This window comes from Impatiens glandulifera, chromosome 3, assembly GCF_907164915.1.
Source record: "Impatiens glandulifera chromosome 3, dImpGla2.1, whole genome shotgun sequence".
In the NCBI taxonomy this organism is placed as follows: domain Eukaryota; kingdom Viridiplantae; phylum Streptophyta; class Magnoliopsida; order Ericales; family Balsaminaceae; genus Impatiens; species Impatiens glandulifera.
In genome coordinates this window covers 51,265,072-51,382,600 of record NC_061864.1, presented here as the reverse complement: position 1 = coordinate 51,382,600, position 117,529 = coordinate 51,265,072, and the positions used below count along the sequence as shown (strand labels likewise).

General features: G+C 32.0%; 5 protein-coding genes and 1 long non-coding RNA gene across 6 annotated transcripts; 5 read left to right on the top strand and 1 right to left on the bottom strand.

The window, feature by feature from the left end:
- Nucleotides 1–12,167: 12,167 nt before the first annotated feature.
- On the bottom strand, nt 12,168–23,891 carry LOC124932461 (pentatricopeptide repeat-containing protein MRL1, chloroplastic-like). Its single transcript, XM_047473093.1, has 19 exons — nt 23,513–23,891; nt 21,581–22,724; nt 21,361–21,490; nt 21,172–21,235; nt 20,935–21,079; nt 20,729–20,844; nt 20,273–20,401; nt 19,927–20,100; nt 19,684–19,848; nt 17,331–17,471; nt 17,049–17,148; nt 16,790–16,898; nt 16,584–16,675; nt 15,878–15,968; nt 14,867–15,098; nt 14,700–14,792; nt 13,792–13,840; nt 13,108–13,201; nt 12,168–12,518 (listed from the first exon to the last, which is right to left on the bottom strand). The coding sequence occupies exons 1-19, from the start codon at nt 23,825–23,827 to the stop codon at nt 12,284–12,286; spliced, it is 3,618 nt and encodes a 1,205-aa protein (XP_047329049.1). The 5' UTR covers nt 23,828–23,891; the 3' UTR covers nt 12,168–12,283.
- A 6,207-nt stretch (nt 23,892–30,098) lies between these two features.
- On the top strand, nt 30,099–40,354 carry LOC124932386. Its single transcript, XM_047473003.1, has 10 exons — nt 30,099–30,466; nt 30,598–32,170; nt 32,350–33,756; nt 33,879–34,207; nt 35,029–36,563; nt 37,326–37,710; nt 37,796–37,943; nt 39,542–39,645; nt 40,063–40,154; nt 40,252–40,354. The coding sequence occupies exons 1-10, from the start codon at nt 30,237–30,239 to the stop codon at nt 40,326–40,328; spliced, it is 5,880 nt and encodes a 1,959-aa protein (XP_047328959.1). The 5' UTR covers nt 30,099–30,236; the 3' UTR covers nt 40,329–40,354.
- A 761-nt stretch (nt 40,355–41,115) lies between these two features.
- On the top strand, nt 41,116–43,921 carry LOC124932387 (probable amidase At4g34880). The gene is made up of 5 exons (XM_047473004.1): nt 41,116–41,685; nt 41,912–42,126; nt 42,218–42,460; nt 43,230–43,428; nt 43,500–43,921. The coding sequence occupies exons 1-5, from the start codon at nt 41,131–41,133 to the stop codon at nt 43,854–43,856; spliced, it is 1,569 nt and encodes a 522-aa protein (XP_047328960.1). The 5' UTR covers nt 41,116–41,130; the 3' UTR covers nt 43,857–43,921.
- Nucleotides 43,922–67,482: 23,561 nt separating this feature from the next.
- On the top strand, nt 67,483–70,624 carry LOC124932537 (thaumatin-like protein 1b). The gene is made up of 5 exons (XM_047473187.1): nt 67,483–67,697; nt 67,773–68,150; nt 68,938–69,253; nt 70,137–70,219; nt 70,295–70,624. Exons 1-5 carry the CDS (start codon nt 67,640–67,642, stop codon nt 70,297–70,299), a joined length of 840 nt encoding a protein of 279 aa, XP_047329143.1. The 5' UTR covers nt 67,483–67,639; the 3' UTR covers nt 70,300–70,624.
- Nucleotides 70,625–81,340: 10,716 nt separating this feature from the next.
- On the top strand, nt 81,341–82,942 carry LOC124932367 (thaumatin-like protein 1). Its single transcript, XM_047472987.1, has 3 exons — nt 81,341–81,552; nt 81,638–82,313; nt 82,395–82,942. The coding sequence occupies exons 1-3, from the start codon at nt 81,504–81,506 to the stop codon at nt 82,657–82,659; spliced, it is 990 nt and encodes a 329-aa protein (XP_047328943.1). The 5' UTR covers nt 81,341–81,503; the 3' UTR covers nt 82,660–82,942.
- A 28,115-nt stretch (nt 82,943–111,057) lies between these two features.
- LOC124928782 lies at nt 111,058–111,613 on the top strand. The gene is made up of 3 exons (XR_007098590.1): nt 111,058–111,140; nt 111,204–111,264; nt 111,366–111,613. It is a non-coding gene; the product is annotated as an uncharacterized LOC124928782 (long non-coding RNA).
- The last annotated feature ends 5,916 nt before the right edge of the window (nt 111,614–117,529 follow it).

Here is a 117,529-nt window from a genome sequence, read left to right as displayed (position 1 = left end):
TTTTGTATTAATATATTCCTAGAACATGCGTCTAGATTACATAATTAATATTTATAATTTAAAATGATAAAAATAAATAAGTGTCTGTAGTCGATATCAAAGATCGTTTGATAGGATAATGGATCAAGCTTGAACCTGAAAAATAAACCAACAAAAAATTAGTTTTCAAATAAATCCCATGTTTTTATTTGTAAACTTGAAAATTTTAATTTTTGGAACTTTTTAAGATGAAATTTGTATGTACAAATCCATGTGAAAATAAATAAAAGGGACCAGACAATATTACCTAAGTAAAATTCTTTTGTGATGTTTTTTTTTTAATTATTTAAAAGCATTTTTGTAACCTCGGGAATCCCACAGTGGCGCGTGTACGTCGACACGTGGTATGCGAGTCTAGAGTAACTTGATATTCGATGGTTTTAACATTGGTTTGCGTGTTATGCATCTTCATAAAATAAATAATTATTTTAAAAAATTTTGATATTTCCTGACAACTTTTAAAATTAATTATATAAAAATAATTAATTTTATTCAAATTTTAATAATCTAAAGATTTACTATAATCAAATGACGATTTGGTTTTTATGAAATCTGATTTAAATTAATTAAGAATAGATTATTTATTTGAAGATAAAGTCAACAATTAATTTTAGAAAAATAAATAAAAAGGTGTACATGTACAAATGTATTTTACACTAGAGTTTCGTTTGGTTCGAAATTTGGTGATACTCGGGAAAGGGCTTTTGTGCTATATCCTCCGTACCTGTTTTAAAAACAATCTCTACTTATAACGTTGGCTTTTGAAAATCGCTTGTATAACGTTTGAGTTTTAACCAATTATTTTTCCAGTCTTAGTCATGCTTCTAGGTTTTAACGTTATTTAAAATATTGAAATAACAATATTTAAATGGTGATACTTATTGTAGATGATAACTATGGTGGAAATACCTGAAAAATATTAGTCAATTTTAAAGGCATTAGGGTTTAAAAATAAACGTCAAACGAGCCTTTGTTGAAATATTTTATGGAAATATCCTAAAAATATTTAAAATGCATTTTCTATTTTTTTGGGATTTTTAGAAAATGATTTGGAGTCCTAAAATTACAAAAATAATTTTGGATTTTTAAAAGTGGGACTAAACAGGCCTTAGGACCGGAGTCCTAAGGCTTGGGTCTAATTTTATCGTTCGGGGTCTAGAGACCATCGGTCTAGGCTCGGGAGCTCTCGGTCTAAGTACCGGAGTCTCTTGGTCGAGGTGATAAGGACTCTCAGTCCTTAATTAATCTTATCGGTCTAATTGCAAAAATTTATCGATCCTAGAGCTAGCTCTAGGCTAAGTTCCTCGTTTAGGGGTTCGGGAGCTCTCGGTCCCAAGGTTAGATCTTTCAGTACTAAGTCTCGGGATTCTCGGTCCTGGACTCAGACCTCTCCGTCCTAGATCTTGATATTCTCGATCCCAGATTTAGATTTCTCGGTCATGAGTTCTCGGAGTCTTGGTCCTAGGTTAAACCTCTCGGTCCTAGGTGAAAATCCTCGGTCAGATTTCTCGGTCCTAGCTCAAGAACGCCAATACTAGGTTTTGGTCCTAACTCAAGAACATCGATCATAGGTCTCGGTCCCAACCTATTTTTCTCGGTCCTAGGCTAACAAGCCTCGGTCCTCAAGAATACAAGAATCCAATTTTTAAAATTCATTTTTTTAGCTTTGATTCTTTGATCCAAGAGCTTGGGTAGCTTCACAAAGCTCTCAGGAATATGTTGATCATCATCTCAAGGTATGAATCAACCTAGATGATGGTCAATTTGTTTAAAACAATTTATGATAAAAAATCGGGTTTTTAATTTTAAAGTTATTTTGAAGTGTAAGGAGCTATCAAATAGCTTCCTTATACTACATATATTTGATTTGTACTAAAATAAGAACATTGGCGGTTCGTTTTGACCAAATCAAGACAAAAAAAATCATTTATTTTATGAAAAAATTGATTTTGATCAAACATGGGAATGGATTAAACATTATCCAAATAGTTGTCCAACATGTTTACAATCATGTTGGGAAGTTTTTAGGGTTGTGATTCGATCGAATTAACCCAAGAACAACAAACTCGTTTTTTAAAATTTTGAAATTAAATTTTGGGTTTTTGTTATTTAGATCGATTAATCGGTTCTAATCTATCCAAACAGTTTTAAATCATCTAGGAATGAATTATCAACCATAAAACGCCATAAACAACAAGCATACAAGCTTATACAATTTGAAATATACAAATTTCAAATTGGTAATATGAATTACATGTTGATTGGAACCTTACCAAGGATTGGAGAACACTCCTTGATCCTTAGGAAAGCTTTCTGAATGCACAGATCCAAACTTTGAGGCCTTAACAAAAAATTCTAAAAATTTAAGCTTTGAAACTTTAATGGCAGATTTTGATTTTCTTCGATTTACGAATTTTGTGTTAGTTCCTTAGCTTCGAAATGACTTGAGGGGATATTTATACTCACCCTAAGTCGGTTGGAGAAGCCAAGTGGGTTGAATCATTCAAAATCCATTAATGACTTTTGACTGTTCTCGGCTTGTAGTCACCGGAATAGGCGATGACGAAGCCTATTATTGCAGGGAGAATGATAACCATCGTAGGGTGATCATTTTGGGCTTTGAATTAGTCAAACCATCAACCAATGGCCGAGTTCCAAAAATCCAAACTCAACATGGATATTTAGAGCTTATATGTTCGGCGTCGCGATGAAGATGAAGGTGGCGCTCAAAACGACATTATTTTGAGCACTTTCCAACGTTCTGTTGACATTCCGTTGGCATTCCGTTAGCGTCTTGTCTATCAGGACGTTAGTCGTTCTATTGTGGCCCGGGCGCGCATTGCTCTAACTACAACCAGTTACGCGGCCTCTTCCTGGGCACTAGATGAAAATCCAGCACTAATCTGATGGTCCTGGTGTGCGCTGTAACCAATATTCTTAGTTTCGGCCACACAGGATCACACTTTTATTTTTATTTTAAAACCTTAAGGGTTTATTTGAAATTGATTTTTTCTTTTACCATTTTGGCTTTAATTTTGATATTTTTAAATACACAAAATAATAAAATAAATATGGTCAATATTTTACCAATTTATTTTATTTTATATTTTTAGGATTTAAATAAATAATTCTCTTTAGATGAAATGAATACAACAATTCATTAAAATTATTTATTTTTGTCCTTTAATTTCTTTTAATTATTTTAAGATATTATGGGTATAACATTTATCTACAATAATTTATTTTTTATTTTGACCTTAACTCTTAATTAATTGGATTAATTAGCATAATAAATAATCACAATTAATTATTTTAAATAGGTTTTAAATTAATTATTTTAATATTATAAATTGAAGTATAAATTTTTAGTGCTTACAATAATATAAAATATCGATATTCTATAATTTATTTGATTAATTCTTAGTACTCAAAGCCAATATGCTCGTTATTCTAAAAGTACCAAAATAATTTAGGATTTTTCTTTTTTCTTTTTTCATTTAAATCATTGTTTAAACTTCTCTATTGAGTTTCAACCAAACATATAATTATTTCCAAGTAAAATTTGAGACTATTCAAATAATTTGTGAACTATTTTATAACATATACAATTAACAATAACCACAAAAAAACAAATTCAAACTTGTAGATGTGTCCCTTCTACCTTCAATTCAATAAATAGGATAAGAAAGACACGTTGGTTAGACGTGGATGGTTCAATCTTTATCCCACCCCCTTTTATCAATTTTAAAAATGTAACATATATCTGAAATTATAATTAAAAATTAAACTTATTCAGACTATTAAAGTTGTTTCATCATAATACATGATGAACCAATTACATGGTGCAATTCTTTCTCATTTTCTTCTTTAAAGTTCAAACTTGGATCCATGACATTAAAGACATGCGTTTTTATACTCCCCACGGAGGTATGAATATATTTTTTAAGAGATATTATAAAAATATATAATATTTTAACATATAATAATTTGATTCAAAATATATTTTTTATTTAAAATTTAACTTTTTTTCTACGGGGCAATCCAAAATTCGGTTGATAGTAACTTAAATTATTTAACATTGAAATGATTTAGAAACTAATATTTTATCACGATTATTATTACCATTTTAATTATTTTAAAAAATGTCAAAGTAAATAAAGTGAAGTTATTTTGTTTTTATTTAGTAAGAAATATATGATTATTTTTTTTTTGAAGTAAAAATGGATGAAGAAAAGTAATTTGTTTTTGATAACCTTTAGTTTAAACAAAAAAAAAAGTTTTTATCAATTTTTTCTAAAAAAAATTGTTGTTTTGGATTTTGACATGAAAATTTTGTTATAGTAAATAAGCTCAATTTAACCATTAATTTTGAAATTATATAGTTTGTAATCTAATTAGGCCCTACCAAACATATTTTTGTAAGTTTTGTTGATTAGGTGGAATTTGATTGCATATTTATTATTTTAGTTTATTTTTTATTGTGAAGATGAAACCATTTCAATGATGAGAATATCTCCAAATAAGCCAATTATGACATCGATTTATCATAAAATAAATAAACTTATCAACAAAAACATATTCAGATCAACGTTGATTATTATATTTCCATTATTTTGTTTTTTAAGTAAGAGTAAACATTTTTTTTATTAAAGATGTGAGTGAAAAGATGTAGACAGAACTCCGAGCCATTGAACTCCAAAAAATTAATCTCGAACTATTTTAAATATATTCAAGTATTACAAATAAATAAATAAATTGAATAATAGATTAAATCGAATCAAATATTAACGTAAAACAGGAAGGGATTTTGGACCCAAAAAATCGAGTTTTGGGATCATTTTAGAAAGTTAGATTTTTCCAAGCCAATGCTTCAGATTTACCTCGAACGAGTCGTTTTTATCTTGTTTGAAGATCAGCTGAAGGAAAACGACGCATGTCCCGCTCACACATTACCCATACCGCGTATGTAACCCTGAACCGCCTATATGCCTATGACCCAAGACCACGACCTAACCTCAACCTTGGTCCAAGTCCGCGCTCCTGAATCGACCCATCAGGCCTAAGGACATGCATGTTTGGTTTAGGTTTATTTTATTTATTTATTTATTTTGCATTTAGGTCCTTACATAAATTTTTTTTAAATCTAAAAATAATTAAATGAATTTTGAAACATTTTTAACTTAAATAAAATATGTTTTTTTTTTAAATAGGTATGTTTGGACAATTTTTTTATATGTAAAAAATTCCAAAGTTTCTTTATGATCATAAAAGTTTTGTATGATTATAAAAGTTTTTAAACTTAATTTTTAAAAAAATTTTAAGATTTTTCTAAACCATTTTTTAAATAAAGACATTCTTACTCTTTATTTTATTATATTTTTTAGGACTTGACAAAAACAACAAATTTCAAAGTGTAAAAATATTTTTTAGTTGCCCAAAATATTTTGAGTAGAGACCGTTCTTACGGGCACACGAGACATGGCGTCGATCGATGCTCTTTCTCACTGTAACCAAACACCAAACCTTTAATAAATCTATTTTCGATTGCATTATTGTTCTACACGCCAATACATTTATTTTGAGCAGTTCAAGTGTCCACTCCTCGAGTCTCTTCTTCCTCCAAAGATCCAGAGTCGTCTGTCATAGAGGTAAGTATTCAAGTCTCCCCTCTTCCCATCTAGAACGGTCGACTCCTTCTTCTCTAGAGTCATCTCGAGGGACGGTGGATCTCCGTCACTTCATCCAAACCACAATTGTGCCTCTGCAACAGAGCATCGCAACAATCTTTGGTGAATTGGAGTCTTTGAAGGAGCAGTCTGACACCACTTCAAAAGCAACAGCTTCAGTAGTTTCGGCGCATGATAAAATCTTTATCCAAGTGTCGAGGAGTTCTATTGAGGTGACGATCATCAAAAGGCAATGACTAGGCTGAAATCAATTCTGATCAAAATCACCTTCAACCATCACGGGGATCTCTCCGCAAAAATTGATACTCCCGACTTTCAGTTTGCCGAAGTAACAAACCACCTCAAAAATGTAGCAGACAAACGTATAGAAGATGCTGATGCTGTTAAAAAAGGGGAAAACAGTCGAGAGGGAAGATCAGGCAGGGGGAAGCCCAGACGAGGAGGAATGGGACTCTTATTCTAAAGGGAAACGGAGAGGAAGCCAACTGAAGGCTCGAGATAAAAAAGGGGGATATCTTAACTCTAAATATTTTGTGTATTTATGTTTATATAAATATATAATTTATTTTAATTTCCTTGATCTTATGACTTAGTTTTAACATCATCAAAAATTGGGAAATTGTTAGATTAAGTTATAGAAAGAAAAAAAATAATTAAATTAAGATTAAAGAAGAAGAAATATTTAATTAAGTTGAATTAAGAAAAACGTTTTAATTGATTAAAATGAACATAGGTTAATAAAATCAATACAACGTAGTTTTGATTATGCGTTGATAATTGAATAAAACTAAGTTCTGCAAATGTTTAATGCGCAGGTAGACCTAAAGAGGCGCGAGCAGCAGAGCTGAAGAGGCTTGGCAGCAGGGTTGCCAACAACAGAGTTAACTTCGACACACTGGCAGCAGGCTGGCTTCAACAGATGTGTTGAAAAAGCGTTGACAGCAACCTTTCTTCCTTGCTTCAGCAGCAGTCTGAAGAAACGCTGGCAGCAGCTTTGCTTCAACAGCAGTCTGAAGAAGTGTTGGCAGCAACCTTGCTTCAGCAGCAGTCTGAAGAAGTGCTAGCAGCAACCTTGCTTCAGCAGCAGTCTGAAGAAGCGCTGACAACAACCTTGTTTCAGCAGCACGTCAGTCTGAAGAAGCGAACAACAGTGTTACGCCAACAGTTGTGTTGCGCTAACAGCCGAGTAGCCAACAGTAGAAATTTGACACGTGTCTACAAATGGATTTGACCGTTGCTACATTTCAATATAAAAGGACATTAGAGTACAACGACGAATCCTCTCGGTCAATTCACGATCCCTGAAAATCTGGTCTCTCGGTCAAATCACGTATCTAAAAGTCAGATTCGACCGTTTCTACGCTTCAATATATAAGGCTCCACAGTACAACGACGAACAAGAACAATAACAACAACAACAAGGATTAACAAGATTCGACAAACCTCAACTCTCGATTAATTTACTCTCTCTCTAGCTCATCTTTCATAATGGACTTTGTATTTCACTAACGCTAAGCTGAGAGTATAATTTATTGTACTATCTGATAGCTAAAAGTTCACTGATAGCTAAAAGTTTATAAAAGACAACGGTTAAGTTTTGAGTTCTGATATGCTTAAAGTTGTCCATCTTTTAGTATTTCACATGAAGTTTTTTAGTCCAAAACGTTAACAGACGGACATCGGAGATGCTTAAGCGGATAGTTTTTTATTTCCATGATATGTGGCAGAACTTGTGCAGCAAGTAGAAATTATGGATGACAATGGGGACGGAGAGCGGGGAATGGACATACCATTCTCGCCCTGTTCTACTTCATAGATTTTTTTATTATCATCCCGTCGCATTCTATTTCGGGGAATCCCCACGGGGCATCGTCTATATAATTCTCTCAAAAATAAAATATTCTTTTATGATAAAATAACTTTTATATAATTTAATATATTTAAATTTTATACTAGGATGAAGAAATAAATCTAATTTTTTTATTTGTGTTGAACTGAGAACACAAATATAGAAATTATAAAGTGCCTCCATAATTTGGCCAACAAATCTGTTAAAACTGTCCTAAGACCATCTCCAACTCTCACCCCCATTTTCATCTTCAAATGCAGTAAACGTCACATCAAACAATAATTCATCTCCAACCCAAAACCCATTTCCAAACTCAAAAGAATATTCTCAGAATATTCTTTTTTACACCAACTTTTTAACTTTACTATATTATATGTATTTATCAACTTTATAAATTTAACCCCAATCTTTCTCATTTGTTTATGAATTTTTTTTTATAAATTAATAATTCATACATATAAATATAATTTAATAATATTTTAAACAAACAAAAATTATATTAAATTAAATATTATTAAAAAGAAATTATATCAGATTATTAATTATTGTATTATTTATGTTGTAATTTTAATTATTGTATTATTTATGTTGTAATTTTAATTATTGTAATTTTTATTTTTAAGTATTGTTTTTAGTAATTTAAGTGTGTTTTTTAAATTTTATAACATATAACGAATTATTATTATTTTATATTTTTTGAAAATTGTTAATTTTTTTATCAATATTATTTATAATTATAATTTATAATATAAATAAATAAAATTTTAAATACTTAAATAAATTATAAATAAATACAAAAGATTATAAATATATATAATTAAATAAATGTTTAATATAAAAAAACTTAAAGAAAATTTTAATTAAAATAAAAAGTACAAGGACATTTTCACATATTTTGGATAATTGCAGGCATGAACAGTCTTCCGCCATATATGACGTCTTCTTCCTCTAGATATGCCGGAACTTCATTTTGGAGGAGGATTTGGAGGCCGGTTGGAGGAGAATGGGCTACTGCAAACCCAGTTTGCAGTAGGGTTGGAGATGCCCTGATGTAAGGAGGGGTGTGCGAGAAGCAACTGTATAAGTGGGAAAATAGGGAGGTTTCCAAATTATCACTCTAATTTAACTTTCCAAATTAATAATTTGGTGATTATTATTATTATTATTATTATTATTATTATTATTATTATTATTTTAAACTAACATAATTTATTATCAAACTCACTTCGTGTTTTTATTTTATTTTTATTTTTGCTTTATATATATTAATATTATAACTTTTAAAAAAAATACATTCTAAATTAATTACTTTTTTATATGTTTAAGTTATTATTTATATAATGTTATAGTCAGTTAATTATTTTCATTAATATTTACTCAATACATTAATAACATTTTAATAATTACAAATACAATAATTTAATAATTAATAAAAACCATTGCACAAACTACTTAGTTACAGTCTCTTATGGGAAAAAAAGAGCAGAGAGTTTAATATACATTAAAACTTTTGATTATATTTGTTGGTGTGAGAAATGTAAACCAAAAAGTAATACAAGACATAACCAATTAGTACTCAATAAAATTATTAATAATTTTAAAATAAGATTTATTTTGATTAGCTTTTTTATAGGAAGTCTATTAGGAGGAGTTAAGAATTGTACAGGTATTACTAACTCAGAGCATTCCTCGTTCTCTCAGCAAGGCTCGATTAATTTAGTAAGCGTATATCAATATTTAGTGTATAAGCAATTCTTTAGTTGCCGCACCTCTCGGCCCTATGAAGATAAGGGCGGTGAAGGTTAGTTGAAGATGATGTTACGCTGCGTTCTGAACCAGTCTTGAAGTTCATGAATTAGAAAGAACGAAGAAGTAAGGAAATGAGACGACTCTTTCTTCAATTACATCAACCCCTCAGAGTTAGGAAACATTTAAGGATGTCATGTTTGGTGCATCATCCTTGTCTCTTTCGCCTCCGACTAAATCATGGGAAGGCATTTCCTCAGATCAGAACTAAGCAAGAGTGAAGTGAATAGGAGGACGACTCTAATGCCGAAATACTATTATAGATATTTCGGCTGGAGGACGTATTACCGGACGAGAAGACATATTGAATGGAAAAAATGAAAGCGACGTACGCACTGGATTGACCACGTGTGCCAACTACTCTACTTCCCTATTTCTTGCTTTTTAATGAATTCTCGTCATAAAAATCGTAAAATTCTATTTCTTGACTTTCCAGAGAAGTTTCTACTTCCACCAACTCCCAGAAGAGTTTAAAATAGTCTGATTTAAAAATCCACTAACGAGGTTGAGGGCATCAATCAATCTGTAATGACTCGAGATTGAGAAATGTTAGTGCATTCAACCAATACAATACTACCGACATGGACGTTAGGGGTGAGACGAGGTGAACCGTTGAACTGCAATTGATCTCCACTAAGAGTGTCCCTTCTAAACTATTCATTCTAAGCATAGAGTTTGGTTGAATAATTTCACCAGGTTAAGTTCGAGGTATTTCTATCACATGTTTAACAAGAAAAATAATAATTCAGTGTGCTTTATTTTTTTTCTTTTCGTGAACAAAAAGTATTATTTGTTTCACCACAGAAAATTATTTTATTCTTATCATACCGGTGCAAGCAACAAGTATAGACTACCGGCAACCTTCTCTCAGCTTGGACTTGTGGTTCCGGAGGATCCAGCTACAAGGAGAACCACCGCTCGACTCTTTGGTCTTAAAAATGCTGATTTTAAGAATGAGTGATAATAATAATTTTTACTGATTATTAAGTTATTGTATTATAATTATTTAAATATTTTAAATTAATTGTATATTAAATAAGTATTTATAAAATAATTAGTGATGATAATATTATAATATATTACATCATATAATATAAATTATATGTTAAAATATATATATATATATATATATATATATATAATAAATTTAAAATTTATTTAATAATAAATTATAATATTAATAAAAATATAAAAAGTAAATAAATATGATAACGGTTTAAATAATAAACTATGTTAGTTTGAATAAAATAAATAAAGTTAAAATAAATAAATAAAAGTTTACAATCAATTTAGACCAATGTTATTAAAAGGTATAAATTTCCATTAAGAATCAAAATAAAAAAATGTTGTATTTTTATTTAATTTTTTTTTTTGTTGGAGGAGAGAAATATTAAACACTTAATAACAAATAGTGGCAGGAATTATTAATAAAGAAAATCAGGAAGCATGATATAAGATCTGACTCTCTTCTTAATTATCATTCAGTCCTTGTAGTGTGCTTATTGTTAAATTTCGTGCCAATAATTGACTATAAAAATGTGATAATTAACAAAGAAATTTTAATTACATGATCCAAGAAATTCTTCAACATTTATTATACTATAAAATCACAATGATAAAGAATATCAAATTGTGATAAAATTATATCAAATAAATTGAAAAATTACTAATCTTAATTCTTAATATTATTTAAAAAATATCTTTATATCAAATAAAAAAAATAACATTATAATTTGATATCATAATTCAAAAACAATCTTATACCAATAGAAAAAATCACTTTAAATTTTAATCATGATAAATTTATAATGAAATAGTGATTTATAGGCTAATTAAGTTGAGGTCTCAATTTGGCATGCAAGTAGTTGAGGAGGATAGTAATTTATGTGTTCATCATCCTAAAAATAAAAACAATAAAATCTCAATATCATGCAAATATTTTTATTTATTTTTATCTTTTTTATTTAAGAAAATAACATAATTCTCATCTAATAGACAATACTCCTATTTTCATTTAAGTTATTTTAATACGTTAATATCATACAAATATTGTTGACCATGTAAATTACACTTTAAAGAAACATCCCCACTTGAAAATGAAAATAAAATATACGAGCACAAGGCAAAAGAATAGCTAGTAATTCATAAAGCTATATAATCGTAGTCAAGTCAAGCATTCTGCTCATCGAAACTTTGACAATTTTTCAATCAAATCGTAATTTTTTTCACAAATTGTGTGAGAAAATACAAGTTTTCAAATAGGCACAATATATTATGATGTTTTTTTTTCTAAATAAGGAGGATGCTTAAACTATTGTAGTGAGAAACCAATTTATAGGCAATACAATGATAGAACAATTTTCTAGATAAATATTAATAAACAATTTTGTTGGAAAATCTGTGAATTGATAAACAAGACATTTGGAATAAGACAACTCAACTGGAAAAAGTATAGTCTAACCTTAAAATGAAATGGAAGATCATGACTACGAGGAAGGGGTCGTGCTAACTTCTTTCGGAAAACAATAGAACTAGTTTTGATAATTCAAATATTCATCTTTACTATAATCAGATATCACTAATAATCAAGCTTGCTAAACCAGCAGCTATCTAAAATGATACTAGCAGAAGAACTTACAAAACTGTATTTGATGAAATGATTTATCCAAGTGATTATTTCCTAAACACAATAAATACTTCGACGAAAATTCAAATTAAAAGAAAAAAAGTTAATGCATTTCATATTCATATATATAGATGCATGCAGATATATACTATAATGGTAAAAGGTAAACAAATACTTCTTATTTTCATCTCATCATAACCGTTTCTCAGATGTTTATTCACTATTTTGTTCTAATCCAGATAAGTGGAATATAGAAATTATTAGAAAAAAATGGTATTAGTCCAAGGATAAGTTACCCGTTCTAATGTTGCGCTGCTGATGAATGATTCCTTTGCCCAGACGCGATTGTGAGGAGCCTAGCTCCATTGGATTCCTGTCGAAAGGAGAATGAAGCTTTGGCTGCAACCATTTCTTAATAACTACCCCATTTATTCGTATTTTTCCGTTTGCTTCACTTCCTACGTAAATTAGGCCTAGTCTTCTCAATAATGCTGCAATAGATTGGCTAGTTCTGTACAACAATTGGAAAAAACAAACATTCAGGGTAGTTTACAAACAAAGAGGAAAGCAGTAAATGATTAATTTCTTATTTGATAACTCTAATTTAAAATCACTTAAGTTATTTACACGGCCCCGAGAATTTGGCTGCTCTAGTCCACGTAGAAAAACGTTAGACAATATTTGTGGCTATCCTAATTTTAGTTTAAAAAATTGTTTAAAAAAATGTCTTAAGTAAGATTTGAACCCATAAATAACCCAATAAAAAAAATATTTGTTTTTTCCTAACCAACTATACTAAACATTTTTTTTTGTTAAAAAATTAATAAATTTAACTAAAACTTTTATTTTATTTAATAAATGAGCTGCCCTCAAGTGGGATGCCATAATCCGTGGGCTTGCTGGGCTTACCCCAGGGCCAACCCTAAGTCTAGGATCTCTTGCCATCTATGTTACAATAATCCTACCACATTCTTTTATTTTTAGAGGTACACCTCAAACTCATGCAAATTATAGCTAACATTTTGCAAATAGGATGCATTAAGTTCATAAATATAATGAATGAAAACAGAGTCTGAACCAGGTAAATAAATGAATCTGACCTTCCTGCAATGCTAATTTCTTTATTCCCAGTGGGAGACAGAATGGGCATCTTCTCAAAAGGCAGCATAATGCTTACGTTTGGCAACTTTGCACCTGGTGATGAAGTTTGCCAAAGGCGCAACAAGTTATTACACCTTCAAGTCTTTTTAATCAACGATAACTTTATGGAGCTTATAACCCACTCAAAAAAAAAAGAAAAAATATGACCGAGCATGTTTGATATGGGGTTAATTGGAACAAATATTGATTATGAAATCAAAATATTTTTTGATAGAAAAGGGCATTATTTCGGTTAAATTACTAAAATATCCTTTTGTAGTAATATAAATTAAGAAAATAGGGGTAATTTGATATTTTTATTGATGATTTAAATGATTTGATTGATGAAGTGTTTTGATGATAAGATGAGGGATTATTTTGAAAAAATCCATATAACCCAAGATTTTCACACTAGGGTCTTTGATGTGGATTATCAAATAACCCACCAATCAATAGACAATTTACTCGTTATATATTTATACCTCATGTGTCTTTTTAACCAAATAACCTGATTTTCTAAAGCCTACATCAAATAAGGTTATTTGAAAATAACCACTAGGTTATTCAAAATCTCTGATAACCCCAGATCAAACAGGGCTTAACACTCTGATTAACTTGAGCAAGAAAAACAGTAATCGAATTACCAGCAGCAAGCCGATGCTTGAGACCCTTCAAAACTGTCAAAATGTACACCTGATAAATGTTTAGAAGAATCAATGACACCATTTTTTTGTTTCATAAAAAGGTAAGGAAAACATACATTTATCCAATAAGTTCATTATGGCAACTGAGGACAAATAGAAAACTAAAATTGCCAGAAACAATTATTCCTCATAGAATCACAAGAAACATAGCATATCGGGACATAAGGTAATGATGATTGGACCAAATTCCAGCAGTTAGAATGTGAAAGATACAAGTTCAAACAATTGAATTAGGAGGTTGTACCATGCTTTTGACTGGTTTCACAATACCAGTGCTTCTCTCTGGTGGATCATATGGGGCGAAAAAATATGCGAAGATTTGAGAGAAAAACTCTTAACGATGAGATAATAAAAGGAATATGATTTTTGGATAAGATGAATCTATTTTCACCAATCCACAATTAACACGAATGTCGCATGGATCATGGTGAAACAACCTGACAAAACAAATTAAAATTAAAGTATATGACATGAGTTGTCATAAGTTAATTAGAAAAAGTACAACATTCAAACAAGTAAACTACACAGTAAGAAACAAAATTCCCCAAAATGACTCAAAACTCCAAATCATCATCCCAGAATAAAAGGAATGTTCTTCACTTCTTTTTTTTTATCTTTTTTCTAAAGGGAGGAACCATTTCAGGCTGGGAGGTTTTCAATATAGTTGACTAGATGATCAATAATCAAATTTTCAGCTCATGTGCCACTACAAGAAAGACCCATTTTATATGACTCATTCTTTTTCCTTTTTTGTTTTGAGTTTTGAGGCATAAGAGTAGCCTTTTTGTGCTCTCATGTTTTCATATATAAATAAAATCTTTACCTCATAAAAGAAAAGGAATACCGACCTCAGTTGTATGAATATGTAATTCTCTGGCATCAATAATGATGGGACTTTCTTTCAGTGACACACATGGGACGATTCCAAGAGAAGCAGCTTCCTGAGACCAAATTCCTTTTGTTTAGTACCATAAAAAGTAAAAGCAAGGGAACCGCTTTTTGGTAGTATACTGACCTCAAACAATGAGAAAGCACGTGGATCATACTCTCCAAATCCATCAATCAGTGAACAAAGATTTGATCTTCTTGACAAACCACCACTGACCTGCATATTCTCTATCATTCTATCTCTCAAGCCAGCACCAAAAGGAAATCTCAAGCAACCCAAGACTTGTGAAAACAGTTCCGCGCCAGGTACAATGCCAGCCATCATTGTTTCCCTATAAACCTTCAAGGCTATCGATGTCCTGCATATTAGGGATCTCTTCATCAAGTCCTCAACAAATGAGCACATCCAGAAAAACAAAACAAAATGCAGACCATCATTGTGTGATTCGGCTATGCCCAATATCAAACATCATTTCATTTATTTACTATTTGAGACCAGGGTTTTTCCCGGAATGAGGCTAACACAACTTTAATCAAGGTACTTTCATTGGGAATCGAACTTGATACATGACCTCTTATGTTTAAGACTGTAAAGAGAACATTTTTTATATGAAGACAGGTCAAATACAAACACACCAGGGTAGTTCAAGTGCAAAAAGTCTTAATAAGAGATCAAAGATCTCATGTTCGATTTCCACTAAAGAAATTTTATGATTGAATTGGGGGCCATGGTTGTAGGTGATTGTGCTAGCTTTCTCCACGGAATAAAAAATGGTTTTAAAAAAAGAAAAGAAAAAAGAAGGCGATACAAGGTTCCGCAACTCCTTTGGAGTGCGACTAATCTCCGTCGGTTAAGCACATAGCTCGTAAACACACTCAATCAATTTAACCAGATGTGCCGCCTGACGGGCTCGAACCCAAGACCTCTAGGGAGGCTGAGAATATCCACCACTTTTTGTCGCTAGATTTGAAGATGGGATAGAATACAATGATCATGACAGTGTGGAAATGGAAATAGTTGAGTCTAAATATTTGGACCAAAAAAGGAAAAATGTAAAAATCGTATTTCTGCATCTCTCTGTTTCTATTATACAGAATTTTGTACACCAATGTGATAGAAAAGTACTAAAGAACATACCATCTACTATCAACTTGTGGCCGCCCCGAGTTGAAAGACAAGACAGGTTCACCAAGTGCACAAGCCTTCATAAATCTCCGCGGGCACATGGCTGCAAGTTGAGCATATTTAGCCATATTTATGAACACCTAAAGGATATAAAAGAACTCCTCAAAGGAACAACATAAGTTTGATACAATGTCCATCTACTCAAAAATATATTTCACATAGTTTTGTGCATAAAACAATGAATTGCAGCAACCAGAAACAAGCTAACTAATGAATCTTATATAGGCAAATCATCGATGTTTGGATGAGTGAAATTATAATTAAAATTTCAATTCCAATTCTACAAGAATTGGCATTTAAATACAATTTCATTCTTATGTCTGGAGAAATCATTGAATTGTAAATCTGAAGAGAATTAATTGATTTTCTTAAATTATTTATTTTCTCATTTAACTGTCTATAAGAACCTACCAATACAAATTTATTTTCAGCTAATAAACAAATAGTTGGAAGAATAACCTTAGCTTGAATACTGCAGGAGTATACTAGAAATTTAGTGGTTTTTAGATTGAAATTAAACCTACACAAATTATACACATTTTAATTCCATCAGAATGTAATTATAATTCCAATTCATCTTTTTTTAAGTCCTTAAACAAACAACAAAATGGAGTAGGGTAAACTTATAAAAGCGTTAGCCAAACTTCTCAATTCTTACCCATTATACACCGTGACATAACAAGGTTAGGAGTAACACCATCATTTTTGGCTTCAGAGTAGAGCATGAGTGCAGCTTCGAGATTGTCCTCCCTATACAGAATTTTGGCAGTGACGGTAAGAGATGAGTAGGGTATCACAAGAAAATGAAAACTCTAATTCTTTAAGAAATCTTTAATGAAAGAAGAAAGAAATTTGAGCAATTACTTTTCACAAGCTGCCAGTAGAACAGAATATGTGATGATGTTCGGACGCAATCCAGTCCTCTTCATTTCAGACAGAACTTCCAAAGCCTTCTGCACTTGATCCCCTTCACCTAAAGCAAAATCGTAAAATATGGTTGGAAGAACCAATGAAAATGCAAAGTTTAAAAACACAGCCGCTCATAAGCTCATAGAATCTTTACTTTTCCTGCACATAACCCCAATCAATTAAAATGCAAAATGCAAACTAGTGTTGCGCTTACATAAGGCAGTAATCAAGGCATTCAGTGTTGAAACAGTCAATTTAAGTCCCCTGGATTTAATATCTTCATACAGCTCCAGTGCCTTCTGCCAATTTTTGGCCTGAAATGCATCAGAACAATACATGACCATCAGGGCGAAAGAAGTTCCAGTTGGATGGTTTTGATCTAAATGAGGAAAATGTCAAAAAGTTAAACCAAGTAAAAGGATATGCAAATTTGCAGGTTTGTTACAAATAAAAATCCATTCAGATATGTTACATCAGTTAGCAGGATATAACTTACATTGCTACAGGCTCCCATTAAGGAGCTATATAAGATGGTTCCTTCCCGAATCCCTTGCTTTTTTACTTCTTCTAAGATTTCAAAAGCGCCATCCAGATTATGAGCATGGCCCATGACATCAACCAATGCACTGAAAAACATCTGCGCGTAAAAAGAGAAGCTTTCAGATTATACATTTCTAGATATAAGTTGCTTCAAGAAAATACATCAAACACCGAAACCATCAATTTGTAAGGTGGCATTGTTTGCATTTTAAGAGATATTTTTCTCTACCATAATAAATTTCATGGTACCAAAATCAGAATCTTAACATTTGAATAACCAGATATTTAGATAATGATATTAAAAAAGTTAATCTCTGGGATCATAATTTTGTGTCGGATGTGGGAAGTGGTGGGTGGATCACTCACCTGTTGTGGCCAGACTATCGTTTATCTTTTTATAAACTTAAAAATCTCATAAAGTTAATTAAAAAATGGAGGCGAGCCAACTTTGGCTTCATTTGTTCTAAAGCTGAAATTTCTAGCAGATCCACTCTCATGAATAAACTCAACTATCTTTATAAATAATAAGAAGATAATGCAAGAAAAAAATTACGGTGTAAGGCTTAAGGGGGGAAATCAAATAGCAGGTTTTTTCACATTTTTTATAAAATGTCAACTTTTCTTAAAAAGACCGCAAAATACGTTCAAACGTTACAAAAAAAAGGAAGTAAAAAACAAAACAATAAATAAGAAAACCACATAAGAATTTTAAATGCCAATAAATTCGAAAATTTATCATCCCTTACAAGCCCCTCTTTTTCAGATTGAGGCAAACGCGTGTAACATAAATCCTTTAAAACGCTCGTATCTATAACTTTTCCCTTCGAAAACTCTTTTATTTCTTTCTTTCCAGATTGTCCACCACGTGATGAGGGGAATTGGTTTCCAGTTATCCGAGATTTTGTTGTTAGAACACAATTCAATCCATTTGACCCAGAAGTCAGCAATTTTTTCACATTTTTTGTGAACTATCGAAAAAAATATAACTAGATATATATGCTTAAGGTTAAGATCGTCGAGTCTAACTCCATTCGGGATTCCATTCTTTTTTCTTTAAGGGTCTTCTCACAGAGCTTGATTGTGAGAGGCAAATTTTGAGAGGAAACAACTTTAACAAAATTAGCGAACAACAAAACTTCTCTATCGAGTAGGATTTCACAATCGAAAAAATTTGGAAATCTATTACAAGTTGTGATGGAGACAAAACACCTTGTTCGGATTGATACACAATCGCTTTCATTAAAAAAATTTGAGAATTTATGAAGGAGGATTATTTGAGCTCTTTCAAATAGTAATGCTACGACTTCTTTTGAGAAAGGTTGGAATTCTAGTTTTATTGTCTTTGTTAGGATTATCCAAAGGTTAAGGAACTCAAACACTTCAGACATTTTAGTCTCGTGACGAGCTTCTATAAAATCTTACGAAAACTCTAGCTAATAGGCTCAAAGTTATATAAGTAATTTCTCCTAATCAGATGACGTTCGTACATTATAGACAGATCACCGACGTTTCTCTCATTGCAATGAGTGCATTGACTCTATTATTAGAAGAAACTGAACGGGATGTTTTTTGGCTGAGAAACTATCAATGAAGGAGTCTTGACATCTAAACAACTGAAAAAGAAAGCATTTAATCTCGCTAGCAGATACAATATTTGTTTGAACAGTGAAAAATTCATTGATTATATTTTTTTCATTGCGACCCTGGCAAGAGAATGTGGGTTCTTCGCAGAACCTCCTTCATTTTTAGTGGGATACACCAACATATGTCGCCAACTTCTGGGTCAAATGAATTGAATAGAGTTCTAGCAACAACATCGCGGACGACTGTAAACCAATTCCCCTAATCAGGTGGTGGACGATCGTCTCAAAGATTAATGTTACACGCGTCCGCTTAAATTCGAAATCGAAATAGGGGGCTTGTACGGGATGAGAATTTTTCGATCTTATTAACATTTAAAATTTTTACGTTGTTTTCTTATTTTTACTTTTTTTCCTTCCTCATTGTAACGTTTGAACGCATTTTGCGTTTTTTTTAATAAAAATTGACCTTTTAAAAAAAGATATTTAGAAAATGATGTTTAGTCATGACCTCGTGTATAATTCAATTTATTTTAATTAGGGAGAGATTAAACATTCTGGCATTTTATCAATAGAACTTCTGTGGAATCTAAGAAGAGTATTTAATTCCAGATTATGATTTAGAGCCGTCTTCTCATGAAAGAAAGTTATCAACAAAATACTATAACCTCTAGTTTTTCACGCATGCGACATGTTGGTAATAAGAAGCATATGAATTGTGATGGGTACCTCATCAGGAAGAACACCATTTCTTTTCATGTCATCATACACGCTACAAGCAAATTCCATATCACCAGAAAGGCTGCAACTATTTATGGCTATGGTGTAAACTTCTGGAGAGCCCTTGATGTTATATTTCTGAATCATGTTGTAAACTTCTCGCACCCGATGTATCTAATAGCAATGTATGACAATCTGTTATTCAATGAGATGTATTATACAGAAAGGCAACAGCCACTATACAAAACTCACCTGTCCAGCATTCGTGCATGCTTTTATTAAAGCACCAACAGTAACTTGATCAGGGTCAATTGGATGTGTCTCAGCCCTCATCTCTGCTAGCACATCAAAGGCTCGATCAACTGCACCTGATTGACCACATGCTGTGATAAGAGCATTAAAAATAACTCGATCTGGCTGGACATTCTACTGCATACAACATAAATATTTGGGAAGATTTATTTAGACTCTAGTAATCATGACAGTGCAAGGAAACTTCACAAGCATAGAGCACGTAAACTGAGAGTCTGGGGCATGGAGCACGTAAAGAGTGGGGAGAAAAGGAAAAGGAAAAGGAAAAGCAGTTTAAAAGGCATACCTTAGACCTTAGTATGCCATAAGCACCAAATGCCTTGGCAATTTGACCAGCCTTAGCGCAACCATCAATAAGTGTACCATACGTATGAACATTAGGTTCCACCCCAGCATTAACCATTTCATGGAAAACCTAGTGTAATGTCAAATTGATTATGAGAAACTAGGTTACAAAAGAATTTATAGAAGTAACTGGGGCATCAAAATAAGCAGTAAACAAGAAGAAACATTCATCATATGCTATTGTTTTGCCATGAGCTAGCTTTTTGTCCAACAGTTGCGTAACATGATTCTCTAGATCAAAACATATGAAATTGGAAGCTTCATATTATTATTATTATTATTATTATTATTATTATTATTAATTTTACAATTTCTTCATATTTTTAGTTGAAAAGGGAATAATATTTATTGTCATGCTTCACTTCAATGATAATTAAATACATCCTTGTTAACTCACCTTGAACATTTCATCAACTTTGCCACATCTTGCACAAGTTGATATAAGAGTAGTATAAAGCTTACAGTCGGGTTTCAGCCCAGCCTCTTGAACAAGGTTCAGAACCTCAAAAGCTCCTGATAGTACCAAAAAAAGTACATCACGGTTTTTTTTCTAAATTTATGTTCACTGCAAACATTTTAGACTGCAAGTGATGCAATATATACCTGATGAATCCCGAGAACATGCGCAGACAAACATTAACATGTTGAATGTACTCAATGTTGGACTTTGGATCAGCCTCGTGAAATTAAATGCTTCTTTTACAGCCTTTTTCTTTTTGCACATCCTAAGAAATTCCGCATGATGAATCTGAGACGCAATTTTACTGTAGATCAGTTATAAGAACAAAATAATACCATTTCAGAAATATTCAGAAACTATAATTCAAAAAGGAGGCTTGCCTTCTCCATATTCAACAGACCCTTTCTTTCCAATTCTTCTAGCAATTGTATGCATTCAATTAACCTAACAATATGAAAGTCATTTGTAAATACAAGCCCCATAAAAAAGAAGAAGAGGGACACAAGAATGTAAGTAATCTATCATAAGATTCGCTAATACGTAAAACGTAGGAGAGAGAAAACCGTTACCTTCCATTTTTTAGCAGATTCTTGTAGGAACTGATCTGCTTTGAAATGTAATGTCTTTCATTGACAGGCATTCCATTTAGATGAGAGGGAAGTTGTGCAAGTCTGCAGTCATCCCCAGTTCGATTTGTTCCTACCATTCGGAAATGAAAAAAGAGAATGGAATTCATAATCTCCAGTGCAAAGTTGTTACATGATCATTCAAAAGTAGATAAGCCATTACCTGCATTATTAATGAATACATATGTTGGTTTATCCCTTCCATCACTTGTATATTTCCTCAAAAGGGCAGAGAATTTATTTTGCCGTTGAATGGTACTTTGAGGCCCTAACTTCTCCACATGATTAGACAATAATATATCTTTGTCCCCTAACTGGTCTACTTCAAAAAATGTATAAAGTCCATCACGATAAGATTCTCTTGACACAAAACTACTACTCATAGTATTGTCCATTTTACCAAGTTCATGAATTGCATTCCTATGAACATCTACTCCTCCTGACAAAACATCCATTGGAACAGATAAATCAGTAGCGATGGATTCAACTGATAGCATGGGCAATTCGGATGAAATTAATGCAACCTCGGATACAGGCTCTGCCTGCAAGTTAGAGATTTTTGTTGCAAAAGCAAGTGGCTGTAGCACTTCTGCAACCTCAGAATGTATCGGCGTAGAATAATGGTCTGTTGAAGAGGTAGTACTGGAAGCAGGTGACTTCAAACCATTTGCTATAATTTCTTCTTCAGACACAAAATCATTTCCTTTTAGTTGCACCTGCATCGCCTCATCCTCATAGGCATGTCCAATTTCCTTTGTTTTTTTCATTGCACCTCCAATTTCCTGTGTTTCTTTTGTTGAACTTTTCATAATAGTTTCCTTTGTTTCTTTTTTTAAGCCATTTGCTATAATTTCTTCTTCAGGAACAAAGTCATTTCCTTTGAGTTGCACCCGCATTGCCTCGTCTTCACAGGCATGTTCAATTTCCTTTGTTTCAGTCACTGCATCTCCAATTTCATTAGTTTCTTTCATTGCACCTCCAATTTCCTTTCTTTCTTCTGTTGAATCTTTTGCAATAATTTCCTTTGATTCTTTTGTTAAACCATTTGCAATATTTTCTTCCTCATCCACAAAATCATTTCCCTTGATTTGCACACGCATTGCCTCATCTTCATAGACATGTCCATTTTCCTTTGTTTCTGTTGCTGCACCTCCAATTTCCTTAGTTTCTTTCATTTCATCTCCAAATTCCTTTCTTTCTTTTGTTGCACCTCCAGCTTCCATGATTTCTTCCATTGCATCATTTTCTACAGAATATTGTTTATCTCTTTCAAGATTGGGAGACTCAAAATCCTGCCTTGCAGTATTCTGGTTAATCAAAACTCACAAGTTAAAAAAAATAATGATAAACATGGGACGTGCCAACTAGAATTAGCAGAAGGATTAGATAAAATTTCATTCATAATTCATGTCATGCAATCATAATATGCCCATATAGATTTTAACAATTTCCCAAACTCAATGTAACCATTTCTTTCACCTTTAAAGATACTACTATTGAACAATCACATTTCGCAACAATTCTTAGTAATACACGCTTTAACTTAAAAAAATGCCAAGAACCCTATAAATCCCAAACTATGGAATTGTTTGATGCAAGTATGCAACTATATATCAAGATTCTCAAAGAATGTAACCTCCAAATACATATAATTTGTATCTGGCATAATCATTTCATATGACTTAAATCGTTTCCTCCACATGTATGGACAGAAGATTATAACCTATCATCAATGTACTCATCATATGAACACCTGTAAGAGAATAAGTGCACCAATTGTAATAATTAAGATCAGTTCTAAAGAAGTTACAAACATCGCAGACTCGATCAAAAAAAATAAAATTAACACGGCAGACTCAAAGAATATACAGCAAACACTCGCTGGCTCTCTACCTACCTGAATACATCAATTTTTTCAACAATATGCAAAATGAATGATGGCTAGAGAAATCAGGACATCTGTTCTTCAGTACGTAATATAAATTGTTATATTCATTCAGATGTTAGACGTGCATTTACATAATTACATAGAAAGTGATAATGCATACGATTGATTACGAATTACGATACAACATAAACAGAGTTAGTTAGTTACCTCAGATATATTCCTCTTATTTCCTTGACAACGAGCGAACATCACAACAGCAAGGGCGGAAACGCTGATTGTAATTAAGATGAGATTCGACTGCGAATTTAGAGCTCTGATCATAAATCGAGATGACTGAACTCGAAACAATACGTTTCTACATTTTCTTCGGTATCGAAATTCTGGTGGTTTTAGATTGCGTCCACAACTTGGAAATTCGATTAATCGAAGACTATAATTAGGTGATAGAAACGAACGTAAAGGAGGTAGAAAGCTAGATGTTAAAGATACTGTTTGAGAACGAGCATAAAAGCTCGCATCCATTGAAGAGAGATAGAGAGAAGTTGAGAGCTCCTACTGAACTGATAAACTGATAGCTGATTAGTAATGAAGAAGATGAAGTGGATAAAAGATGATTGTCTTGAGAAACGTTATACTACGTGGCATACGTTTGAGATCATATAAAATTGGATTCAAATATCTTAAATTGCCCCCATCAACTTATTATAACTTCAAATTGGCTACTTTATTTTAAAATAGTTCAATTATTTGTTTGATCTTAATAACTTGTCTCGTTTCATCTTTTCGAAGTAGAGCTGCAAATGAGTCAAGCTGTTCGTGAACCGTTCGGTCAAAGTTCGGCTTGAGTTTGACTTTGACCAAATTCGAGTCGAGCTCGAGCTCAAATAATACTTGATCGATGACTTGTCGAGTTTTTTTTAGTATGATAATAAATAATATATTTTTTATTTATTTTAATATTAAAATCTAAAATTTAAAACAAATATTTTTTTTCTTCAAAAATATTTGAAAATATAATTTTAGTTCAAGTTTTCGAGTCGAGTTGAGCCGAACTTTTAGTTAAATAGTCAAGTTAGTCTCGAGCTCAAATTTATAAACTCGTTCAACCTCGAGTTCGAGTCGAACTAATAAATACTTAATTGGCTCGAGCTTAAGCTCAAGCTAACTTGAGCTCAACTCGACTCATTTGCCACGCTAATCAGAAGTAGGGATGCAATGTGGTTCAATTCAGTTTCATTCATATCTATCAATTAAAAATATGTAATTAAACGCAGTGATAAGATTCGGCTTAAGAGATCAAAATGTTTGTTGGGAAATTTAAAAATAAAGAAAGAAATAAAGCTAATTAAGAAAGAAAAAGTTTAATTAACTTTAAAAAGATATAAAAGATGTTTATGGCGTAGAACATAATTTTGATGATGTTAGTCAAGCTAAGTAGTCTATTTGTTTTGTGTAGAAGCAAATCTAAAAGACTTTTCTACTTCAGACGTGGTCTGAAGCAGGTAGTCTTAGACGTCTTACGTAGTTATTAGACACTGTCTAAAGGGATGCGTAGTTAGACGAACGGTCTAAAGGGAAGCGTAGTTAGACGAGGACGTCTAACTTCTTTAGACGCGGTCTAAAGGGAAGCGTAGTTAGACGAGGACGTCTAACTCCTTTAGACGCAGTCTAAAAGGGAAGCGTAGTTAGACGAGGACGTCTAACTCCTTTAGACGCGGTCTAAAAGGGAAGCGTAGTTAGACGAGGACGTCTAACTCCTTTAGACGCGGTCTAAAGAAGAACGTTTGATGTCTCGCTTTAGCAGCTGTCTGAAGGAAGCATCTGTCTAACCACGATCTATTAATTGTCTGCTCCACTTCTTTCAACAGTCTGACAAACCAGCTAATTCCATCAAATTAATGATTGTCACGTACGCGGATATCTCCCATTATACAACTGCCCTACTTGACATCTCCCCCAAGTATAAACCTTAAATAAATAAAATTAGAATTTGTAATCAATTTGTTAATTAAAACTTAAATAAATATTACCAATCCACTATAATGGAGAGCTACAACATGATTAACTCCTGCAGAGACTCTAAGAATGTGAATATCCCTTCTTTTAAAAAACTCAACCAAACGAAGGCGTAGCTCATCCTGCTCAACTCCGTGACCCAAACACCCATTCTTGCCCAACCCGAATGAATACAAGTTACCATAGCTAGATACAGCTAATGTGAAAGTTAGACCAACTGAAACTTGAACTACTATACAATTTACTAGCGATTCTACTATGGTAAGTGTCTGTCTATGCATCCGGGGACAAATCTATCATAGGGTTGAGGTGGGCTTAAGCCCACACCTCAAAAAAAGAATTTTTATTAATTAATAATTTTTTAAAAACAATTTTTTTATTATATATTATATTATATAATATTATATTATATTATATTATATTATATTAATGAAATAAAATTAAAAATCCATATCTTTTCCAAGTATATTAAGTATATTAGTATATATATTTAAATTATTTTATATATCATCATTCTTCCATAGTTTCACTATTAATTTTTCATTTAATATCCTTCACAACTCGTTTATAAACAAATATATTCTCTAAGAGGTAAATTCATTCTTTTTTAATATATATTTTTAATTCTTATGTTTTTAATTGGTATAATCGTCAATTTAAGTATATATATCATATTTATAATTGATTTATGTATGTTTAATTTAATGTAGAATTTTGAGAATTTATCATGTTAGTATTACTTTTTTTCTACTTTTTTATTGTACTCTAAATCTTTAGCTATTCGATTAAATATTACTTGATTTTTTTTTAATGTTTTTTCGATCTTACATTATAATTATTTGATAAAATATTTCATCTTGAAAATTGTGTATAGGTATATAAAAAATAGATCATGAATCTGCTACAAAGAAATGAAAATATTAATATATTCATTCTTTAAAAAAAAATCGTCAAACTAGTGAAAGTTCTCCATCTGTGACCTCTACAATTCAAAATCAATCTAGTGAAAGTCTTCAAATTTCTTCTTTTAACAATGAAATTAATTCATCTTCTAATTCTATTGAACGAGACCCGGGAAAAAGAAAACACATATGTGAATATGATGTTAATGTACGAGATGAGATACGTCGTTCTTATTTAAACTAGCATTTAGCCCGTGCATTTGCACGATAAATAATATAAAAAACCGTGAAAAAAAATACGGATAACATTTTTAATTTTATTTTTAACCGTTTTAAGTTTATGGGTGGGTCAACCCACAATCCGACCCAAATATCCATTTACTCAACATCATTATATATATATATATATTAGTTAGTTAAAAAGTTGAACTTATATTAATATTAAAACGTCCCGCGTTTATCAAATTTGGTGTTGAATTTAAAATATAAAGTCTTTGTAGCCTAGTTGGTTAAAGAGTTATACTTGTTTTGTTAGGTTGCAAGTTTGAAACATACCTCTAGCATTTTTAATTTTATTTTTAACCGTTTTAAATTTAAAGGCGGGTCAACCCACAATCCGACCCAAGTATCCAAATTAACCACAGCTCTCGACCCGGCAATCCGGACACTTTAAAAATTAAGCATCATTATATATATATATAGATATGGGGCCTTATCAACCAAATAGGTTGGAGTATCCGGGTACAAAATTTGGAAGTCAAAATCGTCAGTTTAATAAAAGATGGTTCGATCAATTTCATTGGTTGGAGTATTCACCTTCAACAAATAATGCATTTTGTTTTTATTGTTTTCTCCTTCAAAATAATCTTAATTTTTTCAAATATGTCGTCATTGGTTAATGGAGGATTTGACAATTGGAAAAGGGTAAACCAAGGAAAAATATGTGTGTTTCTTGGTCATATTAGTTTTGCAGCTTCTTCGACGCATATTATGTGTGAGAGAAAAGCTAAAAATTTGATGAAGCCTACAAGACATATTGATAATGTGATTTAATCTCAATCTAAAGAGGAAAAGGAGAAAAATCGTTTGCGTCGCTGGTTAACACTTCAAGGTTGTGCATTTAGAGGTGATGATGAATCTTTAACTTCATCTCAATTATAACTGTTCGTTTGAATTAATATTAATATAGATAAAGTTAAAGATTCATCATCACCTCTAAATGCACAACCTTGAAGTGCTAACCAACGAACAGTTATAATTGAGGTTCTTAAACGCGAAAGATTTTTCTACTTTTCCTCTTTAGATTGAGATTGAATTAAATTATTAATATGTTGTGTAGGCTTTATCAAATTTTCAGCTTTTCTTTCACACATAATATGCCTCACATAATATGCCTCGAAGAAGCTGCAAAATCAATATGACTAAGAAACACACATATTTTTCCTTGGTTTACCCTTTTCCAATTGTCAAATCCTCCATTAACTAATGACGACATATTTGACAAATTAAGATTATTCTGAAAGAGAAAACAATAAAAACAAAATGCCTTATTTGTTGAAGGTGAATACTCCAACCAATGAAATTGATCGAACCATCTTTTATTAAACCGACGATTTTGACTTCCAAATTTTGTACTCGGATACTCCAACCTATTTGGTTGATAAGGCCCCATATTTAAATAAGAACGACGTATCTCATCTCATACATTAACATCATATTCACATATGTGTTTTTTTTTTTTTTCTGAATCTCGTTCAATAGAATTAGAAGATGAATTAAGTTTGTTGTTAAAAAAGAAATTTGAAGACTTTCACTAGATTGATTTTGGATTGTAGAGGTCGTAGATGGAAAACTTTCACTAGTTTGATGATTTTTTTTTTAAGATTAAAGATATCAATATTTTTCCTTTTTTTGCAGCAGATTCATGTTCCATTTTTTATATACCTATACACAATTTTCAAGATGAAATATTATCAAACAATTATAATGTAAGATCAAAAAAACATTAAAAAATCTAAGTAATTATTTAATCGAATAATTAAAGATTTAGAGTACCATGAAAAAGTAGAAAAAAAAGTAATACTAACATGATAAATTCTCAAAATTCTACATTAAATCAAACATACATAAATCAATTATAAATATCATATATATATATATATATACTTAAATTGACAATTATACCAATTAAAAACATAAGAATTAGAAAAAAAATATATTAAAAAAAAGAATTTTTATCTATTAGAGAATATATTTGTTTGTAAAGTAATTGTGGATGATATTAAAAAGAAAATCAACAGTAAAACTATAGAAGAATTATGATATATAAAATAATTAAAATATATATACTAATATACTTAATATATTTGTTAATATATTTGGAAAGAATATAAAATTTTAATTTTATTTCATTAATATAATATAATATATAATAATTAAAAAAAATGTAAATAATTAATAAAAAAATTTTAAGGGTAGCCCACCTCATCCCATAGTAGTAGATCCGGCCTTACATATATCATTATAATAATTTATAATATTATTATGTAATTCGAAGTTATTTTACAACATTTAAGTGTGTTTGATTATAGGTTTCTAATCATAACATTTTTTTTTATGTTAACTCCGTATAATTTTTAAAACGAGAATAGTATTAACGTTTTTTTAACTTTTGAACACACTAAACTTTTACTAATTATTATTATTTAATTCTGTAAAAGAATATCATAATTTTGTTGAAAATATAATTTTGTAGCTATTAAATAATTACAACCTTAGTTTTTTCTTATAATCCACTGATTGGTTCTTTCTCATTAGGGATTCGTCTTATTTTAAATTTTATTTTTTTATTATTTTTTATCATATAATATTTAGGAATTTTTCTATCACCATTTATATTATATTGTTAAAAAAATATTAGAATAATCTAATATATAAATTATTATTATTATTATTATTATTATTATTATTATGATTACATAGATAAAAAAATATTTTTAATAAAATATGAATGATAAATAAATATATGAATAATATTATATATATATATATATATTTAAATTATTATTAACCTGCTTAACATAACCTTAAGCTTATTATATTTTGTTGAGCTTTATTTAAAAAATATTGTTGGATAAAAATAAATTATTTAAAATTTGTTTAAAATAAATAATTATAATGTATTTTTGTATTTAAAATTTAAATTGAATAAAAATATTTTGATATTTTTATTAATAAATTAAATAATTTTATGATCAAAATGATGTTTTGATAAATAAAATATTTCTTAAAAATTAAATAAAAAACTCTAAATAACACCCCCATAATCTAAAATTAAACTATATACTTGTAAAATTAAAATAAATAAGACAAAACAAAATAATTCCAAATAAAAAATTGACTTGACTTGTAAGTGTAAGAATAGTAACAGTAGTAACAAAAGTTACCGACGCTTCTTTATTTTTACGAAATTGTCCATGTCACGAGACGTTCACAATTGACCAGCATTCGCGTGACGTAACCGGTATTCGCGTGACGATTTATTTTTTTTAAATTTCTTCTCGCGAACGTCGGCATTCGCTAGATGAATTTAAAAAAAAAAAAAAAATCGTCACGCGAATGCCGATTACGCCTCGCAACAGGGACATTTTCGTTAAAAATAAAAATAAAATATCACTAAAAGCGCTGACACTTTTTGCAATTAAGGGTGTTACAAGAAAACGGGAAAGAAAGAAAAGTCTGTTCTAACATGACTTTTTATTTTTTTTATTTTTATTAATTCATTATTATTATTTTTATTTTTAGACTTTATATAAATGCATAAAGGAAAACACAATTTATATGGTTATATGACCAAACCCTTAAACCCTATAAAAATCTCTCTCTAAATTTACATATTTTTGTTCTTCATTGAATCCTGCCGTTTCTTTCTGTGAACTTCAGTTTAACGAGGAAGGAGATGTTAGTTAACTAGGATTCAGCCCTAAACCCAAGAATCTGTAACTTCGGCAATAATGGTTGATTCACGAAACACAAGAGAGATGGAGAAGGCCATGAAGAAAAAGAAACGGAAGCTTTCAAGCTCTCTAGAAGAAGTAGAGCAGCAAAGACCAGCAAAACCCGCTCGCGAGGAAGAGAAGGTAGAACAACACATAGAAGCAGCTGAAAAGCTTGAAGATTCTCCTCCCTGGAGAAACCTGTCTTTGATTTTGGTGCTACAGAACAAAACTACCAGTGTTCATAAGTTAGTGATTCTTAATTCTCTTTCTTTTATTAGAAATGTTGATTCTTTCTCTAATCTAGCTACCCTGCTGTAATGGGTCACTTCAACTTTTTGTTTTTAACTTGTACTGACAATAGTGAATCCCAATGCAGGAAGGTCGAGCTAGCCTTTGAGTATGTCAAATTGAGAGTTACTGAAGGAGATAATAGTAGAGAAGATCTAGAGACAGTTAGTATCTCAAGAGTTGTAACTTTTCTCAATGACTGGGTTCAGACCTTGCTGATATCTTCAGAAAAAAGAATTAGAACTGAACAGTACAAGCCTCATTCAGAGATTATGGGCTCGTGTTTGGACAATAGATGCTGGGAGATTTTCAAATTTTGTTTAGAAAAGCCTCTGGCACTTCATGTTCCATTAAACATTTCCCGAGACTTTCTTCGAGTTGTTCATTGTGTAATGAAACATGTAATCTCCTCACTGTTTGATGAGACAGACATGGAGGCCACAATATTCAGTCTGTATGGTACTGTTCTTGATTGTTTACAGTTGGTATTCTCATCTCATGGTGGTGTTTCAAATGAAAATTTAGACTTATGGATTTTGGTAACTGAAACAGTGCTGGAACTTGTCCTAAAGGCACTTGACCACAATAAAGATGGTAACAAGGTGGCTTTATTTGCCCTTCGGTTATCATTTTGTGCACTTGAACCATTCAGCAAGTTCTTGAAGATTCACCCAGTTCGGAAAAATAGTTACAACGAGTTTTTGGATAAGCTCCTTGATCCTCTATTGCATTTGTTGAATGTGTTATCTTGTTATGTTCATGAACATGACTCTGGCTTGTTGGATGGTATATTAAAAGTTGTTAAAGATATATTGTCCGATGGGCTGTTTCACTCAGTTCATATTGATGGCTTTATGAACTTGCAAGCTGGAAAACATACGATTTCTGGCGACGAACTTGTAAAAGATGCCAAAGTTATTATTAAAAGTTATCATAGGCATCTCTTTGACAAGTTAGAAATGTTTTTGTTGCAGAAACGTTGTTTAGCATTAGGTGGTGTAGGGGAATTGTTTCTTTTATTTATCAACTGTGCTAAAAATATGCAAAGCACTTCAGCTGCTGGAGGATTGTTACAATTGAAGGAAGATTCTCCTAGAGACATGTCTAAAATACATGATTTGACTGCAGAAACCCGCAAATCAGTATTCAACTTTTTTGCACAGATTTTGGAACCTTATTTGCTTGAGTTTAACAGTTATCTTAAAGATGAAGTGGAAGCAGGGTATAACTTGATGGAGATTCAGGCTACACTCAGAACTACCAGTAAAGTGCTTCATACAATCGTGCAAGAAAATGTATATATACGGGTAGAGGAGGATTCTGATGGAGCTTCACTGAATTTTCTAAAGGTTATTTATGATATAGTACTTTCCTTGTCGGGTAGAGTGAATAATATCCCTCCGTTAGCTCTCTGTTCAAGTCGAACCACTGAAGTGGAAATGCTACTTTTGACAGCCAAAGAGATCATTATCATTTTGCAGTATTTAGTCAAAATTGACTATGAGGTTATCAGGGATAATTTGGAAAACTTATGGATGATAATATTCTCATTTGCTGCTCTTGCTCTCTCATCATCACAAACACCAGAGGAACACTCATTAACTCCCCAGATCATTCATCTTGGATGCCAGCTAGTTAATCTTTATAGTGATCTTCGACAGGTAAGATATCAAAGCAATTGTTTTAATAGAACTGAGAATAATTATATACTGCAGTATCATTTTTGTAAACACATGATTTACTATTTTGCTATTCCTTTCCTTTCCTCAATCTTTTCTCCATCAATCTATTTTTCTTAGTGGTAGTTTTCTCCCTGTTCTTACATATTGAATCGTTGCAGGTCAACAATGCTATTTTAACTATGTGTAAAGCTGCAAGGACAATGATTTTGCCAAATAATTTTGGAGAAAGGACTGAGTCAGACGAGTTTGTAATAAAATCACCTGCATTAGATTGCGAAGTATATGGAAAGTCAATTAGGATTTTGTTAAATTCGAGTGAGTTTAGGCTTGCTATACACAAAGCTATAGTCTCAACACCTGAAGGTCAAGCCAGCAGCTGCATCCGTCTTCTGGAAACAGATATTTTGGAATCTCTGCAATGGTTAAAACTTGGGGCTGCCAAGCTAGATGTGCAAGCAGAACTTCTAGGAACTGTCATAAGTGATTTGTATGTGCTGGTTTTCGATTCCCTTACTGTGACAAGTGGTAACAGTAAGATGATTGGACTTTCTGTCAACAATGTTATAAATTTATTGCGCCCTTTTATTACCGGGCTTGTACAAGTAAATTCAGGCAGCTGTAAAGAACTCCTCCACTTAGTTGTTGGTGAAGATTGGAGCAATCCAGACAATCAAAGTAATTTGTCATTTTGTTATTGGCTTGTTCTATTATTCTTTCGATTATACATGTCTTGTAGATGCTTATACAGACAGGTGATCAGCTTTGCTCCTCCAAAAACATCAATAAAGATGTCAGACGAGATGGGTGATTTAGTTACTGCTTACTCTGGGAAAGACCTATTGGAAAGAGCTGATTGGACTTGTGGAGGATATTTTTCTTGGGCTGGCCTACCTTCAACTTCTCTTTTGAGAATTATACAATCAGTTTCATCCACTTATATTAGTAACACAGCTAATGAAGAAGCTCCTCTGATTTATGTAATGAACATGGCTGCTATTCAGAGGCTTGTGGAGTTGAATAGGTTGATTAAGTCTTCTGAGTACGTTTCACACTGGATTAAATCTTCCCGTCGAAACAAGGTTAAGGATGAAAGCACTTGTCATGTTAAGTGTAAAGGAAGCAAAAAATTGAAGAAGCATGCCCTAGGTTTCAAGCAGGAAGCAGAAGATCTAACCAACTTTATAATGGGACACCTATCTTTACTAGTTAAAGACCTAGACTCCATATCATCATCTATTGCTGCTACTTCTAATACCAGAAATGCTCAACCGCTGCACCAATATGATGAGATGAATTCTGGTATTGGTGTTTTAAGTAAGAAGTCATTGCCTTATGCACTTCGGAAGCTTTTTTCCCAAAGTATTGATATTTGGTGTGGCCATGCTTCAAAGAAGCATTTAAAGAAGTTCCTTTCACTTTTAATTGATCATTCTATTTCCTATTTGAGAAGAGTGCCAGACGACTTTGGAAGGAATAGCTCTGATGAACCTGGTCATCACAGGAAAGTTCTAGGTTATCTTGACTCACTGGGTTTCCTCAATGATACTATTTTTTATGAGCAAAGAGTAAGTCTTTATTTTTTTGCTTAATTTTATATGTATTCTGTTGAATTCCATTAGGGTTGTTGGGATCCTTTATCATACCTGCATGAGAACTATAAGTGTGCTAATGCTCTCTCATCTACTAGTTTGTTTGCAGGCACATGGCATCGAGGTTTTCTTCGTTATTGGAGAACTCTGCCAGGGAAATATTTAGTAGCTCTGGAGATGTTGATTTGATGTTGCCACTTGATAGTTCTGAGTTTATGAGCATAGTTGGAGAGCCGCTCAGTGTTTGTGGTGGTGAATGTTCTAATTCAATAAATATTATAAGAGAGAGTGAAGAAAGAACTTCGTCTCTTAAAATGGAGTTTACAGTTTGTGAAAGCTTACTTAATTTCTTGTATTGGAAGCCCAAAGACTATTTGGATTCTAAATCATTGTCACTTTACACAACATGTATCTTCAACCTTGAAAGGTAATCTTTTTTGTTATTTTATCTACCTATCTACTTATTTGGAAGCTCATACACCGTATATGGTATGACATAAAGAAAGTGGCATATCTGTTGCTTGTTCAGTTCAAATTGCATAATTTAGAAGCTGGTTTATTTTTTTATGTGAATTATTGCAAATAGAGATCTTTGTGCAATCCACTTTATTTCCATGCAATTTGAGTGTAGATATCACCCCTTAGACCATACATTGGAAGAACATTATGTGTGTTCATCTGTAGTGTTAATATTCAGGTATTTAGTGTTCTTGTGTATAATTTTCTAAACTAGTTACTAAATCTGTGATAAATATTCTTAGTATTGGTGCTTCATGCAGTTCCCTATCTCAATTTCTTCTCACTTTAGATTGTCTCTCTTTAGTCTAAAAGGAACATTTGTCTTTTCATTTTTCTTGTACTGGAAGCCATTTTCACAAACTAGAATTCACATATTACATTGAACAGGTAGTTGCAAAAATTGCATTTCTGGGGTCAATGCAACTTCAGATACAGCAAGATAAAATCACAGATTGGATGATTTGTCAGAAATATATTATAGTTTGCAAACCAATACATAATGGCTGATCAAAGATCTTTAAATAGCTTGACTGCAACTTATTTAGTCAACTGCTTTATTTCTTAAGCAGATTTCCCTTGAGATTATACTTTATATGAATTTGAACTATACAACTATGGCTAGAGACTAGAGTTTATCCCTTTTTGGCATCGAAGTCTTTACTTGAGATATCGAGATCTTTGATCACTTGATGCAGAAGTCCCACTCACATTTATTGCATTTTGTTTCAGGATCATAGTCAGGAAGTTATTACGTAGTGGAGGTGTTTTGTGCTTGCAAAATCAGTATGAGCTATTAAGCTTGCTACTTTCCTGCCGTCGAGCTAATAAGAGTTTTCTAGTGACATGTTCTGAGGAGAGTGTTGAGTCTGGTTCGTCCAACATTACTACAATTTTCTACCAGAGCTCATTTCCTGCTTTGTGGCTTTCAAAATCTTTGTCTACCTTGATTAAGTCCCTACATTCATTATCTGACAATGGAGCTATCGAGATGAAAGAAGTCATATTTTCTTTGATGGATCATACATCATATACATTTCTAGCGTTAAGCAAATATCATATTTTAAGTGCAAACAAACATATGAATGGGGAGTCTTCTGAAGGAGAAGGTAATATGGATGATTCTGCTGCCTGGAGAGTTATTGGCCAAGTGGCTGAGAGTTTGACTGAACAGTTGAAGGACTCACTTCTCTGTTTAAGTAGCAGACTCCAAATTGAAAATTTGGGATCTTCTGCCAGCACTCGAGAGTTCATTAATTTCAGTTCTACTATTTCTTGCTGTTATGGTTTCCTATGGAGTTTCTCATCTGGCCTGGACCGTGTAGATTTTAGTCGATCCAAGAGTGAGGATATAGGAAAAATCAAATGTTGCATAAATGTTTTGTCAGGTGCCTTAGATTATGTCTTACATGTTTTATTCATTGAGGACAATCAGATGCCTAGTTGTGTAGATGATATTGACGGTATGGGAAATTGCTCTGATAAGTCTCTTGGGAAAAATAGATCCTCGACAGATATACCTGATAGTATGAACACAATTCTTACTAAGTGCTATCCATATAATCTATGCAGTTTAAAGAACTCTTTCTTGAAGGTCTTTCTCAAGGGAGAAAACTTGGAGGCTGCATTTTTGCTTAGACAGATATTTATTGTTTCTGCAGCACTGCTGAGGCTAAATTTAAATATCAAAACAGATTTACCATCCAGCTCAGTGTCAATTCTTATTGAATTCTCTCTAGTTTTGTTCCAAGAGTTTGTGAATGAAGTTGAAATTCCTCATCCACTTTCTTTTGTTTGGTTGGATGGCGTGGTTATGTTCCTAGAAGAACTAGGGAATCATTTTCCTCGTACCGATTCAATTATGTCAAGAGATTTGTATGCCAAGCTCATAGACTTGCACTTGAAAGGTATAGGAAGGTGCATTGCTTTACAGGGAAAAAGAGCTACTTTAGCAGTTCATGAGATGGAGTCTAGCACTAAGACAATAAGTGGGCATTCGAGATTATGTGAACCTTACCTTTCACATGGGTCGTATCATCTCGATGAATTCAAGTGCAGGTTGAGGATGTCATTCAAAGCATTTATGAAAAAATCACCTGAATTGCACACATTATCTGCAATTCAGGCGTTGGAGAGAGCACTTGTTGGAGCCCACCAAAGTACCATCTACTACGAGGTATGTACTGGTTGTACAAATGGAGGTATAGTCTCTCCCGTAGTTGCTGCTGCAATTGAGTGCTTGGATTTAGTCCTTGAATTTGTTGAAGGTAATATTTTCTTCAAGTCACCACTATTATTTCTAATTCTCATTATTGGTCAAGTATACTGGAGAGGTGATGAATTAGGAATCCACCATTAAATATCTAAAGCTAGATCTGGTTGATATAGTTTTTTTTTCTTCTTTTAAATAATCAGCTTTTTTGGAAAAATCTTTGATTGAGGAAAAAGTGGGTTATTTGTGTTAAATGAATAAAATTTATTTTGTATTTAATATTTTAAAATGTTATAAAAATAAATGGCATTTTAGTTGATTGACGACCCTTCATCAAACAATGCCCTAGTTTTGTTGTATGCATTAAAATTTGGTTTGGACAGTTATAGGCTTTAATATACAGCTTTATGCTACCCATTTTCTAAGTTTTTTCTAAAAGGAGTTTCAATTTCATTGAGGAAAAAAGGGAATATTTATAAACAGACTTTCTCAATTGAGGCAAAAATACCCATGAATGTCTAAAGTAGCATAATGTTACTATAGATAGGGTTTTAAGCTAGAAAATAGAATGACCTTAAGCCCTTTAGGAAGGAATACATAGAAATCATCCTTTCAAAAATCAATTCAAATTAACAACTAAAAGATTGAGATCTCATTTCAATTCCCACTAAGTACCCTTGATTTAAGTGGGGTTTTATGGCGGTGGTATGTTGTTGTGCTAGCTTCCTGCTAATTAATTGCGGAGCACATTGTACTCTCTATCAAATTGAAGTCCTTGTGCTCAAGTCAAGTGAAAAAAGTTGTTTCTCATTTTCAGGGCGGAAGCGTTTGAGTATTATTAAAAGACACATTCAGAGCTTTGTTTCTTGCTTGTCCAACATTATCTTGCACTTGCAATGCCCTCAAATGTTCTATGGAAAAGTTACATCCATTCAGGGCCGCCCAGTTCATCCTGATTCAGGAGCAGCTATTCTTATGTGCATAGAAGTTATGACCAGGATTCTCGGGAGGCATTCCTTGTACCAATTGGACCCCTTTCATGTTGTGTTTTCCTTGCGTATACCTGGAGCAGTATTTAAACACTTCTTACAGACTAAAGACGACAACTGCAAGGAAATGCATGTTGTAGACAGACGATTCTCCATAGATCTGTTTGCTGCTTGTTGTCGATTACTATGTACAGTTCTTAAACATCGTACAAGGTTAGTATCTCTTTGAGCAACTAGTAATCTTTAGGCATTTGTTTAACCGCATTGAACTGATTTCCGTTTATTTGGTGTTCAACAGTGACATTGTGCACAATGTAGCTTTACTAGTTGATTCTGTTTCCGTTCTCCTGCATTGCTTGGAGATACCTGATGGGAAAGGATGCTTTGCGTGGGAACTTCAAGAAGGGGTGAAATGTGCTTGTTTTCTCCGAAGAATATATGAAGAGGTACGTCAATAAAATATTAACATGTTTTTGCATGAGTGGTTTGTTCCGTATTTTGCTGTGCATTACCATCCGACACATTCTACCTCTCTAGTACTTTTCTTTTTCCCATCAGACAATGAATTCAGATGAGATCAGGTTTAAAAATAGAACTATCTGATTAAATTATAGCAGTTTCTCATATGGATCCGGATTCAGATCCAGACCCAAAAACAGAAAGTGTTTCCAAATGGGTATATGTATTATTTTAACCTATATCATATCCGTTAGTTTTCGTGAAGAACCGACACTTTCTGAAATCTATCTTTGTCCACATGTGGTCTTAATGCCAAGAATGACAGTCCCTTTAGATGATAGAATAGAGGATTTAGATTGTAAACTTCAGTTTCTTTCACATACTCTAATACAAGGAATTTATGCTAGTTATATCTATAATCTATTTAACAATAACTATTTGCTATCATGCCACTTACTATTTTTACAGTCATATCCTAGTCCTGCCCTAATATCTACAACCTTAACAGAAGCTTAACAAAATCTAATGAATGTTTTGTTTTCACTATGACTATCATTAGTTGATAATATACTTCTGAATAGATCAATTTGCCAAGGTGAGGATATATGAAAAGTTGTGGTGAGAATGGTGCCCGACAAAATTATAATTAGGGTTGATTAGATAGAATTCCCAAATCCATAAATCCATAGATGAGAATAGAAGAGAATGAGAGATAAGAGGCTCAAAAAATCGACCCCTATGCCTAAATGAGAAAGAACCCGAACTATTCAACTTCATCAACCTATTTCTCTTTATCGAGAAATTGAAGAAGCTATACAAGAGTTTTTTCAGGCATGTTCATATGGTACCTAATCTAAAAAGAAAAAAGTTCTAGGAGACATGGGAACTCGGGCCTCTCCAGTTCAACTAGAATCATATTTAGTTCTGAAATTTTTACGTGTAGGTGCGGAGGATAGTGTATAGCAGTATGATAATCGAAAGAAAAAAGAAAGAAAGATAGTTAGATCCAAGAGTGAAGTTACATGTTTAAGTCAAGCAATTGTAGAGAATGAGGAGCAGTGAAAAATATCATTCTCCCCCACCAAGGATAGCTCCAAGTGGTAAATGTGTTGAACTAAGAGGCTGAAATCTCAGATTCAATTTACACAGAAAACATCGTGATTGAAGTTTGGGGTTATGGCGGTAGGATGCCAACATCCTCCATTAAAAAAGTAAACTTGTCTAATAAAATTTAAAATTATCACTCATTTCCAAATTCAACATATTTCAGAGCAATTACATCTGACTACTTTTGAGAATTACATAACTACATTATTAACCGCTTATATGTAGTATTAACAACTATATACTAATTATAAGGCTGCCTATATTTTAACAGAGAAATAAGAAGAATCTGAGATGAGAAATATAGAATCAGTGTTTTAAAATAAATTGAATTTGCAAATTTTATAGATGCCTGCTTATTTATGATATTGTTCTGTCTAAATGGAATCTGAGATGAGTATCATTATGTGCAATGCTCTAAGAAGTGTGTCAGTTGTGTTTTTTATGCGGTATGAAAAATTTCATTGCAAAATTTCTGTAGGTACGACAGCAGAAAGATGCGTTTGGTCAACAATGTTCTTTGTTCCTATCAATGTACATCAGGACCTATTCAGGATATGGTCCCCTTAAAATGGGCATAAAAAGGTAATAATAATATATGTGAACTGCTACTTGCCTCTCAAACCAAACCGAAGGGCCTTCTCCTGTTGCAACACAGTTCTCGCATCTGTGACATATCTTTTGAATCTTTCAGTCTTTTCTCTTTAAGCTAACATTTAATTGCATCTCACCATCCGATTCATTCACAACATTTTGTCACCAAAATTCCTTTGCATGAATTCTAGCTTCCCAAATAATTGGATCTTATAAATGAAATGTATTTCATTTACTAAATTGAACCAAATTTTCCGAACATTGACATCATTCAAATGAAGTGGTATTTTTTCGAAATGAATTGATACAAATTCATTGAAAATCGTCAATGTTGGTATATGAAGTTCTATTGATTGGGATCACATTTCATTTGACAACTAATAGCTGGTTGGGTTTTGATTATGGTAGGGAAATAGACGAAGAAATGAGACCAGGTATATATGCTTTAATAGATGCTTGTTCAGCAGATGATCTTCAGTATCTACACACCATTTTTGGAGGTAAATCATGCATTCATTCATTCTATCTCAAAACTGCCTTTTTTTCTGTTTTGTTTTTGTTTCAATGTTTAGTATTGAAATTGCGTTATTATTACAGAGGGACCTTGCAGAAACACTTTGGCTGCTTTGCAACACGATTATAAAACCAACTTCCAATACGAAGGAAAAGTCTGAGAAAACGATCTTCCTGGTTAGTTTTTGATTTATTTTTATTTTTTTCCTTTGAGGAGAAAATATAGAACACAAGGTCTTCTGTAATATCTTGTAAAATTAAATGAAATTTTGTTTAAAATTTACAGTCTTTCTTTCTTGTGAATTCATTGGAAAACAACTTTTTTGCTAGAAATTGCTAAAATTTATTTTGAGAATTAGATTTAAATTAGTTTCATCGATATATTGTTTATTTTGATTTCTCAATTTGCATTAATAGTTACTTTTAGAAGACTCATTATTGGACTATTTTGTTACATGATTTTTGTCATTTTTATTTACATTGTTATGTTAAAATTGTCTTAATTATTATAATATAGATGTATTTGTAATTGCCATCCTTATATTTGTCTCTTAAAAAAATAGTAAAATATATTCATAATTTATTTTGTATTCTAAAAACAATATCATGACAATTAAGAAAATATACAATAAAATTAATCAATGATAAAATAGCCAAAAACAAAATAATAGAAGTTTTTAGATAAAAAAGTTGGTAAAAACTTAAATTCATCATTAAACCAACCCAATCCATTTGTCAATTGTAGAACCATCAATTTTTTTAATTTTTTTTTGTAAAAGTAAAATTAAATAATTAAAAGGTATTTTCAACCATAGCTTAAATGAATGGACCACTTCTTTCTCCTCCTGGCCTGCAAAACTTGGCCTTTTGCTTTTGTAATTTTAGACAAGTCAAAATTCTTCACACCATAAAATGAAAATTCTCATTCTTCCATCTTCTTCATATCTCATTGACCAAACAACCATGTCTAGATCTTCATACCCACACTATTATGCTAAGCTCGTGACATCTCTTCTCATCATCGTTCTTCTTTCGTCGCCGGCTCTAAACAGTTTCTCCATCAAAGAAGCCACCGTGTATGAACTTCAACTCGCCTTTAGAAAAAACGAGCTCACATCAACTCAACTTGTTGAATTCTATCTTAAGGAAATCGAGAAGCTTAACCCACTTCTTAAAGGGATCATAGAAGTCAATCCGGATGCACTAAGCCAAGCCAATGAAGTTGACATCGAAAGAATTAGTATGAAGAAGAAGAAGAAGGTGACCATTGCATCACTCTATAGTCTTCATGGAATTCCAATTCTCCTCAAGGATAATATCGCGACCAAGGATAAACTTAACACCACCGCGGGATCGTTCGCATTGCTAAACTCGGTCGTGGCTAAGGACGCCGGAGTAGTTAAGAAGTTGAGGAATGGTGGTGCTATTATACTCGGGAAGGCTAGTTTAAGTGAATGGGCAAATTTTCGATCTCTTAATGCACCCAATGGTTGGAGTGGTAGAGGTGGCCAAGGTAAGGTAAGTTTTGTTTATCTTGTATAAATTTATAAATATAAATTCATTTTATTTCTCATTTAAATCGTATAAATATAAAATCAAAATTATTTATAAACTCATAGAATCATTCAAATTTACGAAGAGTTGGACTAGTTTACTTTAATAGTTTAATTAGACTCGCTAATCTTTCTTCTAAAATTTTAAATTATAAGAATTAACTCGAGATTCTAACCTTGTATCGACTTAGAATCCTTATGTATTATCGGCCGACACATGTGGGTCAAGCAGCGGCTCAGCCATATCGGTGGCGGCAAATATGGTGGCGGTTTCAGTCGGGACAGAGACCGATGGTTCCATCATATGCCCCTCTAGCTTCAACGGAGTAGTGGGGATTAAACCAACAGTTGGTCTCACCAGTCGGGCAGGTGTAATTCCAATATCACCAAGACAAGACACCATTGGGTAATTAATTAACATTAAACAAACAAAAACATCATCACATTAACCTTATAATCTAAAAAAAATACTAACTTTGAGGAATGAGATTGAACAGGCCTATATGTAGGACAGTGGCCGATGCTGTCTCCGTCCTTAATACCATAGTTGGTTTCGACCCCGACGACTCTCAAGCAACAATGGAAGCTTCCAAGTACATTCCAAGTGGTGGGTATTTGCAGTTTCTCAAAGTTGATGGATTAAAAGGGAAGAGATTAGGCATTTTGAGGAACCCTTTTTTCAGATTCTCAAATGGATCAAACCTCAATCTTGTCTTTGACAAACACTTGAAGACACTAAAGTGAGTTTTTCTTTCTTATTAGTGGCATAAACGGTTCGGTTTTAGGGTTAAAAGTGGTTTTTGTCAATATCGGTTAAATACAGTGGTTATGACTAACAGAGTCGGCCCTGAGTTTTGGGCTGCCTTAATCCCGTTAGAAAACAAAAGTATATATTTTTTATTGCCCTCGGTCTAGTTTAAAAACTGATAATTTTTTATTTTATTTTATTTTTTTTATATATTTTTTTTAGGATTTGAACTCATAACCAAATAAAAGTTGTAAATTTCTAACTTAAACTATAGAGCTATAATTATTTATGTTTAAAATTACCATATGTTTATTTAAATATCTCACTAATTTTAATAAATGGGCTACCTTGGAGAGTGGACTGCCCTTACCCGAGGGCTTGTCGGGCTTACTAAGTCGAGTTGATTTTTCATAAGTTTGAATCATTAACTTTTGATAAATTCAAATTTTATTATATTTAACTAATCTATTCAATATGAACTAATCATTAGATAGATGTCACTAGGCTCAATTTAATTTCTCAACATTCTAATCTTATATTCAATATAATGTTATAAGATGTATGTGTAAAGAATACAAATAAGTTATTTAATAATGCATAAATATATCAAATATAATTGAAACATTAATAATATTATGTTGAAGAAACATGACATTGAAACATTAATAATATTATGTTGAAGAAACATATGTCATTTTTTAATACAAGTTCAATTTAATTATATTGGAAGTCACATTGAAATTATTTAATTATTCCTATAGGAGACATGGCGCAATCTTGATAGACAATCTAGAAATAACAAACATTGGTCAGATTTTGAATTTCTCTTCTAGTGGTGAAGAAGTTGCCTTATTAGCCGAATTCAAACTCTCGATAAATGCCTACTTGAAAGCACTAGTATCTTCCCCGGTTCGTTCCTTGTCCGACGCGATAAACTTCAACCAAAATAACGCGGATCTGGTGAGCCCATTCACCGCCATTACGTGGTCCATCTTTTGATTTTATTTATTTAACTTATAATTGTGTCACAGGAGATGATTAAAGAATTTGGGCAAGTGATATTCCTTGCAGCACAAGCGACAAATGGGATTGGAGAAATAGAAGATAATGCATTAGCTAGTTTGGCGTTATTGAACAAAGAAGGATTTGAAAAGACGATGAACGATAACAAATTAGATGCGGTTGTGACGCCTGGTTTTAATGCTGCGACGATTCTTGCGATTGGAGGATACCCGGGAATTAGTGTACCGGCTGGATTTGATAATGAAGGGGTTCCAATTGGAATACTATTTGGAGGATTGAAAGGATTTGAACCTAGATTGATTGAGATTGCTTATGGATTTGAACAGGCTACTAAAGTTAGAATTCCCCCTTCATTCAAACCTTGAAAATCAAAAGCTTATATAGAAATATGAATTTTTATTTTTAAATTTGAGTGATGAAAGTTTGTAATGACTATCTTTCAAATTTTAAATGGTTATTTGAATTTTTTCTTTTACAAAAATAAAATAGGATTGATATTATAACATAAAATGTTCTAAAGATTTTGTTACAAAATAGACAAAATCGAGAGAGAAAATGTAAAAACTAACTTTGAAATAAAAATATTGTTACATTAATCAAAAAGAGATTTGTTTTTTAGTTATTCAATCAACTGTAAAATATTAAAGAGACCCCCACACTTCTAGACCATTTTTAATCTAAGCCTGAACAATATTACTGATTACATTTTCAAATAAAAGTAGAATAGCCGAATATAATTCCTTACAACATATTTAAGAAAGATTCCAGTCAGGTATTAGATAAAGTGAGCTCTAGCTATTAGATATTTTAAAGAGAGATAGTTTAAAATTATAAATTCGACCTTCCAGTCAGGAATGAATGTTTGAAACCTCGGAAAATCCAAAGATTTGGTAATGCTCATTTTCAAGAAAGCGATAGAAAGGTAGTTTAAGAAGAGCGAGAGAAATGTCGGTACACATAAACAAAAAGACTCAATTTGAAATTGAATTTATTTGTTCCATTTTGAAACATGGTTTTGTACAAATTAATTTGGTATGAATAAAATATTCTTTGAATTCTTCATTGATAAGTAGTCGCCACCGGATCCACAAAGGACTATCTAAATGGATTCGTTTCTATCGATGAGTTCCATTTGCATGATAGAAATAAAAAAAAAATGAGTTGTTTCTTTGGTAAACTTATAATTATTATTGTTAATTCTCAATTCGTAACTTTCATAAGTGAAATATAATCAATAGTAAATTTAAAAATATGTAACATTCATTGTAACATAAATACTAAATATTGAGAAACAACTAACTGATTATTGATAAAAAGTAATTCAAACACTTCAAACATAGTGTGCTAGACCATATAAATATATAATATTTCATAATTCTTACCAACTTTAACAATTGTAATTTTAATTACAACCAATAATAAATGATAAGTGATTATAAAAATTGAAAAACTATAATCTTATCTAAAAGTACAACTATGTTGCTAGTAAATACTAGCATAGATTTCTTTAATATATTGTCTTGTTCTTTATTTTAATACATTTAATTAATTTTTATAAATTTTAACAAATTAAATTAATCATAGTTTTCCAATTTTTAATCACTTTATCATTTAATACTCATTGCAATTAAAATTACAATTGTTAAAGTTCATAAGAACTCCGAAATATTATATATATATATATATATATATATGAGTGATTTTAGGTCGCATCTAATTTTCGATATTCCCATTGTTTCACATTTACTGTTCTTTGACCTTACCGTGAGCTAGAGACGAAGGTATTGATGATCTGAAGGCGAGTTAATCATGTGAGGAGTCATCTAAAACCTTCTTACAGTAATGAATCATTTGAAACCTTAGTTTACTGTTAATTCTGTTAAAATATATAACTTATAAGAAAAACTAAGATAATGTTGTCTATAATTCCCACATATGAGTAACATAATTTATATATTATGTTTAAGACTGTATCAATCTATATTATTAGTAAGATAACTGCAGATAATGACAATATGAATAAGATAATTAAAATTTCAAACTTGGAGTTAATACTCGTGTGCTTTATTTATACTAATAATATTTTTAGAACCTACCAATTATAATATCATTTTAACAAATTCAAACTTGTAACTTATTTCACAAACATGACCATTAATTATAAGCTTCTACATAGTGTTTATTCAAAATGGGTACACCATGTTAATTCAATTTTGTCTCAATTATTATTATTATTTATTATAACATCATTTATAATAATAGTCACCTAGCACTTATAATTAGTAAAGTATCTATAGTGAAATTATTATTATTATTATTCATTTACTATTTGAAAATTTTTCTTAAAATCTACACATTAATACTATATATTGTTCTAGTCATAGCTTGTCTTTAATGTTATTTTAACGGTTTTGAGATTACTGTCACTAGTAGAAAAATGGGTATAAGTAAGACCGAAAGCCGTTACTGTAACACTTAGTTAGTGAAGTGAGAAGGGTCCACTATTGTGTTTGAAGTGGTGGAAATAGTTTTTGGGAGATAAGGAGCAAATGGAAAGGTCATTCCATTTTTGGTGCACTATAACGAGTCACAATGTGAGATGAAGTGTTTGTATCGCCTTTTTAAGTTTCGTGGAATTGTGTGTAGAAATTTGATTTATGTTCTTTTCTAACTAAAAGTCTATATAGTTCCTAACAATATGTCCTGAATAGATGGATGAAAGATGTTAAACGTGAGTATAGAAGAATCATCAATATTTATGATGACTTATGTAATACTAAGGAAGATAAACGAAGAAAAATAGCTTTCAACCATTGTGGAATGAAGTCTCAGACATTGGGTCAAAAAATGTCGAAAGTTTATTGATTATAGAGGAGATGCTGAAAGAAACAAAACAAAGGTTAATGTTAACAAAATTTATTCTGAAGGGTGATAAGAGTAGAGTTACGAAGAGGTTGCACAACCCATTGAAAGAAAGGTCTCATGGACGTCCACTGACAATAAGAAAACAGTTCAAGCTTGAGCAAATTATGATAAATACGGTGGTCAAACGTCGAAAAAAGGTTTATTGTATTTTTAGTAATTATTGATTTTAGTTTTTTAATAACACTGAATTTAATATATCATATCAAGAAGAGGTATCCGTTTTGAACCATACAATTGAGATATTCGATACTCAATCTAGTCATATACATTAAATTCATTGAATTTTTTATTTATCACTTTCAACTTCAATTGCCTATAGTTTTATTAATCTCCTATTTTTTGGGTTATGTTGTAATAGAACCAATTGTATGTTTTACAAACCAGATTTCAATGTGCCCAGAATCAGTTGTAATAGACTCACATATCCTCATTTATGGAGATGTTAGTGGAATGGTGAAGTCAAGTCACCTTTGTTGATTACTCTGTCTTTAATTATTGATCATACTATGAAGTTTTTAGCAAAAAAATTGCATATAACGGCTATATGCCAAGAAGCGGGAATGTATGCAATGTGGAAGAAAATATATGTAATACTGTCAAAGGATTTTGAAAAGAGATAGGGGAACAATGTCAAGAAGACAAACACTAATTTTGAGTTCTACAAGTGATAAGGCTTGATAAGGCTACTACCCTCCCAATAATACCCCTACTACAATTACACAATATTCATTCTACTTGTGCAACTTATGTCTATATGTTTTTACACAATTTAGTTGAATTAATTATCTCAATATCTTCCCACTACTGGTTTTCAAATTGTGTTTGTATGTCTTTTGTTACATTATGTTAGGCCTACGCATCAAGGCCTCGGTCGTAGAATAATTTCAGCAACCTTTCTCGGCACTCGGTCTCGGTCCTATGGGGTACATGGGCCAGATTTCTATTTTGTTGTATTATTATTTTGTTTTTCTTTCCTTTTCTATTTTACAAACCAAATTCTGTTATTTTCTAGTAGTTGTTGTAACCGAATATTATGGGGCAAGACATCACCTATATAAGGCTGATCTTTCTTCCCCAAGGACCCATGAATGGAATAATGAAGATATGAACTTCGGCCCCATTTGTCTATTATTATTTACTATAGACTGTTTGGCATAGACAAACAATATTTCTCTTCGCACCCTTGGTTCTTCTATCCCCTCCCCCCAAATTCTCTATTAAAACCTTCCGCTGCCCTTTGATTATAGAATTTCCACCGGTCCTAAGGATCAAGAACATGATTCTTGAACCCATAAACACATCTTACGAAACAAGTCGTAACATTCTACCTTCCTCCAACCCGGCTCACAAATGTTAATATTCCTGAATTTGATGGGACTGATTTAGAGGGCTGGCTCTTATTTGCCGAGCAAGTCTTTAGGGAGAGCAAGACGAATGATGCCACAAAGCTAGACATTGTCTGCACTCACGTCTCAAAAGAGGCAAGAACATGTCATGAATCATATTTGCAGAATCGTAACCAAAAGGTAGCCTTGACGTGGGATGCATTCAAGAGGGATCTCTTGCTACGATTTGGTCGCAGGCCCTTGTACAACGTCAAGCCGCCGCTGCTGCCCAAACCATGCATTGCTAACATGGTCTGGCCGAGCACTAACCGGACGACTGATCCCAAGGAAGACCGGCGCTATACTTGCAATGATAATTGGGAGCCCAATCATAGGTGCAAATCCAAATCGTTCATGGCCCCGGCTAATCAGCAAGAAGTCCAAGAACTCTTTCAAGAACCCGTCCAAGAATCAGGTTTTATGACCCACCTTTGCTGCTTGAGACAAGGGACGAACATGTCATTATTTTGCACACTTTCACGGTCCAGCAGGGTACCCCTCGGTCGCGGGTCAAGATAATACAAGGCAACCAACTAGAAAAGACCTTGGGAAATCATAATGTTGCTGCCACGGTACAAACAAAGAGTAAAAACGAATGCCAAGGTGTTTCACTTGTTTTGGAAGACACTCCTGAAAATTTCCAACAAATAATCAAAGGGCTCAACCAACAACCCAACAACCGAGCACCAGCCAGGAAGGTAGTTAGAAGACTTGGCTATGTTGTTGTGCATGTGTTGTTGGTCTGGATAAAGGACTGGGCTTGGTTGTTTGAAGACATTCTAGAGTATGCCCGGAAGAAAAATGGCCCTTTTGCTGCACCTGGCGTGTTGGGCCGAAGAAAGGACCGATGGTGGAGCGGGAAGACCGAGAGCTTCTAAGAAATGCGGTCCTAGACCCCGACACTTGCTGGACTTGCTGAAGTCCGACCGAATTATTTGAAATATTGAGCATGCGCATTAGAGGCTCGGCAGACCACGGTCTTTTTCGTCGAGGGCGATGAATTTTGAAGGGGGAGATAATGTTAGGCCTACGCATCAAAGCCTCGGTCGTAGAATAATTCCAACAACCTTTCTCGGCACCCGGTCTCGGTCCTATGGTGCACATGGGCCAAAGTTTTGTTTTGTTGTATTATTATTTTGTTTTGCTTTTCTTTTCTATTTTACAAACCGAATTCTGTTATTTTCTAGTAGTTGTTGTAACCGAATATTATGGGGCAAGACATCACCTATATAAGGCTGATCTTTCTTCCCCAAGGACCCATGAATGGAATAATGAAGATATGAACTTCGGCCCCATTTGTCTATTATTATTTACTATGGACTGTTTGACATAGACAAACAATATTTCTCTTCGTACCCTTGGTTCTTCTATCCCCTCCCCCAAATTCTCTATCAAAACCTTCCGCTGCCCTTTGATTATAAAATTTCTACCGGTCCTAAAGACCAAAAACTTAATTCTTGAACCCATAAACACATCTTACGAAACAAGTTGTAACACATTATTAAATGCATTAGTTGTTAATGTATATTGCATCCTTAAATTTAAACATGAGCCATTTGCTTAAACAAATACATTTTTGTCCTTACAAGTCATGCTTGATTTTTTATTTATTTAATGTCATGCTAAATACTATCCTTAGATTATTTAAATAAAACTGTTTTTAGAGGTAAAAATATCACCTTAAAACTGAAAATATTTAATAATAAGGATAATAATAATAATAATTTAGAGGGTTGTTTTAGGTTTAATGGACGGTTGGTTGGGGTATTTTTGATTTTCCAAAGGCTAAATTACTCTCGAGGGTGGTAAGATGATTAATCCCTAACCGAATTTCTTGATTCTTCCCATGATTTCGTTTATATTTATTGAGAGATATTTCTATAATTATATATGGGATGAAAGATTTGTGTAGAGATGAAGATGATGCCAATGAATTAATCCCAATATATATATGGGACAGAACTAATCAGACCCTTAAATGGAGCTCACTAGTGGATCAAAAGCAGTCCATAAATGAGAATTATACCTCAAACAAAAAAATCACAGCAATAAATTCATATTTAAATACAAAATATATTTCACATTATTATTGTAATACATGATTATTGTTATATATGGAGCCTCTATATTCAATTGGTATGGTGATACATTGTTGTATGGTGCCCCGTATTAACCATAATATGACCATCACAAGAAATACCATAATTATTCTCTTCATGTTTGTAATTTCGGAGAGGAGTTTACAATTTTCGGTTCTCAATTCTTTTAAAACATTTTCTTTACTTTCAGTCTCAACCTCCAGTGTGTTTATTTTTCTTAGCAAGCCTAGTATTAACAATGTCGATCTATTGCACATCTCTGGACCAACCCAACCCATATATCACACCCTCGACTCTGTAATGAAAAGATAATAATGAGAACTTTTAAAAGTCATACACCAAAAAATGACCAAAAATATATGTAATTTATCTCAAATTGCAAACATATGGCAAATCTCCTGCCAGGATTATTGTCAGTCCATGAAGTGATGAATTTTGCCAAAAGACCACATCTAAATCTAGGTGTATTATGGGTGACAAAATACTTCAGCATTATTTAAGACTTTTTTTGTTCAATAATCTTACAAATAGCTCGTATCGGCTCTATATCCAAACTAAGAAATATAAATAAAAAAATCAACTAAGCAGTCCAATATCATTAATACTATGAAAATTTATAAATCAAATGATTAATTCAGTCATCATTTATGACCTACTTTTCCTTTATCTTTATGTTTTCTCCTTATTCTCACATACTGCACTTAAAAGATGCAAAACATACCAAAATGTAATTGATGAGGAAACTAATTCTCTTAATCAGAAGTAAAGGTGGAGTATTATTTAATCTTTACCGACCAAAATCAGCAATTAGATATTCACATCTAACATTTATAGTTAAGTATGATTTTGTTAGTATTCTTGTCTTCAAAATTGCATAATATATATAAAATGATGTTAAAAAAATTAACTAAATACAATGTACAAAGAACGAAATTACTAAAATACAATGTTGATTCGAGGCATTTATTAGATACATTTCGCTTAAAATAGTCACATTGTCTATTGTTTGTATTGGAATTTATCGCAGATGACTTGTCTCCTAAGGTACAATGAATATAGTAGTGATTCTGCATTGAATCACTAAGTTTTGAAAAAAAAATCTCACCAAAAGAGAGAGTGAAGTGGGTTGAAATTCCAAAAAACATGTGTCCTAGAGCGACGACTTGATAAAAAACGTCAAGTTTGTGACGTGAGCCAAAATTCATTTAGTGAAAATAAATGCTCAAAGAAATTGTTTGTATACAAATTGGAATCCATTATTGATGACATTTACATCAGGAAATATAAAATTGAAAAATTGGTCACTTTTTGAGATGGTCAAGAGAGGCGAGCCCCAAGTCCTAAATGTTGAAAATGTTTCCATCTAGAAACGAGAGTTCAACAAGAGATCGATGTTCTTTCCAAAAAAATGAAAAAGAAAATGACAAAAACACCGAGGGACATTTTTTCGAAAAATAAAATAATAAAAACTTGAGTACATATTGGGAACATTCTTTTCTAAAAAAAGTGAAAAATAAAAGCTTCGAGACAATCTCTTCTAAAACTAAGATTCCCTAACCACAAGTTTCGAAGTTCCTAGGTAATTTTGAAAAATGACCATTATGTTGGGCCTTTGGGTCCAGCCCAATTAGGCATCTAATAAAACAATCAAAACCCTAAGAATGCTGCTCATTCTATCACTTCTAGAGAGAGAAGCTATTCTGAAAAGAAGAGAAGAAACAGAGAAGAAGAAACAGAGGAAGAAGAAGAGAAGGAGGCAGTGGATCTCTTACATTTTCACCTTCAGGTTTCAATCTCTTGTTATCTTATATCTAGACTAGCTTAAGTCTGAATGAATCTGGTTTTCTCTGTTTGTATGCCTCAACTTTGGGTTTAAAGTTGAGAAGAACATTTGTATCTGTTTCTTGCTTATAGTGAAATTTGCTGGTTGGCCCAGTGGTTTTTTACCCTCCAGGTTGAGAGGGTTTTCCACGTAAATCTGGTGTTGTTTTATTCTGTGTTTGATCTTCTGTTTTAGACTTGGATAACCTGTGCATTTACCCATCTCACATTGCTAGATTACAGTATAAAAGTAATCTTCATTTCAAAATTCCCAACAAGTGGTATCAGAGCTGTTAGGTTTACTTTCTATTGAAGAGTGCTTTACCCTCAGGTTCAGATGGAAGGCAGTAGCACTATGATCAGGCTGACAAACAATAACTGGCAGATTTGGAAATCCAAAATGGAGGACATCCTTTATTGTAAGGATCTGTATGAGCCAGTTGAAGGAGATAGTGCAAAGCCAAAAGAGATGGCTGAAGCTGATTGGATAAAACTGAACCGGAAAGCAGTCGGCACAATCAGACAATGGCTTGATGATAGTGTTTATCACCATGTAGCAAGTGAGAAAAGTGCTCATGAGCTATGGAAGAATCTAGAGTCATTGTATGAACAGAAAACGGCAGGCAACAAAGCGTTTCTGATCCGAAAGTTGGTAAATCTGAAATTCAGAGAAGGCACAGGTGTTGCTGAGCATTTAAACGAGTTCCAGAGCTTGATTAATCAATTATCAGTGATGGAGATGACCTTAGAAGATGAGTTACAAGCCTTATTGCTATTGGGATCATTGCCTGACAGTTGTGAGACATTGGTTGTGACTGTTAGTAATGCAGCTCCGAATGGTGTGCTTACTATGAGTATAGTTACTAGCAGCTTGTTCAATAAGGAGACAAGAAGGAAGTCAACTAATACAAATAGTGCACAAGCCCTAGTCACAGAGAACAGGGGAAGAGATGAACACCGACAACAATCAAGAGGCCATAGCAAGTCAAGAGGCAGATCAAAATCTAAGGGAAGAGAATGTTATCACTGTGGTAAAGAAGGTCACATGAAGAAAAATTGTAGAGCCTGGAAAAGACTACAGAATGAAGGCAAAAATCAGAAGAAAGATGATGAAAACATAAATACCACAGCCACAATAACTGCAGAGGATGTAGTTATTCTTTCTTGTGAAAAGGAACAATATCTACATGTAGAAGATCACCAAGGAGTTGAGTGGATAGTTGATACAGGTGCTTGCTATCATGCTACACCGAATAAAGAGTTCTTCACCACGTACAAGGCTGGAGATCTTGGTACAGTGAAGATGGGTAATACTAGTCACTCAAGCATGGTGGGTATTGGTGACATTTATTTGCAGACAGAACAGGGGCATCGGTTAACACTGAAAGATGTGCGGCATATTCCTGATTTGCGTCTAAATTTGATATCAGGTGATGCATTGGACAAAGATGGATTCAAGCATTATCTTGGTGGTGGTGAATGGAAACTCAGCAAAGGATCAATGATTGTAGCAAAAAGGAAGTCGTGGCACTCATTGTACAGAACACATGTGAAGGTACTCAAAGATGATCTGAATGCAGTACAAGCTGAAAGCTCTCTAAATCTGTGGCATCAACGCCTTGGCCACATGAGTGAGAAAGGGCTGCGAATTCTAGTGAGGAAGCTGCACATCCCCTCAACCAAAGATGAGGTTCTGGATCTATGCGACTACTGCCCATTTGGTAAGCAACATCGAGTCTCTTTTAGTCAGACATCAGAAAGAAAACATAATGTGTTAGACTTGATTTATTCTGATGTGTGTGGTGCTTTTGAAGTGGAGTCATTGGGTGGCAATCGATATTTTTTAACATTTATTGATGATGCGTCTAGAAAGGTGTGGGTTTATTTTATGAGAACAAAAGACCAGGTATTCAATTACTTTCAAGAGTTCCATGTCATGGTAGAAAGAGAGACAGACAGTAAGCTGAAATGTCTTCGCTCTGATAACGGGGGAGAGTATACCTCCAAGGAATTTAAAGCATACTGTACCAAATATGGTATTCGACATGAGAAGACAGTTCCTGGAACTCCGCAGCACAATGGTGTGGCTGAGAGAATGAATCGCACCATTGTAGAAAAGGTGAGATGCATGCTGAAGATGGCAAAGTTGCCAAAACAGTTTTGGGGAGAAACAGTTCGCACAACCTGCTATCTCATAAACAGGTCGCCATCTGTTCCTTTGAAATTCGAGATACCAGAAACAGTATGGTCTAAGAAGAATGTTTCATACTCAAATCTAAGGGTGTTTGGATGCAAAGCATATGTGCATATTCCAAAGGAACAAAGATCCAAGTTGGATGATAAAGCAACTCCATGTATTTTCCTTGGATATGAAAATGAAGAATTTGGGTACAGGTTATGGGACTCAGAAAAGAAGAGAATTGTCAGGTGCAGAGATGTTGTGTTCTTTGAAGGTCATACATGGATAAGTCCAGAAATCAACGAGAATTCAGAGAGGGTTGATGAGTTCATAGAACTCATACCAATTCCTTCATATGTACAGTCAGCAGTAACAAATGAAGATGAACATGATGAAGAAGTTCCTGAAGAAACCTCTGACATGAATGGTAGTAATGATGATGATATTGTTAATGATGTTTCTATGCAGGGGGAGCAACATCATCAAGTGGAGCCAGAAGAGCCCCAAGTAAGAAGATCAGAAAGAGAGCACAAACCTTATAAAAGATACCCTTCTTCAGAGTATATCTTGTTGACAAAAGAAGGAGAGCCAGAAAGTTTTCAGGAGGCACAAGCTCATAAAGACAAAGTTAAGTGGCAGGATGCAATGAAAGACGAGATGAAGTCATTGCAAGAAAATGACACATATGAGCTTGTGGAGCTTCCTAAGGGCAGAAAGGCCTTGAGAAATAAATGGGTGTTCAAGCTAAAGAGAGATGAAAATGGAGAACTTATGAAGTACAAAGCCCGACTGGTTGTCAAGGGTTTTGGACAGAAACAGGGCATCGACTTTGAGGAAATTTTCTCACCAGTGGTAAAGATGACTTCCATTCGTGCAGTGTTAGGTCTAGTATCTGGCCTAGATCTTGAACTTGAACAACTTGATGTAAAAACGGCATTCCTTCATGGTAACCTTGAAGAAGAGATCTATATGGTGCAACCAGAGAGATTTGAAGTGAAAGAAAAAGAGAACATGGTTTGCAAATTGAAGAAGAGTCTATATGGTTTGAAACAAGCCCCGAGACAGTGGTACAAGAAATTTGACTCCTTTATGATGAGTCATGGGTACCAAAAAACCAAGGCAGATCCATGTGTTTTCTTCAAAAGATTTCCTAATGGAAAATTTATAATCCTTTTACTTTATGTTGATGATATGTTGATTGCAGGACATGATGCTCTATTTATAGCTATGTTGAAGAAAGAGATGTCCAAGACATTTGAAATGAAAGACATGGGTCAAGCACACCAGATATTGGGCATGAAGATTACTCGTGACAGAAAGGCTAAGAGACTTTGGTTGTCACAAGAGAAGTACATTGAAAGGGTGCTTGAAAGATTCAACATGCAAGGAGCAAAGAAAGTAAGTTGTCCACTTCCTAGCCATTTGAAATTGAGCAAGAAGTTGTGTCCATCAACAGAAAAAAAAGGATGAAATGTCAAGTGTGTCATACTCCTCAGCTGTAGGGAGTTTGATGTATGCAATGGTTTGCACTAGGCCAGATATAGCTTATGCAGTCGGTGTGGTAAGCAGATTCCTTTCTAATCCAGGAAAACAACATTGGGAAGCAGTGAAATGGATTCTTAGATATCTAAGAGGCACTTCCAATTTGTGTTTGAGTTTTGGAAATGGTGAACATGTGCTAGAAGGTTACACTGATGCTGATATGGCTGGAGATCTAGATCACAGAAAATCCACTTCGGGTTATGTGTTTACTTTTGCAGGGGGAGCCGTGTCATGGCAATCCAAATTGCAGAAATGTGTGGATTTATCAACAACAGAAGCAGAATACATTGCAGCAACTGAAGCTGGTAAGGAGTTATTGTGGATGATTAGATTTCTCCTAGAGCTTGGTATGCAACAAGAAGATGCAATTGTTTTCTGTGATAGCCAGAGTGCCATAGATTTGAGCAAGAATGCTACATATCATTCCAGAACTAAGCATATTGATGTGAGGTTTCATTGGTTAAGAGATGTAATAGAAAACCAGCAGATGAAGTTGAAGAAAATCCACACGGATAAGAACCCGTCAGACATGTTTACGAAGATTGTTCCAAAAGACAAGCTCGAGCTCTGTTGTCGGCTTGTCGACATGAATACCAAGTGATGACTTGAAGATCGGTGTACCTCTCTCCGAGGGCTGGAGGGGGAGATTGTTGGGCCTTTGGGTCCATCCCAATTAGGCATCTAATAAAACAATCAAAACCCTAAGAATGCTGCTCATTCTATCACTTCTAAAGAGAGAAGCTATTCTGAAAAGAAGAGAAGAAACAGAGAAGAAGAAACAGAGGAAGAAGAAGAGAAGGAGGCAGTGGATCTCTTACATTTTCACCTTCAGGTTTCAATCTCTTGTTATCTTATATCTAGACTAGCTTAAGTCTGGATGAATCTGGTTTTCTCTGTTTGTATGCCTCAACTTTGGGTTTAAAGTTGAGAAGAACATTTGTATCTGTTTCTTGCTTATAGTGAAATTTGCTGGTTGGCCCCGTGGTTTTTTACCCTCCAGGTTGAGAGGGTTTTCCACGTAAATCTGGTGTTGTTTTGTTCTGTGTTTGATCTTCTGTTTTAGACTTGGATAACCTGTACATTTACCCATCTCATATTGCTAGATTACAGTATAAAAGTAATCTTCATTTCAAAATTCCCAACACATTAATTGCAATGATCACACACCAAAGGATGTTTTGTTCATGAAGATCGATCGATAGACATCTTCCCTAAGATGCGTCTTTATTCAAAGTGTTTGTTTAAGACATCCCATTCGAAGATGTATCGTTCACATAGATCAGTGGTCAGACATATCTCTTGAGATGCTTCTTTCTTCTAAGTGTTTGTTTCAAACATCATACACCCAAGGATGCTTCGTTTCCAAAGATCGTTTGTCAAAAATCTCTCTTAAGATCGATGCTTTTTTTCAAGTGTTCGTTTCAAACATTGTCCACATGAAGATGCGTCGTTCCTAAAGATAAGTTGTCAAAGATCTCTCTTAAGATACTTATTTCTTCCAAGTGTTCATTTTAGACATCACATGCCCACAGATGCTTCGTTCCCGAAGATCATTTGTCAAACATTTCCCCTGAGATGCATGCATCTTTCTTCAAATAAGTGTTTGTTTCAGACATCGTCTACCCCAAGGATGTTTCGTTCTCAAAGATTGGTTATTAGACATTTGTCTCGAGATGTGTCTTTCTTCTAAAAAGCAGCGTGTTAAGACATCCCAAGATGCAATGTTTTCAAACCCTAGCTGGAGTAAAAAGTTAAGTTCAACCATCTGTTATGGAAAAGACTCAACTCAACGAGTCGCCGTCAAGATTCGAGTATACCAATGATTCCCTCGTGAGAGGTTAAACGTGAATAAAATCAAGAATGAGCACCACCAAGTTTTTTCTTTCTATCTCATCTCCTTTTTCAAAATTTGGATTTGTTTAAATTAATTAGATAAATTAAAACATAAAAAGATAATAAACCAACGTCGACTTAAATTATTTATTTAGATTGATTAAATTAAAGCTTACAAGAAAAATTATTAAAAAAAAAACTAATAGTGTTTGTTTATATTGGAAATTTGAAATATATATATATAATAACAAGAGAGGGAGGGATGTTGGGGGTAATGATTCACTAATATTTCTAGTGGAAATTTGATTAAATGGCCTTAATGATGGGGTATTTGACTTTTTGACCCCCTTTATAATAAAAAGCGTCGGTAACACTTTATAATTTTTTGGACGAAAATGCCCTTATTGCGTCACGCAACCTCCAATTGTGTAACGTAATTGGGTGCATTGTGAAAAGTCCACAATGCCCTTGCTATATAATTAAAAAAAATTCAATTCTTCTTATTTCTTTCTTTCATGTTCTCTCTCTTCACGTCCCCTTCTCTTCCTTCTCTCGAAAAAGAAGGCGGACCCCCGACAACGTTGGAATCACAACGAAGGACGTCGGAATCTCAGCGAAGGCAGGCAACCATGATGTCCGCTGCTACTGGTATGTTTCCTTTGTCCTTCACTTGTTAATTTCTTTCTTTGAACGCATTGTTTATTAGGTTTAGGGTTTATGGATTGATTGAGTAAATGTCTCTGTTGCGGCGGATTTCGGGTGCGTCTCGTGAATGCGGTTACAATATATGGGAGGCACTCTTGACGGTAGTACAATATAGTTTACTATTGTTGCACGTTTATGCTCAAGATAAGTGTTTGCCATATATATCTCTACCTATGTATGGTCATACCTCTACTTTTGGTTTATGTATGTTTAATTACATTTTTGGTAAATGTCATTGTGGATTGAACTTCTCTAATTTCCATTGTTCAGGGAAAGATCTGAGAGGCCAAAAGACTGGGTTCCAGCAGAGGATGTTTCTTGCAAGCAATTCGGTGAATATTTATGTGGGGATTGGAGTGCCATGGCTTATTAATACACTATACAACTTCATTGTATTCAAAGAACCATGGAGGATAGAAAATGTTGGAGGGCTCAGCTTCTCATTGCTCATTTTCTTCTTGACTTTTGTTGGATGCATATCTGTTATGGTACTTCGACACATCACATTGGATGCATATCTATTATTAATGTTTAGGAATTTGTTATGTAAAACCAATTTTATTGATAATAAAACATTCCCTTGTAACAGGGGTATTTTAAGATAAGTTATTATATGCATTGCTTAATAAGTTTGATTCCTAATTAAAGTCTCTCAAATTAAGAGTTTGAAGAGGATATGAAAGGAAATATTTAACTATGTGATTGGTTTACAAAGAAATGGATGGTAACAAATTCTTTTAATAACAAAAGCTCCAAGGGTTGCTTATTCATTAATAAACCAGCAAGGCTCTTCTTGAGCGCCAAAATGTTCGCAGTGAATAAAATGTTCCTTTTAATTGTTTTTGCACCAACTACAAAACAACCAAACTTACTCTTCTTCCATGGAGGGAAATTTGCTATTTTCCGAGTCTTCAAACTGTTGCAGTGCATGCAGTCACAACTGGTGCACCACTCACTTGTTTTCCACAACTATACTTCTTTGTTATGAATCTGTTCAAACAAACACATCAACAATATTAGTTGATCCTCCTCCAACATGTTTTGTTGATCCTATTTAGATATTTAAGTATTTTGTCACAATTAATACTTAAAGTGATTCTTTTTCCATTTGGTATAAGATATTTTCTGAACCTTATATTGCAAGTTTTGATGCTTCATTTTCTATACAAACCATTTTCTAGATAATGATCCAAATTATAGCATAATTTGTTGCTTCATTTAGCTTAGAGATATTTTTTTCTAATAATGACAATGTTAAGTTACTTCTTACTTACCTAAAGAAGTCCTTCCACATCAACTCATACATTTAGAGAACCATTGGCAGCTCCTTCTCCATTCTATTATACACAACAATCAAAAGGTAAGAGTTAAAAAAGACACATAAAAACAAAAGGTGTTAATAGTTCTACTCACTTCTTGTTCATACCTGCTGGCTCATGGTTGAAATTGGGTTAAGACCAAGATCAACCAATGATGGAACTTCTCCAGGCTCAACATCTCCACGAGAAGGAAAACTCTTTAACTAATCCAAAGCAGCAATCGTTTCCCTAATCTTCAACCCTTTCACTTTCTCCTTGAATCCTCCATAGTTGGTTGGCATTTCTTCGAGCTTAAAGGGTAAATCATCCACATGAAACAATGTTCTTCCCCAACAATACTTAATCTCCACTCCTTCTTCCTTCATTGCAGCCTCAATCTTGTCCTCCATCTTAATCTCCTCGTTGGAAACCTATTAGAAAATAAACTGTTAAGTCATATCAAGTATATTAATTGGTTTAAATATAACAAGAAGGTGTTGTAGCATAGTGGTAAACACCCATGCCTGTCACGCATGTGACTAGGGATCAAATCTCACCGACAGCAAATAATATTTAAAGTTTTGCTATTTCAGGGAAGCTGAGCAAAATTCGAAATTTACCTATAGGCAAGATCGGCTCGACAATGTATACCGGAGTTCGGTCAAAGCGTTCGGTCAACCGGTTCGGTCAAGAAGTTCAAAATCTGGACAGGTTCAACCTGTGTGTAGAAATCCCGACAGGTTCAACCTATGTGCAGAAATCCGGACAGGTTCAAGTTCAGGACCGGTTGAGTTGTAAACCGAAAGAACGGTCAAGAAATCTAACCGGTTGAATATAAAACCGGCCAGAAGAAGCTATGAAAAACCTGAAGTCATTCGGTTAACCTGAAGCTATGAAAAACCTGAAGTCATCCGATTAACCTGAAGCTATGAAAAACCTGAAGTCATTCGGTTAACCTGAAGCTGTGAAAAACCTGAAGTCATCCGGTTAACCTGAAGCTATGAAAAACCTGAAGTCATCCGGTTAACCTAAAGCTATGAAAAACCTGAAGTCATCCGAAACAGTTAAAGAATTCAACCGGTCAAAGTACTCAACCGGGTTAAGAAGCTCCACCGGTCAAGTTATCAAACCGACCAGAAACATGACCGCACAAAGAAAGACAGGATTGGTCAAAGCTGAAGGCCGAAAACACCAGATAGTCGGTCATTAACCGACCATAAGCAAAAGGAATAACCGGAAGTCATCCGGTTAACACAGATAACCGACCAGCATAAGAAGATACTTCGGGTATCTGTTGAGAATGATATCAAATGAACAGACTGAACACTTCCATATTCATACAAGTCTGAGGAAAGTCTGTAGGCTGCAGAAGACAGTCCTACAAGATCTTTCCACTTCAGGATAAATCAGAAAGGCAATCTTCCAAGTACAGACAACTGTCTAACCAACAGTTACCACATTGAGTAAAAGACAAACCCAGCCGGTTTGTCCTATACACTGGAAGAACAGACTGCCAACTCTGTGAGGTTGACCGTCAGGTCTGAAAAGTTGACCGCTAGGTCTGAATCACTGAACCTCTGCTCAGCCAATCAAATTCAAGGAAGTGAAATATGACCGTTGGCATATTTCACCTATAAAAGGAGCAGCTAAAGAGGAGTAAATGCGGAACACAAGTGACACAGTGAGCAATTAATTTACAAGTGATAAGATTGTGTTCTCTCTTTAGAAAAGGCCTAAGTGCTAAAGTTGAAGTGTGTATTTACAATTTCGGTGTAAATTGTACGGGTGTTATCGAGCAGGAAATAGGTCTTGATCGGATTGTATTTGTATTCCTTAGTGAATATCCTTCTTGCGGTTTCGAGAGGAAGGGGTGACGTAGGAGTTTTATCTCCGAACATCCATAAAAATTTGTCTTGTTATTTACTTTCTGCTAGTTCTACATTCTAACCAACCTGTACTAACCTACCTATACCGCTCTAACCGACTCTACCCTACCTAAACCGAATCACCAAGTTACAAAAACCGACCCATCAACTTCCAAACCTGTCTTACTAAAAACTGGTTCTGCCTATCCTGTAAGTGTGCTGCTTCAACCTGAAACAAACCTCTTCCGCGCTTGAACCTGGTTCAAGGGTTTGTGACAGTTTGTGTAGTATTGAAACCCCGGTGTTAATCTCTAACCGGATTAATCACCACCCTTTGAGTGAGACGCGTTAACCGGCTCAACCCTGGTCCTCCAACCGCAACCTAGATCCTAACAATTGGTATCAGAGCAGTTAGTTTCAATACTCAATCAAGCATGTCTTTCAATAGGCCATCAATGCTAGAAGGTGACGACTTTGCCAACTAGAAGGCACGCATGCATCTACACTTAATCACCATGGATGACGAAATGCAGTTCATCATAGCCGAAGGACCGATAATCATTGACAATGACAGAAAGGACTGGACAGCTGAAGACAGGAGAAGAAATAACCTAGATAACCATGCCAGAAACCGGATCTCCAACGGTGTGGACAGAAACACGTACTGCAAGATCAGAGACTGCAAAACCGCAAAGGAAACATGGGAAACGGTTATTCAAATTCATGAGGGGAATGAAAGAACCAAAGAAAACAAGTGGGAATACAGAAAACCGAGGAGGGATGACCGGAAACCGGATAATCAGAATAACTGAAATAGCTATCAACAAACCGGTGAAGGAAGTGAGGTTCAGAAAGCACTGATAGCCGATGATGGAGGTAACTTATGGGCTCACAGTGAAAGTGATGATGAACTCACATGCCTCATGGCAAATGAGGAACATGTATTTGACTCTCCCTGTGAAGAATTTATTAAAGATGAGTTATATAATGCATTGAATGATATGGTAGCAGAGTATAGGAACCTACTAACCTTATTACCTAAGCAACCCAACTTTAGAGCCGGCCTTATAGTACCGACTCTGACAAAACCAGAAATACCCGTTCTAACCAAACCAGAGATCATAGAACCTGATGAAACCCCTACCTTAGAAACCGAGTTAGCACCTGAACCATCACTCAAGACCAAACAACCTAATGAACCAGCTCGAGAACTGACCGAGGAAGAAAATGCCCGACTCTAGTATAAAATGTCCGCATATAAGAGATCTAGTGACATGGTAAAGAAGATGTGTAGTTATAAAAGACACCCTTTTTGCATGTTTGGTCTAGGGTACAAAAATGATAGATCCAAAAACCAAAAACCTATAGACAAAGTAAGGTTTACAAAGGATGACCTTCCTCTTATAAGTTTCATTAGAAGTTCCTTAACCGCTGAAGAGGAATTGACCGCATATTATACGGCAGAACAACTAACCTATGTAGGTCCAACTGATTCTGAGAAATGGCTTCACCCTGAGAAAAGGAAAGTCAACCGGTTCAAAAGTAGGCAAGCCAATTCTCAACCGCATAGAATAAACCAAAGACCATCCCCAAATAAGGCACTCTTAGGACAGCAGAAAGATGTTAAGTCTTGCACAGGAAAAAAAATTAGAACCATAACCGGGAAAGCTATCCGATTTATTAAAGTTTGGATACCCAATGGACTAATCAACCGCGGACCCAAAGAAAAATGGGAACCAGATTTTCTATTGTCTATGAATGTAGGTAAATCAAGACAAAGGCTTGGAAAAGACAACATTGCATTCGGACAGCCGGCTGCTGACAGACACATCACATGAAGGGAACAAGCATGAAGTGGCTAACATCCTCACAAAGCCACTTCTCAAGTTTAAGTTTTCTTCCCTTAGAAATATTTTAGAATTGTTAGATTACAAAAATTTTCATACAAAATTCTTCTTCAAATAATGTTCTCCTTAAACCAAACCGTTTTTCCAAAAAAAAAACGGCCAAACAAACATAAGATTTTTAAACCGGCCTACTTCTTACTTCTTGCATGGTTTTGAATATTTATTCTAAATAATCAAAAAGGGAGAAATTGTTAGAAAAATTAAGTAAGTTAATTTTAAACCGGCCAACGATTACAAGTTTTGAATATTTATTCTAAATAATCAAAAAAGAGAAATTGTTAGAAAATAAACCGTTAAGTCATATCAAGTATATTAATTGGTTTAAATATAACAAGAAGGTGTTGTAGCATAGTGGTAAACACCCATGCCTGTCACACATGTGACCAGGGATCAAATCTCACCGACAACAAATAATATTTAAAGTTTTGCTATTTCAGGGAAGCTGAGCAAAATCCGAAATTTACCTATAGGCAAGATCGACTCGACAATGTATACCGGAGTTCGGTCAAGAAGTTCAAAATCCGGACAGGTTCAACCTGTGTGTAGAAATCCGGACAGGTTCAACCTATGTGCAGAAATCCGGACAGGTTCAAGTTCAGGACTGGTTGAGTTGTAAACCGAAAGAACGGTCAAGAAATCTAACCGGTTGAATATAAAACCGGCCAGAAGAAGCTATGAAAAACCTAAAGTCATCCGGTTAACCTGAAACTATGAAAAACCTGACGTCATCCGGTTAACCTGAAGCTATGAAAAACCTGAAGTCATCCGGTTAACCTGAAGCTGTGAAAAACCTGAAGTCATCCGGTTAACCTGAAGCTATGAAAAAACTGAAGTCATCTAGTTAACCTGAAGCTATGAAAAACCTGAAGTCATCCGGAACAGGTAAAGAATTCAACCGGTCAAAGTACTTAACCAGGTTAAGAAGCTCCATCGGTCAAGTTATCAAACCGACCAGAAACATGACCGCACAAAGAAAGACAGGATTGGTCAAAGCTGAAGGCCGAAAACACCAGATAGTCGGTCATTAACCGACCATAAGCAAAAGGAATAACCGGAAGTCATCCGGTTAACACAGATAACCGACCAGCATAAGAAGATACTTCGGGTATCTGTTGAGAATGATATCAAATGAACAGACTGAACACTTCCATATTCATACAAGTCTGAGGAAAGTCTGTAGGCTGCAGAAGACAGTCCTACAAGATCTTTCCACTTCAGGATAAATCAGAAAGGCAATCTTCCAAGTACAGACAACTGTCTAACCAACAGTTACCACATTGAGTAAAAGACAAACCCAGTCGGTTTGTCCTATACACTGGAAGAACAGACTGCCAACTCTGTGAGGTTGACCGCCAGGTCTGAAAAGTTGACCGTCAGGTCTGAATCACTGAACCTCTGCTCAGCCAATCAAATTCAAGGAAGTGAAATATGACCGTTGGCATATTTCTCCTATAAAAGGAGCAGCTAAAGAGGAGTAAATGCGGAACACAATTGACACAGTGAGCAATTAATTTACAAGTGATAAGATTGTGTTCTCTCTCTAGAAAAGGCCTAAGTGCTAAAGTTAAAGTGTGTATTTACAATTTCGGTGTAAATTGTACGGGTGTTATCGAGCAGGAAATAAGTCTCGATCGGATTGTATTTGTATTCCTTAGTGAATATCCTTCTCGCGGTTTCGAGAGGAAGGGGTGACGTAAGAGTTTTATCTCCGAACATCCATTAAAATATGTCTTGTTATTTACTTTCTGCTGGTTCTACATTCTAACCGACATGTACTAACCTACCTATACCGCTTTAACCGACTCTACCCTACCTAAACCGAATCACCAAGTTACAAAAACCGACCCATCAACTTCCAAACCTGTCTTACTAAAAATCGGTTCTGCCTATCCTGTAAGTGTGCTGCTTCAACTTGAAACAAACCTCTTCCGCACTTGAACCTGGTTCAAGGTTTGTGACAGTTTGTGTAGTATTGAAACCCCGGTGTTAATCTCTAACTGGATTAATCACCACCCTTTGAGTGAGACGCGCTAACCGGCTCAACCCTGGTCCTCCAGCCGCGACCTAGATCCTAACAAAACCTCTCTGTGAGTATAAATGGCGTGACGCAACCGCGTGACACAACCGCGTGACGACCATCAACACCTGCATTCATTGAATCAAGGCGAATCAACGAATCGATGCCGTTCTATAAACGAAATAAACACAAACAATCATCTATAAACAAAATAAACACAAAACATGGATCTATAAACGAAAATAGTGGAAATTTTATCTTTCACCGTTGGAGCTTCACAGTTCGCCGTTGAAAGTTCTTCGCCGCTCTTCGCCGTTGAATATAGTGGAATGGTGTTCTTCGTTGTGTTCTTCGCCGATGAAAAGAAGAGATAGTCTTCTCCGCCATTAGGGTTTAGAGCGGAGAAGACCGAGAAGAGAGAGAAAATGAAGCAACAAATGAAAAAAATAGGATTTTATAAGGTTCCGGTTGTGAGACGCACTTAGAGTTGCGTCTCGCGAAATGGTATAATTGTCCAAAATATTATAAGGTGTCACCAACACTTTTTATTATTAGGGGTCAAAAACTTAAATACCTCCATCTTTAAGGCCATTTAGTCAAATTTCTGAAAAAAAATAAGTCACGGTAGGAAAACAAATCATTATGTAAAAAGTTAGAGAGATAAAGTCATGGTTGTGACAGAATGGTCTCGAACATGGCTATGTTCAGGACAGAATGCTCCTGAACATTGTTATATCGGGACAGAATATTTCCGGTCATGTTCCCATGTTCGAAATAAAATGGTCTCAGACATTACTTTCTCTCTCTAACTTTTTATATTTATAAATTTTTCTCTCTAAATTTTACATGATAATTTTTTCCTATCGTGACTTATTTTTTTCACGTAGTTGTCAGGTATGAGTCGCTGGGGAGTCGTTGGCTTCAGCGTCGCTCTCCCTATCTAGGTTAAGAGCATGGTTAACTATGCCAAACGAAATGGAATCAAACAAGACCAATGGACATGCCAACGAATGGAAATGGAGGGATGGTTTCCCAAACTAACATTGTTTGGCGTTCAACTTCCCAAACTAACTTAGTTTCTTCATTCATTCCTAAACTAACCTAGTTTACTATTCAAACTCAGTTTTTTTTTGTTTTTTTTTTTTAAATTCATTATATATATATATATATTAAATTATTATTTATATAAACTAAATTATTTATATTTTGATATATATTTTAAATTATTATTTTTATAAATTTGATTATTTATATTTTGATATATAATTTAAATTGTTATTTTTTTAATAAATTTAATTATTTATATTTTAATATATATATATATATTTATATTTTAATTATCATTTACATAGTGTAATAAATATTTCCTTTAGCATTTAATAAATAATTGATAAATACTAATAAATTACTTGTAATCACTATTACTTTCATCACTTTCCATCTCCGGGTTTAAATTAAATCCATCAGTTTTACTTAAATTGTAAAGTGCATTAGATCTTGTCACTCCATCGTTAATAATTTTTCCATCTAAATTTGTTGTAACTCATGAAAACTTGACGAGAAATCAATTCTTGTTTCATTAGTTTGACTAGGACCAACAACATATTGGGTTTGGAAAAGATTATAATCAACATAATTAGAGTAATTGTCTCCTTTTAATTTTTCATCTACAAAAATACAATAATAATCATTATTAGTAATATATATTAAATAAATTTAAAAACACCAAAACAACTAAAAGTTATAGAGAAGAACATATTTGTTTGTTAGATCTTGTCACTCCATCATTAATAATTTTTCCATCTGAATTTGTTGTAACTCATGAAAACTTGACGAGAAATCAATTCTTGTTTCATTAGTTTGACTATGACCAACAACATATTGTGTTTGGAAAAGATTATAATTACCATAATTAGAGTAATTGTCTCCTTTTAATTTTTCATCTATAAAAATACAATAATAATCATTATTAGTAATATGTATTAAATAAATTTAAAAACACCAAAACAACTAAAAGTTATAGAGAAGAACATCTTTGTTTGTTTGTTTTCTTGTTTTCTCTTGTTTGCTTTTTGTTAGTATCTTTATGTCACAGGTTTAGTATTTCCATTGCACTACATTAATTACATAGCACTCAACCACCACATTTAATGATTTACTAACACTCCTACTAACCACTTAAGTTAGAAAGACAACACATTAAAAATTATATCACAATGAAAAGTTGTCAAAATTATTTTAATAAAAGACAATTCATTAAATATAATTAAGTTTAACTATATATTTTAATAGAAGACAATACATTAATGTTATATTTTTCAAATAGTTTAGTCAATTTATATTTAAAATTCAGCTCAAATAGTATCATAATTAGAAAAGAGAGAAAGAAGGCGTGTAATTATGGAAATGAAAAAAGAAAGCCAAAAAGTAGAAAAGGAAAGTGGGCGTGAAGGCGAACGAACGAAGAACTAGAGAGAAGAAGAAGAAATTCGCACCTTCTTCTCCACAAATCCATCAGCTTTCTTCTTCTTCTTCACTGAACAGTTGCAGATGCAGATGCCTCAACTCTGAAATGCATAACCTTCTCGCCGTCGCGTCCTTTCTCGTTCTTCTTCTCTCTCAAATCTCAGGTAAATACAAACCCTTTTCCAAGATTCATCGATTCATATAATAACAATCATTTCAACCTACCCTTTTCATTCCAGAGATCGATTCGACTAAATTCAGGTTAGTCAACAAGTGTCGGTATACAGTTTGGCCCGGAATATTGACCGGCGCCAATCGAACTCCGTTAAACCCAACTGGATTTACTCTCAAGAGTGGCAAATCTCGAACCCTTTCTGTTCCCCCTTCCTGGTCAGGTCGACTCTGGGGTCGAACTCACTGTTCTCGAGATTCCACCGGTAAATTCTCTTGTGCCACCGCAGATTGTGCCTCCGGTAAGATTCAATGTGAAGGAGCCGGTGCTATTCCTCCTGCCACCCTCGCTGAATTCACACTGAATGGAGACCAAGGCCTTGACTTCTATGATGTTAGTCTCGTTGATGGGTATAACATTCCTATGCTCATCGTTCCCAGGGGAGGTACTGGACTTAAACAATCTAGATTACTTTTTTTTTCTCTTTTAATGTTATCTACTTCCAAGAATGAGAAATAGAAATAGAATAGATGAAAGAATGTAGGTTCAAAAACCCTTTTCACATGGACTCTTGAACAAATTGGCCTGAGCATGACTTAACTCAAACAACAAAGCCCTAATTTTTGTGAAGCAAATCAAATAATGCATTTGTTGCTGTTAAGAATGAATGAGAATGGGTTTATCCCTGAAACTGTTTGAAGAGAATTGTGATCAACACCTCATATCACAATTTGGTTCACTTGATTTTGTAGCAAAGTAATCTCTGCAACCCTTTGATCATAGCTGAAGGTTCAACTGGGTGAATCAGCCCCACTATTTATCTCTGTCTGTGTTCTTCTTTGTTTGTCTTTGTCTTAGTGTAGTGTGCATACATTTTTTGTGTAATTATCTAGACAAGATTTCTAACAGGTACGAATGGGCGGATGCACCTCCACCGGTTGTTTACTTCCATTAAGAATGAATGAAAATAAGAATATAGATTAGAGTTTACACTTTTAGAAGCCGGTGAGGGGAAGGGGATGGGGTAGACACATTCATTTCATTCATATCCTAACTCTAATATATCCACCCCCTATAATATCTTATCATAGTGGGTATTATAGAATAAAAATAACACATGATTATTTATCCTTCAAACTGTTTGAAGAGAACTAACTATGCTCAAGCACATGCCTCAGATTAGTGATTTGTATCATTGTATTGTGTAATTATCCAGACAACATTTCTGACAGGTACGAGTGGCGGATGTGCCTCCACCGGTTGTTTAATAGATCTAAACGGAGCATGTCCAGCTGCACTAAAGGTAGCTCGCGAGAATGGTTCGGGAAGTGTGGCTTGTAAGAGTGCTTGCGAAGCCTTTCATGACCCACAGTTTTGTTGTAGTGACGCTTATGCGACGCCAGATACTTGTAGACCGTCGGAATATTCATTGTTCTTTAAGTACGCTTGCCCGCGCGCTTATAGCTATGCTTATGATGACAAGACGAGCACTTTCACTTGCGCTTCAGCCGATTATATCATAATCTTTTGTCCTCTTCCATACACCAGGTGAATCTTTCTCCTTGTTTTCTTCATTGTTTGTGAATGCTTAGAGAATAAAGTACAGTTAGTAACTCACTAATTCAAGTGAAAAAAGTATTGTCTAAGAGATCAAAAGTCTCAGTTCGATTCTCACGAAGAACACCCTCATTTAAGTTAGGGTGGTGGGAGTTGGGGTGGTGCTAGCCTCCTCCATAGAAGAAGTGGGGTCATGGCATAAATCATTAAGGCCTTATTTGAACTTGAGTGATTTTTTTGAGTTATTTGGATAACTAATAGGTTATTTCAAAATAACTTTGTGCGATGTAACTTGTTGAAAATAGAAAAAGAACGTATTTTGTTATTTTAGATATGATTTGAATGATATGATTAACGATGGATAATGAGTTATTTAAGATTAAATTCAAATAACACATATGGAACAGGGCTTTGGGTTATTTGGACAATTAGTGGGTTGTTTTTAAATATCCTTGTTCCATGTAGGTTATTGAAAATTAACGAGGTTATTTGAGTAAAAATGTATTATGAATATAAATATATATTTTAAAAGAATATAGAAAGTATTATGATTATTTGAATGATATAAAATGATGATAAGATGGTTTGTGGAAATAATTTGGGTTGTTTTATATATATGTTCAGATGAAATTTTTTCTTTATTGGTTAATATTTATGCAATTGTATTTTGATTTATAACTTGAATGGTTTGATTGATGTTGGGATAATGGGTTATTTAGATGAAACTTTCATTAAACAATGTCTCAAGCTAATGTTTGTTTAAAATTGAAATTGAATGTACTAACCGAAATTCATGATTTTCACACTAAGTCTAGATTACTTGATTTTCATGCTTGTTCACCGAAATTCTTAAAGGACAACCTTTTGATTGCAGCCAAAAGTTGTTAGGAGCTCGAAAAGAAGTGGCGGAACTTCCTCTAGTGAACAAAACCATGATGTATTTGCACCACAATTCAGGTTTGATTTTGTATAAACAAAATTTTCAGATTAGTAGTTATATTTTGGAGCGCTAACGTTTAATGTTACTTCCAGGTTGATGATAAAAAACAGTAAATATGATAACTCGTACATGTATATACTATTTGCAATTTCCCAAAATTTTCGGGTGGTTTCTGATTTAAGAAGATGAGCTGAATAGTCTCAATTTGGAATTACATTAAGAATACTAGTCGTAATTGCACGAGCAAATCAAATACTGGAAGCGAATGATTAATGGTGGTGCTTAGCAAAAAAAAGAAGAGAAGATTAATGGCGATGAGTCTTTGTAAAACGTGTTTAAGGTACATATTAATGACTCTCACTTGCTTTGTTTTCGTGTATGATTTTAGCTGGTTTCTCTTATTGATAGAAAAAGCTTTTGGTTTGCATTTGGTTAATTGTATTTTGCAAAGTTTGAGTTGAACATTTCATCTTTTACAACAATGAACCGAAGTCACTAATATTGAAAAAAAAAATCATTAGAATTTAGTTTCAATTTTATAAGAATTGATATTGAATTCAATTCTTATGTTTAATAATTGTATAGAATAAATCGGTAGTGTAAAAGAAGGAATAAGAGTGGAATTTAAAATCAATGAGGTGATGCCTCCTGCATCAGTTTTAAAATTCTAATATGGTTGGCCGAAATAATAATAATTGTAAAACAATTTATCTTTTTTTTCACATTTTTTTTCAACAATGAGATAACGTCATCATTCCCTCTTCAATTCTTTTTTCCAAATTATCTCTCCTATTCACTCAAAAAATATAGAGTTAAATGCTGAATAGTCCTTGAAAGTTTGGATATTAGACTACTTGGTCCCTGAACCAAAATAATAGAACTCGTTAGTTCCTGCCGTTCAAAACTATTAGTCAAAATTTTTTGACTATTAAATAATGATCATTTTGCCCTTACTTTTTTTTTAAATTAAAAACAAATTAAATTAAATTAAACCTAATTTAAATTTAATCTAATCTAACCTAAATCCACAGTCGAAGAGATTTCATGTCGAAGCTAGTCGAACCCCTTCTCCCAAATCGGGATTTGAAGACGAATCCATAGTGCAAGCGTTTGACGACGACCTGGCCGACTGAGGCAAACGAACGAGCGATTGAGGCGAGCGACGGAATCCATAGTGGTGCAGGCGACGAGCGAATGAACACATGGACAAAATCGAACAAATAACGACGTGCTTTACTCCCAAGCCAGTTAAGTTCTTAGAGTTTACCTAAGACGTTTACGATTGAGTTGCAGTGGAAAGAACGGAAGACGGTGGTATATGATGTCGATGTAGATAAAGTTAGCTTACTAGATTTGCACAATTGGGCTTATCAGCGATTATTAGTAAGTTCTTTAACACTTATTTGGTTTAGAACTGTAAGTGGGTTGAAAATAGATAGTGACTATGACCTACTAGATGTATTATTCATTGTTGAGGGGGAAGAATTTATGAAAATATTGGTAGAGGAAGAAGTGTTGATTCTTCTATGTTACATTTCATGTATTGACATTGAGGCTAATGAACAAACTGATGGTGATGCTGCTCAGGATGATGCAAATGTGGGGTTGGATGAGGCAGTTGGGCAGGTGAATGTTGGACTGGATGATGATATTGGGCTGGAAGATGGTGTTGGGCTGGAAGATGGTGTTGGGCTGCAGGGTGGTGTTAGGATAGAAGAGGCTATTGGTGAGGAAACTGATGTGAGGATGATGATTGTGGTGAGGAAACTAATAATGGTGATGTTGGGCAGGAAGAAGGGGTTGTCACTGATAGTGAGGATGATGATTACATCTTCGGGGAGGAAGATGTAGAAGAAGATCTAGATGAGGAGAATGGCAAGTGGTCTGATATCAGTAGCGGAATTGAGTCATCAATGTAGGAGAAAGATCCGGTTGAATTGCCAAAGAAGAGAAAGAGGACTAATGTGGATGGAGTTCCTTTTCATGTCAATGGTGATGAAGAAATTGAAGTTGGGCACATGTTTGATGGGCAAGAAGAATTTAAGGCTGTTTTGAAAGAATATAGCATCCAAGGTGGCTATAAGCTTAAGTTCTTGAAGAATGATTGTGCACGTGTGACAGCAGTATGTAGCAATGGTTGTCCCTGGCGAATTCATGTTTCAGAGGTTGGTGAACAGGTGATATTTATGGTGAAAACTTTAAAGAAAGAACACACATGCTTAAGATTGAGTAACAATAAGGCAGCAACTTCTAAATGGATTACTACTCAACTTGGGGACCTACTTGAAGCTAATCCTGATCTGGATAATGCAACAATGAGAGCATGCTTGGATAAGTGGGGAGTGGAACCTCAAATTTGGAAGATGCAGCGGGCTAGAAAAATGACAAGGGAAAAATACCATGGCAGTTTTTAAGAGTCCTATGGCAAATTGCACACATATTGTACTTACTTTTAGAATTGAACCACAGGAGCACGGTTAAGCTACAAGCAATGGACAGTCAGGACCCAGACGAGAAGAAGAGATTCTGGAGAGTATTTGTGTGTCTAAATACAAACAAAGAAGGATTCCTAAATGGTTGTAAACCTTGGATTGGAATTGACGAATGCCATTTGAATGGCCCATTTGGAGGGACTTTGCTGGCTGCAGTTGCACTTGATGGGAACAACAACATGTTTCCTCTTGCTTGGGCTATTGTGGATGTTGAAAATGGGATCAATTGGGGTTGGTTCTTAGAGTTACTCCACGAAGCCATTGCTTTGGACCAGAGGTGCAAACCATTGATAATTATGTCAGACGGTCAAAAGGTAAGGACTTAAGGATCTAACATATTTTATTTAGAACTGTCAATAATGTTTAACTCATCTTTCTGATATGTTAGGGCCTCGGTAATATGGTTGAGAAAGTTTTCCCCTAAGCCAACCACAAGAGATGTTAGTTTTGGTGAAGACCACACACAACAAGGACCTTCGAGTTAGATGTTAGTTTTTGGGTAGTGATGAAGGCTCTTCTTTTTGTGTAGTGGTGAAGGCTCTTCTTTTTGGGTTTTTGTGTAGTAGTGCAGACTCTTCTTTTTGGGTTTTTGGCACTTGTGGGTACAACTGTTAGTTTTTGGGTTGGGTCTTCATTCCCCCTAAGATGAACACGATTGTCTAAGTGTTATGGTCTAAGTGTTAGCTAATTGTCTAAGTATTATAATTAAGAAACCACAATGTAATCGACAATTAGCTATTTAAGTGTTATGGTTTATGTCTAAGTGACCTAAGGATTGTATGTGACATTCTATTTCAGCAAATAATTATAAAGCATGTTCTGTTATGGTTTATGTAAGTGACCTAAGAATTGTATGTGACATTCAATTTCAGCAATTAATTATAAAGCATGGTCTGTTATGGTTTATGTCTAAGTGACCTAAGGATTGTATGTGACATTCTATTTCAGCAATTAATTATAAAGTATGGTCTGTTATGGTTTATGTCTAAGTGACCTATTCTATTTCAGCAATTAATTATAAAGAATGGTCTATTATGGTTTATGTCTAAGTGACGGTGACCTAAGGATTCTGTTCAGCAATTAATTATAAAGCATGGTCTATTAGTTTGTTTAGCAATTAATTATAAAGCATGGTCTATTAGTTTGAAAGAGATCAATAAAAGTGAGACTAATTTCATTATAGTATGAATGAAGACCCAATTAGTTTAAATGAAAATTTTCCCTCTCAACAATGAATAGTACATCTAGTAGGTCACAGCAATGAATAGTACATCTAGTAGGTCACAGCAATGAATAGTACATCTAGTAGGTCACAGCAATGAATAGTACATTTAGTAGGTCACAGCAATGAATATTACATCTAGTAGGTCACAGTCACTATCTATTTTCAACCCACTTACAGTTCTAAACCGAATAAATGTTGAAGAATTTACTAATAATCGCTGATAAGCCCAATTGTGCAAATCCAGTAAGCTAATTTTATCTCTATCGACATCATATACCACTGTCTTTTGTTCTTTCCACTGCAACTCAATCGTAAACGTCTGGGTAAACTCTAAGAACTTAACTAGCTTAGGGGTAAAGCACGTCGTTATTTGTTCGATTTTGTCCATGTGTTCATTCGCTCGCCGCCTGCACCACTGTGGATTTCGTCGCTCGTTCGCTTGCCTCAGTCGCCCAGGTCGTCGTCAATTCGCTTGCACTATGGATTCGTCTCGATTTGGGAGAAGGGGTTCGACTGGTTTCAACGGGAGATCTCTTCGACTGTGGATTTAGGTTAGATTAGATTTAGGTTTTATTTTAATTTGTTTTTAATTTAAAAAAAGGTAAGGGCAAAATGGTCATTATTTAACAGTCAAAAGAATTTTGACTAACAGTTTTGGACGGCAAAGACTAACGGGTTCTATTATTTTAGTTCAGGGACCAAGTAGTCTAATATCCAAACATACAAGGACTATTCAGCATTTAACTCAAAAATATATCTTATCTTTGTAGCATTAAAATTTTATTTTTAATTTTAGTTCCTACATTTAAATCCATAAACAAACAATATAATTGAAATTTTACCCTCCATTTTAATGTCATTTTCACCATAACCAAACATGTCTACATACTACAGTTCACCATAACCAAACACGCCTGTACAGTTTACAGCTTTAACTTTTTCTTTTGAAATGATCAATGTATTATAAATTACAAGTATAGTTTATGTCCAATGCCAAAACATCACTAAAAAATAATAATAAAATGATTAGTTGAAGAATATAATACAGCCATGATGAACTATCGAACTATTAGGTCTTAAAAAAAATGAGTCAACTTTTCGACCGATTTCATCAGTTTTTGGAATGAATATTCCCATATGTATCGAACAACTTCGCAACAATTAAAATTTACATCTTATACTAAACAAACAACCTCAATTCAAGAATTTGAGATATTATATCCTGACTTCACACACATACATTATATATATATATATATATATATATATATATATATATATATATATATATATATATATATATATATATATATATATATATATATTATTAAAATACAAATTTCATTAAGCAAACCAAACAATGTTATTTTACAAAATAGTTGGAAAAAATGAAGCATACAAGAATTCAATTATGTAAATAAAAAATACAAAGGCAATAAATGATAAGTTTCTCCTAAAAAAATATTTTATTCAATTTTTATCTACATTTATTAAAATTGATCTTCCCACTAAAATAAAATTGATACAAAATAATATAACCTAACATCAAGAAAATACTTTTGAGTAAAAAAGATTTATAAACTTACATTATAAACTCTTACATAAAAGTCAAATTAATTTCAAAGTTTTTTATTTATAATATTTAGATAATAAAAAAATGAGTGATTTTATATTCTACTTGTATCAAACTATTTCAAAGATGAAAAAAATTGATCGCCAAATCTTCAAGGAAAGAAGAAGTGTATCGTCTTGCAGGTTTTTTTAAGACTAAAATAATGTGTAAAATTGTGTTTCTCTTTTTAATTTGTTTTGACTTATTTTAAAAGTTTATTTATTTTATCGTTGTTATTATTATTATTTTTCTCCTAAAATAAAATAAAAAATATTAAAAGTAAAACAAGGAATGAAATTGTTCATTTATAAGAAGTTTCTATCTCAAAATCTTGATGTTCCTTGAGAAACAAATAAAAATCAACATAATTACAAATTTATAAGTTTCTCTTTTTACTTTGTGAACATAGTTTCTAAATGAACTTTTATTAATATTATTTATTATTATATGTTATCTTAAGTGTTGATTTAGTTCAAACCTAATCATGACAAAAGGAGAAAAATAATATTTTCCTTGATGCTTACTTCACATTGAATATTAAACAACCCCATATTTTGTAAATAACACTATCAATGGAAGTTAAAGCAAAAGAAAATGGAGGTTTAATCCTCAATGTATGTAGATCTTCGAATATTGAAATCGATTAATGTTAGTCGAAATTATTTTCAACAGTTCTTTTGTTCTTCGAAACGATTAAATTACTATAATGTTCAATTACCAACCAATCATACTTTATATATATTAAAGTTTGTTTCCAAAAATAAAATTACAATTATTTTTTTGGTATGATTCATTTATAAGTATCCAGCCGTGGAGATTGCTATTATGGTGTTTTAGTAGTGGTGGGACAAATGTGTTATCATTGTTCATTATATCATTTGACAGACATAGTATTTTATATTGTTAATATTAAAATAACATAATGGCCAACTTATATTGTAATTTTAAATTCAATTTATTAAACAAGGTCATTTTAGTTTAACTCTTAGTGGATTGATCACATATTAAAATAAAATAAATTATTAATAATTAAATACTTTTGTATTTGAATATTTTGATTTAAATTTGAAAAACAAACACTATAACTATATTAATATATTTTTAGTATTTAAGTTAAAATAAAAACAATAATTCAGAATTAATTTAATTTTTACTTAAAAATATTGTTTTGGGGTGGCTTAAATGTCAACACCATCAAAAGAAGATAATAAAGGGAATCCAAAGGAAAGGTTTATCATTAGGCTTTGCAATGTATTTTTATTTACATAAAGATGTTGTATTTTCAAATATAACTCAAAACAAATTAATTGAATCTCATATATATTGATAGGTTCTTGTTTTTTTTTTTAATTGAAAATATTTTTATTTAAGAGAATAAATGTCTTATATTATATTTACCCTAATAACGTCTAACATTAAAATATTAAAGTAAATTGAAATAAATTGTTATTCATCTTATGACAGTGAGAAAGTGAGAATCTCACTATTTTTTCTCAAAGAATAATTGTAATAATTTCAAGAAAAATGAAAATTGAACTAAAATGTGGTAGATTGTTAATCTAAATGCACCTTTAAAATGGTCCTGCTTTTTAAATGAACCCAACCAGAAAGGAATAACCTTTTATGTTAATTTGATGCAACTTATTCGTATTAATTTATCACTTAAGTCTTAAATATTTGGATATTATTTAGTTTGTTTGAATTATATAGATCTTATTTTGTTGGCATATTTTAGTTTGAAATTAAAGAGTGTGTTTTATAGGGTGGAATGAAAATAAGAATTGGATTGATAAATGTAAGAAATAGTAATAAAACTTATGGATAAAAGAGTATTATTTGATTAAAACTATGTAATAATGTGGTTATATTGATTATTAATGATAGTGTTTAGTTTGGTTAGAGAGGTTATTACTATTATTATTATGGATGATATTTGATTGGTACCATTTAATTAATTTTTATATTTAATTTAAATTTCATTATAAATTCATATACTTATATATTTTATTAATTTTATTTATTCACTTTTTTTATTATTATTAAATTAAAAATACATAAATAAATAAATTGATTAATTAATATATATTTAAAAATAAATAAATAAGAAGAATATAATTAGTTGGAGTAAACAAAATAACATAACCTTTCAAAAACAAAATCATCAATAATATTTTTTTAAAAGAACACATAACATAACGTCAATTAAATAAAAGTCACCATAGGGCAAAGCGAAAATAAACAAATGAAGGACAATAATGAGGAAACAAAACAAATAGTGAATGACAAATGACAATTGACGAGCGACAAACAAAAAATGACAATTGACAATTAAAGCACCATGAAATCAGTGGTGGGAGTGACTTTCTCGTAAGCGATGTTCCAATTTTGACAGATTAACTAATTCTTCTCGCATATGAGAATACGCCTCCATGTTCGGATGAGAGAGTTGTCGTCGGTGATAATATCGTTCTAGACTGTATCCACATCATTGCAGATTCTTGCAAACGCTCTAGCGTTCTTCTTCATCTATATGTGATAAACAATGATGGCGAAGAAACACTTGAAGGTATTAGAGATGAAGTCGTTGCCCTTGGTCTTAGTGATGGCGAATTTTTTGATGTCGGTCCATTCGTTTGAAAAATGAGGAGACCCATTGATGTGGAGAATCTGCTCCAAAGCAAGAAGGCAATTCCCAAAGAGGTGTTCAATGGACTCCTAATTTCCTAAGCAAATGAGGCAATTAAAATCCAGGATGCTCATGTACTTCTTGATTTGATCACAGGTGTTAGCCTCTCGTGAAAGGTGAGTCATAAGATGAATTGGTGACTAGGATAATTTTGGTAAACCACACTAAGTAGGACCATGGGACAATGTCCCCACGGTCACAAATGCAATCTCAATCAGACTCTGAGTTGAACCTATCATTGTTCTCAACACTCCAAACACGAGAATCCTCACGATTATTCAGATGATATGATGAAAGCGCGTCGATGACTCTCACACCTTCTAAAATAGTCCTCAGAAGGCTATTCCAATCGCCGCTATTGACTTGCTGAATTGTGGTCAATTGACACTCCCGTCTGATTTGAGTGATAGAAGATTATGGAGGATAAGTCTGTTTTGAACTAGAGGTCATGCCAGAACAGAGTGCCATTGCCATTGCCAATTTGAATGTTGATAATCTTGCCTGCACTGTCTCTGAGCTTCGAAATCTTTTTAAGCGACCACGCCACTTCCATTCTAATCTTACATGTCCAGATGTTGATGTCTTTTATGATGAACCTCGAGTGGACCAATTTTTTTCAAATGCCCAGAAGTGCCTGTAGGTGAGAGTTTTGTTATAGGAGACACTATACTTGATGCTGATTCCTTCTTCTTCTTTGGGTTTGCAGGTGTCCGTCCATTTTATCTTTTTTCCTCTACGCCCTTAGTCCTCCATATAAAATTTCTCATCAGTTGATACAGTTCTTTCATGACTTTTTTCTTCGGAAGAACGATCTGCTACGCCCAGTATCTGATGATACTCATAGCGACTCTAGTGACCAGTTCAATGCGACCTGCATAAGAGAGTCTTTTAGTAACCCATCCCAAAATAACATTCTTTACATTTTAATTAGAAGTTGGCAGTGCGAGATTTGGAGTTATTTAGAGGAGAGCGGGATACCCAAGTATCAGATGGGGAGCGATCGTTCTTCAATTCCCATGATTTGGACTTAAGGTAACATCTTTAGAAACTCTTCATAGTCATTATAATATTTTCTTAACTCTTATCAGAATGTGTTTTCTTCATTTTCTTTGTAGAAAACTTCTATTTTGGAGCGAACAAATCACGTTGACCAGAGACCATATGTTTTTTTATCAAATTATCGTTGTTTTTTAATGTGATGTTCATTTATAGATGGACCTAAATATAGCCATGTTCGGGATATTTTGGTCCTGAACATGGTTATATAGACTTCTTTATGTGGAATGTAGAACGTAAGTAATAATAATACATTTCGGATTCAACTCAATGCTTAATCTTATGGGTTCATTTCTGCGATGTTGTCTTTGCTGGGTTAATGAACATAAAAATGGTTTAGGGTTTGTTAAACCTGAACTGAAAAACATGTTTTTACAAAATAAAAAAAAATGTTTTGTATAACTGAAGTTGAAAACATACCATTTTGACAAAAAAATATTATATTTTATAAAAAAAAATGAATAAATCTAGGATTTTGAGTTTGAAGACGATTTTCGTCGGAGAAAGTTGAGAGAGAGAAATAATTTGAGAACAATGAGCGTGAGAATTGAATTTAAACAATTTTTTCTCTCCTATAGATGTGATAATCGTGAATTTGTTTTCGTTATAACTTCATTGCCTCCAAGCTATATATATATATTAAAAATTCATTCTTAATATATCGTCCCGTTCTCTCACATAAGGGCGGTATATAAAGAATGACTTTTTGGTCCCTTTTATCCAGTGGTTATGACATCGTCTTTTAATGTCGAAAACACAGGTTCGATTCCCGTAAGGGATAAATACTCATTCTCGGTCGCTTGAAGTTAGTGCTCATTGCTAAGTGATCGCTCTTTAAGATGAGAATGGTCAAAGAATCGAGATAGATGTCTGTCTCTGCTTCACCGGAATGATTTTCAGTTTCGCTGCCCAGAGACAGTCTAGCTTTATTCTTCACCCTGCTTATTATATTTTCTCAATGTTTGAATGATTAGTGGAATGCCCCTATTTCTTTGTTTAAGATTGATCAGTTGTCTATTCGGCATTTTTTTTCCAGATAACTAACAATAAATCAAACACTATATAGTCCAATTAAAATTTGTATTTTTTTCTATAACTAAACTATTTTTTTTGGTTTAGAAATTAAGGGAAAAAAAATCACTTAACACATCTTTTTATTTTCCTTATAATTGAACTAATTTATTTTTTAATTAAAAGAAAATTTATTTTTAAAAGAAAATTATTCAAATAATATTTCAATTTAAAAAGTCCTTAAATATTGTTATGGTCAAATTTCATTTCATCCAAATTCTTCAATTTATTAATAAAAAAATATTTTATTTAAAAAAAATTAATCATTTTATAATTAATACTTTTAAATTATTTTTACTCAAAAATTCATTTTTTCCAAATTATTTAAATAAACAAAAAATTATTTAAATAGACTACAGACTTTTTAAGTTTTTCTAGACAACCTTAGTCTTTTTTCTGTTGAAGTTATTGAGATAATCGAGAGAAAAAAAATGATAGATAATAATTTTAAGGAGATCATAATGTTTTTTTTTAAATATTAATTTATAAAATAAAAAATAATAATTTAAAATAAAAAATATTTAATATTTTAGTTAATAAATTAATTGAGTATTTAATAATTATAATTTATTTGATAAAGAGGGTGGAAGTGAAATGTGTTTGATTTTTTAGTTTTTTTGAACAACTAAAATCGAACAACCACTTATATCTTTTCTCTAGTTTAATTTAATTATTATTTAAATTAAAAATGTATGTTTTATTAAATTTAACTTATTTAATTAGTTAATGCCTATATATTTAGTTATTATAATTTATTTATTAAACATTTAAATATAGATTTTATCTGTTAAAATTATTTCAATGTTTTATTATATAACATAAGTTCATTCTGTATGAATCAAAATTATGTACATAGATATGCGTATTAAATTTTTAAAAATAAATTTGAATATTTAATAAATAAGTGGATATTATAAAGTAAATAAAAATAATAAAATTATAGCAATTAAACATATAAAACATCTGCTGCTGTATCTGGAAAAAAAAAATATTCTCTCCCATCCTTTCTCTATCTTGTTTTCTTCCTTCTTTCTCTCTCTTTCACCCACACTGTTGTCTGATTGTGGCACTCCATCGTCTTCCTCTCATCATCTTTCCTCACAAAACCCTAATTTATTTTTTCATCTCCATTAAAATAACAAAACCCATCTTCACCCACATGGATCTTTCTCTCAGGATCTCCATTGCTCTGCTTTTACTGACAAGAGGTAAACTCCAAAGAACAAGATTAAGATTTAGTTAATGAAACATTCTCCATTGTTAATATGTTCTTATTAATATTTAATCCAACAGGTGTTTTAGGATCAACATTCACATTTGTAAACAAATGCGATTACACAGTCTGGCCAGGAATCCTAGCCAATGCCGGTACACCAAAACTAGACAGCACCGGATTCGAACTTCCAACAGAAACCTCCCGTACATTCCAAGCACCCACAGGCTGGTCTGGTCGTTTCTGGGCAAGAACAGGTTGTAACTTTGACGGATCCGGATCCGGTTCATGTATAACAGCCGATTGTGGTTCAGGTGAAGTAGAATGCAACGGCGCCGGAGCATCACCGCCTGCAACACTAGCCGAGTTCACTCTGGGTTTCGGCGGTGGTCAAGATTTCTATGACGTGAGTCTAGTTGATGGTTACAATATAGCCATGATAGTTGAAGCAAACGGCGGCGGGTCGGGTTTATGTGCGACGACGGGTTGTGTTACAGATTTGAATAGACAATGTCCGGCGGAACTTAGAGTTGGAAATGGGTTTGCTTGTAAAAGCGCGTGTGAGGCGTTTGGGAGTCCTGAGTATTGTTGTAGCGGCGCGTTTAATACACCGGCGACATGTAAACCGTCGGTTTATGCTCAGATGTTTAAATCGGTTTGTCCTAGGTCTTATAGTTATGCTTATGATGATCCAACTAGTACTTTTACTTGTGCTGGTGCTGATTATACGGTCACGTTTTGCCCTTCAATGCCAAGGTATGATTTTTGTTATTGTGTTTTTGAATAGTTTAAATCAAATGAGACCTAAAAAGATTTGCACTTGATTGATTGTTTCAGTCAGAAATCAACATGGGATTCTCCGGCCACCACCGGTGCCGGAGCTATAACCGCCGGAGATACCACCAACAACAACAATAACAACAACAGTCCTGGTTCATTTACCGGCGCCGGCGGGGGATCTGGGTCGGGATCGGAAGCAATGTTAGCAGATGGGTCTTGGATGGCGGGTTTAGCAATGGGTGGGTCAACTAGGATGATGAATAGTAATTTTCTTGATATGGGTTTTGTTTTGATTTTGATGGGTGTAAGTTTTGTTTTTTAGTGAAGATGATTTTGGATAGTGAATAGGAAACCGCCATTGATGTATTGATGTATGAGCTGCCATGGCGGTGGCAGCTTTTATGGGGGAGGGGGGGAAAGAGACCACTGAATTAAGCCAGATTGTTACCCACTCTTGTGTCGGTTTCCCATAAATATTATTTTTTTTATATATTTTTTATTGGCCGTTGGAATTGGGAATCTTGATAAGAACATGATTCTTGATTATCGGACAATTATTTATTAATTAATTTAAATATAATAATGATAATAATAGGAGTAATTCTTTGTGGGGACAAATATAAAAGTGAAATGAGTGTGGACTGTGGTGTGGGGTATGTTTGCTATTACAATAATGAATAAGGAGGAAGAAGAGGTATTTTTATATATAAAATACATATGAATGAAAGAAAAATGAACACTAAAGTTTATTTTTTCCTCTATATTTTAAAATAATGAGAAAATTAATACCAACTTGCTATTAGTTTGCAGTTTGCACCACATACAAAAATAATATTAAATAATATCTTTTTATTTGTTTTGAAAAAGTGTTACTTTGTTTGTGAAATACTCTAAGGATTTGCTGTTTTAGGTTTAAAAAAAAAACTATAATCAAAACATTATTTCATTACCTCTCTAATTAATTATATCATTTAAAAAGAACAGTTCAAAATCAGCCTTATCAATCTTTTTTTAAATAAATTAATAGTTTTGAATATTCTTTTATTTAATGATTAATCTTTTATTTAATGATTAAGTGTTCTAGTTAGATTGCATACATCTAATTAACCAATCCTATCGTTATATATTTAGTGTGAATATGTTAAAACAGTCTTAAGCAGACTATTGGAGCTAACTAAGAGCTGAGTTATTTGGATTTATCTTTTTTTTTTCTTCTTTTAAATAACTCTTGTTTAGCCAAATAAGAAAAAAACTCAGTTTCAAAATTTTATTTTTATTTTTATCCTCCCTTCTCTCAATCAACATCTTATCCATGACTTCAAAACATTTATCTATATTTAATATTCAAAATTAATTATAAAACTAACCAAATAATCCATATAAGGGAGTAGTAGGCTTTTATATATATATATATATATATATATTTTTCGGTAGTTAAGAGGCTCTATGTCTATCCCGATCCATTCAATTTTAGTTTCATTTTGTCAGTTTCCAACTTTTCATCTCATTTCTTTCAATTATTTCTTCTAAAGATACTACGAATCTCTTCTATTTTTTATTTTAAGATATTCAAATCATTTTTATATTTTTGTTCATAATGTTTTTATTTTATTTTATTAAATTGAAAAAAATATTAACTTAAATTAATTAATATATTTATTTAGAGTTCGTTAGATGAATGAATTATTTGGATTTTATCTTGATTTTTTTCAAATAACTTATAACCCTTGTAGGACTAAATTAGGAAAAAACATAGTTTTTAAATTTGATTTACATTTGTACTTTTCCTCCGTTTTCACTGTCATATCCTCTCAATCAATATTTTATCCACGACTTCAGAATTTCTATCTTTATATTGAATATTTATAATAAATAATGAGGGAGCTCTATATCTTTTTCGACCCATTCTACTTTCATTTCATTTGTTCAGTTTTCATCTTTTGTTCTCTCCTCTTTTAATTCGTCTCTTCTAATAATCCTACGAAACTCTTTCATTTTTTATTTAAAAAACTTAATTTTTATACTTTTATTCATAATATTTTATTTTATTAAATTGAAAAAAATATTAATTTAAATTAATTAATATATTTATTTAGAATAATTGCTTAGAGCTTGTTCGATAAATGAATTATTTGGATTTTATCTTAGTTTTTCCCAATAACCCTTGTATGTCTAAATTAGGAAAAAATTCAATTCTTAAATTTTATTTTCATTTTTACCCTTATTCTGTTTTTACTCTCTCCTCTCCTCTCCTCTCAATCAACACTTCAGATCGTCTCTACATAAAGTATTCATAATTAATAATGAAATTAGCCAAATAACCATAAGAGAGCTCTCCTCTATTCCGAACTATTCAACTTTATTTGATTGGTTCAGTTTCTATCTTTTCTTCTCCCTTTTTTCAATTCATCTCTGATTACGAATCTCTTACATTTTTTATTTGAAAATCTCCATATTAGTTTTATACTTTTATTCATAATATTTTTATTTTATTTTATAAACTGAGAAAATATTAACTTAAATTAATTAATATATTTATTTATAATGATTGTTTAGAGATGATTTGATGAATGAGTTTTTTGAATTTTATCTGTTTTTTCCCAAATAACCCTTGTAGGACCAAATTATGAAAAAACACAATTTCTAAATTTTATTTTATTTTTACCCTTTTTCAGTTTTCACTCTATCCTCTCCTCTCAATCAACATCTTACCCACGACTTCAGAACTTCTATCTCTATTTTTAATATTTATAATAAATAATGCAACTACACCGAATAATCAAGATGAGGCCATCTCCAATCCAAATACTTATTCTCAAACCCAAAATGTAGTAAACATCCCATTAAACAGTAATTCATCTCCAACCCAAAAACTCAAACTCAAACTCAAAAGAATATTTTCAAAATATTCCTTTTTATAATAATTTTTATTTTTTTCAATATTATCTATATATTTATCTAAAATGACAAATTGAACCCATAACTTTACAACAACTTATTAATTACTTTTAAATTCTAATTATAAATCAATTATTTATACAACTGCATAAAACAAATTAAACATTATTAAATAAACACAAATTACATTTCACAAACAAAAAATAATACAACAAAACAAACCTTTAGGATTATTGTACTTTTTCGGTTTTTCTACGTGTTTTATTTTATTAAAATTGTTTTTATTATTTATTATTTTTTATTAATATTTTTTATTATTATAAATTTATAATACTTAAAAAAATATAAAATATAAATATAAACAAATTTAAATATAAGTTAATCATATAAACAAATTAAAATCATCATTAATTAAACATATAAATAAAGTAAAATATAAATAAATTATATAAATAAATTAAAACATAAATAAATAAAATAGGTAAACAAATTAAAATATAAATAAGTTAAGTAAATTAATTAAAAACAAACTAAAAGGACTAAAATGAAAGTTTTGAAAACTTTTGAGTATGTGAACAGTATCCCTGCAAATTTAGGTATGGAGGAGAGAGAATTTGCAGAAAAACTCAAAATACAGTTGAGTTTGCAGGTGGGTTGGAAGGAGATGAGTTTGCAGATGGGTCGAAGATAATTTAAGGAAACTCTCTATCTATCCCAACTCATTCTAATTTCATTTATTTTTTTAGTTTCTATCTTTTTTTTCTCTCTTCTTCTAATTATTCTACAAATCTATTCCATTTTTTATTTGAAGATCTTTAGATAATTTTTATATTTTTATTCATAATATTTTTATTTTATTTTATCAATTAAAAAATATTAACTTAAGTTAATTAGTATATTTATTTAAAATTAATGTTTAAAGCTCGTTTAATGAGTGCATTATTTTGATTCTATTTAGTTAGTTTTTTTCAAATAACCCTTCTTTCACCAAATTAGAAAAAAATCACCTTTTCTAAATTTTATTTCTATTTTTACAATTCCTCCATTTTTACTCTCTCCTCTCTTCTCAATCAATATCTGAAATATATATATATATATATATATATATATATTATGAATAAAAATATAAAAATTATCTGAAAATTATTAAATCAAAAATAGAAAAGATTAAGTGAAGGAAAAATGAATTGAATGAGGGGATAAGTAAAGATAGAAACTGACCAAATGAAATGATAGTATAAAGGGTGGGGATAGGTAGAGAGCTCCTTTATCTACATTGTTTGTTTGGTTAATTGCATTATTTATTATGAATATTAAATATTGAGATAGAAGTTTTAAAGTTGTAGATTAATAATATTCATAATTAATAATACAATTAATCAAATAAATTAAGATAAAGGAGCTCACTGTCTATCTCGATCCATTCAACTTTTAAACTTTCATTTCAGTTTTTCAGTTCTATATTTTCTTCTCCCCTCTTTCAATTCATCTTTTCTAATGATACTACAAATCTCTTCCATTTTTTATTTGAAGATCTTCCGATAGAATTGCATATTCCCATGTTGCATCCTATCGACTTAAATCTGACATTTGGAAGTTTGATTATGTTGGAGTTTCGACTTTCGATTCAGGACAAATAACTCTCGAATCTGACATTACTAAAAACTTTCCTTATCAACAATTAAGCAAACAAACAAACCAATATTATCAATTATATCATCATACAATGTTAAACAAATAACAAATCTCGACACATTCAAGCTCAGAATTCATATAGAATATAGTTTCCGATAAATTAAGAGTTTTTGACATAAATGTTGATCAATGCAGGCTTCAATGGCATAAAGGGTTGGCCCATCCATAGTAGGCTACAGTTAAAATACATTTACTCTTTCAATACTAGTAATTCTTGGGATTACTCATCTAGGAAGTCTAGACAACTAATGAAAATGATAAAATTTTTGAACAAAATATAAAATTCCTTACCAATATTAGAAGCTTCAATCAACAGATGAAACAAAGTATACATCCTGTCGATTTACCTTTTGACTACTCCAACCAAGATGTGAACTCCTTGAATGGATTCTTATAAGCTGGTACATAAAGAGAGAAATAAGATTATTTCAACAGAAATAACAACAAATGAAAGTGATTAAGCTCTTAACTTAACCACACACAAAATCATTTATATAGAGGTTAATTTTTTTTTTTTATAGTTTCAATTTTTTTGAAAAGGTTCTTAAAAGGGGCATTGGAGATGTTAAATTTTTGTATGTACGAACTATCTTTTGATCAAAGTGATGTACAGATAGATTGTACATTCTTAAGACACTCAACAGACCACATGTGTAGACCTTATCCAGAGTACTATTAAGAATAAATTCTTACTAAAAGAATGATAGATCTCTCTTCTATTTTTTTACTACAAAATAATGATTCTATCTGTTTCATATAAAATATGCAAATTCATATTTTCATCATATGTTCAACCTACCTATTAAGTTTGTACATAATCGGGGAAAGCAAAAACAAAGATAACAATATGTGCAATTGTTCATCTTGTATGACAAAATTGATGCATAAACTTATATGATTATGATAAATTAATATGGTTAGATGATTGATGAGTAATTGAAAAATATAGTTGTGTTTGTAGATATGAAAAATTGTACAAATGATTTACAAACTAGAAATTTGAGAAATTGACAGTAAAAAATAAACGGTGTAATAATTTTAATATTGTTCATGACAAAATTATAACACCGTTCTCTTATAATATTGTTCGATAGAGAATCGTCCCAGACCCTGGATGTCCTTGTTCGTCTTCACGTTCTTCACCTTTGCCCGACCACCGATTAGTCCTCCGAGTAGTGCGCGAGGAGGCATATCATTGTAGTGTAAGTCTCGCCATTTTCAATTGAAAGTTTTTACTTAAATGATGATGAATAATGTGATGTGGATAATGAAGAAGTGAATGCAATTTTTCAATAGAACACTTCAGCGGACGTGATGGTGATGGTGATGGTGATGGTGATGGTGATGGGAAAAGGAGTTACAGTGAATATTTACTTTATTTATATATATACAAAAAGACTTAATTTGAATTTGTTTGGTTTCCCGGGTTTAGGGCCGTCCTTAATTTGAATATATATGTGAGAGTAAATGGATACTTGAGTCGGATCGTGTGTTGACTCGTCCATAAATTTGAAACGGTTAAAAATAAAATTAAAAATACTATAGGTATATTTTGAACTTGTAACATAACATAACAAGTACAATCTTTTAACCAAGTGTTATTGAGGTGTGTTTTTTCGAGGGATAATAAGTCAGTAACAAAATAAAGTGGTTAAAAAATATGAATCAAATTTTGTACCATCGTTTATAAATATTTTAGGAAAACCCTTAAGATTTTTAGAGATGGGTGAAATACATGTATGTGAATTCTTGATTCCAAGACATATCTGTTGAGATGTTTTGAATTGATGATGCAAGGAAAGAGAATATTGAACAAAATGAAAGTATATCTTTTTTGTGTGTAATCTTGATTTAAGGAAATAAGATTAACACAAAAGGAAATGTGATCTTTTTCTATGGTAATATAACTAGGAAAGTATTGTTATAATATTTTGGAGATTATTTACCAAAATATTGTGTTGACCTAGTTGAGGCATATTTAAAGGTGCAATCGAGCACTTCAGAAAATTGAAGTCTTTGCCTTGAGAGCATCGTTTCCAGTCTCAGTTCTGTATCTGTTAGGGTTTTGGAGGACCGAGTGTTATATAAACTCGTTTCATAATCATAGTTTGTACTATTGTAATCTCTATTCTGATCTCCTAATAAGATTCTCTCTTTCTATTGGACGTATCCAAGTTTCTATCTTGGTGAACCACGTTAAAACCGTGTTTTTCTTTATTGCTTACTTCATCTCATGCGTTCCGTTACAACAAACTGGTATCAGAGCTTCAGGTTATTTGATTGTTTGTTCTTTCAATTGAGATGACAGTAGTAAGAATCAAGACGACAAGTTCAAGTGGAGAAGGCAATGTGGTAAATCAAGATGCGGGCTTTGCCGAAACAACAAGGCTTATGGGGGTCGCTAAAGTTGTCAACAGGAGCAGAAACAACCGTTGAGATTGTCATTCTGGAGGAGAAGATAATATGGCAGATCAAGATGCGTGCTCCAGTAAAAAGATATGGCTTAAAAAATCAGAAAAAAGAGAGAAAAGCTCTGGAGATTTGATTCGCAATCGGCATAGGCGGCACGATCGGCACGGGCGACACGATCAACACAAACGACACGATTGGTACAGCGGTGCGATAGGCACAGGCAGAAAGGCACGGATGACACGATATTGTCCTGCACCGTAAGTCATCAAATCGACATCGGAATTATCATTAATCAAAGGAAGCGCAATCGGCACAAGCGGCACGACATGATCGGCACATGCGACACAATAGGCACATGCGGCACGGGACGATCGACACGGGCATCCCGGTATTGTCTTGCGTCATTCATTAAGTGTTTCCGTTAGATTTTGCCCTCGATTGCGGTTTACTTTTGATCATCTCTTAGAGTTTCTGCAATTAATTTGTTTATTACTCTGTCTCTGCCATTATGGGGAAGAGGAAGAACAAAAGTAATAAATCAAAAGAAGTTAGAGATTTTGTGCTGGAAAGAATTAAGGAAGTAACAGTCAAAGAATTTGAAAGAATTTCTGAAGAACTTATCAAAAAACAACAGGATACCAACACAATTAAACAATCTTCTCTAACTATTGCTGGGAAAATTCCTATTGAAAATAATGCAGGGAAACAAGGGGATAATGAAGGAGCTTAGAAGATACGCTATAATGAAAGAGTTAATTTATTTTTGCTCAAGAATTATATTACAAAGCTCCTTATGCATGCCTAAAGGGGAGAAATTGTCATCAATAAGGAGAAAGCACAACAGATTACAATTCAACTCAACACCCACTATCTTCAAGACTGGAATCTGTTGAAAAAAGAAGAATATGAAGAAATTGTTCAATGGTCAGTTCTTACAATGAAGGAACTAATGAAGACTCCCAAATCTAAGTCATATATTATCAGGAACAACTTGACATGGAAAACTAACGAAGTCTGGAAGAACAACAATAAAAAAAAGTCAAAAGATCATTCTTTTAAAAGGAAAATCTACTTGGGCAATAAACAAACAAAAGTGAAGGTACTGAAATCTCCATTTGAATTTAAATTGCCTACTGAAGTAGAGAAAAATTGTATAAAGGAATGGGAAAATGTAGTTGTGAGAAACTACATAGAGAAAAACAGAGTATTCTTCCCAATTACTAAAGATGCACTGTTGAAGCAATGAGAAGAAAAAGGGCTGGAGAAGATTTCAGCAAATGTCCATGATTTATATTTCTTTAAATTCAAGAAGGGATCTAATCTAGAGGAAATTCTAGAAAATGGGCATTCATATATAAGATCCAATTGTATGAAGTTAGAGAAATGGTCCGAAGACTTGAACCTATTGAGTAAGCCAAAAGAAACTGCACAAATATCGTTCAAGCTCTGGAATATAACTGTACATATGTATTTTGAAGCCCTTAGTCATTTTGCAGGTTTATTGGGTAGACCATTATACATTGATCCAATTACTGAAGGAGGAGAGCACTTAACATTTGCTAGAATTAGCATTGAGGTGCATTCTAGAAGCACACTGCCAAAAAGTATGACAGTAGTAGACAAAAAAGGAAAACCTACTGTCATAGAAATCACTTATGAGTGGAGGCTAGACAGATGCTCTTTCTGCAATACTTTCCAACATGCAAGCCCAAAATGTGATTTGGCTAAGGAAGAAGATTAGAAAATTCATAATGGTCAGAAAATAAAGATGCAGGAAAACGATACAAATGTTCCTATTTTTAATGAGCAAAATGTGGTTAAAAAACATGAAATAAAAGATAAAGAAAATTATGTACAAGAAAAAAGCCATATGAAGAAGGAGGTGAATCCTCAACCTAATCATGTTGAAGAGATAGTTAATGATTCTCAATCAAATCAAATTGAAGTGGTTGCTGATGAAAACAGAGAGGAAGACACACAGGTTAATCAAGAGGAAGAAGAGAATGTCAATGTTGATACAGAGGAATCTAAAGTTATTGAGGATTCCAAAGATGAAGCTGAAGGAATTAAAGACAATGATCTCGAAATTCAAGTTGAGAACAACAAGGTGAAGAGCTCAGAAATTCAGAAGAATAATTTTTTCTATCAAATAAGAACAAGTTCATATAAAGAAAGAATTCAAGATGAGAATGTGCATTATTCATCAACCTCTTCAGTTCATCCTCCGTTCATTGCAAGAGGAAGGGGAAGGGGAAGACAATATGTTGAAACATCAGGTTGGTATGGAAATAAAAATCCTGATTGGGACAATTAGGATTTGATACAGTTTGTAATCTTTGTTTGTAATATCCATTTCTTATATGTTTGATTGCTACTAATCAGGTTCTTTAGGGTCGTTTGATTGTCATCTTATAATCCTAGCTAAGACTTGTCTACCTTTGATTCTTGACTCTCCCACTCTTGGGATTTTAATGAAATGGTTTTAACCGTTTTCCCAAAAAATAAAAAAAATATGGCTTATGGGCTTACTGAAGTTATCGGTAGGAGCAAAACAACAGTTGAGATTGTCCTTCTAAAGGAGAAGATAATATGGAAGATCAAGATGCGGGCTCTACAAAACGACAAGGCTTATAGTGTTGCTGAAGTTATTGGTATGAACAGAACAACCGTTAAAATCAGTGTCGTTCTTTATTGCTTACGTCGTCTATCGCGTTCCGTTACAACAAATTGGTTTTGGCACAATTAGATTCTCACATCGGAAGATAATGGGAGTGAAAGAAGTTTCTTAGTATATAAAAGAAACTATATTCATAATTAGAATAAATCTCACATCGGAAGATGATGGGAGTTGGGGAAGTTTCTTAGTGTATAAAAGAAACTCTCCCCTCTTTGGTTTATTGCACCCAATATTTGTATCTCTTCTTCTTTATTAATTGATAGCCTTAGTGCTCGGAGACGTAGGCAATCAATTAATAAAGAAAAAGAGATACAAATATTGGGTGCAATAAACCAAAGAGGGGAGAGTTTCTTTTATACACTAAGAAACTTCCCCAACTCCCATCATCTTCCAATGTGGGATTTATTCTAATTATGAATATAGTTTCTTTTATATACTAAGAAACTTCTTTCACTCTCATCATCTTCCGATGTGGGATTCTAATTGTGCCAAAAATAATAATATCCACATCATAAGAAATAGGCAATCAATTAATAAAAAAGAAGAGATACAAATATTGGGTGCAATAAACCAAAGAGGGGAGAGTTTCTTTTATACACTAAGAAACTTCTCCAACTCCCATCATCTTCCAATGTGGGATTTATTCTAATTGTGAATATATAATTTTTTTTATATACTAAGAAACTTCTTTCACTCTCATCATCTTCCGATGTGGGATTCTAATTGTGCCAAAAACAACAATATCCACATCATAAGAAATAGAAGATTCTAATACCACTTGGTTTTTCCCAACAAGTGGTATTAGAGCCGAAGGTTCGTCCTTGGCATGATGGAGTCTTCAAAAGGGGCGTCAACTCTTTCGTCATTCTAGACGAGGACACCGATGTCAAATTTGAAGTTTGCGGTGGAAATCTTTGATGGAACTGGGCATTTCAGCATGTGGCAAAGTGAGGTTCTAGATTGTCTTTTTCAGCAGGGTCTAGATGTTGCTATTGAGGTCGGAAAGTCAGATGGTATAGAAGAAATAGAGTGGAGTATCATTAATCGGTTGGCGTGCAGAACAATTCGATCGTGCCTGTCTAAAGAGCAGAAGTATGCTGTGAAGAAAGAAACTTCTGCACAGAAACTGTGGCAAGCATTGGAGGATAAATTTCTGAAGAAGAGTGGTCAGAATAAGTTCCTTATGAAGAAGTGGTTATTCCAGTTTGATTACCAATCAGGCACTACTATGAATGAACATATTACTAAGTTTAATGAATTAGTAATAGATCTGTTAAACCTTGATGTTAAGTTTGAGGATGAAGATCTTGCTTTGATGTTGCTATCGTCCCTTCCTAATAAATTTGTACACTTAGAAACAACGTTACTTCATGGGAAGGGAAGTGTTTCTTTTGATGTTGTAAGTTCTGCTTTATATAGTCATGAATTGAGAAAGCATGACAAAAGGAAAAACAAAACAGCTACATCAGATGAAGCATTGATGGTCAGGGGCCGTCAAACAATAAAATCAAAAGGGAAAGGAGGAAGATCCAAAAGCAGAGTTGCCAAAGATGAATGTGCTTTCTGTCGTAAGAAAAGATATTGGAAGAAAAACTGTCCAAAGTTGAAGAAGAGAGGGAATGGTTTTGAAGATGCAAATGTTGTAGAAAACAAAAGCGATGCAGATTCAGACTTTTCTTTGACGATGTCACACACAACATCAAATCCTGATGCGTGGATATTGGACTCAACCTGCACTTATCATATGACACCAATTCGAGAATGGTTGTTTAACTTCAAAGAACTAGATGGTGGAATTGTTTACATGGGAAATGATCATACATGTAAAATAAAATGGATAGGTTCAATCAAACTGAGAAATAAGGATGGATCCACCATAATTGTCAGAGATGTTCGGTATATACCAAATATGAAAAAGAATCTCATTTCATTGGGGGCTTTGGAGTTAAAAGGCTTACATGTGAGAATGGAAAATGAAATTTTTAAAGTAATCTCTGGAGCACTAATGATGTTGAGCATGAGGAAAAGCAATAATTTGTACTACTATCAAGGTTGTACAATTAATGGGATAGCAGCAACGATATCAACTTCGGACATCAGTAAGGAATCGGAGGCAACAAAGCTATGGCATATGCGATTGGGACATGCTGGTGAGAAATCTATGCAAACTCTTGTCAAGCAAGGATTTCTAAAAGGTACAAAAGTTTGTAAATTAGATTTTTGTGAACATTGTATTCTGGGAAAACAAAGGCGAGTAAAATTTGGCACTGCTATCCATGACACCAAAGGTATTTTGGACTATGTGTACTCAGATGTCTAAGGACCTGCTAAGACCCCATCTCTTGGAGGTAGACATTACTTTGTTACTTTTGTTGACAATTTTTCCAGAAGAGTATGGGTGTTTACTATGAAGAACAAGGATGAAGTGTTTGAGATTTTTATTAAATGGAAAACTCAAGTTGAAAACCAGACAGGAAGAAAGATCAAAATTCTCCGGACTGATAATGGTGGAGAATATAAGAATGAACAATTCCAGAAGTTATGCCAAGAGAGTGACATTGTTCGATACTTCACAATCATAAAAACACCACAACATAATGGAGTATCAGAACGTATGAACAGAACATTGGTGGAGAAAGTTCGATGTATGTTGTCTAATGCTGGGTTAAATAGGAAGTTTTAGGCAAAAGCTGTGTCATACGCTCAACATTTGGTAATTCGCCTACCATCATCTGTACTTGGTGGTAAGACTCCATTAGAGGTATGGTCTGGAAAACCTGATACTGATTATGATTCTTTACATATTTTTAGTTTTACAACATATCATCATGTAGTTGAATCAAAGTTAGATTCACGAGCAAATAAGGCTTTGTTTATGGAATTTACTAATAGAGTTAAAGGTTATCGCCTTTGGTGTTTGGATGCAATGAAAATCATTATCAGTAGAGATATTACTTTTGATGATTATTCAATGCTGAATAAGGTAACACCAGACAAGATTGATTGTACTCTGCAAGAGGTGGAGTTTGAGAAGATAAAGATAAGTCCAACTATAAGTGACTCTTCGACGATAAACGAAGAGTTAAATGAGGAAGAAGTTCTGACCTAAGAACCTTCAGAACAACGTGAATCAATTGCTGTGAATATGCCAAGACGAGTTATTCAAAAATCAGGCCGATTTGTTGACATGGAAACCCGTGCACTTCTAGTCGTAGATGATGTTCCATTCACTTTTTCAGATGTCAGTCGAAGTATTGAAAATAAAAAAAGGAGAGGTGTTATGAAAGATGAGATGCAATCTCTTCAGAAGAACGAGACATGCAAGTTGACGCATCTACCAAAAAGGAAGAAGGCTATTGGTTATAAATGGATCTTTGCTAAGAAAGAAGGATTTCCTGAAAAGTTTGATGTTCACTATAAGACAAATTTGGTAGCTAAAAACTACACTCAGAAGGAAGGAGTTGATTATAATGAAGTATTTTATCCTGTTGTTTAACACCATTCTATTAGAATTTTGTTGGCCTTGATAGCGCAGATGAATTTGAAGCTAGCTCAATCAGATGTGAAGACCGCAAACATATACGGTCATTTGAACGAGGAAATCTACATTTATCAACCATATGGATTCAAAGTTGCTGATAAAGAAAATTGGGTTTGCAAGTTGAACAAATCATTGTACAGGTTGAAGCAATCGTCTAAACAATGGTACAAGCGACTTGACAAGTTTATGATTGAGCACAAGTACACAAGAAGCAGATTCAGTTCATGTGTGTATTTGCTCAAACTGCAAGATGAGTCTTATATCTATTTACACTTGTACGTTGATGATATGTTGATAGAATCAAAGAAGCAATATGAGATTTACAAATTGGTAAAGAGTTGGAGATGAAAGACATGGGAAAAACCAAATCTAATCCTTGTTTAGATTTGGTAAACATATTCCGCGTTTGAGTCGACGCTGGAGAGCGCTAATTGGAAGCACTGAAGAGCTATTTTTAATATTGAAGATTAATATTTGGATATTGTGTCAATGTGAAGATTTGTTGTTTTATGCACAATTAGAATCCCGCATTGGAAGATGATGAGAGTGAAAGAAGTTTCTTAGTATATAAAAGAAACTATATTCACAATTAGAATAAAAACCACATTGGAAGATGATGGGAGTTGGAGAAGTTTCTTAATGTATAAAAGAAACTCTCCCCTCTTTGGTTTATTGCACCCAATATTTGTATCTCTTCTTCTTTATTAATTGATTGCCTACGTCTCCGAGCACTAAGGCTATCAATTAATAAAGAAGAATATATACAAATATTGAGTGCAATAAACTAAAGAGGGGAGAGTTTTTTTTATACACTAAGAAACTTCCCCAACTCCCATCATCTTCCGATGTGGGATTTATTCTAATCGTGAATATATTTTTTTATATACTAAGAAACTTCTTTCACTTCCATCATCTTCCGATGTGGAATTCTAATTGTGCCAAAAACAACAATATCCACATCATATCCCTCTTGTTCGTCTTTAAGAAAAGTATTTCTTGAGTGCATCGAGGTTGGTTGGTGCTGATAATTCCACTCCGTCTATTCTTTTTTTGAAAAGCTTGAGTTTTACATAGAGCGTTGAAATGTTTATCCTCTATCAATGTCAATTGATCATACTAAGACTTAATCAAATATTCTTCGACAATATGGCTTTTTAGGAGCACTCTCAACGTCGGAAGTTCAATCTCGATCAAATGGATGTCGCCCATTCCATAGAAAGAGAGAACAATGTCTCGTCGGTTGACGTTCTAACCATTGTTCGATAGCCTTAAATAGCATACAAAATCTTTTCACATCAATCCTTATAAGTATGAGTCATCTTCTTGATGATCGTAATCACATTCTCATTAGCCACATGAACTAGTTCGTTTGTTTGTGGCCTATAAGGTGACAACTTGTGGCATTAAATCTTGAACTCGTCGAGCACCTTTAGCACCTCTCCATGAAAATACTGTCCATTATCCTAAATCATACAATATGGCACACAGTACCGACAAATGATGTTGTTTCTGATGAGTTTGGCTACATGTGATGGCTTCAACCATTTTGTGAAGTAGTTTATGGTAACAAGGATGAATTCATGTTTGTTTGAGGCGTGTGTAAATATCTTACCGATAATGTCTATGCCCCACGTTGAGAAAGGCCACAACGACGTCATGTTGTACAACAACGATGTAGGGGTATGCTTCAAGTTTGCGTATATCTGACATTGGTGACAATTCTTGACGTATGACACACAATCGAGTTCCATATTATGACAATAGTAGCCTAAATAGAGGATCTTCTTTACTAGGGTTAGGTCGGTCACGTGTGGCCCACATGTTCCTTCATGTACTTTGTTCATGACTCTTTTTGACTAATCTCAATCTACACAAAGTATGTTCTCACCGTCAAATGATCGCTTATAAAATTTACAAGCCACGCACATGTAGTTAGTGGAGTTTTGGAGGAAGGCCAGTCTTTCCTTCTTCTGAAAATGAGGCAGATATTCTCCATATTAGATGTACATATAGAGTGGTGCATACCATGCCTCGGTAGCTACTTCGTCATTGCCTATTAGTTTTTTTTTTCGAACGCCCTTCCATCTCTTGACGGATTTTTAACAACTTGATCTTGACACCTTCGATAATAAGGATCATGGCAGCAAGTGTAGCCAAAGCATCTACGAAATGATTCTGACAACTTGGGGTGTGAGTGAAAGTTTCATGTTTGAACTTACCGATCAATCTCATCAAGTATTCGTGGTACGATTTCAGATTCCCTCATTTCACTTTCCATTCACGGTTTTCTTGACATGTGACCAAGTTTGAATCGCTGATCACTTCTAATTTCTTGGCTCTTTTCTCGTAGGCAAGTTTTATCTCAAAAAGTCACGCATCGTACTCGACTTCATTATTGGTGATCGAATATTCAAGCTTCACCGAATTTGGGTTATACGTTCTGACCAAATCTATGAGAAGGATATTGATGATATTTTCGGTCGTCATAATCTCGTCGCCTAGAAATGATAACTCATACTCTTCTTCGATGTCGAAGGGATGATCGACTATAAAGTTAGCCACCACGCTTACCTTTATAGATTTCTATACCGTGTATGTGATGTCGTACTTTGAGATCAAAATCATCCTCTTGGCTATCTTGGGTATTGCAATGTTTGCTGAAACAGAAAATGAATCGTATCCAGCCGTTACACCAATTTGATTGGGTGCGCTTGCATGTAATGTCTGTAAGTTCAATTCATGGTTTAATACTAATTTTTGTTGAATTCCTTTTTTCCACATTTGAATTCCTTTCTTCCGCATTTAAGTTTATGTTCTTCAAATACTTGTTTAATTTGAGAATGTAGTCTTGGTTCAAATCCGATTTAAAAGCTAACTATCACATTACAATTTATTAATTCTTGTTAAATCTCATTTGGCTGAATTTGAATAAAAATACAAAATTATTGAATCATCATTTTTGGGCTCTAGCTCGAGGGTGATGATCCAGTTGCGATTATTATAAATATTAGAAGTGATTAGACATATAATAGAGTAACTATAATCGGGTTTTGGTGGTTCTTCAACAAATATGAAAAATTCCACAAAAGATGAATTTTTGAAAAATAGAGTATTAAAATGGTTGAATGACATGTTCTAGTAGTATATTCCAATGAGTTCTAAACAACTTAAGGAAGATTCATATTGTTTTAGATTTCAAATCGAGGTCATAATTCATTAATTGAGATTTTTTGACGTTACATCAGTTAGGGTCTTCGACATTGAATGACGGTCTCGGGTTTGTGTGGATTAGTCTTAAATCTTCTAGGGAACTCATCCGTGGTCTCAGTTCTTGAATTAAGGGTCTGAATTTGATTTCGCTATTTCTAGGATTTTTCCTAAAATGCACACTAGAAGATGGTCATTGTTGATTACCTATAGGATGTTGCGACCAGAAAAAATGGTGCTTTTGTTAGTATTCCGACCGAGACCGACTACTTCTAGCATGTAATTCGATCGAAAAGCAAGTCACGTAGATGAAGAATAGAGGAAAGGAAAAGAAATCCGAGTGTCTGGGGATTTGAACCCCTAACTTTAGGCCTCCCAGCTTCGGGCCAAGCCGAGTGCTTTGGGCCTGCTCCAAACCATTATGTCTCCCTAGTCTAGACCTAGACCTCTTAGATCTACCCGAATCTAACCCAACCTCCTCAACCCTCAGATTTTGACCAAACATGGTAATCAGGCCTAAGTCCAAGTCTCACTTAGACTATCCATAGTAGGGTATCAAAAATTTTCATTTAATACCCTACCACATCAGCTTAACACCTATTTTAACACTCACTTTTTAGTATGTCCTACAGTAGAGTGTTATTCAAGGTATCAAAATTACTTTTTCACTTTCTCTCACTTCCACATCATTTAAGCATATACACACATAATTTTATTTATAGTTACATGAAAGAGTTTGAAGATTTCAAAAGAAAAGTGATACTAACAAGTATGATAATATGATGGAAAATTTCATAAATTTTTTGGTGTCCAAATGACACAAACAAGTCTCTATATATAGATCTCCAAAAATAAAAAATAATGATATATATATATTTATTTTGATCAATTATTATGCAAAAGTAGTATTTAAAAAAGAAAACAAAACAAAAAAATAACCCACCAGCGCTGCCACTTGGCGTGCTGTCATTTGGGCCACATCAACTGGAAATAAAATTTGCACCGGTATCAAAATTTGATACCCATTTTTTAATCCTCAAAATTTGATACCCATTTGTACCCTACTTCACCATTTAGTCCCCATTTAACACCTTATTTAACCCTCTGCTGTGGGTAGTCTTAAATCCTATTTGCTTTTCAATTATATAGTGTAAAATAGTCATGTCTTAGAGATCATTTTCACATACGCGCACGTATGGGGTGTAGTGTAGTGTCGATGCTTTTTTCCACAAGTAACCAAGTATCAGACTCATTAGAATTTCTGTTATATTTTCTTTCATATTTTCTTGAAAAGAAAATTAAGTGGCGACTCTTATAAAAGTGTCAAAGAAAAAGACGTACATGGCATATATATATATATATAATTAGGGAATGGAACATGCTTATCATATTTTTCAAATTATTACCCTCAAATGAATGAAGTTATTTTAGAAAATTGTGATTTGTTTTTTAATATTTGAAAACCCACTAAATAACTTGTGTAACTGAGAGTGGTTCATAAAAGATCAGATGTTCGAGTTTTACTTAAAACGTTTTAAAAATAAAAATGAAAGTCTATATTTAAAAAGAAAAAAAAATGATATTTGAAATTGTTATTTGGAGGCTTGATATAATAAAAATATTGTTAATATTATTTGCATTATGATATGCTTATTTATAAAGATGGACATTATTGCGTTTTAATATTTTAGATTGTTCTAGATTTATGATTAGTAGTGTATGTGTTCTAAAAATTACAGGCTGGCATGATCCATAATATTTATACCATTTGATCTCCATTCATTAAGTCAAGAACACAAATCGAAATAGAGAACTTCTTCAAAATAGCAATATTGTGGCAACATACTGACATTCAAAATGTAGGCATCTTCTTGCTTTCTTCTTTCATCTATATCTGAATTATCTTGGGTTACTTAAGATTATTGAGTTTTTTCTATCTCAATCTAAACTCTAAAGCATTCAGATCCTATTCAGATTCTTAATTTTTATTTTTTTAGTGACAGATGATGGAACTTTCAACTTAAGAGATCATGGAAATTTTGAAAATTAATCTAATAAATTTTAATGCATTGTTCTTAATTTTTGATTGGAATTTGATGTCAAAAATATTTCTAGAAATTTCATTTATGTTACACAATGGTGGAATGCAAGAACGCAATGATCATCATATTGTTCATCGGGCTTATTATTTGATCAATCCAGGCCTACGAAAAAAACTTATTATTGTATTTCTTTTTATTTATTTATTTATTTTCGATGTATAATTTGAGAGTAAAATTGTGAATTTTCAATGTAGTTTTTTTTATCCTTGACAATCATCCATGTGTAAAGTTGGTGATGGTACTATGCAAATAATAATTGTTTCTTTAATTTTATTCTTATGAAAATTAATATGGTTACATAATTGATGAGTAATTGGAAAATGTTTCTTTTTTATAGATAAAAAAGTTGTAGATATATAATTTACAAACTAGAAAAGAGAAGGGAAGGTTTTATAGATGAATTAGAAAACTATGTGAGGGGGAATTAGAATTGAATGGTGAATTCCAATTATGATGTTTGTTTAAAAACTTAAATATAGAAATTAGATTTAAAATTTAAATTCTGATGGAATTATAAATAATGTATTTATTACCTTTTAAATTCTGGTCAAATTATGTAAAAATTCAAATTTCAATCAAATAGACCATACCCATGTTTCACATAACACATTTTTTCTTCAGACATCCCTCCCCATTTTCTAACCGTATTATTTTTTCCCAATCATCTTTCTCTTCTCTTTTATTTTTTTCTCTTTTTTTCTCTTCTCTTCTCTTATGTAAAGATCTCTCACTGGCGGCGACGATCTCTCACTGGCTTCAACATCAGGTATTTCCATATATCTCTAAAACTCCCATTAGAAACACTTATTATTATTTTTTTTTTGTTTCTGGATCTGGATGCGTTTAAAAACTAACTTACATTTACAGATTCCAATATTTATTTAGAAACTAATGAGAGCATTTGTGTACTTTTTCTTGATGAAATTATGCTACCTTTTCACGATGGAGTTCTATTTTGTTTGAGTCCGAGTAAACTTTATGCAATTATTTCTTTACCTTGTTAATTGAGTGAGCCGTACATTATTTACCGAAGATCTTAAAGTAACAGAGAAAACGATATTTGATCCTAATGATAGGATCTGGTATTTTGTAATAGGGTTTTTAGTGATACTAGTAAAAAAGTAACATTTAAGGGCGGTTTTTACCGCCGTTATTGCATAATTTACCGCTGCTAAAAGACAATTACGGCGGTAAAATTACCGTAGTCAACCGCCGTTAATAGTTCCGCCGTTAAAGAGATTTTGACAATTAAAGGCGGTAAATTTACCGCAGATACTAGCCTTTAACTGCGGTTTATAAAACTGCAGTTAATAGTCTTTAACTGCGGTTTATAAGACCGCAATTAATAGTCTCTAACTGCGGTTCCTAAAACCGTAGTAAATTGTTTACTTATAAAAGCGGGATTTTTACCGCAAGTAATAGTTTCTAACTGCGGTTTAAAAACCGCAGTTAATAGTGGCTATAAAGGCGGTACAAAAACCGTAGTTAATATTTAGTTGGCTATATATAAATGCGATATTTTTACCGTAAGTAATAGTCTTTAACTTCTGTTTAAAAACCACAATTAATAGTTTTCATAAGTTAACACTTAGTTGACTATATATAAAAACAATATTTTTGCCACAAATAATTGTCTCTAATGATAGTTATAAGTGTAGTTAATAGTCAATTGGCAACAATAAAAATCATTCAAAATAATATTATATAATTAACACTCCATTTTTATATTATAATATTATCTAAAAATATAATTATATCAAAATATAATTACATCAAAATATAATTATATAATATTTAAAGTCTACAAAACAAACATTATTATATCAATAAAAATGATCAAATTTCAAAATTTGAAACAAATTCTCTTCCTTTTCTTCCTTCTCCCTTCTCACTTTTCTTCCTTCTCCCTTTTCTTCCTTCTCCCGACCTATAAAAGATTCAAATACAAATTTATCAATTAGTAACAAATTACACCTTCTTACTCTCTCTTTTAACCAGCAAGAACTAAGTAAAATATTTCCTATATTAAATAAATTGATATAAATTACATATGATAAATTAATTGGAAGAGAGAATTCATACTAACATGCTAATGCGCTGTAAATTTCCCTCAAAAAAATTGTATTGTTCCATCTATTTATCTTTGTCTTATATTGGACTTCCAAAAGAGATCACTTAAATAAAATCATGGTGAAAAATAAGGAAATGAATTTAGAACATTCATTAGTTTTTTCAAATTTATATAAATGACAACCACATTTTGATAACCTAAAATTCATAAATAAAGTTAATTATATTCAATGACCAAATTTCTTTCATACTTCTATTAATACACCATAACACAACTTAATAAATGCATCTTTACAAACTTACAAATAATCATTATCTACAAGATGGAGGACGATGAAACAAAAGTACTATACTTACAAATCAGAAATCTTCTTAAAATGTGGGAGCCGGGTGAACCTATGAAAAAATCTTCTTCAAATTTACCGAGTAAGGTGAATCGCTAGAAAGATAATAGGGAATGTAGATAATGCGCAAAAAGCAAAAAGAGAATAGAGAATTTAGATAGTGAGTAGGTTGAAGCTCCACAAAAAGAGGAAGATGAAACCGTGGAGAAGAAAATGGAGTAATGGGTGAAGTGGAATAAATAACCCTTAATTCCTTAATATTTTTATTATTTTATATAATTAAAAATTACATAATATTAAATACAATCATTCTAAATTATATTTATAAATTTACATATTATATAATTCAAATATATTATATGCATTTCATTTTTTTAATTAAATTCTTATATTTTTTTATTCTTCTTATATTTTTTTATTCATATTTAAAAATTACAAATTTTATTTTATAAAATACAAATATTATAAAAAATAAACACTAATATTAATTAAAACTGATATATAATTATAAATTTTATATACAATAATTTTTTATAAAAAATATTTATATTATCGTACTAAAAAAATTATATTTTTTCGTTGCTTTTATTATTAATTATGATTACCATTATGATTACCCGAACAATCCTAAATATTTATTTAAACATAAATTAGAAATAAAATAAAAATAACTTTCACACACTTTCTTAATTAGTTTTTATTTTTTTTATTTTCATTAATTAAAACCAAAATTTTTTTTATTGTATTTTATAATTTATAAATTAAAATACAAAAAATATTATTAATAATTAAACAAATTACAATTTCAAATACCTTTGAGTTTAAACTAAATTCAAAAACAAATATAACAAATATGCTAAATAAATAATTGATGACAATTTATCTCCATTAATCAATAAAAAAATAGTCATTGAAATGATCAAATTTTCATTAAAATATTATAGGAATGTAAATTAGATAAAATTGACTAGTCTTCCATATTTTTAGAATTTATTTGATAAAGAATTTATCATAATATATATATATATATCAAATTATAAAAGTTCACACAAAATAATAAAGAGTTTATCTTAATATATATATATATATATATATATATATATATATATATATATATAATTTTATAAATCTAATTTAGATATAAATTTTGACTAAAATGATAGAGAGTTTATCTTCAATTAAAATATATGAATATTATATATATATATATATATATATATATATATATATATATATATATATATATATATATATATATATATATTATCATTTGAAATTTAGATATATTGTTTGTAAATATGATTAAATTATTTAATATAAAATTAATCTTAAATAAAAAAATTAAAAATATTTATGTAATTGTGATGAACGGTACAAATTACCAAGTTTTTATGAAGTTTGTTATCTACATAAATATAAAGTTATAAATTAGACTTTTGTTATTAATTAAAATTTAATTTTATGAATTAATTTGAGATGAATTAGTCTATTATTTAATTTATTATTTAATTAGTGATTAAATATTAATAAGATTTAATATCACTTTTAGTATTATTTATAAACTAAATATATATAAAATTATGAAACTAATTTTTTTATCGATATAATAGTTTAATATTTAAATTTATAATAATATATAATTATTGATTCAATCACTATATATAGTGTTTATAACTAATTTCATTACGGTTTAAAGTCTTAATAATGTTAATTAGTATATATATATATTTATTATATTATTTCAAGAATTTAATTAAAATATAAGTTAAAAATAATAATACAACAAAATGCTAAGTAAATAATTGATAACAATTTATCTCCATTCATCAATAAAAAAAATAATCTTGACAATATCAAATCTCCATTAAACATATTTTAAGAATCTAAATGAGATAAAAATGACTAATTATTCATATTTTTAGAATTTATTTCACTTAAAAATATAATAGTGAATACCAAATTATATAAAGGTTTATACAAAAATGATAAATAGTTTATCTTAATATATATTTATATTTTATTTTATAAAAGACATAATTTAAATATAAATTTTGATTAAAATGATAAAATGTTTATCTTCAATTAAAATGAATATAATATATATATGAAATTTAGATATAATATTTGTAAATGTGATTAAATTATTTACTATTAATTGTGATAATTATATTAACTAATCTTAAATAAAAAATATTTAAAATCTTTATATAATTGTTATATAATTGTGATTCACCTAACAAATTATTCAAATTATTTGTATAAGACATTTGTTATATATAAATATAAACTTATAAACTAGATTTTTTAATTATTTTGAATTTTATTTTATAAAATAATTAGTGATGAATTAGTCTATTAAATTAGTGAAAGAAAAAAATATTAATAAGATTTAATGTTATTTTTAGTATTATTTATAAACTAAATGTATATAAAATTATGAAACTAAATTGAATTTAAATTTTACCGATATAATAGGTTAATATTTTAATTTATAATAATATTTAATTATTGACTTAGTCACTTCTTTAAACTTATAATTTAATTAAATTTCTAAGATAATGCCTAGAAATAATCTTATTTAACCTTTTAAAATTAAATTAATATTTACTTTTAACTTACTTTTGTACAAAAAAAATTATATATACATATGAGAGAGGATTGGGAGGGAACTTAGAGAGGGAATGACGTGTTAATTAGTTGAAAAAACAAAATAATTTTTTTTTTTTCACACTCTTTCATTTTTTTTTACTTCAAATTATTCTCTTTCATATTATATAATATATAATATAATATATATATATATATTCAATATTTCATTTTAATTAATAAATATACTAGTATATACTAGTAACTGGTTTAAAAGTCTTAATATTTATATATATATATATATATATATATATATATATATATATATATATTACATTATTTTATGAATATAATTAGAATATAAGTTTAAAAAATAATACAACAAAAATTTTAAATAAATATTTGATAACAATTTATCTCTATTAATTAATAATAAAAAAAATCTTAACAATATCAAATCTTCATTAAACATATTTTAATAATGTAAATAAAAACAAAACTAGTTTTCTATATTCTTAAAATTTATTTGACTTAAAAAATATAATAGTGAAACCAAATTATAAAGGTTAAAAAATAATAAATATTTTATCTTAATATATATATATATATATATATATATATATATTATTTTATAAATGTAATTAATGATAATTTAGTCTATTATTTAATTAGTCATTAATTATGAGAGAGAAAAATATTAATAAAATTTAATATTATTTTTAGAATTATTTATAAACTAAATCAAGTGGATACAATATAAAATTATATATAAATATGAAGTCTCAATATAATATTTTATTATTTCGTCTTTTATTGAATTAATATTTGATCAAATAATATTTTATAAGTATATATATTTTAATTAACTTATCTAATATTCTCTTTTAAAACTTATCTCAATCAATTTTTAAAATAATAAAAATAAAATTTATTAATATTTTTTTATGATTTATAATAATATAAGACTTTTAAATGTGGATCTATATACCGCATATAAACGTAAAACTTTTAAATGAGGTATAAAAAACAAAAAACCACAGTTAGAGATAAGACTTTAACTGCGGTATAAAAAACCGCAGTTAAATGTAAGACTTTTAACTACGGTTTTTATATACCACAGTTAAATGTAAGACTTTTAAATGCGGTTTTATACACCGTAGTTAAATGTAAGACTTTTAAAGGCGGTTTTATATACTACAGTAAAAAATAAGGTATTAACTACGGTTTTAAATACCGTCGTAAAATTTCGCCGTTAAAAATACTTTTAAAGGCGGTTTTATATACTACATGTATTTGGATTATGATTGATTTTTTCTAACGGCTCATTATCTTTATCCATTTGAAACATTCTCATTCCTCTTGATGACAAACAATCTTCTCCTTAGAATTTGAAACTTATAAGACTCAAACAATCTTACAATGTAAACTTTTTTAGATAATCATAGATGGGATCTGGACTCTAGACTAGGGTGCAAACTCAATTGACCATCAGTGTTGTCTCCTGGTGGCAATATAAGAGTGCATAATCAAGCTTATTCTGACACCTATGTATGATCTCTTTTCCATTAAACTGGAATAAACAAATACGTGTACAAAATAAAATAAAATAAAGGCTTATTAGAGCATACTCCCTACTACACAGTTTACTGGTGATTAACTATCTCAAGCATAAACTAACTATCTCAAGCACATCGGGTTTAAGTCTTACTATTATAAAAAACGAGCTAGTTGACAAACAAGAACATATATACATTAGGCATTGAGGGACAACTTACCCATGATTGAAGCATAGGAGTAGTTTTTCACACTTCGAATCCTGAAAGGAGGATAAATCGAAGTTAATATGCCGTAAAACATCGACAATCATACTCACACATTGCAAAATAATTCAAATCGGGGCCTATATGATTTAACTCACAAATAAGAAAATTATTCAACTTCTGTTGTTCTACATAGACTACAAATATACAATTTAATGATAGGATCTGGTATTTTATGATTATCAAGAAGAAAGATTATGGTTATTTATAGGACAATCAGAAAATTAGATTATTTAGAATAGGATAAGTGTTAGTTAGATAAATATGTTTGTTAGTATCTAGTAAGATTATGACTATTTATTAGTATTTGAATTAGAATTATGAATCATATGAGGATTATTATGCAATTTATGAAAATGTTTCATTCCTTTTGACCATTGTGAATATCTCTGGAATCTATATTATGCAACCCTATGATTGCTATTATATTTCAGTTCACATAAGATTGTTTTATTTTGAAAATTTAGAGATTAATCTCTTTTATTTATTGAACTAAATAAGGAAATTCTCTTAATAAAAACAATCTACATATATGCTTTGAATAACTTCTTTTTTCAAGCACCGTAAATGCATTCAACACTTTTTTTTTTCTATTTAATTTGGTGTTATGACTTGACTGAAATTTGATCACTTAATTCATCTAGTAGAACTAGAAACAAGTGTAAAATTTGAAAAATATAGTTATACTTAATGCTTACTTGAGGTAGTACCTGTATTAATGTTTCATATTTATTTAAGCCTTGTTTTATCTTGGGTTTTTGAATAACCATGTTTGATGTAGATTATAGAAAATCAGGTTATTTGGAGTTAGAATCAAATAGAGGGTAAGTTGGTTGATGATTTGAAACATGGGATAGATTAACACATCCTCAATACCTTTTTGGTCGCCAAACCAAACCTAAATTTTAAAATATTCACTTTCAGTTTGCTCAGCATACATTATTCTTCTACTTCAACATTTCATCTCCAACTCCCGTTAATAGTTGAAACGGCTAATGAAGGCGCAAGAGCTATTTTTGAATATATAGAAAGTTGTTCAAAATTAAATAAACAATCAACTAGTTTAGAAAAATCTTCTAAGAGAACTCGTCATAATGATATGGCAACTGCAATATCCAAGATGGCCACTACAATATCCAAGATGACTGACGTTGTTAGTAAGACATACAATGTTGACAAGACAAGTGCTCAATAAATTTTGGATGAACTATCAAAAATTTCAGACTTAGAGGATACACAATTTCTACAAGATATTGAGGTACTCACAACAAACGAGAGGAAGTATGAAGTGTTTCTAACAATCCCTGAACGTATGAGGCGTGCATGGATTTTGTTACAAATAAAGAAGTGATAATCAAGATATGAGATTTCCAATTTCTTATTTTGTGGGTTTTTAATGTGTTTATTTTGTTATTAAGACTATTTTTATGTCATATATGAGTAGGGAGATACTTGAAACTTATTGCATAGAAATTATAAAATTTTCTATGTTATTTTGATCTTCTATGAAAATATTATTATAGTTTGTTTGATGTTATATTGATATTTTTTAGTAAAAAAAATTGTCTTGTTGAAAAATTGTTTGAACAATTTTTTTGTTTGTTTGTTAGAATTTGTGTTTAAAATTATTGATATAAAGTTATTTTTAATTATTTGTCAAAATTATGTTCATAAAATAATTTATTTCAAATAAGAGAATTGAATTTGAATTACAATTTTATAATTTTTTCAAACATAAGAATTGAATTATAATTTAATGTCAATTCTCATGAAATTAAAATTAGAATTGAAATTATGTTCATAAAATAATTTATTTCAAATAAGAGAATTGAAATTTAATTACAATTTTTATAATTTTTTCAAACATAAGAATTGAATTATAATTTAATGTCAATTCTCATTAAATTAAAATTAGAATTTCAATATCAATTCCAATTCCACCCATCCAAACATATCCTTAAGATGTTTATAATCAATTACAGCTAATAAATCTTTATTTTTTATTTGTTTGATTTTGGATCAAATATGTTGATACTTATATTCATGATAATACGATGGGTTAAATCTTAATTTATTTGTCATCTCAAAGCTTGTTTTGTGTGCTATTTTAAAATTTTATTATGTTATTTAAAAATATTTGTAAAAAAAATAATTTAAAATAATATTTTTTTTAGTATAAGTTATGATATTTGAATGGTTAAAAGTGTTTGTTTAATATATTAATAGTGACATGTTCTATTATCACTAATAACACGCCTTAAATTAAAGTCTGGCTAATACCATTTAAAATTATAATAAATTCTTAAACTAAAATAATAATAATAATAATTTTTGTAACTATTTAGAACTTTTAATTTGATTTTTTTTCTTGCGGATTACATAAATATGAATAACAAAAGATGGCATATATCCTCATAATCAGAGCCGGCTCTAGGGTAAGCCCATTCAGCCCCGGGCTAGGGCAGCCCCTCCACAAAATAGCCCATTAAATAAAATAAAGAATACATTATTATCAGCGGCTCTACTCACACAACTCATTATAAGTACTTAATAATTAAGTCTTTATCCCTATAAATAACAGACTCCTCTCATTGAAATAGAGAAACCCTAATATAATATTAAGTCTCTCTCCTCCATTTCTTAGTTCCGCCGCCACTGGTTGACTGGTTGAGTACTTCTTTTCTATGTCGATTTATTCGCTCAGGTTCTTGAACAATTGATGTTTTATTTGTTGATAAGAAAGCTCTTCTCTTTCTAATGGTATCCGAAAACATCTTATTATTTTGATTGATAATATTATGTTTTAGACCGTGATTGAAATCCCAAAGTTTACTACCCATGGAAGCCATAGTTACATATCTTCCTGGACAAACTTTATTCACGCACATGTTTCAGGTTAGTTTTCTATGTTAACTAACGTTGTTGATATTTATTAACTATTGTGAATCATTAATATTTTGAAACTTTATTTATCCCACATTTTTGTTAATGTGTAATTTGGTAGGATTCAGATTCATAATTTTATTTTTTTCGTTAGATTAAATATATATATTTATTAACAATTTTTTAATGATTAGATCTCAAGTTTGATTCTTATTGAATTTTTCGCTGGAAAATATAATCCAGGTGAGAATAAACTAACTCAATAGTCTTTTTTATTTATTTATTTATAATATGTTACGGTGTTTAACGAGTATTTTTATATGTTTTAAGTGATTTTGTATGGAAGCCCTGAAGATTGCACTGTGAACTTGAGGATTAAGAAAAGGTTTGAAGCTATTAAATTATGATATACTGTTCTTCATTCTTGATTTGAAATTGATATCAAATACTTTTTTGTTTACAATTTTTGTTACCTAGATGTATGATAAATTTTATTCATATTCTAGATGGGTGGAATGCAAGAATGCTGTGTGAACCACCAATTGGTTATTCAATTTGTTCGGTATAGGTAAGAGACTTATTATTGTGTTTATTTTTTTACTATTTATTTATTTTGAATGTATTATTTCAGATAAAGTTGTGAATTTTTATGGAGTTGTTTTCATCCTCGAACCATCGTTAGTTAGTTGACGGTAATACTCTACATGTAATAATTATTTCGTTATTTTGATTGTCATGAGCTATTAACATGATTAGATGATTAAGTAATTGAAAAATATTGTTGTTTTTGTAGAGACGGAGAACTGTAGAGAAGATTTATAGACGAAAAGAAGAGTTGTTTTGGCCGAATTAAAAAAACAATAAATTAAATATAATAACTGTAGTTACTATCTTTAATAAGATTTTATGTGGAAGCGCTTTGAGTTTAAACGTGATTATGACAGTTGGGTGTTATGTTATTCTTCTTTAATTAAAAAAAAAATCTTATTTTCTTTTGTTTGATTTTGAATAAAATTTATTGTGGGTGATATTTATGATGTTATGCCTCTTAATAAGTCCTTATTTTCTTTTGTTTGATTTTGTATAAAATTTATTGTTGTTGATATTTAGAATGTTATGTTGTGTTAATCTTAATTTCTTTTTCATATGTAGATTATAATATATTTTAAATTGTCTATCCTTATTGTGCAGTTATTTTGAAATTGAATGAGATCTGCTGTACCTCAATAAGTACTCGACTATGTACCACATTTAAAAATAATGGCCAAGAATTTTTGTTAGAAGAGGGAAAAAAGGTTTTGATGTGTGGTACATTGAAGAGCACATTTGAAGAAAAGATACAGTCCCTATTTGAATAATCAATTTAAATTCTTATATATTCCCTACTATTTTTTGAATGGTTCTAAATGTCTTGGATCTTGTGTGTGAATATAGATGTGTAATCACTTTAAATTTTAATTGATAATATTAAAATAATTATTTTTAATTTATTTTTAAATAAATAAAATCAAAATAATTTACAATAAATTATTGTAGTCATTTCATTTAAAATAATTATTTATTTAACCTTAAAAATATTAAAATAAAATAAAAAAATTAACAAAATATTTGTCATATTTATTTTAATAGAGAAATGATTGGAGAGGGAATGACAATGCTGAAAAAATAATAAATATTTCTTTTCTCTCTCACCTTTTATAAGAGAAACGCGCATCGCATGAAAGCAGCTAACGTTAGTTTCGTCTACCCAAGCGCTGACGGATGACCAACGTTAATGGAACGCCTAAATGCACCTTAAACAACGTCGTTTTGGCCTCCGATCTTCTTTTTAATTGCGATGCCGCGAGAATAAGGATGAAGAACCGTGGTTGATTTTGCCAAGTTAGCTGTTAGTCAACCAAAATGGCTGATTTAAAGCCCAAAATGATCACCCTACTGTGGTGATCATTTCTACCTATCAAAATAGGGATGTTTCATCCATATTTGGCGACTTAAGTCAAGAACATCCAAAAGTCATTAATGACTTTTGGCTGATTTAGGCCACTAAAAGCCTCCACCGACTCTGGGCAAACTATAAACAGACCTCTGAGTCGTTCCCAAATCAGAGAATCCAATCTCCACCCTCAAATCGCGACTTACAAAAAGCTTTTGAATTTTCCGAAAATCTGTTTAAAACATAAAGATTGGATCCGAGCATCCCAAAAACTTTCTTAAGGATCAAGGGGTGTTCTCCAATCCTTGGTAAGGTTCCAATCACCCTCTAATTCATATTTATCGTTTGAATTTGAAATTTTTATATTTAAAAGTGCATAATCTTGTATGCTTGCTATTTATGGTATTTTATGGATGAAAATCGATCATATGATCATTTAAAAACTATCTGGATATGATAGAATTGATCAACCGATCTAAATAACAAAAACATAAATTTGAATTTTCAAAATAAAAAATGGGTTTGTTATTCTTGGGTTAATTCTGTTGAATTACAGCCCATAAAACTTCCCAAAATGATTGTAATAATGTTGGGCAACTATTTAGATCTTGTTTAATCAAATCAAAATATTCAAAATAAATGAAAATTTTGAATTCTTGATTTGGTCAAAATGACCGGCCAATGTTCTTGTTTTGGTATTAATCAAGTATATGTAATATAAGAAACCTAATAGATAGCTCTTTACACTTCAAAATAACTTTAAAATAAAAAACCAGATTTTTTTTATATCGATACCTTGAGATGATGATCAACATGTTTCTGGAAGTTTTTTGAAGCTACCCAAACTCTTAGATAAAAAATCAAAGCTAAAAAATGAATTTAAAAATCTTCACTTTAGTGTTCTTAGGACCGAGGCTCCTTGGTTCGGATCGAAAGCTATGATTGAGAAATTCAAACCTATGACCAATGCTCTTGAGCTATGACCGAGATATCTAATCGATGTTCTTGAGTTAAGACCGAGGATTCTCACATAGGACCGAGAGGTCCGACCTTGGGACCGAGAATCCTAAACCCTAGGATTGAGAATCTCTTACCCTATAACTGAGAGGTCCAACCTTTCCTTGGGAATGAGAATCCCAAGTTTATGATCGAGAGCTCCCGCACCTAGGACCGATGGACTTAGCCTAGAGCTAGCCCAAGACCGATAAGTTTCTACACCTAGACCAGTAGGGTTAGCTAAGGACCGAGAGTCCTTAACATCCAGACCGAGAGACTTCGGCACTCCGACCGAAGATCCCGAGTCTCAACCTAGACCGAGGGTCTTTTGATCTCGACTGATAAAAACGAACCTCGGGCTTATGACTCAAGTCTATAGGCCTGTTTGGTTCCCTTTTAAAAGTTCAAAATTAGTTTTGTAATTTTGTGACTCCATATCATTTTCTAAAAACCCAAAAATTTAGAAGTGCGTTTAAAATATTTTTGGGATATTTCGACAAAAAATATTTTGACAAAGGCTTGTTTGATGTTTTTTTTAAACTCTAATATCTTTAAAAATGACTGATATTCTTCTAACATTTCCTCCAAAGTGATCATCAACAACTTGTACCAACATTTTAAATATTATTGTTTCAATATTTTAAATAATGCTAAACCTAGGAGCATGACTAGGACCAGAAGAATAATTAGTTAAAAATCAAATGTTATAAAACTGATTTTCAAAAAGCCAACTTTATAAGTAGAGATCGTTTTTAAAACGGGTACAAATGATGAAACGTGAAACCCTTTCCTGAGTATCACCAAACTACGAACTAAAAGAAAATTGTGGTCAATACGTTTGTATACGTGTGCTAACTTTTGTTAATTTTTAAAAATCAATTGGTGACTCTATTTCAAAATAAATAATCTTTTAAATTAATTATGTTTAATTAATCTAAACTAAAGGATTTTCTAAAATTTAAATTGTAATTTGATAAATCCCCGGATTATTTAAAATTAAACCCCAAAGTTAATTATTTTTAATTAATTTCAAAAAGCTGTCAGAAATCAATGAAATCTTTTAAAATTAGAGTAATGATAGGGGAGCGAAAGTTTTGCGGCGAATGTGTAGCGAACTGATGTGGAATAGTGACTATGCGGATGACTAATTATAACTTTAAATGTTTATTTATCTCTCTCATGTTTATTAATAATTTTTCTCTCTCTTACTTAATAATTTATATTCTATATCTTTAATCTTTAATAATAATTTATTTTAAATATTAATAGGGATAATAATAAATCAAATAAAAAAATAACAAAAATATATATTTTCAAATATATATTATATTTAATAAATATATATTTAAGAGAATAAAAAATTAAATATAAATTTTTTATTTTTTTAATTAATTATTTTTCACACTCTCTTTATTTTTTTATTTTTTATAATTTGAGTTATATTTATTTTAAATATTAATAGGTAGGATTTCAGTTAGATGTAACAAATTCTTATTTATTTTATTATAATTTATTTTAAAAATAATAATTTTTTATTTTTTTATTATAACTTATTTTAAAAACAACAAATTCTAATTTTTATTATAATTTATTTTAAAAACAAATAAACAAATAAATTATTAACGCCGTATATATATATAATATATATATATATATATATATATATATATATATATATATATATATATATATATATATATATATATATTAACAGAGAAGAGAAATAACTAATTAAAAAAATTAAGAATTTTTATATTTATTTTATTATTCTCTTAAACATATATTTATCAAATATAATATATATTTGAAAAAATATATTTTTTTTTTGTTATTTATTTATTTGATTGATTTATTAATGTTCCTATTTTTTTCTAATTTTTTATAAATAAAAAAGATAAATAATAAAATATATAAACATATAAGATTGAAGAGATAAAAAATAAAGTATTAATAAAAGGAAGAGAGAGAAGTTATTAATAAATAAGAGAGAGAAATAAACATTTAAAATTATGCTTAGTCATCGGCTTAGTCACCCTTCCACATCAGTTCGCTACACATTCGCTGCAAAACTTTCGCTTCCCCTATCATTACTCTTAAAATTAATATGTTATTTTAAAAGAAATTCCTAACACTCCTAACACGCAAACTGAGGTTGAATTTCTCGAACCTTAAACTTTTCACGGGAATCTACGCAATGGGGTTTTCCAAGGGTTACAACTTTCTAGTGACTTTGCTGGGGATTAAATGTTTAACTCAAAAATATAAACTTAGCTTTTGAAACGTTTGTATCATGTTTTCCACTTAATATGTTTGTCTAAAAGGTACACCACCTTAAAATAGACATAAGTTGTATCCTATTTAAAGCCTTTATGTGTAAATGATACATCACCTCTTCTTATTTGCAAAGAAGTACTCGACCGTGATTAGTATTTCTACACTTATGTGCAAAGATTATCAATATAGAATGATAATTTTTTATAAACCGAGTGATGTGGCGAGAGGAAATACTAGAGTCGTCCGTTAGGACGCATGCATTGTGGAGGTGGGGGGAAGTTCTCAATTGAGTAGATATTATATAGTTTATGGCGACGGTTTTACCCCTCCACTATCAGTGAATGAAACTCTTTTATGATTCCCCTTAAAACAAAAAAACATGGTTACTATCACCAAACCGGTTGTTTGTCGCGCCAAGACAACCAAAAGACCTCGTCACTACAACCATTTACTATATATGTATTATGTGTATGCATGTATAATCTAAGAGAGCATCTCAAGCATTTTCCTTCCTTTTCAAAACAAACGCATGTTTGTAAATGTTTTGAATTTCCAATCATAAACAATGTCCATGCTGATGGATGTCAATATAATCCCATGGGTTGAACATTTCCATGAAAACGAGTGGAATCATGAGATTTACGGACTAACCCCCATCATGAAGTTCATAAACTTCAAAATAAACCTCACATTCATGATGTAAATGCAAAGGAGATGGGTTCATACGAGACTGGTTTACTATATGAGAGAAAGACTCATGTGCCCAACCATAGAAGAGTTTCGAGCTATCCTAACGGTGGACAATAAAAACATTATGCACTTGAAGCCACATGTAGAATCAATGTCTCTAAGGAATTTCTTGCAAGAGGAATACAGATACACTAAAACAACATCCGAAACAATTCTCAAAAACAATATCATTGACTTCCAGAAATGAACAAAAATAGAAATTAGGAATGGTCATGTTCCCCTAACTATGGGGTCCTCCCTAATAACAATAACAGTCTTGTTGGCCCATTTCTTCATGGCTCTAGCAAATGATAATCCATCTTCCAAAATTTTGGAGGTATCATACCACATGCGTAGGGGAAACAAAGACCCCTCGGGTATCATCTTGGCTGAAACATTGATGGGTTAGAATAACTCATTCTTAACCTTTTCCGTGAGTAAAAGAGGTTCACATTTGGTCCTCTATATCTAGCTACTTGATAAGCTCGAACGATTGCCATCGGTGTGTCCCAGAGACATTTTATCCCCTTCTCTTCAATACCGAAGGATGAGAAAGACTTCGCCCGGACCACTCGTGAAAAGTTTTGACGAAGTCAGGATTTACTCCCATGGTATACCCGTGGGAATGGCGTACATGATGGATGATATACCCATGATCATTCTTATATGCTTGGAATGAATTACATTCTACTATACTCACGACCTATACACAAACAATTTGGTCGTGATTTTATGCCCCATTATATGGGAAACAACATCTCTATAGACATGCCCATCGATCACAAGGCCTATGCGAGGTACCTTCAGAAATGACATAATGTCTTTCAAATGGGTATTCCAAAAGAGTGAAAGAATTACATAATCTTCATATTTGAAGAATACGATAGGGTCCAAAGGAACGAAGGGGGGAAGTTTCTAGTGTAGGGACATGCTACAGTAGAACTACTAGTCTGTAATCCCAAACTTTTTCCCTTTTAGACTCTATTTGTAAAATATCAACACGAGAGTCCTAATTGTAACAAACT

Coding starts and splice junctions, on each gene's coding strand:
- LOC124932461 (XM_047473093.1), bottom strand. CDS start 23,827: ATGGATGCGAGCTTTTATGCTCGTTCTCAAACAGTATCTTTAACATCT. Junction 21,080..21,171: donor GTCTGTTGAATATGGAGAAG/GCAAGCCTCCTT, acceptor ATTGCGTCTCAG/ATTCATCATGCGGAATTTCT. Junction 16,676..16,789: donor CTACTGGCAGCTTGTGAAAA/GTAATTGCTCAA, acceptor AATTCTGTATAG/GGAGGACAATCTCGAAGCTG.
- LOC124932386 (XM_047473003.1), top strand. CDS start 30,237: ATGGTTGATTCACGAAACACAAGAGAGATGGAGAAGGCCATGAAGAAA. Junction 30,467..30,597: donor AAAACTACCAGTGTTCATAA/GTTAGTGATTCT, acceptor ATCCCAATGCAG/GAAGGTCGAGCTAGCCTTTG. Junction 40,155..40,251: donor TCTACACACCATTTTTGGAG/GTAAATCATGCA, acceptor TTATTATTACAG/AGGGACCTTGCAGAAACACT.
- LOC124932387 (XM_047473004.1), top strand. CDS start 41,131: ATGTCTAGATCTTCATACCCACACTATTATGCTAAGCTCGTGACATCT. Junction 42,127..42,217: donor CCAAGACAAGACACCATTGG/GTAATTAATTAA, acceptor GAGATTGAACAG/GCCTATATGTAGGACAGTGG. Junction 43,429..43,499: donor ACCAAAATAACGCGGATCTG/GTGAGCCCATTC, acceptor ATTGTGTCACAG/GAGATGATTAAAGAATTTGG.
- LOC124932537 (XM_047473187.1), top strand. CDS start 67,640: ATGCATAACCTTCTCGCCGTCGCGTCCTTTCTCGTTCTTCTTCTCTCT. Junction 68,151..68,937: donor GCTCATCGTTCCCAGGGGAG/GTACTGGACTTA, acceptor CATTTCTGACAG/GTACGAGTGGCGGATGTGCC. Junction 69,254..70,136: donor TGTCCTCTTCCATACACCAG/GTGAATCTTTCT, acceptor TTTTGATTGCAG/CCAAAAGTTGTTAGGAGCTC.
- LOC124932367 (XM_047472987.1), top strand. CDS start 81,504: ATGGATCTTTCTCTCAGGATCTCCATTGCTCTGCTTTTACTGACAAGA. Junction 81,553..81,637: donor TCTGCTTTTACTGACAAGAG/GTAAACTCCAAA, acceptor TTAATCCAACAG/GTGTTTTAGGATCAACATTC. Junction 82,314..82,394: donor TTTTGCCCTTCAATGCCAAG/GTATGATTTTTG, acceptor TGATTGTTTCAG/TCAGAAATCAACATGGGATT.